This window comes from Dysidea avara, chromosome 11 (assembly GCF_963678975.1).
Source record: "Dysidea avara chromosome 11, odDysAvar1.4, whole genome shotgun sequence".
NCBI classification, from domain to species: Eukaryota; Metazoa; Porifera; class Demospongiae; order Dictyoceratida; family Dysideidae; genus Dysidea; species Dysidea avara.
The window spans coordinates 11719747-11843730 of record NC_089282.1 but is presented as its reverse complement, the minus strand read 5'-3'; the positions used below and the strand labels follow the sequence as shown (position 1 = coordinate 11843730).

General features: G+C 37.6%; 6 protein-coding genes and 2 long non-coding RNA genes across 20 annotated transcripts in view; 7 read left to right on the top strand and 1 right to left on the bottom strand.

Moving 5' to 3' along the window:
- Positions 1 to 19126, top strand: part of LOC136239116 (long-chain-fatty-acid--CoA ligase ACSBG2-like) — a 40471-nt gene extending 21345 nt beyond the window's left edge. The window contains exons 3-19 of the mRNA XM_066029854.1: positions 6218 to 6504; positions 9118 to 9206; positions 9272 to 9392; positions 9441 to 9521; positions 9607 to 9714; positions 9769 to 9816; positions 9865 to 9975; positions 10030 to 10098; positions 10445 to 10503; positions 10549 to 10671; positions 10724 to 11009; positions 18042 to 18158; positions 18215 to 18248; positions 18312 to 18451; positions 18504 to 18686; positions 18739 to 18805; positions 18858 to 19126. Coding sequence (XP_065885926.1) covers positions 6218 to 6504; positions 9118 to 9206; positions 9272 to 9392; positions 9441 to 9521; positions 9607 to 9714; positions 9769 to 9816; positions 9865 to 9975; positions 10030 to 10098; positions 10445 to 10503; positions 10549 to 10671; positions 10724 to 11009; positions 18042 to 18158; positions 18215 to 18248; positions 18312 to 18451; positions 18504 to 18686; positions 18739 to 18805; positions 18858 to 18934 — 2000 coding nt within the window. The 3' untranslated portion in view covers positions 18935 to 19126. The remainder of the gene's footprint in view (positions 1 to 6217; positions 6505 to 9117; positions 9207 to 9271; positions 9393 to 9440; positions 9522 to 9606; positions 9715 to 9768; positions 9817 to 9864; positions 9976 to 10029; positions 10099 to 10444; positions 10504 to 10548; positions 10672 to 10723; positions 11010 to 18041; positions 18159 to 18214; positions 18249 to 18311; positions 18452 to 18503; positions 18687 to 18738; positions 18806 to 18857) is intronic.
- A 2218-nt stretch (positions 19127 to 21344) lies between these two features.
- On the top strand, positions 21345 to 23435 carry LOC136239118 (uncharacterized). 5 transcript variants are annotated; one of them, XR_010693358.1, is made up of 10 exons: positions 21345 to 21925; positions 22074 to 22117; positions 22168 to 22342; positions 22397 to 22432; positions 22488 to 22672; positions 22712 to 22863; positions 22914 to 22994; positions 23050 to 23137; positions 23191 to 23259; positions 23311 to 23435. It is a non-coding gene; the product is annotated as an uncharacterized lncRNA (long non-coding RNA). The 5 variants fall into 5 exon arrangements; XR_010693359.1 differs by having other exon boundaries at positions 21346 to 21925; positions 22564 to 22672; XR_010693356.1 differs by having other exon boundaries at positions 21360 to 21925; positions 22397 to 22436; positions 22723 to 22863.
- An 18933-nt stretch (positions 23436 to 42368) lies between these two features.
- LOC136238496 (polyubiquitin-like) lies at positions 42369 to 49041 on the top strand. 2 transcript variants are annotated; one of them, XM_066029029.1, is made up of 6 exons: positions 42391 to 42412; positions 42460 to 42519; positions 42586 to 42678; positions 44971 to 45276; positions 47215 to 47493; positions 48898 to 49041. In XM_066029029.1, the coding sequence occupies exons 2-6, from the start codon at positions 42463 to 42465 to the stop codon at positions 48913 to 48915; spliced, it is 753 nt and encodes a 250-aa protein (XP_065885101.1). In that variant the 5' UTR covers positions 42391 to 42412; positions 42460 to 42462; the 3' UTR covers positions 48916 to 49041. The 2 variants fall into 2 exon arrangements, with proteins under 2 accessions (XP_065885100.1, XP_065885101.1); XM_066029028.1 differs by having other exon boundaries at positions 42369 to 42519.
- A 2647-nt stretch (positions 49042 to 51688) lies between these two features.
- On the top strand, positions 51689 to 68211 carry LOC136239583 (structural maintenance of chromosomes protein 5-like). 2 transcript variants are annotated; one of them, XM_066030340.1, is made up of 23 exons: positions 51689 to 51774; positions 52878 to 52947; positions 56158 to 56264; positions 57848 to 57991; positions 58050 to 58205; positions 58253 to 58315; positions 58376 to 58438; positions 58496 to 58567; positions 58616 to 58756; positions 59497 to 59935; positions 62061 to 62221; positions 62546 to 62659; positions 62704 to 62813; positions 65935 to 66067; positions 67085 to 67138; positions 67185 to 67246; positions 67296 to 67365; positions 67412 to 67492; positions 67555 to 67613; positions 67664 to 67736; positions 67789 to 67962; positions 68012 to 68137; positions 68188 to 68211. In XM_066030340.1, exons 1-21 carry the CDS (start codon positions 51760 to 51762, stop codon positions 67921 to 67923), a joined length of 2322 nt encoding a protein of 773 aa, XP_065886412.1. In that variant the 5' UTR covers positions 51689 to 51759; the 3' UTR covers positions 67924 to 67962; positions 68012 to 68137; positions 68188 to 68211. The 2 variants fall into 2 exon arrangements, with proteins under 2 accessions (XP_065886412.1, XP_065886413.1); XM_066030341.1 differs by lacking the exon at positions 51689 to 51774 and adding an exon at positions 55920 to 56109.
- Positions 68212 to 68511: 300 nt separating this feature from the next.
- On the top strand, positions 68512 to 72115 carry LOC136239584 (structural maintenance of chromosomes protein 5-like). Its single transcript, XM_066030342.1, has 3 exons — positions 68512 to 68951; positions 71715 to 71810; positions 71860 to 72115. The coding sequence occupies exons 1-3, from the start codon at positions 68730 to 68732 to the stop codon at positions 72016 to 72018; spliced, it is 477 nt and encodes a 158-aa protein (XP_065886414.1). The 5' UTR covers positions 68512 to 68729; the 3' UTR covers positions 72019 to 72115.
- Positions 72116 to 74876: 2761 nt separating this feature from the next.
- LOC136239581 (structural maintenance of chromosomes protein 5-like) lies at positions 74877 to 107717 on the top strand. 5 transcript variants are annotated; one of them, XR_010693523.1, is made up of 30 exons: positions 74877 to 74959; positions 82303 to 82363; positions 84231 to 84339; positions 86514 to 86655; positions 86710 to 86865; positions 86913 to 86975; positions 87027 to 87089; positions 87146 to 87217; positions 87266 to 87406; positions 88696 to 89143; positions 91443 to 91603; positions 92150 to 92263; positions 92317 to 92426; positions 92819 to 92951; positions 93706 to 93759; positions 93806 to 93867; positions 99867 to 99936; positions 99985 to 100065; positions 100131 to 100189; positions 100263 to 100335; positions 100388 to 100561; positions 100611 to 100736; positions 100791 to 100886; positions 100946 to 100999; positions 101051 to 101112; positions 101278 to 101389; positions 101464 to 101640; positions 105632 to 105714; positions 105768 to 105904; positions 107295 to 107390. XR_010693523.1 is itself a non-coding variant. In XM_066030335.1 (29 exons), exons 1-29 carry the CDS (start codon positions 74945 to 74947, stop codon positions 107596 to 107598), a joined length of 3243 nt encoding a protein of 1080 aa, XP_065886407.1. In that variant the 5' UTR covers positions 74877 to 74944; the 3' UTR covers positions 107599 to 107717. The 5 variants fall into 5 exon arrangements, 4 of the variants coding, with proteins under 4 accessions (XP_065886407.1, XP_065886408.1, XP_065886409.1 ...); XM_066030335.1 differs by lacking the exons at positions 105632 to 105714; positions 105768 to 105904 and adding an exon at positions 107440 to 107717; XM_066030336.1 differs by lacking the exons at positions 105632 to 105714; positions 105768 to 105904 and adding an exon at positions 107440 to 107602 and having other exon boundaries at positions 107335 to 107390.
- LOC136239582 (uncharacterized) lies at positions 97081 to 97989 on the bottom strand. Its single transcript, XR_010693524.1, has 5 exons — positions 97725 to 97989; positions 97552 to 97632; positions 97436 to 97502; positions 97241 to 97405; positions 97081 to 97188 (listed from the first exon to the last, which is right to left on the bottom strand). It is a non-coding gene; the product is annotated as an uncharacterized lncRNA (long non-coding RNA).
- Positions 107718 to 112325: 4608 nt separating the features above from the next.
- Positions 112326 to 123051, top strand: LOC136239580 (structural maintenance of chromosomes protein 5-like). Of its 3 annotated transcripts, XM_066030333.1 has the most exons (29): positions 112326 to 112433; positions 112957 to 113026; positions 114240 to 114348; positions 114554 to 114695; positions 114754 to 114909; positions 114957 to 115019; positions 115077 to 115139; positions 115196 to 115267; positions 115316 to 115456; positions 115775 to 116222; positions 116353 to 116519; positions 118219 to 118332; positions 118383 to 118492; positions 119769 to 119901; positions 120281 to 120334; positions 120382 to 120443; positions 120608 to 120677; positions 120730 to 120810; positions 120870 to 120928; positions 120990 to 121062; positions 121115 to 121288; positions 121342 to 121467; positions 121537 to 121632; positions 121685 to 121738; positions 121798 to 121859; positions 122029 to 122140; positions 122373 to 122549; positions 122635 to 122730; positions 122777 to 123051. In XM_066030333.1, exons 1-29 carry the CDS (start codon positions 112410 to 112412, stop codon positions 122933 to 122935), a joined length of 3267 nt encoding a protein of 1088 aa, XP_065886405.1. In that variant the 5' UTR covers positions 112326 to 112409; the 3' UTR covers positions 122936 to 123051. The 3 variants fall into 3 exon arrangements, 2 of the variants coding, with proteins under 2 accessions (XP_065886405.1, XP_065886406.1); XR_010693522.1 differs by lacking the exons at positions 122373 to 122549; positions 122635 to 122730; positions 122777 to 123051 and having other exon boundaries at positions 121783 to 121859; positions 122029 to 122084; XM_066030334.1 differs by lacking the exons at positions 122029 to 122140; positions 122635 to 122730; positions 122777 to 123051 and having other exon boundaries at positions 122373 to 122543.
- The last annotated feature ends 933 nt before the right edge of the window (positions 123052 to 123984 follow it).

The window sequence follows — 123984 nt, the reverse complement described above, 5'->3', positions numbered from 1 at the left end:
AAATTGACAATGTGAGAACAAAACTATGGTGATCCACTTGTTCAACACAAGGCAGACTAATGCTCATACTTTTTGTCTCCTTGGGGATACAGACATGAAACAAAGATTTACAAACTCCTATTGCTTTGGGGATCACAGTGCTATCAAGGTTTTTGCTGTTAGCACCTTCCTTCATTGAGAAAGAAGCGCTCAAAACATTCCAAAATATTTGACCCAATGGCATTGCATTCATAAATCAGGGGGAAACCACGGCTATTTTACACGATTACACATGAAACTACAAATTGTGACTATAAACTATAGCTACATGTATAACAACTATGATATGACTATAACAACGATAGTACAATTATGGGGAAAAGGAGGAGTCATCATCCAAACCTTGTGAGCCCGATATCATAAAAAATAATCCTGGCATTGTTTGTTCAGCATGAACACACTGAAAGTTATTGATGTAAGTTTCTCCTAGCCACTTTGGATGGAACTACGATCAGTAATGGGTCTAAGAATTGATCTCGGAATTGATGGTGCAAAAGGTGTCCTTACCTCAAAAGATTCCACAACTATAGTGGAATGAAATGATCTCCTCTTAAAGCTATTACTCTAAACACTGAGTTCAATAGCAGAGACTTGTTCACAAATGATTTGTAGTAATTGTGTTGACAAATTGTGACCGAATCTGCAAGAATCCCACATGTTAGTGTAAACCTAATTTTACAGTAGCTACCTATAGAATGCAAGAGTTATATTTGATCCTGATTATCAACATAGCTATCCTGCCTATTTTGGTGTCTCTGTCTGCAGTATACTACTCAGTCTGCATATAATCTCCTTCTCTGCTTCCTGTGCTGCCCATGGGGTGGCTGCTGCAGCTGGATAGGTGGCTAAGGATACTACTGAAGCATCTGGCTCCTATGAATAAGCAGCTAAAGAAAATTCTGATCTTTTAACTAGCAAACTGATGTAGACATGGTGTGGCTGGCTAATAGTTTTACTCAATAGGATGCCTCACTCTGCTGCTGGCATTTACACCAGATATAGGTAATCACCTATCAGTTACAAGCTTTCTTGCACCTTTTCATTTGGAAACAACTGGCCTAGTGCCTGTCTATAAGATGCTAAAAGACATACTGTAATTTATGGTTGATTTTATTCTACAAAGTTTCAGGGAAAGCCTTAGCTAAGACTACTTAGCATAGTGATAATCGGAAAGCTGTTTTTCAAAATGATAGCATTGTGCACAGTTCTCCTTCACTATACCAGCAACAAAGAAAAGCTGCACATTACATATATAGGTAATCCTGCAAGCTAACATGTTATGTATGTGTAAGTTAGACAGTTTATGCCTCTGCCTTCCATTCAATGATAAGAAGCTACTGCTAGCTCAATGCATTCTGTTTTATTTAAAGAGCTATGTAAAAGCAGTTAGTTTTGATTACATGCCTTCTGCACTGCAGCATGCTACTGATGTTAGCTCCTAATCTCACATCCTCCTGATTACTTGAACTGTGCATTAGTTGAATCATAGAAATTTTGGTTTCACAAACCTTACTTGGATCTCTGAGATCAATGCATGCTGAGATCTAGTACAGATGTTTGGTTATTCAGAGTATATGTATCTCAGCCTACCCTGGTGCCATCAGCTTTTAAACTACGTAACAAAAACTAATTACCTGCAGCTTTCTTTACAACAGCTGTGTCGTTATCATCAGTATCAGGATTAAGAAAACACTTTCAAAACTGCAGCACTCCCTTTAAAGGGTTTGATGCTACAGTATGTGCCTTCATCCTTTATATTGCTCACAGTTTGCCTCTCTCGAATCACAGGTCCTATGGTGCCATCTTTTGCCATAAAATCATTCTAGTCATTTGATATTGAAGATGTACTGACATACTCTGATCTTGAGAAATATTACACACCCTTGCTCTGCAGTTTTATTTGAAAATGACAAAAAAAGCATGATCAATATTTTGATCATTGTGTAGCTATAACAAGATCGGTGCTTATGGTTACATACGTAACTACATTTTTTATGAATGCATCTCACACAGGCTAAAGTTTAATGCAATCATTCACTTATTCATAACAGGAAGTGAATATCTGTATATTAATGTACTTATCAATATTATTCTCCTCCTCTCCCCTTACAAGAATAATAGAGGGTGATAGTAGCTAGCCATGGCTTCTGAGCCTATGTACATAATTATGGTCATAGTGATTATATTGCTATCGTGTTCTACTGTATTCAAACAATGCCCCTACAGTAGCCCAAGTATATAAGTGCATGGGGATATGATGGCAAATGATGCAGTGTGCGTAGGGAATCTGATTGTATAATAGTCAAATCCCTTACTATGGTTCCTGGGAGGTGAAGCTGATCACGCATTTACAGTAACACATTTGAAAGACGTGCACTTCGCGGCATGGGTGGGTATTTACCTTGAGACATCCAGTGTCGGAGAGGTACTCACACTACTGTTGGCAAACTTTGTATCAGCCATTTTGAATTAAAATCATTTATGTCATCTGCCATGTACAGCTATCACAATATACTTTGTTCAGTTTTCCAGTAGGAATGTGCGTGATTATACAGATGTATCAATATAAAATTTACCATAATCATGTCATGATACCAATATTAAAATATTCATAAGGACCATCAAAGAGACAACATCCAAACATTACTAAGACAAGGGACTCCATACTCACTAAATCCATTAACAGTGGAGCTCTAGTGTATACACCAATGGAAGAACATGCCCTACAAATACAGTGGATAGCTGATCAAAGCAATGAAAATCCCAGACATGCAACCATGAAGCAAACCTAAAACTACCAAATACTCATCCCTCACTTAGTGGACAAAAAAAAAGCCAAAGGCTTATAAAAGATAATAGCTTCGTGAGCTAATTGTGATGGGTGCATCTAAAAGTGGCATGTTCAATCTCACAAATGCGCTGGCCATATACATGAGATTTGATATTGTCATGTTTCTTTAAGACAAAATATAAGAGATGAAGTTGTTGGAGGAAGCAAGAGGATTGAATTTTACTGTTATTCCTTTTTAGAGGTAAAATTGTAATCATAGAGGTTCACAGGAACTTCAGAAACTGTCCTTCATAAGTAGGTTAAATGTAGAGTGTACTTTACATGGAGGGTCCTTTAAGCACTGCATGTACATGTACAAAGTTATTTTCACCAGCTATCACTTAGACTTGCCAATTCCAAACTAATGCAAATGCACAACCATAGTACTGTGCTTGTGATCCATTTTTCCTCAAATATCAACTCAACAAGTAAGCTGTAGCTGGTGATTACTATTCTATTAGACACCAGCTGTCAACCATTTGTTACAGAAATTACATGCAAACATTTAAACAACAGTAAAAAAAATTTCCCAAGATGGATTTTTTGGGATTTTGGATATGTTATTCTCCATTAAATTTCACACAGAATGATACCAAAACTTCTTTTATACCATTTTTTTCTGGGTACATGACCTTTTTTGCATTTGACTACCAGACTACTATATGATATATGCAGAGATGCCAACCTCTGAACAATTTTAGGAGTGAGACCTCAAACACTACCGGCAATGTGGAACAGATTCAAGTGCAGCTCAAGGATTTTTGGTAGTGAAGACCAAAAATAAATAAATAAATAAATAAAGGTCGTCGCATGTTCTAAGTACAAAAATAAGCACAGGTCTGCCCAATTTTAAGCACAGGGCTAATTACGAAGTAGATCAGGCGTGAGAAATGCGTGAGAACTAAGCTGAAAGAGTGAGAAACAGAGGGTTAGGCGTGAGAGCGTGAGATTACTAGCCAAAGAGTGAGACTCACGCCTAATGCGTGAGAGTTGGCATATCTGTATATGTGCTATACAGGTGAGCATATAAAGTTGCTAAAATTAACATGTTTCTGTAGAATCACTTTTTAAAAAAAAAATTCTAATTGAACAAACAGTACATTTTCATACTATAGCTGAATGACATTAAAATATATTGAATTGTTCTGATATGTGCCACGCCAGTGTGTAAGAATATTTGACTCCATATCTGGGTGAAATTCTTCGTGATAAACAAGATTATCACTATCCAGAAATGGCTGATTTGCTGTATACATAGCGAAGGGAGACCTCAAGGGAGGTGTAAGCGCTTGAGGAGACATAAATTTTTCAGTACTCTCAGCTTTTCTTGATGTTTTTGCTGTGTGTAGCTTTATCGTTGCATTTTGCCCATGTGTGTTTATCATCCATGGTTAGCTACAAGAAATGCATATGCGCTTAACAAATAATATACGCTTAATAGATGCATGCGCTTAACAACTTGACGCTACATATCACAATAATTATACTTTGAATGATCTTCCAGTCAAATTCCAAGTATTCAATGCACAGATAAACATGCTAAGCATAATTAACGCCATCATAGATTACTGTTTTCTTGTAGGTGCATTAATTAGGTAATTAATTACGTGGGTGGCCAATATTTATACAATTTTTGTTACAGCCTTGCAGCCAAACTTTTCCATGATAAAGCAAGCCAAGTACAGCTAAGCCAACTTCTCAAGCAGCCGTTTTAATGGAATTCTAGACCCTTCGCAAAGCGATTGACTAATTGCGTGGGTGGCCGATAAATTTACACAACTTGTTATAGCCTTGCAACTAAACATTTCGAGAATAAGCAAGTATAAAGGGTTACAAAACAGTTGAATAAACTTGGTAACAATGTTTCTAGTAATCTTATAGCAATATCGTGATAGTTAGCTGTAATTATGGTATCGCGAGTATTGAACTATCAATATTATCGCTCAGCTGATCATAACATCATTAGGAACTTTCTTCACTCATACGTTTTTCAAGTTGGCATGAGTAAACCACCTCAAAGCAATAGCTTACCTACCTGGACGGTTACTGGTGCCTTACAAACTTCGTTTATCACATACACTGTATGGGTTTCTTTAAAGTTATTTTGCTCATGTGGGCGTGGAAAAGCCAAATAATTATGTAATTGAGTATGTAATTAACTCACTCACTCACTCACTCACCCACCCACCCACTCACTCACTCACTGACCACAGTCGCAAGCCTAGAGCCCAAACGAAACAGCACTTGTTCACCATTTTTACGCCACAACAACAAACTCACTAGTGGGATGTGCCTTTTGGGGTTCCAACGAGTGCATGCCCTTTGCGCCTTGTCTTTTCTTTTATCTTCAAACAGGCTGCATGTCTTCTTCATCCAATGAAATCATATTGAGGCGTTAATTTTCCACATCAACACTTTCTTTAAGCAGCGTAATAGACACCACACTAAATTATTTAAGTAACTTAGACTACGCTACTGTACGGAGGTACCAGTACTCCACGATAGGTCACAACATCACGCCTATTCTATGTATTATCGATCTATCGATTGAGACCATGATGACCAAGCCCCTTTTACGCTAGCTGTATTTGTGACCACACACCTTCAAGTTGGTAGGCTGATTCGAGCTCGGATTTGAGATTTTCTCTAATACTATGTGAATCAATCAAAACCACAATGACCACACCCCTTTTGGGCAAGCACACGGCTGACTCGAGATATTCTAATACAACAGTCACCCTAATAGAACAGTAACATGTTTATAGCTAGCTGTATGCTTAATCAAAAAACTAACCAAACTAGCATATTAAAAATTATGAATTTAAAAATGAAGTAGGAATCCAAGCGATAAAAAGTAGTGAAACAAGAGATGAACAATGGTAACTAATACAGTATAGCTCAGTGGTAAATCCTACTTTGGCATTGAACACAAAATATTTGTTATACCATGCCAAAGTTGGGATTTCCTACTGAGCTATACTGTAATAGCTACCATTGTTCATCTCTTGTTTCACTACTTTTTATCGCTTGGATTCCTACTTCATTTTTAAATTCATAATTTTTAATATACTATACCATCTCAGGAATAGTGCTATTTCCATTGAGTCCTAATAGGGAACTGTCATAAAACTTTCAGATGGTATAGATTTAGAACTGCTTCGAGTTTTGCTTGCTTTTACCTCTAGCCATGGCTAAACTGTTTGTTATGCTTGTTTATGCATGATGTGTGTATGATGTCTATTCTCTGCTTAAAATCAAAAATATTACATTGGTAAACATTATCTGCTAAAAATATGTTTATTAAATTGTTGAAATGTTATTTTACCCTTTGCATATGTGTATGTCTAGCATCTTCATCAGACATACTTCAAAAGGAGCCAACTGTGGATCTAGTAGCTAAACAACCCAAGAAACATTGCTTTGATCCTACTGACATTGTGGAAATTGTAGTTGGAAAAGATGGTATTGCTGCTAAAAAACCAGCTACCATACCAGATTTCTTCAAAGAGACATGTAGTAAATCGCTGCATACAAAGGCAGTGTGCTGGAAAGATAGTAAAGAAGTTCATTGGCAGAGTTTGACTTACGCAAAATACAAAGAACTCGTGTATGCTGTGGCTAAATCTTTTCTGAAGGTAGTTTGCAAAAAAAATGCTTGTATACTGTTGTGAAGTTTGCTATTCATGTGTATGACAAAATAATAGCATAGAACTTTGGACTGGACAAATAATAATCCATAGTGTTTAATGATGCCAACTAAATGGATAAAAGAACATAGACTTTTTCAGATCATGTTCTAAGGGGTCCGGAAACTAGTGAGTTTTTTAAATAAAAAAAATTAAGACAGTAATTTAAGTCTAAAATCAAGGTATGTTACAAAGATAGTAACCTCTAGTGATTAAGTTACGTAAATTACTTCTCCCAAGCCTTGAATGTGTTAAGTGTCTCTAAAAATGATTATTGGCTATTATGACTTAGCTACTGACATTTTTTCTGTATACACTTAGAGTGGTAAGATTTAACTGTGAAAGCATTTGTTGAAGTGATCATATTTAGCTAAAATAGGCTGTAATTACATTGCCTCAGAATGGACCTGGGCTTTTCTGCCTTTGGGTTGGAAGGGTTGGAACCAGTCAACAAATTTACCCCTGCTATTTTCCACTGTTTTATAGTTGTCCATCATAAATTTTTTCCTTGCTAGAGAAGACACTGAGAATAATTTTCATTTCCAGTTATCTTTTAGCTTACCATATATAGTCTGTTCCAACTCAAAACACTTTTTCACTCATAGCACTGTAGAAGTCTGCTGTAGCATTATTTTAATTACAGATATTTGCCATTTAATAGCTCGGAATAGGCAATTTTGTGGCAAAGAGAAGAAATTTACTCAATTTTATCACTATACATTAGCATTTTTTAGTAATTAGCCTCTCATTTTAAGCTTACTGTTTCAATTTTTTAACTTTAGACAAGCTGACTGGTTTCTGGAAACTGGTTTCTGGTTTCTGGAAATCCCCTTAGAACCATCCCTACACTACTTTTAAAGCTAACCCCTAGTTTCATAACTGTTCCTTGATCCCTGATCCAATTTGAAAATTCTAATTTTTTGGCTTGTTAATTTATTGTTCACATAATTAAGGCTGATGAACCTGCATACAGCACATCTAAAGAAACAACAGCACCAGGCATGACTAGAATTAATTTTGTGTCTAAACACGTGCCCCAACAATTAATTACTGAAAAGTGAAGTAGCCATTATGTTTCAGTTTTTGCTGTGTTGCATCTGTTACACAGTGTTACAAACAAACAACAGTAAGAGAAGTGTTTCTGCACTCAATCTAGTCGCTACGGAAAATATATGTAGGTTTCTAGTGTGATAGCTAGCCAGCACAACCACAGAGAAGCCATACCACACTATGGCAAATCAATACCTTTTAATAATCACCTTGGCTCTGTCTCAGTGTTTCATCATTTATTCGGGGTTGCTTATTCAGTAATATTCACTGAAGAATTGCATGTATTAGGCCTGGGCAAAAGTGGCCTGGGTTATTATACTCATTATACATTATATGCTTTATTTCAGTTACAAAACATAGCAAACTTCAGTGGCGGATACAGTGAGCTTGCATTGGTTTCAACTAAAACCCCCTCTGAAAATAATGCATGCATCCAAAAATCAGTTTACGGAGTGGGTGCAAGTACCTAGTTTGTAGACCAGCAGCCAAGAGCATAAATTGTTAATCTTTTGATGCCATCCTGGCACCACCCCTATCAGGCAGGGGTTGGAAGGTGGCCTCTTCATATGCAATAACCACTTCTAAAAATCATTAATTTTTATGTTTAAAGATATATCGACTGATTACTGCTACTTCTAAAAGCATCACTTGCATTTTCCAAAGATTTTAATAATAATACTGGTAAGATTTAACAGTGAAACATTGCTGGAGAGTGATGATTTTGTTGTTGAATATTATTAGCTAGCTATATAGCTAGACTGCATGCCAGCTACTGACAATGACCATGTTCCAAAGTGGAACCCCCGTTTTTAAAGGTCTGCGTCTGCCCCTGGTAACTATTCTGAAAAATTCTCCATAATTTATTTTTATCAGTAGGCTTAGGAGAACCTACGCCTATAAACTCAGTCATTATGCATAGTTCAGGAGTTTGCTGATCATATACTACATTAATTTTTACGTTGTCCCAGGATCTGGCCTACGAGATTAGGTTGGGACATGCCAGCTTAATCTCTGACACTGAATTAGATTTTTAGAGCACGTGTACAACACTATATATAGTCTTCAGAGTGCTAGTCTTCCTTCACACATGCACTTATAAATGGATAAGCGCTATGACAAGATCGACGCCTGGGTCTGGAAGCGAATGCTGCTGTAAAAACAATGTTAGATATGAAAATAACTGTTTTATAAATGTAAAAGTGTATTTTAAAAATATCCGTGTCCCTGTCCGCATTCGTGTCCGTGTCCGACCGTATCCGCCTTTTCCAACTACCCTGCTTCACACACTTGTTGAATGACTTCCACTAATGCCCATGCCTAGATCTGCCCCTGTTGCTTAAACCCAAAACCCCCTCTGAAAATTTCTAGATCCACCACTAAATGTGCCTGTTTCTTGAGTTTATTTTGAGTGTTTTAATGTTTTGGTAATTACATATGTGCTGATATTGAAAGTACATGCAGGCCTTGTTTTAATTACAGTTTAGTACTGTATGCCATTTTATATGCTTACAGCTTGGACTGGAAACTTATCATGCTGTTGGTATTCTGGGATTTAACTCTGTGGAGTGGTTTGCATCTAGCATGGGAGCAGTGTTTGCTGGGTATGAAGTACTGTAGTATTTGTAAAATTAAGAGTTATAGCTACTAATGTGTTCACTATCATTAGGGGACTATCTACTGGTATATATACCACTAACAGTACAGAGGTCTGTCACTACATTCTGAACAGCAGCAGAGCTAATATAATAGTGGTCGAAAATCAGAAGCTACTGGACAAGATTCTTAAAGTACTTTCTATGTTTAAGTAACTGGTAAATAATTTTTTTTTACATTAGATTCGTGACAAGCTCCCTCACTTAAAGGCCATAGTTCAGTACAAGGGAGAACTCAGCAAGGACTATCCTGATACCTACACTGTATGGTGTTGTATTGTTGTATGTACAATGGTAGCTTATAGGTTAGTAATAGTGTGTGATTGAGTAGTTGTGTGTCTCCTTGTAGTGGGTGAAATTTCTGGAGTTGGGCAAGGACATGGATGATTCTATAATTGACAAAATCATTAACAGCCAGCAACCAAACCAGTGTGCCATGCTAGTTTATCCAGATGCAGTGAGTGAATTTATCTAACTGAATGACTTTGTTTACAAGTAATATTTGTAACAGGTTGGAAGTACTGATAACCTAAAAGGAATTATGCTAAGTCATGACAATGTAGGTGTAATGGATAGATTATCACTGGATATGTTAATATATATGTAGATCACATGGGTTACTGCTGCATATGTTGATGCAATTGGTGAAGATAAACTTAAAACTCATGGTGGAGAGAAATTCATCAGTTACTTACCACTCAGCCACATTGTACCACTGGTATCTACTTATTTGTAACTCTTGATACTACATTGGTCTACATTTTACTTGCAGATATTAGACATGTATCTACCTCTTTATGTTGGTGGCACTGTGTATTTCTCACAACCAGATGCTTTGAAGGCAAGTAGTTCTTACATTTCTTCTTTCAGCTCTTTTAACACTGAGTTATTTGCATTTATAAAAGACTTGCCCGTGAAACTTTGCTGCTGATTCTATACTTTCAGTAGCACATCCATAGTTACTCTCTGTAAAAAAGCTACCCGAGAAAGCCATTGTATGTATATCGTACTTGTCAAATGCTACTTAACAGATATTGAGCATAGTAATATTCTTTATTTGCCATTTTCCATCCATTCTCCTTAGTTTGTCATTTCCTGTTGGGATCTCTTACAGAATGTACTCTAGATTTTGTGATTACATCGTATGTGTATTAATCACTTGTTAGACTTTCCGTTCATGCATATAGGGCTCCCTTGTCATTACTCTTCAAGATGTTGAGCCCACATTTTTCTTTGGAGTACCACGGTATAGTGTATAGTAAATGTAATGCTGTTATTGCTGTATTGTTAGTGTGTGGGAAAAAGTGAATGAAACATGTCAAAACGATAACTGGATTGCCAATGCAAAATCCACCCGGGGAATACAGAAACAGCAACCTTACCTAATTGTGACTCGGCAATATCATGCAGTTGGGTAGGTTATCTATAGTTCTTGATTCACGTGTTGGGGTTTGTACATTGTGCAGTTTACCAGAGCCATATGTTTGGACGGAGAAGCAATTATTTAGCCTTAAAATGTGCAAGAACACAATAGTGGGAGTTGATCCAACACACATCATATTTCTAGACTATAATACAAGAAGTATGTATGGTGTAAGTGAGTGCACTGGCCTACAATCGCTGGAAACCAAAGTCAGTATGCCAAAGATTCATATGCCAAAGATTCATATGCCAAAGATTCCTTCTTTTGTTACTGAGTGGTCTGCTGGTAAGAGCATAAGAGGAGTTGAGGCAAAGTTAGATTGTCAAGAGGTGAGTGATTGTAGTTTTCAAATAACGGGGTTATTATTTTCTATTAACACAATATACTGTTATGTTATTGACACTCTCTTTTGAGATTACTTAAGTAGCTACATATTGCAAGATTAATAATTATTGTAAAATTTATATATGCATGCAGGTCATGACAATAAAGGTATCAAAATAAAGAGTGATAGTATAATTCAAAGCCATGAAAGTACAGATTATAAAGTCATCATGTTCGCAACTTTAAATTTTTTGATAAATTTACTGTAGTTTAGAGCATTCAAAATAGTGAAAATATTTGACTTGACTAGCTGATATGTTGCTAAATATGTACGTTTAATTGGTACTGTTCTCTTGTTACAAGTTAGAGAGGTTAACCCATATATATCCAATCACTAGTCTGGTCAAGTACTACAATTGTTTTTTGAAAATATCGATGAATTCTGTCACCCAGTAGGTTTTCAATTATTCAACCACATACGTATGCTTTAAACCTGGTGAACTTATGTGACCACATATTCAGGTACCATTGCAAGTTTGCATTGTCAAATAATAGTAGCTACACTTTTACATGAGAACATCACCAGTTTGGGAAAATTACTAAGTCAATGAAATTATACAGTATGGTAGTGCTGTTTAGTAGGGTTCCCCCCCTAAAATGATGGGTGCCGCCAAAAGTGCTACTTCTAAAAACCATCATAGAAGCATCATACATAATAAAAATCACCTTTACAGTGTAGTGTTAGTCCATCCAACATCAATTATAATGCTAAAGACAAGACAACACTTACAGGTGGCATTTTAAAATAGTTGCCAAAAATCCAAATTTTGGTCTGCTTGCCTGCCTTACTGCCTGACCACAGTTGCAAGACTAGAGGCTAAACAAAGCAGTGTACGGCCACTATTTACACCACAATAACAAACTTATGAGTGGCAAGTGCCTTTCTGGTTCCGATGAGTAACTGCCTTCTGCACTTTGCCATTCCTTTTATCTCTGATTACATGGTCATTTTCTTCTTCATGCGATGAAACCATACCAAGGCATTAACTTTCCATATCAAGATATTTAGATACCACAAAACTATCAAAGCACTTAAGAAGGAGTGAATACATGTAGTTGCACTTATAAAACAATCGCATAGGACTGCCAGAATACGCTGCCACACCTGAGTTACCCCCACCCTTATTGACCTACTATAACCGCAATCAGTAGTAAGCAAGACTCAGCATTGAACCATGTCTCTATTATGCATAGCATATGTAACTCAGCAACAAGATTGAGATATTCTAATAAAGCAGTCCCAGCCATGCATGTATGTCATAGCTATGCTATAGCAAAAAAAGTTTGTGCAATTAAAAATTGTTCATTTTAAAATGAAGTAGGATTCCAGCAAGAAAAGGTAGTGAACAAGAAAAAGAAAATCTATGTGGAAGTATCCCTACTTTAATGTTATTAGCTCACCTTGTTAACAGACTCCTATCATACTTCAACACTGATGCTTGGCCACTCAAACTTCCAATACAGTCGAGGCTGAGGCCACTCAATCCTCTGATTGTAGTGGAGTTTGGAAGGTGCACAGAGTCCCGCCACCATAGATTACCCTACAAACCTTTAGCACATTGGTACATGCACACAAAAACTTCTCTACAAGTTTGATTCTTGACTTGGGTGATATAGGGCCAAAGAAAGGTTTGTAGAACTTTTCCACCCAAGGAATGAAGAGAAAAAATAAAATTCACCTACAGGATTAACTTATCAGGTAAGTAATTGTTGATTGACAAGTAATAGTTACGAGTGTATGCACATACTATACAATGTACAAGCAGATCCCCAAGTGTATAGTATTGAAACACACATGCCTAATAACTCCTTATACAAATTAAGTAGAGGTAAGTAAATGTCACTGAGAGCCAGCTGCTAATGCTTTTGACAAATTGGCAAGATCTGTTGGAGGGGTCCTAATGTATTATTTGTGTCACTTCTCCACCTGCCGAGCATTTGAATCTGATGATCAGGGATATTGGTGACTCTTTCGGAGGATGCTGCACCAATTCAAAAACTATGGGTGTTAAAGTGTTCCTTTATGAGATGAAGTTCATCAAACAAATTGTCCAGGAAATTGACTAAGATTGATCGAGTTAAATATCGTTTATCTTCAGGAACAAACAAAGGTCCAGGGATATTGCCTCTCAAGTGAGATGAGGGCAGAAGAGCAGTAACTGGGCAAACGGAAAATCAGTCCTTCCCAAGAAAAGTTTAACTCCCTGACAGAAAGGGTCAGTTTTGCTCTGTTTAATAGTGACCTGGATCATGGTTGGTGATGACCCGCTATCTACTGCCACATCATTCACTGAAAAGTGGATGGAAGGATCGTAATTATCCTGAGATGGGACAGTTAGTTCACTACTGTGCAAAAAACCAAACAGAGCTAAGCAGGATGCTGCCCAGATCATGAGGTTGTTATGAGATGTAGGCTGATGTTGTAAGACAGTAAGCATGTCAGACAAGATGTTCAAAGTTATTGGCAACCTGATGTATGGTGATGTACGTACAAAAGTAGCTTGTGTTTTTTGAATTCCTTTAAGTACCTGCTGCAGACGTGGTGTAAATTGTTGGTAATAAAGCAAATGATGACCGACTGCAGTATGCAAGTTATGAACAGTTGAGAGGTATACTTTAATTGTGGTACATGATAGGCCTAAAGTTTCTAAATGAGTTACAAACAACAGGAGGGTAAATTCAGTAATGGGGAGTGGGTCTTGATGAATAGCACTACAGAATGTCAGGTAACACTGTTGGCCGCAGGAGTAAGTAGCGTGGGTGGCTGGGGAGACACCATGGTGATAGTATCTGTGAACCATCTTCTGAAGGAGTGGGAGGTCCAATCTGGCTTCCGTGGAGACATGATGTACAGGAGTGGAGGTGGTAATGGAGAATGGAGTCGGAAGACAATTTACCTGTGGTTGGGAAATAAAAAATGTGTTAAATCATTCCTGGATAACATATCTGCTAGAATATTTACTTCACCAGGAATATGTTGTAGTGACACATCAAAAGTGGCTGCAAAAAAAACATAAAGACCTGAGGAGCAGGGCCGGCTCTGGCAAAATTGGGTTGGGTGGGCCATCCATGCATGGTAGGTGGGAGGTAGTGTGCAAAGCACACTCAGCATGCATAGCCTGCTCCTGCTAGGGGGGTCTGGGGGCATGCTACCTCAAGAAATTTTTTTAAATCATCGCCTAGGAAATGCCATCTAGAAGCATATATAGCCTAATTCAGTTGGGCATAGCTATCCAATATTACAATCAATAACTACACTGAATTCATTTATTAACAGCTGCATGTAGCTATAAGTATTCAATTAATCTAAGCTTATTGGCCAGTTGCTAGATGAATAATGACCACAGTACTGTTGAGTGGCGTGGCCTAAATTGCACCATATAGACAATAAGGCACCCACAACATTTTGATACATACTCCTACTAAGACTTTTCCATAATACTCCGTGTTTGAGAGATTGGTAGACTTGTAGCACAGTATCTAAGTTCTCTAATCTAAGTACAGACTAGTGCTTAGTGTAGTTTACAAGAAGATTTGATAAGTTCGAGTGCAAGTTTTACTAAAAAACAGCAGACTTGGCACATGTAATTCTATGGCTTCTCGTACTGTTAGCCTACAACATACTAGTCAAGATAACTGTAATTGGAAAATGTTGGGTGGGCCATGGCCTACTCAGCCCTCCCCTCCAGAGCCGGCCTTGAGGAGATGCATAGCCATTTTGTCTCTAGAGTAACCCTTTACAACAACAGTAACCACACTGATGTTATCACACAGGAATAGAACTGTTTTATGAGCAAAGCATGGGCCCCATACTGCACAACTAATAACAATTGGTACTAGTTGTTTAGCCATAATTCTGATGGGATGCCATTCTAATGGCCATTGCCATTGAAACCAGTACTTTTCCCACTGGGCACCACAACCCCAGGATCCAGATGCACCGGTGGAAACATGAAAATTGACGTGATTAGTATGATAAGGTTAGTGCAAGATGCACAGCCCATTCCAATTAACAATAAATGTATGCCACCAATAAAGATCTGAGTGAAAGGACTGAGTTGGCCTTGTAAAGTATTTCAGTTTCTTTAGTTTAGCAGCTGACTAGTACATCTGGGCTACAAATGTTCTACTGCTCCTCACAACTTTGGTGGCATGTTGCAAAAGACCTACCAGAGATAACATTTCTTGCTTGGTAGCCAATTCTTTCTGCAGCCAGTATGCCAACTCTTTGCAAATACGTTGGAGTTTGTCATCAGGAAGGCAGATCTCCGTGTGATTGGTATCTAGGAGAATGCCTAGAAAGATTAGCTGTGTGGAGGGGGCCTCGGTTTTCTCTGCTGCTAGTGGCATGCCAAGGTCTGCACATGCTTGTGTAAAGATGTCCAAATTACATTGACAGATGGGTGAACTGGCAGGACCAATCAAGAGGAAGTCATCTAAATAATGCATTACAAACGTCACCCCATACTCCCATCATATGATTTCTTATCTGGAAGCAGTATATAGGTGCAGTTTTTGAAGCCTGTAATAGGCACTGCCAGTTAACTAGAGTACTTTATAAATCTCAGTTTTCATATCAGTATTATTTTAATGTTGTTGAATATTTTAAAAAAAATTGTTACAAAGGAGTAGCTAACTTTCAATGTTGATGACTTAGCTAGTCTATATACCTAATCTATGACAGCTATAGCACATCAATTCACAGGCCATCAATGTGGGTCCCTGGTGGGATAGTTACAAATTATTTTAATGTTCTATTAGAGTATTTTAATGCAGGTGACTGCTCTATTAGAGTGTTTAGTGAAAGGATTGAAACATTGTCGCAAATAAACATTGTGCTGTAAAATTCAACCTGTCCAACCTGTATAATTGTATGGTGACCTTTATCAGGCATTTTCTGTGAGTCATTCCCATTCCCGCTTTCCATTCCCATCCCGTTCCCGTTTTCCTCAAGTTCTACTTACCCTGACCACTGGGCTGAGTTGGTATCTGTATACCACATGCTTGTTCGCCAATAAACTAAGCTAACCAAAACTATTGTAGCACTGCACCACATAACAATGAATATCAGACACTTCAGCCACACCATCTAAATCATGTGAAGCAGCACAATGGCTGTAGTGGTTTGCATCGATATACACCTCAGGCTTGTACATGGAAAATGCGCTACCAATGAATAAACCAGCTAACAATGAATTAACTGACCATCAAGAAAGTAATTCTAACCATCAAGAAAGTTATTAGTAAGTAAAATCATTCCTTGTACAGAGTGATAAGCAGTAGCCATTGCCTTCTTGTTCCTTCCATGTTACAAATGGGTGACTTTCATCTGCCCATGCCCCATACTACAAATCAGGTATAACACACCCATTTAGTTTGTATCTGTTTTGAAACAACTTGACCCTCGGGCCTGTGGCTCTGGGGGGTCAGTTTACAAATCAGATACAAACCTCGTGGGTGTATTACAACTATAACTTTATAATAATCACTTACACTCTAGAATCTTATTTGTTTAAGAGTGCTCTGTACAGTTGCGCGTATGGCTTCCCATAAATAATGTTTTCTGCTATAACTTACGAATGGATTAAATTATTCTGCTAAACTCTTTTTATTTGCAATAAGCTATCACTACTGCACAGTTTAGTCCAAATCCCATGTCTTAACTCACTGTAGAAGGTGAGTTATAAATTTACGCTTCAAACTTCAAACTAGAACTAGTCCCACAGTTTATGCCCTAGAGACTTGATTCTTTAAAAATACATTATTGAAAACTGTAAAAACAAATGTGCGTTTCTATTTTTGTTCTCTGGCTTCTCAGTCATCAGATACTCTTCTTCCGCTTTTGTGCTGGCACTAATCAGTCTTCTTTACCTCCACGCCATTTCTCACCAGAAGGAGCTATCAAAAAACAACAAATGCTCTTTTAATGCATAAATATCATGGTTGTCCATCTGAAATTTTCATGTCTATCGGGTATAAAATGACGAACTAGTTCTAATTTTAGTATCAAGGTGTAGAAACTGAGGCACCCGCAGCTGTTCTATGGCCACAGTTATTGTTTCTTAATCGCGTAACTGGAAGATAATCGGTAAATTACGGATCGCTATATTCATTATGCACCTATCAATGTCAAGCCCCACCCCCCAAGTACGGGCTATGTGGGACGTTAGGAGGGGATTTGAACTTAAATTTTGCTCCCAAGGGTGGGGAATTTGAACAAGCGCTCTATAGTAGCATAGATCCTTTACAGTAGTTTTATAAGTGAAGCGCGAGAGAACACATGATAAAACTGCAGCACCCCGTGTACTTTGTCACTGTGGCTTCTGTTTTTACAACACGTTGGTTGTCAAATCCCCTTCCTATCCCCACCTCATAGGGTGGGACTATGTGGGGATTTGACCTGATAATTCACCCCCAGGTAGGGAAATTTGACTTTCCACTTGATCAAATCCCCACCCTTCCCATACTGGGGGGGTGGGGCTTAACATTGATAGGTGCATTAGACCACGATAAAGAAGATACAACACTTACTTCGCTTCCCTCATGTATATCGCTCTTCTTTCTTCATTTGTGGCAGGTTATTTCATCATAAAAGGCATTTTCTCGTTGGGCGCGCCAGTGTTAAACAAGCCACAGACTAATTAGATAATTACTGGTGACCATGGGAATCCATTAGTAAACCCCAGCTGTGTTAACCTCAGAAGCCATACGCGGAACTGTACTTTAAGGATTCAGTAATTTTTTTGGCAACAGGTTTTTACCAATACGTCACATTATTATGCAGCAAACACCCAAGAATAAGTAGTAGTTGGTTTGTGATAGAAAAACTGCAGAAACTGTAAATAGTTGTATTATTACCACAATACAGTTACTGAGAATTATCCATCTCTGCTTGTTTAAAAGCAGGTTTTGTAATTAATCATGTCCACACATACCATAAACTAAGAAATTTTGTTAACTTATGGTGTTGTGGGTAGGTGTTTTTCCGTGGCAGACATGTTTTCATGGGCTACCTTGGCATGGAAAAGGAGACAAAGGAGACTATTGATGAGGAAGGATGGCTGCATTCAGGAGACACTGGCAATGTATATGAAGTGAGATAATTGTGTAGAAACACTTATTTGCATTTAGATTACTTCAACTTGCACAGAATGGGTCTCTAAGTATCTATGATCATATGGCAGGTATGAAGCACTTGCAAATGTGTAGAGAATATTAATTTTGTTTTGTGTGAATGACATGTACAGATGTGATCACAATGGCTAATGAAGAAAAGATTTATCCAGCTAAAATGGAAAACTTAATTAAGAGTAAGCTGCCTTTCTTGAGCAATGTAGTGCTGATAGGAGATAACCAATGGTACCTGACATGTCTACTGACACTGAAGGTGAAGAAATGTTTGACCAGTAAGAGACTAGTAGTATTGTTCCTGTGCGTAGTGTTTTATGGATCCTGATACTGGAGAAGCCACAGATGACCTCCAACCACAAGTGATCGAGATGTTTCAAAAGTTAGGTAGTAAATGTACTACAGTGTCACAAGTGTTAAAGACTGAAGACAAAAAAGTTTTCAATGTTATCCAGCAAGGAATTGAGTTTGTAGCGTTCGTTTTTCATGAAACGGTACTTGTTACTACTGTAATACAACAGTCACAATATTGTACCTTATTCACAGAGTAAACATATAATTAAAAAGTGGAAACTACTTCCCACAGATTTTACCATGGTGGGAGAAGAGTTAGGTACGTGTGTTGTGATTTATTACATAATTGTACTGACCATGTGATCACCCAGGTCCTATGCTAAATTTGAGGAGATCACTAGTGTTGAAGAAGTATAAAAAAGAAATTGAAACAATGTATAGCAGCTAGTATTGAATTAGATATCCAAGGTTTAATTACACCTTGATTATTATGTGCACACACATGCATGCATGTATCCAAGAATATTACTGCATTTTGTATAGTGATTAGCTACCACACATGCACAATTGCACTGTTTATTTAACTACCACACATGCACAATTGCACTGTTTATTTAACTCATGTAACATGGAAAGTGCATTTGTATCAAGACACATGATAACATGTGGAAAATCCACACACACACGCACGCACGCACGCACGCACGCACGCACGCACACACACACACTAAAAAAGTTCAACATCCTTGTAGCCTTGTTAGCAATGTTTGCAACATGGGTGGACCATGGCCCATGGGAGGTGATAATCTACAGTAGCATAACTCCAAGGTACAAATGATTATGTGTTAGATCCATGAAGGGAGTATAATTTGCAATCATAGGATTCTGGGACCTTATACATGATGTCATCTCATATCAGTGCATTTACTAAGGTTAAACCTCATCTGCAAAATGACTGCCCATTAATTGGGACAGAGCATCTAAATCCTGTTGGAGTAGGATAGAATCTTGTTCTGTTTTAATAGCATGATGCAATAAACAGTCATTTGCAAAAAGTCTTAGCTGAGATGAAGTATAAATCAAGAACATCAGTGGACCCAACACTGTACCCTGAGGTACTCCAGGGACATAGTCGGATGATTCTCCATACAGTAAAACTCGTTTATGTATACCGTGAGTCATTTTTCAATCCAGTGAATAACTTGATTTTCAATAAAAATTATGGTAAAGTTCAGTTTCTTTAACAGGTGAAGATGTGGTACTGTGTTGAATGCTTTAGAAAAGTCCACAATATCATATCAATTTGAACAATATAAGGGAAAATTATTGCTCGGACAGAATGGCCAATCAAAAGTAAATTGATTGGTTATTACTGAAGCTGTGTGGCCATAAGATAAGAGGTGCACCATCCTGGTGTGTGAAGCACAAGCCTTCTAGGGGGTCTGGGGACATGCCCCCCCACTGCTTGAAGGTTCTTAGTTTACTAATTTGTTAAGCTACTTTGCTGTAGTTATACTGATAGTAAAATGTCAGTAACTTTAAGTATGTGGAACATAATTGTTTTACTAAGTTTTTAAACTCTCAGTAAAACATCAGTGAATGTGGGTTTACTGAGGAACTACTAAAATAACAAACAATTAACTGTTCCACATGCTGGGGGTATACCACTCCAGTAAACTAAGAAACTTCAAGCAGTGTCCCCCAGGAAATTTTTGGAAAAGGATCACTGAGATTGAATCTGAGACCAGTTTCAGCTACTTATCACTGAACTTTATGTACATGCATTTTACAGAGAATCAATTGTGTTTATTAGTAATACATATACAAAATTTGTATTGCTGCATACATTATTATTATTACAAAAAAAAAAAACTATGAATCAATGTATTGTACAGCCAGTTTGTAGACTTAGCTGGGCTAAATGCTTTGTTACAAGTGGCATCGAGTCAGCACAAATTGAATTATAACTATCCAACTAGCTATTGCTAAAGTTTCTCTTGTGAATAGCAATAGATCAATACTTACTCTTGAACTTGCCGTGTGCAGAACACTTTTATCACCTGACTTTCATTCCACTCTCTCCAGCCAGTGCATTTTTTATGTTGTTTGGGACCCTTACCAGCAAGTGCATACCAACTCATTGGAAAAAATACAGAGGAGAAGTGCAAGATGGATATGTAATAACTATAGCACATATAGTAGCGTAACTGCTATGATAGAATCTCTAAATTGGGTCACTCTAAGAGAACGCTGTAAGATTGCTAGATTATCTTTCTTTCATGATATTGTACGCAAAGCTATAGTGTAGTAAATACACCACCTCATTTTCTGGTCTGGAGAGCCCAAATAAGGAAGACAATAACAAATAGATCAAAGGGCAAGCAGACTCAGCAGGGTACTTAAGAGTTAAGAATTGCAACACATTTACATGCATTTGCTTGCTACGAGGAGACTGATTAGTTTACCTTGCATAGGGCAAAGCCATACTGCTCCAAGGAAATTTTGGAACAGATCCCTTCTCTGTACAGCACATAACTACCCACTGCTATCAAGGGCCTAGAGTACTTGGTAATGCTGGACCAGTATAGGGCAGATAGGGATAAAGAATGTTCTTTGACAGAAGACAGCCAGTACACAGCAAAAAATACTTTCTCATAATGAGAGATAGCATGCACTGTGAAAAAAGAGGAATATAATATGGTATATCTAATGACTTAAACTATACAAATAATCTCAGTATAGCCTTGCATTATACTAACTATCTTATACTTTAGTATAAACCCCACCTTATATTATGGGAAACAGATTATACTTTAGTTTAATACACATTCTTTGTATGGCTTTGTTTACTTAACTAAATGTGATAACTTTTTAGCTTCACCATTATTGTCTCATTTTTAGCTTCAACATCTCATTATCACCATCTCATGTGACTTAAGGTTTTTTTTACTGTACCAAACAAAGTCATGATGATTTTACAATAAGTAGCTACACTTCTGTTAATCACTATAGCTAGCTAACTAGCTTCAGTTTGTTGTGATAATTTCATACGCACACATTTTCATACAGCAAAGCATATAATACCAGTAAAATTAATTATTCAATCTAAGAGCCATACAAATCTAGAGTTTCTTGCACAGTTAGCACAGCTGCAAAAGTTCGTAGTAATGCTTGTTTTAAAATTGAAGGGGAGCGCATGCGTATTACTGATGCAATTAAGTCGCCATCTTTGTCGCTATTGTTGTATCAGAGGTTGTAAATGTGAGTGATACGACGGTGTATCTCGCGGAGAGAGTGTACGCGATCGGCGCCATCGTCCAATGAGCCACGATGATAGTTATGGACCACAACTGTACATCCCTGCTGGCTGTAGTGGTGAAGTGGCGCCGCCAAGTGGACAATTCCTTCGATGGCAGCAATCAAAAACAGCTCTAGATGAGTAAGTATTAGACTAAAATGATAGCTTGTACGATAGGTTTAGCCGTATTAAATTGTTTATTATGTATTGTATGACAATGGCCTGCAAATGATTCAACTTTGGTGTTGCTGTGTACGTATTACATGTTTTATATCCTGTTATATCTCAGCTTATGGCGGATGACGAGTGGACACAGTTCATCAGCCATCAACGGTAAGAGTATGCATGGTCTGCTCTTACAATTTTGTATATTATCTCTTCAGAGGTACAGTTTCTTGTCGAACCTCTTAGTTCTACAGGCTGTCAGTGTACAATATCTGCAGTGTTAGTTTCCTTCAATGGCAGCTGCTTCCTTTAAAGAATCTGGTAGTGACCATATGTGGACAGTTTTGTTCTTTTTTCACGGAGTTGTTCAACGTCATCTGATTACTTACAGCTGTAAGTGCATTAAGCCTGATTGTGTTTTTATTCATTTTCTTTTCAATGGGGTAGGAATTACAGACTTGGTGATTCTTATTGCTAACATCTGTAAGTAAGTACACTGAGAGTGTCCAGTATACAATTTATATTTACCTTCGTTTAGGTTTGTGGAAACTGGTCTCATTTCTTCTGGGAACCGGTCTCATTTCTTCATGTTTTTCACTACTTTTTATCAACAGCTGACGGCTGCTACCTTGTCTGGCACTGTAAATGAGTTGAGTGCTTTCAAGAACCTGTTTTGTCTTGTTTGTCCTTATTTCACTGATCATGCTCGTATTGCTAACAAAAGTAAGTTCACTGAGAGTATGCAAATTATATTGTATTTAGTCTTGTTTCAGTTGTACTTAGTGATTACAAGATTCTTGGACTTGGTTATGAGTGTATCAGATGCTTCTTGTGAGCTTACGTAACACGTTAGCCCAACAAAGTCACATACTAAGTGGCTGTTTTATGTCTTGTTAGACTCACTGATAACACCTGTAAGTACACCAAATAATCCAGAATATGAATTATGTTTGCCTCCATTTAGGGTTGTGAGACCTGGTCTTATCAGACTTGTCTTAGATGTACATGGATTGTCGGTCTCAGTTTTAAAAGATTGTTACAAACTGTAAGTATGATGGATGGTTGTTCAGTATACGCATTATATTTACCATCTTTAATAGAGTTGTGGGACCTAGCCACCATTCTACATGGTAATACTAGGTTTCCAGACAAGGTCGTGGTTTTATGAGATTCTTATTGTTACAAACTGTAAGTCCAACGATTATCCAGAATACACATTATATTTACCATCTTTGTATTAGAGCTGTGGGACAGTTCTACCAGACGACTAACAGATTGTCACAGAGTTCTACATATTGATGATAATACAGGTAATTTGTAATGGAACTTGTGAATTGTATTTACTTCCTTACCTGCTGCAGTTGGATAAAGACTGATAAATGACGAAATTGATTTGATACTGCCATGGCCAAGGAGACATTGATTTACTAGCTGTACCTATTGTGGTTTTAACATATTTACAGAATTAAATTCATTACAAATATAATTATAGAAATTATTTAATTAAGGTAGCCACAGATTATAGGAAAGTAAAAAAGTACAGTAGTATAGTAGCCAATATATGGTTGAAATAGGCTTAGTATAGTCTGATAATACACCGCAGTATACTAGTGATTTAATCTCTAATATATGACTGTCTTAAATGTATTCAATAAGCTTGTTATAGTAAAGTCCTAATCTAATAATATATGCTGTACTATTTCATTCCAATACTAACATAATAAGACTGTTATATACCTTATTATTCTGAGCTTTTTTCACAGTGATGCTTATTACCAGTGAATATGTTCTTGAGTGCAAACATAACTTCTTATTTTAAGCGGTGTCAGGCTAAAACAAGATTATGGGCTTTCTAAAATTTAGTATACTTTGTTTACCATAAGTTTAAGCACTTAATTTAAGCTTTAAAGTATATAACATAAGATGATAAGTATAAAAATAAACTCTATAATTATATTTGTTTGTGGAAAAGTTACTAGTTATTTTATGTCAACATATACATTCTAAAAATTAGAACAACTCATCTAAATGGTATAGTAGTACAATGACTTATGCCACAAAAGTATGTGAGACACTAAATCCCATATGCACCCTATTCTCCACTCTTTGAAGGAGGCCTTGCTATGTCACAGTAGTACTGAGTATATTATTAAATGGGGCATCTCTCCCAACAAGCTAGCTTTAATATCTATTGGGAGATACATTTAGACAAAAGTACATGGCTAGCTTGTCATTTTGGATGGCACACCCACACAGCAATGGGTCCACCTATGGGATACAAACCACCCACACAGGGTTCCAACTTTTAAGAATGTCAATGATTAAGTTTGTGATGTGCTCAGTATACTTTAATGCAATGTGAATGTCACTGAATGATTACTGCAAAACTTTAGTAGAAACTGAACCCACAATGAAACCTATATAATGCTGCTTGTTAAGGTTTCTTATACATTTTAGTGACAGGGTTTAGTAAGGAGAGATGCAAGCACTGTAAGTTAGGTAAGTTAGGCCATACCTACTGGATCCTATATGTTGTGCGGGCAAAATCTCAGAAAATTTGGGTAGGTAGGTTGATTTAATAATAATTAGAAAATTCAAGTGTTATTACTGAAATTTTCTGTACAAAGAGCCACAACTGCAAAAAGCATTGCATAAACCATATAGTTGCAGTACCATAATGTATTACTGTACAATGAAACAAACCTCTTGACTGCACTAAGAACTACTTCGTTTAGAGTACCTCTCCCATTATAGCTTGACCTTTTGAAGAGCTTAATCCCCAGAGGAGTTATCCATAGCTGATTATATCTCACACACATGCATGAGATTGACCATCTTGGCACATGTGATCCTATATCACGTGATCATCATTATCATTTCAGGTCATGAGAAAAGACAGTCAGTCAGGCCCATGCAACATAGCTAAAATCCAATAGGTATGGTCTTATTATCTCATACCAAATAAATGTTACATGTATTAACATTCCTGTAGTTACATGCATTCCATAGTGTGATCAAATGGACACCCAGGGGCATAATGGGGACACATAACAAGGGACCAAATCCAAGAGTGCTTCTACTAGAAATAAGTATACTGCTACTAAAAAAATAGAATTATTTATTAGGCCAGATACTCTAATTTTCAGTGCATTGCTCTTATTATTAGCATAATATCTTCTAATATTTAATGTGCCATTCCTTAATTCAAGAAAAGTGTGCTTGCCCCAGGGAAACATAAAATCATCTAGTTTTTCAAGAGTAAACTACTCTTATTTTAAGAGCACCAGTTTTTGCTGTGCTAGTGGATCGTGGTGATCATATATAGCTATGTGGAGTCTGGAGACAGGAAGCTGTTTTGATGCAAGATCAAATTGATTGATCTGTATGAAACTGAGAAGGTGTGCTGCACTACAGCTATTGTGGTTCAATTATCTAATTCCATGGGGCTTTCCCAACTCAATTACAAGAATTCCAGCACGCGCCCTGTCTCGTTGAACTGAATTTAAAGATCATAAAATGGATTTAGTGACATAAACACAGTATATATCACACTAAACTTGGCAGCGGGTTAAGTCAATTCAGTCCCTGCTGCAGATAAAGCAAGTAGAGTATTGCCAACTTTTGGTGGTCACTGATGAATTTTTGCAAAATCAGTGAAAATCCCTCCCCCCCCCTTCCTATGAAATAGTTCGGTACCGACGAGAATCTGCAGGTGAACCCAGCAGCACTAATGCACTGGACGCTTATAATCTCTAATCGATAGGAAATGGGCAGCATGTTACGAGGCTGTCTGCAACTTGCGTCACAACTAGTAGCTAAGTTGTTCCATGTAGATGTACGGATGATTTTCTTCTGTGATTCTATTAGCTAGAGTACATTATACCCGGTACACTATGGAATACGTGGAATGCGAATCGATGGAATGTGAGCTCGACTATCCATATGAGTGTCACAGAACAGGTATGTCATGTCTTTAGTGGTGCAGGGGCGAATCCAGGAGCTGGCAAGGGGAGGGGAACAAACAGGCTAAGTTGCCGGTAGGTGGTTTGGGAGAGCAAATTCTCTTGTTAGTAGCTGTACTTTTGAATCACCTCTTAGTAGTGTCTCACAGCTGATTTTTGACATTTTGGCCTTTGCAGATGGTTGCAAAGTCTTAAAAGCTGTTTAAAAGGCTCTGAATGTCTTAAAAACAGCAACACGATAATTATTTTTAGAGGCACTTAACATGTACAAAGGTGCTGGTTAACAATTTCAGTTAGTTTGATGTTGGTTCAGGTAATTTGTAATAAATACTATTAAAAATATGCATATCTTCATGAGTTCCATAAACTGATCTTGGCCTTAGTATTTACTAGAAGTATGGCTGGCTCCTCCTCAGTAGGGGTGGGGGGGAGGGGGCATTTGCCACAAATGCCCCATCCTGGATCCGCCATTGTGGTGGGTACACAATGATGGTGTCAGTGGTGATTCACAATGATGACACCACAGCATGAGGATGATATTCACTGGTGAGAAAGAATTAATAATTTTTACAGCCACATGGGCTACTTTTAATTATAATGAATTTAAATCCTCTGCTAAGGACTTTTACTTGTAGTTTATCTTATATTATCAGTATGGTTGTATAGCTTGTAGTTGTGTTTTGTATTGTGTTTGTTGCTGGTAGGGAAGAACGGCTTTTGCCGACTACCATGAGGTTAAACAAATAATCAGTCAATGGGTGGGATGTTATGCAATGTCTGTAGTGAGGAACATTTGGCATGCCATTTGATATCTAGTTTGTCATGAGTGTATTGGGGTGCAAGAAAAGGGGGTTCCTGTAGAACTGATTAGGAAATTGATGCAAGTCATAAAGTAGTACAGTTTGTCACCAGGGGCGGAGGAAGCTGTCTGTGCAAGTGCCCCCTGGCCCCTCTTCTTCTGCTGCCCTTGTTTGTCACAGGCTGGACTTGTTATAATGAGGTGGTCTTATTACATGTAAGAAGGTCATAGTATCTACCTTAGCTACATGCTTGGGTCCTACTTTACATGGTCATTATACTGTGGTGATCATTGTAGCAAGCAGACTCATGGAAATTAGGCATGACGGGTAATTGTATTTCGGAGGCTGCGGATACATTTCAACAACATAGTCAGCTTACTACATGGTATTGCTTTTATTGTCCCTAGTTCAGCAGGCTTTAAAGCGAAAATAATAGAATAACTCACGTGCTCAATCCAGCTTTTTTTTGTTCTGCTAGAATTTGAATGTGTGAAAAATTTCCCGCTCCTTCTCCAGTCACAAAGTAGACAAAGAATGGATCCAGAAGGCTAATTACAATGCTTTCACCTTGAAAAGGATCATGCAAAAGCTCCAGGATGGTCGTAGCAATGTTCATCAGTCAGAAAGGCGGCTGGGAGCAACACTGGAATCAAGTACCTTAAAATTCGGTCGGGGCTCACCGTCTCTAACGTTAAGCCCATTATTGGCCGAGGGTTGACTGCCAAGATGGAGGACCCATATACGCAAGGAGCCCTGCTAAGGCAGGGTCCTACGTGTGCTGGCGGTGCTGACTGCCTCACTGGGCGGGCCCAATGGCAACTGAGTCAGCATTCTAAGATGCCTCAGTATTTGGATAATGACGGCCAGGGTCTTGCCCAACGGGCATGTCCATTATGGCTATGGGCTGTCTGCCTCAACCAGGCAGGCCCAAGTACAGCTGAGTCAGCATTCTAAGATTCCTCAATATTTGGATAATGACAGCGCGGTCTTGCCCAATGGGCATGCCCTTTTATGGTCATGGGCTGTCTACCCCAACTGGGTGAGCCTAAGTACAGCTGAGTCAGCATTCTCAAATGCCTCAGCCACCATGGATACAATGCAGTAGATGTTACTTAACTACTTTCGCTTGCCAAGTTGTGGAATTCAAAACAGATTACAACTATCATGATCCATCTGCATGGTATGAGTAAGTGCTGACAATTATCTGTAATTATGGTGTGATGGGCCTTGGCCCATACTAATTAAGGCATGCATATACATAATTACCAAGGATGACCAGATATTACCAGCTTAGGCTGTATATTGGCTCTACGTATTGGGAAATGGCAGTTGAGGTCAATGATGTGTGATTATGAACACATTCATTAATTATTAGCATATTGTTTATGTGGTTAGCCTACCATATACTATATCATGCAATAAAAGCGGTATCCTCAGACAGAAATACATATTTCCCAAAGCTATGGTAAGCTACATAAGCTGTGTAAGTTCAAGGAACAAGCTACTTAAGTTCAGAGGTACAGGTACAGTAGGTTTAAAGATATCTCCAAAGGTTGGAGACACAGTTGGCAGCCTGCTTTAGCCTTGTAAGCCGTAGAAAGAATAATAGCTGCAATCAAGAATGCAGGCCCAGCTCACCGTCAAGATTGAGTTGGACCATTGCATATAGCCGTATACTTGAAATTATGTGGAATGCTACATCTGTACTGTCGAGTGCATTCTTGTGTTTACAACCAAGTACCATTCTTTGGTAAAAAATAAATAAAAAATAAAACAAAAAAAACAAAACAAGAAGTTTAGGCATGCGTATACTACAGATACCAGTTGGGTTTTCAAGGTTTAGTTTTTACATACTATGCAGAACAAGTGTGGTCCTTGTAGCAACATAGCTCTCATTATTTTGTTGTGAAACAGGAGTGCTTCACTAAAATGGTATTTGGATATACAGTAGATACTTATTTATCCTAACAGTGTGAATGTCTGTTTTATTGACACTTGCTGTATACGTCAATGTACCAGTCAAATCAAGACACACGGAGTGTGTCGTGCGGCCTAAGAAGTTGGCGCGCCACACCGTGAGTATATTAACAGGAAGAAAATGAACTTTTCATACCTATGTAGCTCTGTGATCCCTTATCCGATTGGAAACAAATTTGATGGAGACGTGCCGCCCAGTTAGGGGAGTCTACATACCAAATTTGAAGAAAATCGCTCTAGCCATTTCCGAGATACGATTGAACAAAATTTCGTTTTAATTTATTCGTTTTTTTCTTCTTATTCTTCTTCATCTTCTTCATTTCGCACACTTCGCAAAATTCGCCATAAAACACGAATGCGTGCTCGGATTGGGCTGACATTTGGCACACTTAAAGGGCTCATTAAGGCGGATCGCCATACCAACTTTGGTAGGAATCCGATGAACATTCACGGAGGTATAACCGATTATTTGCGTAAAATAAGGTCGAAGGTCTGTCACGCCTACAGGGTAAACCCCTTGGAGGAATCAGTTGAAAATTGATATGTAGATAGAGCAACCATCGTAGGAGTGCCTTTTTGTAGTTGAAAGGAATTGGGATAAAGACCATGGAGATATGACACAAAAGCCAACCTGTGTCAAAATTACGCGATCGATTTTTATGAATAAAAAACTATTAGTTTTCGTGTCTACCAGGCAAACCGCTTAGAGCAACGAGCTGAAAATCAGTATGTAGCTGGAATAATCATCATAGAAAGTCCTTGCAGTAGTACAGAAGAATCGGATTACAAATCACTGAGTTATGATTCGAAAGGCAACTACGTGCAGCAAATGCGAGATCGAGATACTTTAATAGAACAGTCACCTAATAAAGCAATCAGCTGCATTTATAATTTACTCAGTTATATTACATTGCAAGTTATTCTGTAGGGAATTCAGCTACAAACAAGTCACCCTGTAGTTTGATCAACTAGAAGAAGGTACCTAATAGAGAGTTCAGCTACAATGAAGTCATCATGTAGAGAGTTCAGCTCAAATAAATCACCCTGTAGAGAATTCAGCTACAAACAAATTGCCCTGTAGAGAGATCAGCTAGAAGAAGTTACCTTGTAGAGAGTTCAGTTACAAAGAAATAATCATGCAAAGAGTTTAGCTGCAAACAAATTACCCAGTAGAAAGTTCTGCTATGAACAGATCACACTGTAGAGAGTTCAGTTAGAAACAAGTCATCCTGTAGAGAGATCAGCTAGAAGAATTCACCTTGTAGAGAGTTCAGTTACAAAGAAACAATCATGCAAAGAGTTTAGCTGCAAGCAAATCACCCAGTAGAAAGTTCCGCTATGAACAGATCACACTGTAGAGAGTTCAGTTAGAAACAAGTCATCCTGTAGAGAGATCAGCTAGAAGAAGTTACCTTGTAGAGAGTTCAGTTACAAAGAAACAATCATGCAAAGAGTTTAGCTGCAAACAAACCACCCAGTAGAAAGTTCCGCTATAAACAGATCACACTGTAGAGAGTTCAGTTAGAAACAAGTCATCCTGTAGATAGATCAGCTAGAAGAAGTCACTTTGTAGAGAGTTCAGGTACAAAGAAACCACAATGTAAGAGAGTTCAGCTGCAAACAAATCACCTGTAGAGAATTCAGCTAGGAACAAGTCATCCTGTACAGAGATCAGCTGGAAACAAGTCATCCTGTAGAGAGTTCAGCTAGAAGAAGTTACATTGTAGAGAGTTCAGCTACAAAGAAACTACCATGTAGAGAGTTCAGCTGCAAACAAATCGTCCTGTAGAGAATTCAGCTACAAACAAATTACCCTGTAGAAAGATCAGCTAGAAGAAGTTACCTTGTAGAGAGTTCAGCTACAAACAAATCACCCTGTAGAGAATTCAGCTAGAAACAAGTCACCCTGTAGAGAGATCAGCTAGAAACAAGCCACCCATAAAGAGTTCAGCTAGAAGAAGTTACATTGTAGAGACTTCAGCTACAAAGAAACTACCATGTAGAAAGTTCAGCTGCAAACAAATCACCCTGTAGAGAATTCAGCTACAAACAAATTACCCTGTAGCTAAAAGAAGTTACCTTATAGAGAATTCAGCTAGAAACAAATCATCTTGTAGAGAGTTCAGCTAGAAACAAGTCACCCTGTAGAGAGATCAGCTAGAAATAAGCCACCCGTAGAGAGTTCAGCTAGAAGAAGTTACATTGTAAAGAGTTCAGCTACAAAGAAACTACCATATAGAGAGTTCAGCTGCAAACAAACTGCCCTGTAGAGAATTCAGCTACGAACAAATCACCCTGTAGAAAGATCAGCTAGAAGAAGTTACCTTGTAGAGAGTTCAGCTACAAACAAATCACCCTGTAGAGAGTTCAGCTAGAAGAAGTTACATTGTAGAGAGTTCAGCTACAAAGAAACTACCATCTAGAGAGTTCAACTTCAAACAAATTGCCCTGTAGAGAATTCAGCTACAAACAAATCACCCTGTAGAAAGATCAGCTAGAAGAAGTTACCTTATAGAGAGTTCAGCTACAAACAAATCACCCTGTAGAAAGTTCAGCTAGAAACAAGTCACCCTGTAGAGAGATCAGCTAGAAATAAGTCACCCTGTAGAGAGTTCAGCTAGAAGAAGTTACATTGTAGAGAGTTCAGCTACAAAGAAACTACCATGTAGAGAGTTCAACTTCGCCCTATAGAGAATTCAGCTCAGCAGTTTAGCTGCAAACAAATCGCCCTGTAGAGAATTCAGCTACAAACAAATCACCCTGTAGAAAGATCAGCTAGAAGAAGTTGCCTTGTAGAGAGTTCAGCTACAAACAAATCACCCTGTAGAGAGTTCAGCTACAAACAAGTCATCCGGTAGAGAAATCAGCTAGAAGGATCACCTTGCAGAGAGGTCAGCTACAAAGAAATCACCCTGCTTCATCTTTTCTTCTTCCTGTAGTAAAGAAAAAAATGATAGGTTAAAAAGCCCTAAAGCCAGCCATAAGGCCGGCTTTGGGGTATACAAATACAAAAAGAAGTGAAATCTAATCCAAAACAGCCAAGCTGTAAAAAAAGAGTGCGGCTCTGAGAAAGGCTATGGTGAAAAAAGATGTGAAATCCAAGGTGGCAGCCAAGAAATGGCTGTGATGGTAGGTTAATGGTAAAATTTTAATAACGACAATTCAGGTGAATTTTGTTCCAAGACCAAGCGGCACCAAATTCACCTGAATTGTTGTTATTAAAATTTTTACCATTAACCTACCATCACAGCCATTTCTTGGCCGCCACCTTGGATTTCACATCTTTTTTCACCATAGCGTTTCTCAGGGCCACACTCTTTTTTTACAGCTTGGCTGTTTTGGATTAGATTCACTTATCTGAACACATTTGTGGCTGAACTGGCACACTGGTTTTCAGATAATGGAGAGCCTTAGTATTCATCGTATTCTTGGAATACAGCTATAATATCCATGTTGAGTGAAGCATTTTAAGCACCAATGTTTTTTTGTTACTAATCATGCCATCTTTTCAATATTGTAAAGGCTTATTTGGCAAATAAATGCGGTTACCAAGTAACCATTTACATTGACAGATCTTCCTATTATTACAAATCCAAGTTGTAAATTCGACAGGTTGTCATTTGGTATCATCTCAGGCTCAACTGCAAGGTTTAGTTTGTATGGTGTACTGGCTGAGTGAAGAGGTGACTATCCAGATGCATAGATTTAAAGCTGTTAACTGGCATGCACCCTATAGGTAACTAATCTCTACCTCCAGATAACATAGTGAATTACTTCAGGACACACTAACGCCCTTGTATATTATGTTCTTTTAAGTGCCCGACCACATAAGATTAATATGTATGTATATGTGTACACAAATCAAGAACCTTGTATACTTTGTTTTGGTGGTGTTACAGCTAGTTTCACGTTTATGTTTCAGAGAAATTATCAGTTGTACCTGTATACCCCTTGAGGTCCCAAAGGTACTTTTGAGTCTGAGCTTCTGGTCATATCTCATATTACATATCCACTGCTTCACCAATTGTAGGCAACTGGACCTATCACTGGTATATTATAATTATGGCCACATATCTGCATGTCTTTGTGATGAGGAACACATACATGTAATTTAGAATAGAGGTGTAGTGTGTTAGGACTATGTTATGCTTTATCCTTGGGGTATATGCCATATTGTTAAGGTCATGAATACTGCTTACTGCATGCACAGGCATGAGAGGATCAAAATTACAAAGCTTTGGCAGGTCTCATGGGAAAGGAAAGCTAAGGATACTCCCATATGATGTATATCTTAACCTGACGGCTTACCAGTAGCCAGCATTTGCTTAGACACTTCTGAAAGGATTAATGAGATGATGTTACCTGTTGCTAGATGTTCAACATACATGTCCTTGTAGTTGATCACAACAAAAATTTTACACTGTATCATTGTGATATAGGTATATTGTTTCTTGAAAGTTCCAACCCATATGCATGCATGGCCATGCAACAGTGTAGCATGGCACCAAAGATCTGTATGATTATATTATTCCCAATCACCATGGAAACTCTGAGCCTAATACTCTCATGCTTTTCCTGATCTGCTCAGGAGAATTTTTAAATAATTGTGTTTTGGGAGTGATAAGTGAATTGTTAATAAATTTCTCCCTTGTTTATGATGTTAAACAAGACTAATTCCATGGCCAATCAGTACTGTTTGGAACGTATTAGGACCAGCACTAGTTAGTACCCTAGACCATTTGCAGGGAATCTTCAGTGTAAAGACACTGCTCTTATGAATGATAAGGCCCTAGAGGCTTTTACCAATCAATCTTATCCCTGGAAAGAGACCACCCCTTATAAAGATAATAAAATCTTTCAGTCCCAGAGTCTAATTTAATATTGCTTATAGGATACCCTGTATTCCACACTAATAGTACTACCAATCTTCCCGCTCTTAGTAGAGCTTATCAAAGTTGCATGCTTTCCTACAGTGTGTTTTGCTATTTTATCACTTCATGGAATTCAGGTCACTATGGAATGACTGCAGCATGCCACCTATACAATGAGGAGTCACGATTTACAATGCAGGGGTCACCAAGTCTACAATTGATTGATATCTTAGTGCCAGGGCTACTAATTAGCTATATTAGTTAATGTATCTTATATATATATATATATATTTTTTTTTTTGTGAGTCAGTGTAGGGAACTTCTACTTGCGCAGACACCTCATGGAGTGGAGGTGGCTCAGAGGACTACGGTGGAGGATAGCTTCTCACATAATCTGCCACTTTACTGGCAGTGCCTAACCTGGGGCAGTCTGATGATTTGGCCAACAAAGTACTTTATAGATAAGCCAGTCCAGTTTATTGTAAGTATTGAGGCAAATATATACATTCTTGTCAAGAGGTCCTCACCTGAGGTATTTGTTCATGTGTACTTCAGCTACATGTAGAAGTGTTATACCAATCGGTTAAGGTATGTATTTGTATTCAGTGCATTATATCACATCATAAAGTAGGGGGGGGGGGGGGGGGGGGACACTTCCCTAGCCCAAGAGGTGGATTTTGTTAGTGTGTTGCCTATATACAGGAGACCAGAGAGATCCCCAACATACAGTACGTGAGCGTTGACTAAGTTATGGGATGTCAACTGAAGATTCAAGATTAAATCCAGGATGCTTTGAACGATACCATGTAGTAAGCTGACTATGTTGTTGAAATGTATCCGGAGCCTCCGAAATACAATTACAGATTCCCCGAGGATTGAAGATCTGATATGGGGAGGATGAATTGTATGAGGAGGTGAAGAATACATGGAAACAACATAGTCGGCTCCCACCCTGCACCACCCCTTGATTGTATGGTATACTTGAGCTATGTACCGTTGTTGGACATTAACTACAAAGATGGGTTGACTAACTGGAGACTGTTAGTAGCTATCGAATAAACTTTGTATCATTTGGTTGTTTCAACCTGTGTGGTATGTTTGAGAATTTACCATATGACTTTTATGTGACAGTTCATTGTCATAAGATTTTTTTTTTATGAGGCTAATATACTTTGATCTATAGCTCTCAAAGTCGTATAATTATAACTCAACTTTGGTCTTGCTAAGCTAAGGTATGAGTCAGCGCCTGAGATTATGGTCAGACATCTGCCATTTTTCTGTATCCATTTCTGGCTAGTGTCTGAACACTTAGAATCTTTTTGTACAGTGCTATTGAGTATGTCTTACCACATAACAGGATTGTCAGATCATTTCCAATACGTAAATTCAGGCCCTGAAGTTTCAGAGCCCATATAAATCAACAGTTGGCTCAACAGTATAGCGTTTTCTGACTGATAGTTTCTCAGTCTGTTATGGTCTAGCTACTATTATGCTCTTGTAATCCATTTTACCTGTATAATATACATGGCTTTAAAGCCTAGGACAATAAAAGCAATACCATGTAGTAAGCTGACTATGTTGTTTCCATGTATCCTTCACCTCCTCATACAATTCATCCTCCCCATATCGGACCTTCGATCCTCGGGGAATCTGTAATTACTGCTCTTGATGTATGCCATAGACAGTTGAATTTTGCTTTCCCTCAAAACACATAAACCACATACACACAACACAGTGAGCATGTAGACATAATATATCATACACTATGATAGTATAGTAGGGACCACAAAAGAGTAGGCATGGCCCACAAAATAATTTCACCCAAAAAACAGCCTCAATTTCCCCTAACAACGATCAGGTAGTATGGTTAGGTGAAACTAAGCCCAAATAAGCTTTCAGATAGACCTGAAACACTTTCAACAAGTTGTTACGGAATTTTAAAATAATTTGTTTAACAGAATTTTCTACTGACTGAGTAAGTAACTGACTGATGCCTTCAGACAAGCATGACTTGAGAACGGCTAAGGCTATGGGCTTGATTTGTTCACTGTTTGACATCGCTTCGGCCTGACAGGTGCCTTTTGGCATACCGTAATACGTACAATGCATTCTTCATAGAGTTACCAGTGTCCTCCTTTGTGTCCCATTCATCTTTTCTGACAGCGAAAAGTGTTGATTTGGCGATAGCACGTGATGGCTTCCCTTCGTAACAGAAATCATCCTTATTTGTCATAGTGGCTATTTTGATATCAGTGGTGCTTTTCAAACAGTTCTTGATTCATACTGCTGTGTAACAGGTTTAACATAGCCGACAACAAAGTGTAATGGATACTTCAGTTTTCAGATGATAATTGATATAACTGGGGTGCGTGGCAGCATTTCTTTCTTTCGGTATGCATGGATTGCAGAGGTGTTTTTCGAACAGTTCTTGATTCAAAATGCTGTGTAACAGGTTGAACATAGCTGACAACAAAGCATAATGGATACTTCACTTTTCAGACAATAATCGGAGTGCGTGGCACCATTTCAGATGCGGTATGCGTGGGCTCACCAGTCATAATTATTATTTACAAAACTGAAAAGTTAACAAACAAGTATACAGAAAAATATGGAATTTTCAACTAGAATAGGGACCATAATACATTGATAAAAAGTACTGAAACAAGCTGGAGTAATGCATGATATTAATTCACAGTACAACTATAAGAAGTGCTATATCCCTACTGTGCTCAAGATACCGTAATGGAAATGCACATGTACATTAAGGATATAACACTTCTTATAGTTTTACTGCGAATTAATGTCATGCACTACTCCAGCTTGTTTCAGTACTTTTTACTGATGTATTATGGTCCCTACTCTAGCTGAAAATTCCAAATTTTTCTGTATACTTGTAATAATACACATGAGCAAGCACTAGATACATTAAAAACTGGTACGTAGTCAACGTGCTAATGGTGAACTCCAATAGTTATAAGTTTGTTCTTTCGCTTTTCACTGTTACAGTATAGCAAAAAGATATTAAAGAAGACCACAATGATACTAAAGAAGACTACAATGATATTAAAGAAGACCACTATGATATTAAAGAAGACCACAATGATATTGAAGATGTTCAGTTTCAATTTAGTATAATAGTCAAACTAGACACAAAGTCTATTACTTTAAATGTAACTGAATCCACTACCATACAAAAGGTCAAAAATATGATTGAGGAAAAGGCATTAGTAACAGTTGGCCGACTATGCTGGAATGGTAGAGAACTAACTGATGGTGATTTGGGACATATATCAAAATTTTTGTACCCTAGAAGTTTTACCAAATATGCAGGTGTGTTTGTTTGTGTGTGTTTATGTACGCACGTATGTACGCATGTATGTATGTATGTATGTATGTATGTATGTATGTATGTATGTATGTATGTATGTATGTATGTATGTATGTATGTATGTATGTATGTATGTATGTATGTACGTACGCATGCATGCATGCATGCATGTATGTATGTATGTATGTATGTATGTATGTATGTATGTATGTATGTATGTATGTATGTATGTATGTATGGATGTATGTATGTATGTATGTATGTATGTATGTATGTATGTATGTATGTATGTGTGTATGTATGTATGTATGTGTGTATGTATGTATGTATGCATGTATGTATGTACCTGTGCCAAAAACAGCCCAGCTGTAAAAAAAGGCGAGGCCAAGAATGCACAAGTACATGTTCATGGAGTAAATACAACCAAAAAACATGATATCAAAATCTGGCCAAGAAAGCATTTACAGTATAGGCACTTTTATGCATTCGTTTTCTATTTGCTTCACATCATCACAACCAGCTAGCTGTACATGTGTGCTTGCAATATAAACAATACTACTGAGACGATAAAAGATGATTACACTGCATTGTTACCAAAATTAATTTAACTAAAAATTTACAATTGGTTTCTACTTGGATGGCCAAGTAGAAACCAATTGTAAATGTTTAGTTTAATTAATTTTGTATAATGTACCAATTATTCTAGAGGCATATTGCTATAGCTAGTAAAAGGAGTGGCCAATGCTTGTGATTTGACAAGGAAGACTACAAGAACTCTGCCGTTCGAGCTGGCTGCTCTCCTGCTCATACAGGATTTTTAATTCTAGAGCAGCGGGCTCCCCGGACTAGGATCCGGGCTGTTTTATGTTTCCTAGGCTTCAGTTTAGTACGTTTTTTAGCCTTACCGATCATCTGTGCTAAAATTCGGGATTTCGCGAAAATACGTAAATTTAGCTACTCACAGTGAATCCAATGGCTATATTTATCCCACTAGGGACCTGTGAGAAGGCTAAAACCACCTGTGAATACAGGGAGTCAGAAACATATGTAACTAAAACGTTGAAGAATACAGAAAAAATTAACAGACCCAGTGGTGACTTGAACCCCCACAACATGCGAGGTATGTTTCGGAGCCACCATTGGCAACTTCAATATGCCTAAAAGTTGCCATTTGTGGCAATTTATGGAATCAAGTGATTTCCATAATTGGCAAGTTCTAGGTTATAGCCAGAATTGGTGCAACCATTAGAAGTTACACCAATTTGGTAACCTGAGGATTCCTACTGGCTACTTCAATTCTTACTAAGTTTAGCAACTCTAGCCAAATGTGGCATCCTTCAAACCTTGCCAGTTTTGGAATATTAAGTGCACACTTATATAATGTGCCATAGAACTTCCGATTATGGGTTTAAGTTTCCATTGTTGGCAATAATATATATCAAGAGTGCTTTTAGTTTTATCTGATTTCACAGGTTATTATATCTAACCCAAACCCAAACTCAAACCCTACCCCTACCCCTAACCCTAACTAACCCTGCTAGTGATTTTCCTGCGAATGTCCTAATTCTACTAGTGAATGTCCTAATTCTACTAGCGAATATCCTAATTCTACAAGTAAATGTCCTAATTCTACTAGTGAATGTTAAAATTCTACTAGCGAATGTCCTAATTCTACTAGCGAATATCCTAATTCTACTAGTGAATGTCCTAATTCTACTAGCAAATGTCCTAATTCTACCAGCGAATTTTCCTAAACCTACATTAGATTCCTGACCCATTTATATAAACTAAATCCAAAACTGGAAATCGATACCCACAATTAAATCTACCATGCTATGCTATAAAAGCAAAGTAAGTAATTTGCCGATTGTGGCAAGGCTTTGAGGATGCCACATTTGCTTTATATGTTTCCAAATCTGGCAAAAATATTTTCCAAAATTGGCAGGTTTTGTGATTACAATTTCTAAACTTGGCTAATTTAGTGCTTTCAAAATTAGCAAAATTGTTCTTTCCAAAATTGGTATCAAATAGGCATATTAAAATTTGCCAAAGGTGGCATCTCAACATACCTGAACATGCAGTCTATTTGATTATTTTATATATGGGGGAAAAGGGCAGACAGCAAATTAGCTGATTAATAGGGACCCGCCGATCATGCTAGCATAATTATGAGCATAATAGGTGTCTGAAAGCATTGAGCATAATGCTAGCATAATAGGTAGAATATTTGTGCAATAGTATGAATTCTTAGTTTCTTACTTATCAAAATAGCTATCACAGAAAGATCGATATACTCTAATAGAACAGTCAGCAACTCTAATAGAACAATCACATAGCTGACTGTTCTATTAGAGTATATCAATCTTTTCTGTGATATGCATTTTGACAAGTAAGTTTGTGCTTCAGCCACTTATTATTTATCCATAAATTGGAAATTATTAGCAGAGCATGAGAACTGAGGCATAAATAATTGGGCATAATTTGAGCATAATGGGTAAGTATTGAGCATAAATTTAAGCATAATAGGTAAATTTTTGAGCAGTGCAGCATAGCATAATAGGTAAAATTATGAGCATAATCGGCGGGTCCCTACTGATTAAGCCCAAACAATAAGTGCTGTACAATCAAGTCTGAAAATGTAGCTAAAGTGTTCAGTTCAATTAATTGTGGTGGAAGTGAATTCCATTCCTGGATGGTTCTTGGAAAGTAACTTGTCATGTAGGTGGTGGTGTTTGTTGGTGGCACTAATCAAGTGAAATGAATGATGATGTTAGTGTGTCTGGTGGTGAAATGAATGTATTCTGGTAAGGATAAGCCAATTTTTCTCCATGCATTATTTGATAGAACAAAGTGAGCCTCCTTCTCTTTGCTAGGGGTAACCAGTTGAGCTGTTCCAGCATGGCACTAACGCTACTGTGATAGCTATAGTATGTACAAGTTGAGCTGAAACCTGAAAAAACAGCTAAAATTAAAAGTGGATTTTTTCTCAACAGAGTTAACATTTCAGCCAACCAGATGATTAGTGGTAACAGCAAAGGTGTCAACAACAGACATGTATGGTTTGGCTCCATTACAAGTTCGGGAAAGGGCTGTAATGAAAACTGTACTTATATGGCTTCCCCATAGGAAATTTATTGTGAAACTTTTGATTGGTCATAAACTTTATGTCAGACATTTGAGCAAAAAGATTTTGAAATATTTTTAGCGGGTCAAGCAGTACTACAAATGAGCCAAATTTCAAGATCGTGTGTAATTACATCCATGAGTTATTAAATGTTTTTGAGGATTCAGCTCAACGCATACATACTATATATTCAGATAGAACCCATCTAGCTCCATGTCTCTGAACCTTTTCTAAAATTGATATCTGAGTCTGATAGTGCACGTCCCAGACAATGCTTGCATGCTCCATTACTGGTCGAACCATTAGCAGACAAGCAGATGCCTTGACAGGTGATGAACACTTGCTAAGATGACATTTAAGTATGTAGCCTTGTTAGCAACGTTTGCAGTAACATGGGTGGACCATGGGAGGCCGATGATCATCTAGCATAACTCCAAGGTATAAATGATTGTGTTGGAGATAAAATAGATCCATGAAGGGAGTAATTGTGCAATCATAGGATTCTGAGACCTTGTACATCTCACAACAGTGCATTTATCAAGGTTGAACCTCATCTGCCAAATGACTGCCCATTGGGACAGATCGTCTATAAATCCTGTTGGAATAGGATAGAATCTTGTTCTGTTTTAATAGCACAATACAATAAACAGTCATCTGCAAAAAGTCTTAGCTGAGATGAAATATTTTCTGTAATGTCATTGATATAAATCAAGAACATCAGCGGACCCAACACTGTACCCTGAGGTACTTCAGATGACACAGGGCCTGACAGGGGCATAGTCGGACGATTCTCCATTCAGTAAAACTTGTTGTTTACGTACCGTGAGCCATTTTTCAATCCAGTGGATAACTTGATTTTCATTATGGTAAAAGTTCAGTTTCTTTAACAGGCGATGATGTGGTACTGTGTTGAATGCTTTAGAAAAGTCCAGCAATATCATATCAATTTGAACATTGCTTCGGTTATAAACTGAACTTTTCTGTGTGCTATAGCTAATTATTATTGTAATTAAATAGTGAAAATCTGTACACCCTGTGAGTACTAGTGCATGGTACCCCTGAGTCTAGTCCCCTGTATTATGTTGTATATTAATTGTCTTAACAATATAAGATGTCTCTCATCATCAGTGAAGTACGTATATTGCCAGAATAGCTGGTCTCTTTATTAAGGGAACATACTTTGTGTTACATTTTGGATGAATACTGCAATAGTGCAACCACAAATTCCAATAGAGCACCAACATTAACTGTGGATTACTAATAAAGCAGTAATATGAACAGATCAGATAGCCAAATGCAAAGTTGTTTTTGTAAATCTCTTGATTTTTTTATCTATTGACATTCAGTTTGGTAGACTTACGCAGTGGGCCCCAGTGATCGATCTCATACTAGCACATGAATAGTGCATGGTCTGCATAAACAAGCAAAAGCACTCCTGTTTATATAGAGGAGGACTCGAAAAGTATAGGCTGCAGTCATCTCAGTTATACGGAATTGAAGTTGTTATTTGGGACTTTCTATGTAGCTAAGTATGTTACGTGGGCTTGCTGCATGCATGGATGAGGTATTCATGTATGTCTGTAATAAATGTGGTCCTGTAACTCCTGTCCAATGGATATAAGTATAGCTAGACTTATTAATAGCTAGTACAGTTGATCCCCTCATATCTATTTACGTGGTAACTTCAATTATCTAGACAGCCCAAATAAGGAAGACAATAACAAATAGATCAAAGTGCAAGCAGACTCAGCAGGGTACTTAAGAATTAAGGGTTGCAACACATTTACTTTAGCTACATGCAGTTGCCTGTTACGAGGAGACTGATTAGTTCACCTTGCATGGGGCCCGGTAAAACCATACTGCTCCAAGGAAATTTTGGAACAGATCCCTTCTCTGTACAGCACTTAACTACCCACTGCTATTGAGGGCCTAGAGTAATTGGTAATGCTGGACCAGTAGGGCAGATAAAGAATGTTCTTAGCCAGTAGTGGATAGTTGAGTTGAGGTGATCACTACATATGGAGCGAGTCTGGAGACAGGGAGCTGTTTTGATGAAAGATCAAATTGATCAATCTGTATGAAACTGAGGTGTGCTGCACTCTGGCTATTGTGGTTCAATTATCTAATTCCATGGGGTTTTCCCAACTCAATTACAAGAATTCAAACGCGCGCCGTGTCTCGTTGAATCTTAAGTAATAAAGATCATAAAATGGATTTAGTGACATAAAAACAGTATATAACACACTAAACTTGGCAGCGGGATAAGTTGCAATTCAATCCCGGCTGTAGATAACTAGCAAGTAGAGCATTGCCAACTTTTGTTGGTCACATGATGAATTTTCGCGAAATCAGCGAAAAATTTCCCCCCTCGAAATATTTCAGTACTAGAATCGGGTGACAGGTGAACCAGCACTAGTGCACTGGGCGCTTATAATCTCCAATCTATAGGAAATGGGTAGCATGTCACGAGACTACCTGCAACTTGCGCGAGAACTTTCGTCACGACTAGTAAGCTGTTCCATCACGACATTCACGTACACACGTTTATAGAATTTTCTTCTGTGATTTTATTAGCTTGAGTACATTATACCCGGTACACTATGGAATACGTGGAATGCGAATCGATGGAATGTGAGCTCGACTATCCATATGAGTGTCACAGAACAGGTATGTCATGTCTTTAAGGTAGAGATTTCCAACTAAATTAAATAATTAACATTCCATACATTCATTGGTATGTACAATATTGTGCATTTTGTCAGGGACATTTTAGTGCAAACCCCACCTCAATCAGTGGTTCCTATCAAAAGATATAAGGAAAAGAAGTGGACAGTGTGATGATTTTTGTGTACAGCATTTCAATGCTTTTTATGTATATTGCATGGCACCAAACACAATATACAAAGTGTCATAAATCTAGATAGGAAACTAATAACGACATGAAATTTTCACCACATATCTATTTTATGAAGAACAGCATATGAAGTAAGTAAAACCTCTCAAAAGTGACCACTTCTTTGTAGACTGACCACTCAGAATATTACATGAATAAAGCAAGTGATGCATAAATAAAACTGTGTGTTATGTAATACTAAATATATATACACAGGTACTTAATGCATTTTCAAGGATAACTAACTAGAAAAATCGGTAATATTTTATAAATGGCATCACAAGTCGCAATTAACACGTACTTCGGAAACATGACAATCAGATAACACAATGTAAGAGCAACATTATTTTTAAAATAGATTTGTTTGGACACTGCTCAGCTTTATTTGTCACATTGTAAGCACTAAGGATGATAATTATTATATAACACAATGACATCACTGTACTACAAAGAGAAATTATAAATAGTTCCTGATCAAAATTACAATCACTGAAGCTGCTATAAAATGGATCAAAACAGCAGTAAACACACCAGAATATAACAACAGGTACGTGTGAAGCCATGTAAGGTTGGTATCACATGCCAGTCTCCACTTTTGAAAAGATTATGCTCAACCTTGAACCTTATTTTGCAATTCCGCGCAAGACAACAAACTGCTCACCTTCAAACTATACTTGCATCGATGCAGGGGGGTGCCTTGAAGCCCAGGGTGATTGTAATGCTGAATTCTGAGCAGTGTTAGATGGCGATTTACCTTTAAAAGAGCCATATTTCCATCGTAATCCAACATCAATCGTCTTCCAATCAAAAAACACATGGAAAAATCGAAATCAGCATATACGGTTTGCCCAGAACCACTTTCTTCGTCCTCATCAGCAGCAGATTCACGCGGAAACACTCGGAAACTTTGGCTATCACAGGTGCCACATTCTTCCAATTAGAATTACGTACGCAATTATTTGTATGGGCTTCCTATGGGGATTTTTATTTCTCAAACTTTGATTTGCTGTATTTCAATAAATACCGCATGGATTTTAATCCAATAAAGTGCAATACAAAGTACGAAGCATTGGCTACCATTTACTGGAACGGCAGCTTGTGAAACGTTATTGAAGGTGTATAATTTAAGTAGCAAAAATATGTGTGAAAAATTGGTAGGTTGGAAATCGCTATTTAAGGGTGGGTACACAATGATGGTGTCAGTGGTGATTCACAATGATGACACCACTGAGGATAATATCCACTGGTGAGAAGGAATTAATAATTTTTACAACCACATGGGCTACTTTTAATTATAATGAATTTACATCGACTTTTACTTGTAGTTTATCTTGTATTATCAGTATGGTTGTCAGTATAGCTTGTAGTTGTGTTTTGTAGCTAGTTGTGTTTTGTGTTGTGTTTATTGCTGTATGTGCTCTGGTAGGGAAGAACGGCTTTTGCCGACTATATACCATGAGGTTAAACAAATAATCAATCAATGGGTGGGATGCTATGCAATGTCTGTAGTTAGGACCATTTGGTATGCCATTTGATATCTAGTTTGCAGCATGTCATGGGTGTATTGGGGTGCAAGAAAAGGGGGTTCCTGTAGAACTGATTAGGAAATTGGTGCAAGTCATAAAGTAGTACGGTTTGTCACCAGGGGAGGAGGAAGCTGTCTGTGCAGGTTCCCCCTCTTCTTCCGCTGCCCTTTTTTTCACAGGCCGGACTTGTTATAATGAGGTGGTCTTATTAAGAAATTAAGGTCATAGTGTCTACCTTAGCCTCTGTTTGGGACCTACTTTACATGGTCACTATAATGTGGTGATCATTGTAACAAGCAGACTCATGGGAATTAGGCGTGACAGGTAATTACTGCTCTTGATGCATGCCATAGACAGTTGAATTTTGCTCTCCCTCAAAACACACAAACCACATACACACAACACAGTGAGCATGTAGACATAATATATAATAATACACACAAGCAAGCACTACACACATTATAAACTGGTATGTAGTCAACTTGCTAATGGTGAACTCCAATAGTTATAAGCTTTGTTCTTTCATTTTTCACTGTATAGCAACAAGATATTAAAGAAGACCACAATGATATTAAAGAAGACCACGATGATATTAAAGAAGACCTTGATGATATTAAAGATGTTCAGTCTCAGTTTAGTATAATAGTCAAACTAGATGCAAAATCTATTACTTTAAATGTAACTGAATCCACTACCATACAGAAGGTAAAAGATATGATTGAGGAAAAAGCACTAGTAACAGTTGGCCGACTATGCTGGAATGGTAGAGAACTTACTGATGGTGATTTGTCTGACTGGGACATAGATCAAAATTTTTGTACTCTTGAAGTTTTACCAATTATGCAGGTGTTTGTGTGTGTGTGTGTGTGTGTGTGTGTGTGTGTGTGTGTGTGTGTGTGTGTGTGTGTGTGTGTGTGTGTGTGTGTGTGTGTGTGTGTGTGTGTGTGTGTGTGTGTGTGTGTGTGTGTGTGTGTGTGTGTGTGTGTGTGTGTGTGTGTGTGTGTGTGTGTGTGTGTGTGTGTGTGTGTGCAAATATATAATATCTATGTATATACGTAGGCATGTACATACGTATGTATGTATGTATGTATGTATATGAAACATCATGCACAAGTCTGTTATTTATATTACACATCCTTCAGACATTGGTTATACATGCTTTTAGAATTCATCTTAAACATTTTTGTTGCATCAACTGTGGCAGTTAAAATATTTTGTCACATGCCATAGAATGGAACAGCTGTTACAGATATGCAAATTACCAAAATACAACCTGAACTACCTATAGGAACATATCCCTCTGAAGTTAACATGGGTATTGTTTCATGACTTTTCACACATGCAATTATAGTTTTGATCATGTGCTCAAGTAATCCAAAACTTTGCAATGCGTGTGGCAATAGCTGTGTCTTGCATGGATGCCATAAGCTTTGTGTGTGTGTGAATGCGAGTGTGTGTGTGTGTGTGTGTGTGTGTGTGTGTGTGTGTGTGTGTGTGTGTGTGTGTGTGTGTGTGTGTGTGTGTGTGTGTGTATGTGTGTGTGTGCATGTGTGTGTGTGTGTGTGCGTGTGTGTGTATGTGTGTGTGTATGTGTGTGTGTGTGTGTGTGTGTGTGTAAAACTGTAGTACTATTATGCAGTAGTGGAGCTGGCTAGAAAGTGAGGGGGAGTAATTTGGACAGAGAAAGCTACACAGTGGAAATTAAAGCACGCGACAGTCATGGATGCCATTTTAAGCTATTTTCTGGTTCTAGAAATAATCTGAGCTTTTTACTGTGTTACTCGTGCTAGCTATCCATACAAGAGAATTAATATGTGACCATTCTATACTAAAGTGGTTGATTGCTCTGTTAAGGTTACGGAATAGTTTAAAATGCGTGGGCGGAACAAATTACAAAACCTGCTTTAAACCAAGCAGGGATAAATAATTTCAACAACTGTGTTGTGTTAGCAATACAACTAATTGTGCTTGTTTGTTTTTACTACAGAACAACGACTGTTCTTGGGTGTGTGGTCCACAATAGAGCGATGATGTATAAAAACGCGCCGCCAAAAACCAGACTAACAGATTACTGAATCTTTATAATTTCTACACAAGTGACTAAACAACTAAAATATCTAGGTCCTGTGGAAGCGATTTTTTAAGTTACTGGTTGTATAGACATTTTATTGAACTTTTAGTAGTTTTTTGGAGTGAAACAAGCTCTTTGAAGGCTTGTATCTGAGTCACTGGGAAGAAACACGCCAAAAACACTTCCACGGGACCTAATAAATTTAATATACAGTATCACTATGCCCCAGAAATGCCAATAGAGCCTACAGCTTTTGCTGTATTTGGCGGCGGAAAAACATGGTAGTGACAGCTGGAGCTGAGCAATGTATGGGCTGGCTTACCTGTGTTACTACAACAAATTGTAGTGTTCCACCTGCCTCAAACTACACTGTAGCTACATAAAAACATTAAATATGAAGGGCTTCACTTTCATTTAAAATGTTTCACACTGCTAGACTGGTTTTATGGGCTTCTTAAAAAGAATCGATAGGCATTCAAAATTTTGAATGATTGCCCGTGACTATACCGTAACCTTAAAGCACCTCAACCTTTTACTACAAGCATTATCCTACAAGCATTATCCTACAAGCATTATCCTACAAGCATTATCCTACAAGCATTATCCTACAAGCATTATCCTACAAAATGGGGCATGACCTTCCTACCCCTCTTCCACTGCATTTGATAGTATGCTATTAATTAGTAGTTAATGCATCTTCTTTTGCTCAACAGCAGCAACAAATTGCTGAGGAAGACCACCTACAGCTAAATGATGCCAAAGAAGATGTTCAGTCTCAGTTTAATATAATAGTCAGAATAGATAAAAGATCTATTATTTTGAATGTAACTGAATCCACTACCATACAAAAGATAAAAGAGATGATTGAGCAGAAAACAGGAATTACAGTTGGCCGACTATACTGGGGAAGTAGAGAACTAAGTGATGGTGAATTATCTGACTGGGACATAGGTGGAAATTTTTGCACCCTAGAAGTTTTACCAAATATGCAAGTATGTTTGCACATGTTTGAGTGCATTTTGTATGCTTGTGTGCATGCGTGCATTTGTGTGTGTGTGTGTGTTACATGCATGGCATGGCATCAAGGTACAGCTGTACTATATGTGTACATAAGATGTGATTACTATAGACCTATACATAGTGGTAAATGACTATGGTGGATAACTAGTGCAGCTACTATACTGTGGTGGTGTTGCGAGTATGCACGTAAATTGTCAACCATCAATTCTACCATAATTCTAAATCAGTCACTAGCAGCTATTTGATGATGGCACTTCACAACTGCTTGAAAACAAACTAAGGCACTAGCTAACCAACTAACAATTACATACGTCAAGCACTAATACCTTTACTAGGACAGCCAACTGCAAAGCCTTTACTGTTTCATTCTATTCAGTGGCAAAAAGGGGCTGGTTGTGGCTAAAAGGGTAGTTGTAAATGGTGACTGAGCTCATTGAGTCAGACTAAGATACATACAGTGTAGCAACCTGCATGCACCACAGCTAGTAAGAACACTATGAGTCAATGTCATGTATTCTAATAGTCTAAAGATAGTTACCATTTAACCTGAAAGTACCCCAGATCTGATCTTAAGATAGCTATTTTGAATATATATATTTTGCTTTTGTGGCCCATGCACAATTTTATTTGTCATACAATCTAGTCATTAATATAGACATGGCTACTTTTCATTTACATTGTTAAGATAGTAAAATTACCTTGTCCCCGTACCCTTTACTCTTAAGGACTGGTCCACTGTCCAGCTGGTCCAGCATTGGCCCGACCATACACTTTTTAGCTAGTTGAATATACAAAAAGATTGAGATACGTACTCTGATAGAGCAGTCATAGCAATATATTCTAATAGAACAGTCATCTCAAAGCATTCAATGTAGAATATAAAATGTGACTGTTCTAATTACACTGAGCCATTACATCTATGTTGATTGTCTTCAAATCAAAAGTTTCAGAGATTCATCTGCATGGCATCAAGCATGTCATGCATTAGCTTCTGTAACCAAACCCATGCACTTTCAGAATACTTTTGCATCATGAAAGTAAAATTAGCTACTAGTTAGATATAAAATTGAATTAATTGGTACCATAGCACAAAATTACTAGGATAAATTCTTGATGTTAACGAAAAGCAGAAAGAGATTTTAGATGTACAATAATAGCCTTAACACCATATGTCATTTTTAGAGCATAAAAATTTCCCTGCCCCCAGACCTCCCTATATAGCTTGTCTATGTGCTAGTACAAGCTGGGGACATGTAATGACAGCACATGTATATACTATACAATGTAATTTGACTTGGCGTGTTTGTGTGCTGCCTTTGTGTTTGCATGCGTGTCATTGATAAGTATATAGTCACAAGAACATTTTCCCTATATAGGATGATAATAAGTGCTAGTCTGCTGAAAAGATTCTGCAAAGAGCTACTGACTCTGTGCTATTGTTGATGGAGTTTGTTTGACATGTTTATAATTGCTGTTTGTTTGATTTCTCCTTTTTTTACATTTTGTGCTGTGTATTGCAATGATTGTGATTGTTTATTGCACACTGTAAAAAAATAGTAGTGAATTGCTCTGCCACAATACTCACTACTTTTAAGTAGTGACGTTCACTACATTTAGTAGTGACGTTCATCACAACTCATCTGACGTTGAGTGACCCATTTCTATGGCAGCAGATTAAAGTAGTCACATTTCTGATAAAGCAATGATTAAGAAGCCATAACCACATGCAAATGAAAGACAGAAGCCATGTACAACATCATGTGACCATGGTTTCTTTGCCTTTGGTATATTGCAAAAATAGTGAGTATTGTGGCAGCCATTAGTAGTGACGTTCACTAGTTTGTTTTTACTGTGCAGGTGAAGGTGTCTGCAGCTATATAGGTCTGCATGTGCATGAAAAATTATGCTCATTACATAACAACACTATCAACCCATTTATAATTACATGCACTCACATAACCTAACACATGTGACCAAGTCTTCTATAATTCTCTAGTTGACATGGTCCCTTGTGCTATATAGCTGTTTCTGTTGATTGCCTGCATGTTTCCATTGATATTGTCTTGACAGTGTTTACATATGGCCTCCATCCACATGCAGAAATCAAATTTACTTACAGTACATGCAAGGCAACATTTTCTTCTGCCTTTATGCAGTACAATTCTTTGAATGATTCCAACTTGCACAGTGCAGGAAGCCAGAACATCAGAAGAAAGTAGATATGATTTTCTGCTATAGTATACATTTTGGCAGTTAAGTTTAACTAATTATTAATTAAGAACTAGTCAGCTTTTGTGCATGCTTTGTTATAAAGTGCCCAAGTACAAGCACATGCATGCTTCCAAACAGCAAATGCTTGAAAGTATAAGAAGTTTAAAATAAGTGAGCACAATTGTGTACTTAATTAGTGCTTGCACTGCAGGGGCAGCTCCATGCAGGGGGGTTTCTGAGGTTTCCGGAAACTGGTCATGCACGTTTAGATACTCTAATAGAGCAGTCAGTCACTCTAATGTAGCAGTCACAGTTTTCAGAGAAGTAGTGTAGCAAACTATGAAGTTTTGTATAAAGATTTTTATGTGCTTTAGTAGCTATATAGTGATACAAATATTATTTAGTGGAGAATAACCATTCTATAGGAGGTGTCAACTTTCTTCTCTTTTTTTTGTCTTCACCTAAATCTAGTTGTGCTTTTGATCAGAAACCATGCCAGTCGCCAAAAATCCTGGAGCCGCCTATGCCTGCACTAGCTGTAGAGAGTCAGAGAGAGGACCATCATCATTACTGATGAAAGGAACAAACATTTATAATGAGTGCATGAGCCCTAGGACACACATGTATCACACAACGTCATGCAATAATTATTACTCCATGCACAAGTAGATATACGACAATGGAAACAACATCGATCAATGTTTATACTTTCTTCTGACCATTCTGGGCGGTTCTTTGCTAAGAATATTCTCCTTGACAGGGAAATGCATGCATGGACATTGATGCCTATACTATAAGTCAAAAGTATAGCTACTACATGTATAGTTGATGGATTTGTTCAAGTAATTCCTTTAATATATACATGCAGATAACTGTTTTAATGGATGTCATGCAGTGATGATGGCAAGCTGTAACTAGCTATAGTTCTGGGCTTAATATGTGACCAGATTTTGGAAAATCACCCTTATAATGTCACATTTTACAACTCGATATTTATGATCACAATAAGACATTCCAAACTCAGCTTCATGCATGCACCTTGATTAGATATTTAAACAATTGCAATGCATGTATATATACATAAGTGTTTTAATGGTGACACTGTAAGTGTACATTTCTATATTTCATGTGTGACATTAAGACTGATTTTCCATAATCAGGTCACATATAGTTATGGTGTCATAGTAACAGGACTGAACAAAACTCCCTAATTTACAGGTACTTCGGCTTTTTATAGTCTTGCTTGTATTCTGGCCCTGGCATGCAGTCTCAAGATGCTGAACTGAGTTCAAAGGGCAAGTCATGCAGCTCTTACTGAGTTGCTGGTTACTCCTGTTGTAGTTAATAACTCATGCAGGATGATTGGGGTGAAATGCAGAGTAGAGAAGGGGACTGCCGGTTGTTGTCTGGGACAATCTGATTTGACCACATAGCTAGCTACCGTGCAGGAGCGTATGCAGGAGCGTATGCAGGAATTTTGAAAAGAGGTTTCCACTATATACAGCTAAGTGACTGATATATTAGAGTAGTTTATATTACCTGACTGCTTTATATAGAGTATCTCGATCTTTTCACCAAAATCATAGCTAACACTCATGCATGAACAACTGCATGGCGTGCATGCTTAGCTATAAGTGTTCATGTTAGGAACTATTCAGTGTATTTAACTAAGATAAGAGTTAAAAATGTGTCTTGTTCCATGATAGATTCCAGATTCTGGAAACCTGAAGTTCAATTTCTATGCCGGTAGACTCATTTCGCCGCGGAAGTCAGCGCCGGGCAGTGAAGATTGAGAAACCGGCTGCAGTGAGCCGTGCAGGCAGGAAGACTCAGATGTATTAGCTGAGGCAGCTAAAACAGCTAGTGGCACATTTACAGATATTCCACTACACAGTAGTACTAGTCAAGCCTGTCTCTCAAGCTTAGGGGCGGGCGGCGCGACTTGTAAAAGGCGCCATACTCTTATATATTTGTGCAGTAATTCGGTTTCTAGGGAGTCCGAGAGGCAGTCAGGGTTTTTGTGTACAATGGCTGAAACGTCGGTATGTACTGTAATTGAATTATAGGAACTGTTTATAATTTTGTATGATACGGTTTGCATTGGGTCCCCGACCGGAGAGCGGGTCAGTGTAATGCCAGGTCAGGTGCTGTGCGTGGTGCGCCGGAGGCGCGTGGTGGTTCCGTACGTATCTGTCCTCGGTATCTGTACGGCTTCTTAATCCGAACTCGACATCGTTCAACATGGACTACATCTAGCTGTTTGCTATAGCTAGTTGTTTAAGATCCTACACAATCTAGCGGTTGAGCTACAATACAATTCCAGCAGTACCACCAGAGGTCATGAGATCTGGAGGCAGCTGGGCATGGCCCCTCTTCTTCCTACACATATTTTGCTTTACAGTAGTACTACTGTCAGACAAAATGAAGGAAATATTTAATTGCTAAAACTCATGTGCATATCCATGATTGTAGTGCAATGTCAAATTATATAGTAAACTAATAAATCAGTAAAAGAGTCTATTATCTCTGCTGTTAGATTGATCGATAGATTTTTTTTAAAAAGTAATAATAGTCAATAAAAGAAAGTCTTCATGTCAAACTGTGGGCAGAGAGGCAAACTCTGCCCAATCCTGCGTTGATTGATTATTATAAACTCTCAACGATTGCATTGGCAAAGCCGTTCTTCCTTGTTGGAGTAACAAAAACACATACGGTTACAAGGACAATTAAGTAAACAGGACAACACAATTTAGTGCACAAAGCAAAAACAAAACAACAAAAAAACAGATCAATTACATCCAGAGCTGGCAATTGATATTTATGTCAATTCTTGAAAAGGAGATGGAAAGTTTATGCTATCATCCAGATGCACAGCAATGTGGATTATTTGGTACCTTGTCAAGTGTACTTGTGTTCTCAAACTGTTCACTGTACAGTGCGTGAGCTATCATGGGACATTTTCACTTTTTCACCTGGGGCTATATATTTAAATCCACAAAAGTTTCTTAATAGCAAGCTCAACATTCAATTTTTCTCTCAACCGCCCAACAGTTCTCCCTCAAAATTTTCTAACCATATAGTAATCAGTAATGTATGTTGTGTATTGTTTACAGTGTAAATTGCATTATCTTGTGTTGTGTATCAGCTGAATGATGGTCGGTCTTTTTTCTCCTCTGCACTGTCACCTGTCATGCCATCATGTCAAGATGATAAACGTAAGTAAATTTAATACATAGCTGGGTGTGGGTGCAAACCTGGTTTGTGTGTATGAAAACATGTCACCCTGATTTGAGGGAAACGAGAACGGGATGGAAACGGAAAGTAGGAACAGGAACGACCCACGGAAAATGCCTGATAAAGGTCATTATGCAATATACAGGTTGGAGTAGGTAGGATTTTACAGCGCAATGTGTCCTTGCAGCATTGTTTGGATCCTTTCATTAAAAACATCGAAATACTCTAATAGAGCAGTCACTTACATAAAAATTAATATTCTAATAGAGCAGTCAAGAATGTTTTGTTAACTATCCCACCAGAATCTTACATTGATGGCCTATGAATTGATGGGCTATAGCTGTCATACCTTAGGTATATATAGACTAGGTAAGTCATCAACATTGAAAGTTAGCTACTCCCTTGAAACCATAAAATTTAAAACATCATAGGCTGCTACAAAGGATTCTAATTAACTGACATGCAAGGCATGCATATAGATCGGGAAGTTGTACCTACAACCTCAAAAAAGTCACATTATGGGTATGTGGTAGCTGCAGTATGTGTAGGTGCATGTCTCCAATGAGGAGACTAAGCAGTCATGAGGAGTCCTCTTGGAGACATTTCAGTTTAATTTGACAAAACATATACCAGTGCTGATGCATGATCCCATCATATGACTTCTTATCTGGAAGCAGTAGGTGTAATTTTGAAGCCTATAATAGACACTGTTGGTTAATTATAGGGTGCTTTGTGAATCTCAGTTTTCATCAGTATTACTTTAATGTCAATAGCTAGTTGAGTAGTTTAAAATGTTTATGGTTTCAAAGGAGTAGCTAACTTTCAATATATTGATTACTTAGCTAGTCTACATACCTAATCTATGACAGCTATAGTCCACCAATTCAAGTTAACAAAACATTCACGACTGCTCTATTAGAGGATTTTATTGCAAGTGACTACTCTATTAGAGTGTTTCGATTGTTTTAGCAAAAGGATCTAACAATGCTGCAAAGATACATAGCGCTGTAAAATCTTACCTAATCCTACCTGTATATTACATGACGACCTTTATCAGGCATTTTCATTGGTCGTTTCTATTCCTTTCTGTCCCGTTTCCGTTTTCCTCGAATTCTACTTACTCTCCTAGGACAAAGGGTGAAGAGTTCATAATATGAAGACTGACAACATTATAGCCTGGAAAAACATGTTATGCTTTGATCAAATTAACACCTCCACAAATGACAGAGTGCAATTAATTCATGGGTAGTGTGTCGTGTGGCCCAAGAAGCTGTTATGTCACACCATTTTGTTATTGACAGGAAGAGCAATAACTCGATTTTCATGCCTATGTATCTCCATGCTCTCTTTATGAAATGAGACAATTTTTACTGTAGAGATTGCCTCCATCTTCAGTAGTCCACACACTAAGTTTGAGCAAAATTGCTTCAAGCATTCCCAAGATATGAAACTGGCTATTTCTTTGGTTTTTGTTTTCTATTTTTCTTTGTCTTTTCACACACTTATAAAACCTGCTATGAATCGCAAACTCATTGTTTGATTGCCTTGAAATTTGGCACACATAAGATGGGTTTTAAAGGCGAATCTTGGCACAAAGTTTGGGTGGAATACAATTAAAGGTTGTGGAGTTATTAATCATTATTCACGAAAAATAATAGTGTGACTGGTAATGTAGCTGAACTTTCTACAGGATGACTTGTAACTTAGCTGAACTCTCTACAGGTGACTTGTTTGTAGTTGAACTCCATACAGGATGACTTATAAGAGAGCTGATTTCTCTACAAGGTGATTAACTGACTGCTTTATTAGGATGACTGCACTATTAGAGTATCTTGATCTTGCTGCCAGTAGTTGGTTTTTGTGTTATGACTCAGTGGCTTCACATCCACCTTAAAAGCCTTTCTTAATCCATCTGTTCACCAATTTTCAGCTCATTCTCTGAGCGGTTTGTCTGGTAGGCATGGATTGGCAAGTAATCGTTTTTTAACAGCAAACCTTGATGATGTGATTGTTACATTCTGTTGGTTTTTGCACTGTATCTTCATGGTATTTACCTTGATTTCTTCCAAACAATGAAAAGTTTGAGGTATCCACACACTGATTTTCAGCTTAATTATTCTTGCTAAAAGCGCTTTGCTCTGTATCCAAATTTTTTGATTATCTGAACTCACCCAATGAGTTTGGACAATAGTTACGAATAGAGGGACCACTGTATTATGAACTTTTGCTAATGACGATGCAGATCAGGAGGTTAGCCCATATACCGATGCTAACTCTGTATTTTACTCTGTATTACTTTGTCTTGAGACCATCTTGGGACTATTACTCAAATTCTGTTGAAATTTGCACAGTAATGAACTAGCTACTACTATAATATAGTCAGTTGGCGTTCACCTGAGTCCTTGTTTCTTGTTAATAATTCTTGTTACATGGGCTAGCTGCCCAAACATTTAGTAGCACTGTGAAGCCCTTTAAACGCTGGAACTAATAGTCAAAAAAGCACTTTGATATGGGCAAGAACAAGTAGGTTATGAGGCTTTAAAAATATCCCATACATTTAGCATGGATGATTCAGGCGTGCAAACATGTTTACAACATGAAAACATGCTTGTTCCAGTACAAACAATTGGGAGTGAGCATATGTTCACCTCTTTGATATAACTGTTTTTGGCAGGACTCAGGACTCATACTGACTATAGTAATCTAGTTTTGCCTCAAAAAATTTGTTCCAAGACAGAGTAAGACTGAATAAATACAGAGTTAGTATCAGTCAGTATGAGTATTTGAATTTTACTGTACAATGTGCAAAGATGACCACTTGATGATATCACTTAACATACGGCATTCTGTGGTGTTTTTACCTCGTACTGTATACACCAGTACATATGTATCATAGTACATGGCACTGCATACTATTGTCATGCATCTGCTTCTAAGGTTGTATATATTATAGCACAACTGCAAGAACCTACTGACAGGTAGAACAAAATTGGATTTAATGAGTGGCTGATGTTACTTCTGCATATGGCCATGTTTGGGACCAAAGAAAAAAATGGGACCTGAAATACATAAGTTTGCTCTATTTGACATAGCCACTAAGTACAGCAACCTATATTGTATACATTAGAAAATAAATCAACAAAGTATGTTATATTTTGTCGTATATATCACTTTCACCTCACTACATGTAGGTGGAGTAAAACGTCTCAAAACACAATCACCAGCAGGAGCAGCTGAAAAGAAGCCAAAGGAAGAATACCTGAAAGGCTCAATTGTCAGAATCAGACTTCACAATTTTCTGTAAGAGTCATACCATACGTGCAGCTGACCAAAGCAACCCAGCTGTGAAAAAAGGGTGCGGCCCTTCAAAAAGGCTAGGGTGAAAGAAGTTATGAAATCAAAAGTGACGTTCAAGAAATGGCTACAATGATGCTAATACCAATCATTTTTAATGAACAAGGTCACTACCTCATACCTTTTTTTCTTTATGCAGGGCTGCACACTTTATTCACAGATTGGCTGTTTTGGTATAAATAGTTATCACCTCTTTTTGTAATTGCAAGTTCCAAAGCTAGCCCATGGCTGGCCTTTTAAATTGTTTTTCCCCTTTACTAAAGGAATCACCAAAGACTGTTATTTATGTGAATCTATGTATTTATCATAAATTTGAACCTGAATAAAATGATTATCATGTAGCTATTAGGGTGACTTGTACAGGGTGATTTTACAAGGCACAGAGTGATTTGTTTGTAACTGAACTCTCTACATGGTGACTTGATTAAAATGAAAAAGAATTAGAAGAAGGTTAAGAAAAAAAAATATGGAGAAAATGAGATGAACTTATAGGCTCATATGTCAGTGATGGCTGGCTGAATTGGACTTGAATTTGGAATGGGGGGTGCCCTATCCTGAGAAAGTTTCAACAGCAAAATGGTTAATTACCATTCAGGCTCTATCAAGCTATGGATACATGAAAATGATATTTTCTTTACAAGTTGTACTATACACACTTATGTGTTGCGCGCCCACACAAACTGTGCTAATTGGCCACACAATGCTATTGTGTTCCTTGATACAGTCTATTATAATATTTCTGTAGTACTCTAATAGAGCACACATTTTTGCTGAGCACTTCTAATACAATGCATATAGAATGTTGTAGAACTATCTAGAGTTTCCACTGATAGATTTGTGAGATTTACCATTCTAGTGTACTATACTAGAACTTTAGTTACTTCTTCATGTACAGACCTATTTTCAAGTTATTCTGCCAAGCGGATTACCCTGTAGGCGTGACAACAAATAGCTTTTGTAATTTTCATTATTCCCTTGTTCTTAAGTCAATCTTGGACTGTAGATGTGCTGCAGTATGCTCTTACTGCTCTCCTAATTTGAAGCAACTTGACTAAAGCACATGCATGTTATTGAGATTTTTCTAAAGAGTGCAAAGAGAAAAAGAAGTAAGTTGATTAAGTAAAAAAATATGAAGAGAATAAGATGAACTATGAAGGAGCACATCTCAGTGATGAATAGGTGAATTCAACTCAGATTTGAAATAAGAGGTGCCCTACCTCGAGGGGGTTCCATGGCAAATCTGGTTAATTCCATCCAGGCACTATCGAGGTACAGATGCATAAAAACTGCATTTTCTTGGTTCCTGTAAAATGCATACTTGTCTGTCGTGCCTCTGCACTAGCTGTATTTGGCTTGCTTTTTGTGCTGTAGTATTACTAATCGTCATGAAATCTTTTATCCTCTGAATTGGCAGGCCTAATATTTTGTGCAGAATCCCTCTTGCAAGAATTTAACAAAACTAGGTGTCCCTAAGAAACTATAGCTGTACAGCGTTTACATGTCTTCCTCTTTATATTGTGTTTTCACTTGACATTTGATGATGTAGAGTTGATCCCTGGAGCTAAACTGAATGTGATAGCCGGTGCTAATGGATCTGGCAAGTCCAGTATTATGTGTGGAATATGTTTGGGACTGGCAGGCAACCCAAATTTGCTAGGGAGAGCAAAAGAGGTCCGTACCTTGAATTGGCATTTCTCTTAACACTGTATCTTGTCTTTTGTATCAATAGTTAAAAGATTTTGTGAAGTATGGTAAATCTGAAGCATTTATTGAAATAGAATTGTTTAATCCATCTGGGCACAACCCTGTTATTCAGAGGCAAATCCATTGTGATAATAATAGCTCTACCTGGATATTAAATGGTAAGAGCTGTCAACTGAAAGAGGTAAGAAAATTGGTACAGATTCTCCAGTAATCTCTTCTTCTTACCAGGTTAAGGAGGTTGTTAGTGACATGAATGTACAAATAGCAAACAAGTGTCAGTTCTTGCCTCAGGTAGTGTTGCATTTTCTTTGTGGATTCCAAAATTAATTATCTTGTGTCATTGTCTTACAGGATATGGTGGTTGAGTTTGCGAGGATGAACAGCTACGAAGTGTTAGAAGAAACAGAAAAAACAGTAAGCCAAACCTAACACATTTTAAGAAAAAAATATTTAATGCTCTGGGTTATATAGGTTGGCACTACTGAAATATTTGAGTTGCATCAGAAATTGAAGAACATGAAAACTGGTCACAAAGATATCTATGTATGTGACAGTGTTAGGCTCACTTGTTAATGTGTTTTGTACCTACAGAAGACACTTCAGGGGAAGGAGGAGTTATTGGAGAAGAAAACAAGGGATAACCAAATGATTGAAAATGATGTGTCTCAAGCCAGGGAATGGCAACATGCTATTACCTGTTTGAGAATTCTGATAGAAAAGAGAAGTTGGAAGGTTCGTTGAGAGTATCTGAGTTTACTTGTCATGTAGTTTTCTTTTCCATTGTTTTGTGGTTTTCCACACACAACTCTGGATATGTGAATTTGTCCAAATGCTTTGTGGTCCCAAAGGGTGGGATTTTATTATAAATCATTTTTTGCTTCATTTTACAGAGTTCTAGCAGAACAGTAAAGGGATACAGAAATTGCTTTCTTGTTATCAACAGTTTGTCAGTTTCGCCTTTTCTTGGGCATTGTTGCCTGTCTTTTTGCCAGTGATTTTTGTGTACTAAAGAAGATTTTTATTTATTAAAAGTTACATGTATAATATACTAACCTTATATGCGAACATATTTTTCCCTCACTGGACAACATTGGGCATATAAAATTTTCCACAACTATTCAGAAACAGTCATTAGAGAAGGTTTTAAGAATAATGGAAGGTTTAGGGTTTGTTACTGATTAAGTTGACAAGAAATTATACTTAATTTGCAAGAAATTGTATGTCAAATGCATAATCCATTCTACAAGTTATAGTTTTGAGGAAGATTCCTACACGGTACTTGTCAACAATGTAGCTACATCTGCCCATTTGCATGGCTTGTTTTCAAGGTGCTAATAGAACATCACTATAGTTTATATATCCCATGTAACCAAATGCTCAGCCATTTTAATGATATGAAAAGCTTGTGTGTGTATTAGTATATGGCTTCTCATAAATTTCTAAACATTATGTTCCATCTTTTTACATATTAGTTCTATGGAGTTGCTAGGAAGCACTATTTGGAGACAAAGAAGAACAAGAATAAAGCTGAGAGTGTGTGGAAGAGAATTCACGATGAACATGAGTCACTAGAAAATCAAATAAAACACTTGGACAGTGTTATACAATCTCTCAGTAAAAATGAGCAAGAGTGTAAGAAGAAAATTAATGACAAACGGAAGGAGATTCAGAAAGACAGAGATACATTAAACCAACTGGATAATGAGATAGATAAAGCAGAGGATGAATTTGTAGATAAAAAGATTCAGGAACACCAGCGACAAAGCAAGTTAGCGCACAAAAGGACAGAGGTTGAAGGGATGGAACGCCTGTTGGCTACAATGGCACCTATGGATAAATGTCATCCAGTAGAGGAAGTGGATGTCATTGACCTGACATTGGATGATGATCAGGATGAAGAAGAAAGCGATTGTAAGTGAAGTTGTGCCATCTATATGTGCACATCTGATTGTAAGGATTTTTAAAATTTTAGGGATATTGCACCACAGCTGTATGATTTGAACACATCTATTTGAGGATAGTGTTAAGTTTCAAGTGTTCAAAATAGTGTGGGTATATGGTAGTACTTTATAGTAGAGATCATGAAGGTTTACGTTTCCTGTCATTAAATATCAAGTCACACCTTTCCTTCACGATGACTTGACAGTATTAGTTACAGGTGTATTCAAGCCCAAACATGTCTTCAGAGCAACCTGAAATGCACACAACATGTTTCTGTGGAATTTAGTTCTTTGCTGACTAACTATATAACTGGTCCACATTCACCTGAACCCTTGTTATTGTTATTGTTATTTTTCATTGATAACTCTTGTTACATGACCAACTGCCAAAACATTTAGTGGTGATACTAAAACACAGCCATTTGATAGAAGCAAGTTATGAGGCATTAAGATATCCCATACATGTAGTAGTGTGGACAATACGGGCTTGCGATCAGTAGGAGCAAACAACACAATTTGCTACACACATTTCTTTCCAGCAATTGATGGTCATGTGCTTTCAGACATGTAATATCTAGGTTGTAAACTTGTATAAAATATCGTGGCATCTCTTTTTTATTGTATGGAGTATTTTTTGAAGTGAATACACTAATGGTGTAGCTATGACTATATATACACATGTGACTGTTCTATTAGAATATCATACAATTAGGGTGAATGCTTTATTAGAGTATCTTGATCTTGTTGCTTGTCTTGAGTAAGCCTCTGGTGGTCGTATCTTATGTGATCATTAAGAAGTATGGCCATTGTAAGTGCAGCCATCTACTCTCTGTCATAGTAGCATAAAGTCTGCTGTAAATCGTTATATGGTTTTGTTCTTTCTGTACAGCGTTGCTGTTGTGAATTAACACCGACTGAAAAGTTTAAAGTTGAGCTGCATTCCTGTCAAAACAACTTTGGTGTTTATGCACCCTTAACTGCAAGTTATTAAATATTAACCAACCCAGGTTCAATCCCCCTACCTATAAGCCTTTCACTTCAATTTGGTGTACTTTTTGTTTTCTGTGTGCCACAATTTTTATCGTCAAACTACCACTAACACACAACATAGGGATTCTTAAATTGCAATTGTGTTTGTCCATTTGTTTGTATAGTAGAACCTATTTAATAATCAGGTTACTTGAAAATAAGGACACCTGCATAATCTGGACACTTGGTAATAGTTCCTAAGAATACCTTAGCATGTAAAACCTGTAAAGTGAGGTAACCTGTCCCAAGGTCCCGAGGTGTCCTTAATTTTACTATAATATTATATCCTTTGTTAATTAAACACAGCACCTTCTCAGAAAATAAGAGCTTAAATGTCATTTTCAAGTGGTCGAGTTTGAGTAGTTGCTGCATCAGTATTTGAATTAAGGTAATAAGCACTGCAGCATTTAACCAAGTGAATAAGGTATACATTTTTCACTGTACTGTGTGTTGTATTAGAGTAGATGACAAGTTTTTCACGAGTTTGTTTTTACTGTGCACACACTTACACTATCTACTGTACATATGTTTTAAGCATATACCGTACAGTTAGGTGTGCACTGGCATATATACAAACTGCAAACATCTCATGAGGCTTTGTTCATGTTTATTATAGGCAGCCCCTTTTACTTTCAAAGTGACATCATGACCACACATGCTACATACATGAATTTGGTTCCCATTACAGTTTAAACTCTCTCCCTATCCAGCAAATCAAAAAGCAATTAAAAAATTATTTTGTCAACAATTTTAATGTAAACAACAATAATAATTGTATCCTCCATTACTTGTGTCCCTGTTGTAAGTGCTCCAAACTCTCCTGCCCTGTAAATTTTAATCATTTACATAGCTAAGTTTGTGTTTTTGTATGTTGTGTACATGTACTGTAGTCAAGTAATTAACAGTAATTAGTTTGGGCAGTTGACACATGTTGCCATCTGACCCTCAACACCACCACACTATTTATGTACAATCATTTTAATTCTGTAATCTTGCATCTGGTGTTGTAAAGCAATAATAAATTTAAAAAATAAATAAAGTTTTGTGATGAAACATTTTTCTAACAGTGGAAGATGATGAAGAAGTGAGACAATTGTTCAGTGGTACAGGGAACATACGTCTGCAGATCCTCTGGGGACAGAACAAGATATGTTACAACATTGTCCGATGGTTAAGAAAGAATCGACATTGTTTTCAACGTGCAATTATTGAACCAATGATTTTAGTGGTGAGTAAGCACACTGCCATATGGTATCAGACCCTATGAAAATAGCTACTATCAAAATTTAGGAGCTTCGTTTTTGCTTTTTTCTCATGTAAGATTATACAAACAGATTTGCATAGATTATACAGTGGAGCTTGTCTTAGTGACTACCTGTACAGAGTTAAGGTCATCTCTCTAAACTAACCAACTTTAAAATCATCATAGTCGGCTGAAAATCTCAATATACTTGTCAGATAGCTACTTGTTTATAATAGTCCCATAAGCAAATGGCTTTCTTATGTAATTCTAATTGAACATACACTGATGGTGTTAATGTGTACTTCACAGGCTAATTGTAGGGATCAGCAGTATATGAAACAAGTTGAAGGTTTCTTAAACAATTATCACAAATTTTCCTTTATTGCCCAGACAGAAGAAGATATGATTAAACTAAAAGAAGAAGTATGTGAGCAAATGGATATTTCTAGTCTCAATTATTTTGTTAGGTGAGAGAGAAATTGAAGCTATCTGTGGATGTAATACTGGATCCTAAAGCAATGAGCAATTCAGAGGATGTCAACAAGTACACACCATTTTATGGTATTGATGAAATGAGGTAGAGTCATCAAATATTCTGTAATGCATGATTGTTTGTATTTGTAGCCAAGTTATGTAATGTAACAATTGCCTTAATTTTCTTATTACCTTAATATTAAAATTGTACTACTTGGGGTTATTGATAATTTGTTGTTATTACCTTGACATTAAAATTGTCAGATTATGGACAAATGTATGCCATTGTGGATGTATAGAGTGGAATTGGTTACTTGATACTAGGGTTGGGAGATAATTTAGATAAAAGGATTATCTAGCTAATTCACCTATCATAAATAAGAATTTTCCCAAAACTATAGTATGTTCACGTTGAGCTGAACCCTGAAAAACAGCTAAAAATTAAAAGTGGATTTTTTCTCAACAGAGTTAACATTTATGCCAACCAGATGATTATTGGTAACAGCAAAGGTGTCAACAACAGACACGTACGGTTTGGCTCCATTACATGCTCAGGAAAGGGCTCTAATGGACACTGTAGTTATATGGCTTCTGCATAGGAAATGTATTGTGAAAAATTTGATTGGCCATAAATATTATGTCAAACATTTGAACAACAAGATTTTGAAATATTTTTAGTGGGTCAAGCAGTACTACAAATGGGCCAAATTTCAAGATTGTGTGTAATTACATCCATGAGTTATTAAATGTTTTTGAGGATTCAGCTCAACGCGAACGTACTATAGTTTGACACCTTTCCACAAAATTTTCATCTGACTGTGGTTGATATACAATAGATTACAGAGATCAAGACACACGGTAGTGTGTCGTGCGGCTCAAGAAGCCGGCGCACCACACCGTGAGTATATTAACAAGAAGAAAGAAAATGCAATTTTCACACCTATTTAGCTCTGTGATCCCTAATCTGATTGGAACCAAATTTGCTAGATAAATGCTGGCCAGTTAGGGGAGTCCACATACCAAATTTGAAGAAAATCACTCCAGCCATTTCCGAGATACAAGTGAACAAAATTTTGTTTTAATTTCTTTTTTCCCCTTCTACTTCTTCATTTTGCACACTTCGCAAAATCTGCCATAAAACATGAATGCATGCTCCAATCGGGCTGAAATTTGGCACACTTAAAGGGTTCATTAAGGCAGATCTCAGTACCACCTTTGGTAGGAATCTGATGAACATGATCGATTATTCGTGTAAATAGGGTCGAAGGTCTGTCACCCCCACAGAGTAAACCCCTTGAAGGAATGAGTTGAAAATTGCTATGTAGATAGAGTAACCATCGTAGGAGTGTCTTTTTGTGGTTTGAAAAGAATCGAGATAAAGACCATGGAGATATGACACAAAATCCAACCTGTGTCACAATTACACAATCAATTTTTATGAATAAAAAAACTATCAGTTTTTACGCCTACCAGGCAAACCGCTTAGAGCAATGAGCTGAAAATCAATGTGTACTATAGCTGGAATAATCATCATAGAAAGTCCTTGCAGTAGTACAGAAGAATCGGATTACAAACCACTGAGTTATGATTCGAAAGTCAACTACATGTAGCAAGGCAAATGTAAGATTGAGATACTCTAATAGAGCAGTCACCCTAATAGAGCATTTGACTACATTTATAACTTACTCCATTAAAGATTGCAAGTTATTCTGTAGAGAATTCAGCTACAGTTAATCTTATAGACAATTCAGCTATAAACAAGTCACCCTGTAGAGAGATTAGCTAGAAGAAGTCACCATGTAGAGGGTTCAGCTACAAAGAACCACCCTATAGAGAGTTCAGCTGCAAACAAATCACCCTGTAGAGAGTTCAGCTACGAACAGATCACCCTGTAGAGAGATCAGCTAGAAAAAAGAATTTACCTTGTAGAGAGCTCAGCTACAAAGAAACCATCATGTAGAGAGTTCAGCTGCAAACAAATCACCCTGTGGAAAGTTCAGCTACGAAAAAATCACTCTGTGGAGAGTTCAGCTAGAAGAAGTCACCTTGTAGAGAGTTCATGCAGCTACAAAGAAACCACCATGTAGAGAATTCAGCTGCAAACAAATCACCCTATAGAGAATTCAGCTACAAATAAATTGCCCTGTAGAGAGAAAGTTAGAAACAACTCACCCTGTAGTCAGATCAGCTAGAAGAAGTTACCTTGTAGAGAGCTCAGTTACAAACAAATCACCCTGTAGAGAGTTCAACTACAAACAGATAACCCTGCAGAGAGTTCAGCTAGAGTCAAGTCACCCTGTAGAGAGAATCCTGTAAAGAGTTCATCTACGTACAAGCAAATTACCCTGTAGAGAGTTCAGCTAGATTTTAAGTCACCCAATAGAGAGATCAGCTGCAAAAAAAGTTATCCTGTAGGGATTAATTGACATGTAATAAATATATGTATTATATATATATATATATATATATATATATACTACAGATATCATGGTATTCGAAATATATACCAAAAGATATACAAACTTAGAAAAGATGTTATAGTGCGAGGCGAAACCTCGCACTATGGCACCCTTTCCAGGTGAATTTTGTACCAAGACCAAGCGGCACCAAATTCACCTGAATTGTCGTTATTAAAATTTTTACCATTAACCTACCATCACAGCCATTTCTTGGCCGCCACCTTGGATTTCATATCTTTTTCACCATAGCCTTTCTGAGGGCCGCACTCTTTTTTTACAGCTTGGCTGTTTTGGATTAGATTTACTATTATCTCAGTGATAAAGTTCTGACTTGATTCGAGATAATATCAATTATCAAGACAAAGTGGCTGTCACTTATCGAGATATAGGTTTTACTATTATCGCACAGCTCTACTTGATACCTGCATAATCTGGAAACTTAATTGGTAATGGTTATATCTTATCATGCAAACTGTCCTGGAACATCAGATCACCTTGATAATAATCAGAACACGTTTAGTTGGTCCCATGTTTTGTAGGATGGTAATCATCATATTAAAGCTCTTAACTATAAGTGTATGGCTATAAAATCTGAAAAACGAGAATACAGTAAAATATTTGAATGATATGTAAGATACACATGTATTGAAACAAATCTTCTTGACCACTTTTATCACATTTAATTTTGGTACAAAACTTATGTTAATGTATTTAAGCACTGCATGATTGTGTGTCATCCAGATGTTACATACCATTGTTCTCTAGACAATATGGGTTTGATCAGTGGATGATCAACTTGATAGATGCACCTGCTCCCACACTGAGGGTTCTCTGCAAGTATCACTACCTCCATAATGTCTTGGTGGCTAAGGATATGTCACCTGAACAGATTACAAGAGTATGTAGAAATGATATAGTAAATTTCATTAGATCTTCAAGGATCTCCACAGAAGATTTGTACTGTAAATGGGAAATATTTTACACAGCAAATTACTGTAAAATAGGCAAAATAGTTTCACAATGCTGGACACTATTAGAAACATTTTAAAAAAATAATAATGTATAGTTATGTACGGCTGTGGCTGCTTTATTAGAGTATCTCAATCTTCCTGCTTGTCTCAAGTGAGCTACGTTAAGGGGGGTGTGGTTTACCATGTCTAGTTTTCTACAGCATAACTGCACCTGATTTGCAGCTACATGCATCATTATGGGATGTGGTTACAGCGTGCACTGATTGTTAAGTGTGAGGCAACATTTATTTATTTATTAAGGCTTTACAGCTATAGTGCTGAAGGTCTGTAGGACACCTGGTCCTACAGTTCTGATCAGTTAGGGATGTGGTTGGATCAGTGATTGTTTTATAAGTACAGCTACATGTATCTACTCCACTTACAGTAGCTTAAGCACTTTGAATAGTTTGTGGTCTCTAAATACACTCCTCTAAGGAAAGTGTTGATGCAAAATATTAATTCTTTGGTATTGTTTCCTTTGGTGAAGAAGACCATGTAATTGAAGAAAAAAGCACAGAAGGCAGATACTTGTCAGAACCTAGAGAAGGCAGGAAATGGTGGCTGTGTGCTGCTTTGTTTGGTCTCAAGCCTTGCAACTGTGGTCTGGTGGGCAGACAGGCAAGCAGGCAGGAAGACAGGCAAACCAAGATTAGGTTTTGGCAATTCTTTTTTTAAATTCAATATCTGGCTGTCTGTGAGTGTTTTCTTGTTTTAACGCTTGGTATGAAGTTAGATATACTAAGGCAATTCCATAAAAGTGATTTTCATTGCATACTGTGTTTCTGTGATGGTTTGCACTTTGAACGGTGCCTGTCACTTTATGGTAAACCCTACTAATCAGTACTACCATACTGTTTGATATAGTTGTAAGTACACTGTATACAGTTGATATATTCATGTGATAGGTAGTGGATGAAATCGGTCACCGGGTTCGAAAGTTTTTCACCTCATCAGAGAATGTTAGTTGTTATATTATCAATTATTATAACTATCTGACTTGTACAGGTTACTGTTATTATCAGTAAATATGGTAGTCGAGTTAAGAGTGCTATACTACAATTCCTATAGTGAGCAAGTGTGTTGTAACCTACATTGTGGATTGTTGTGTGCTATTAGTGAGCCAGAGTATTTGGGGTTTCCCCAAGATGATGTTAAAGTTGAAGTGAAGCCACTGATTACAAATGGGGTGAGCTGTTTGCTAACTACCAAAAATTCTAGTAGGTGTTGTTTAGAATGGTGAAAAGATTGTTATAGACCTTGATGAATTTGAAGAAAAGGAAAAGAAACATATCAAGGCTATTAGAAAAAGAAAGGTTTTGCTGCTCTAGACTTTCTTTATGCTAGTACCATTGTTTTGTTTTTTAATCCTAATTAGACTAACAGCTCACAAGACCGGGCCAAACTAACAAGCACAATTAATACTCTGAGAATACAGTAAGTACTATGATATTGTCACCTTGAGCTACTGTGTGTTATTGTCACAGACTGAGTGAATTAGAAAACAGTGCAATTGATTTAGTGGCTGAGCAAGATACATTCAAACAAGCTGTATTGAAGGTGAGATGTATAGCCACTTCACAGCTTTACTAATAACAGTATACACATACAGCTACGACATGATCAAGTAGAGTGCATGCAGAAGATAGCTGCTCTAGTTTGTAGTCTTACCACCGACCAAAGGGAGTACACTATTGCTCAGCTACAACAACAGGCTGTGGTTATGCAGAAGGAACAAGTGCAGTAATGTCAGATAGAAGTGAAGCATCATTTAGAGGAAGCAGAGGTGCTTAGTAATAGTAAGGGAATTCCCTGTTACTCTCTTATAATACAAGGCCAACTTAAATGATGCCAAGGAAATAGCTGATGATACAAAAGAGAGAGGAAAGGAACTTCTACTTGAGGCACAGAAGTTGACAGGATTAACTGTCCATGGTGATATCCCTCCTGAAAGGCAGCAAGTATATAGCACATGTATAGTGTAATTTTATCATGCTGACTTCATTGACAGCAATATAATAGTTTTCCAGATGACTCAGAGGAAGTGGAGAGGTTAATGCATGAGTACCAGATAAAAGCTGAAATGTGCCACAACAAGGATATTAGAGTATATGATGACTATTGCCTATCTGTTTGTGTATACTTTGTGTGTTTATTTAGTGTGTGGAGCAGTATGATAAGAGGAGAGAGGAAATTAAGCTACTTAAGCAAGAAGTGTGTTGTAGTGTATTGGTCTTGTGTATGGAATCACAAGTATATTTTTAGGTGAATGAACTTCAGAACAAATATACTGATTACACTGAACAGATGGAAGAGATGAAGGATAAGTAATCATTTCACACATACTGTATTAAAATTTCATAACTAATATCAATCTTCAGATGTGTGTCCTATGTAATAAGCCTTGTGTGGTACTAGTATCCACTGTGTACACATTATGCATTTCTTTCTAGAAATTAACTGTCTCAGTTTCAAATTTCGTACAGGTGGCTTGACCCTTTGAAGAGTCTAATTGGTCAGGTGGATGAAAAATTCTCAAAGTTCTTTAGAAGCATGGGTTGTGCTGGAGAGGTCAGCTTGTTGGAAGATAAAGACAATGATTTTAGCAAGTATGGGATAGCCATCAAAGTGAAATTCCGGTCTGAAGAAGACTTACAAGTGCTGACCACACATCGGCAGAGTGGAGGGGAGAGAAATGTCTCCACCATGTTATACCTCATGGCACTACAAGACATTGCATCATCTCCCTTCAGAGCTGTTGATGAAATTAATCAGGTATGTAGTGATCATGTTGTAATGCGCATGTACGTACATACGTATATATTATATAGTTATACAACGGCCACGAGTGCTCTGCCTGATATAAACGCACGAGCCTGAGGGCCGTCAGGCCCGAAGGCAAGTGCGTTTATACAGGCAGAGCACGAGTGCACGTTGTATAACTGTTATGTACCACTCACCTAATAGGTGGGGAGAGTCTCACATGACAGCTGTAACACTTATAAAGGCCAGGTTTCTAACATCGATTGTGGGTAACCAAGCCGAACGTTGCGATGACGTTCCCCCTGCAGTACTGCAGCCACCTGAGATGTTGTATAAGCTAGTACGCTATGGGATAATTATATCACTAACCTACATTCGCTGTTCGACTCTCATCATGTAGTGCTCAGCATGCCATACAGACTAAGCACCAGATTAATTGCCATAGTGATTCTCTCGAGCGAAAAAAGCAGCTAAATAGACGGTTTAAGTGAACAAAACCTAACTACTAAACGATACTAGTCTATAATTCTTACTATTCACACTGGCTAAACTCGAATCTGGTGGCATGACAAAACTGGTTACCACAATCGAACGTAAAGGTTAGTATTATTTAGAATATATTTGTTTTATTGAGTCATTGTCGAAGTGGACTACAGGTTAAGATGGCACCAGACTAGTAAGGTGTATAAGTACGTTTATATATATGTAGACTAGAGTTGTGGCCACCCGCGTTGGCTTTTTCGATCGCCATTGGCTGCTTGTAAACATTATACGTATTGGTGACGTTATGGCCCACAATCGACCTTTACATGTCAGGCTATAAAAGAATTCGAGTGATCTGTGAAGTGTCTTTCCACCTATTAGGTGAGGTGTCGTAGTGGTCTTCGCCACCGGCACTTGTGCTATGCTGCACAAAACCGCAGCCAGTGCAATATCTGTACATTGCACTGCGGTCGGTGCATTATAACTTATAATGCACTCATTGTGGTCTACAAAACCGCAACCAGTGCGTCATAAGTTATAATGCACTCGCTGTGGTCTGCAGCAGTGCAATATACAAATTATGGCACGGGCGGTGCCTTTGAACTACCCACGCAGAGTGGTACATATATATATTATATATATATATATATATATATATATATATATCTCTATGTATGTATGTATGTACGTACATACGTATGTATGTATGTATGTATGTATGTATGTATGTATGTACGTACACACGTATGTATGTATGTATGTACGTACGTATGTACGTACATTTGTATATATGTTTGTAGGTAGGTATGTACACATGTACGTACGTATGCACGTATGTATGTATGTATGTATGTATGTATGTATGTATGTATGTATGTATGTATGTATGTATGTATGTATGTATGTATGTATGTATATACGTACATTTGTATATATGTATGTAGGTAGGTATGTACACATGTACGTACGTATGCACGTATGTATGTATGTATGTATGTATGTATGTATGTATGTATGTATGTATGTATGTATGTATGTGTGTATGTGTGTGTGTGTGTGTGTGTGTGTGTGTGTGTGTGTGTGTGTGTGTGTGTGTGTGTGTGTGTGTGTGTGTGTGTGTGTGTGTGTACGTATGTATGTGTGTGTGTGTATGTATGTATGTATGTATGTATGTATGTATGTATGTATGTATAATGTGTGTGTGTTTATGTATGTATATGTGTGCGCGTGTGTGTGTATGTGTGTTTGTATGTATGTATATGTATACAAGTGCAAGGGAAAATTAGATTTTTTATTATAATAGGGATCAATAAAATACAGTGAAACAAAAGATGTCATAGCTATACCAGTAGACATTTAATCCTACTTCAGCCATGGCATTAATTATACACCAATATAGCTGTAGGTGTAGATGACCTCCCTTGTAGGTGTAGATGACCTCTCTTGTTTTATTGCTTTTTATGTGATATACATACTATAGTATAAAATTTCTGCACTAATTGGTCACTTTTTGTATCATAATTCATGACCGGTGAACCTCATCAAAGGAAAGCATGGTGCTGGCCAGACATATTCAATTACTGGAAAGTGATGTGGCCATTTCACTTTGTTTTCACCTTTGTTCTACCTGTTGTATAGTAATACAAATGAAGAACAACACAAGAAGCACCCCTGCAATCATTCCAGTCACTACAGAAATTCCATCTAAACATGCACCACGACTATCTAATACTACAGAGGAAATGAATTGGCCATTACACCTCATCTTCAGATTTGTTCTACCCATCAATCCAGTCACTACACAAATAACATATAATTCTCCTGACAGCCAGTTGCACTGAAGTAGACACTCATTACCGTGCATTAAACCTATACACTAGTGGAGAAAAATATGACATAAAGGAGGACAGAGGCAAGTCCATGATGCATGCACTGTAAGTTCAGCAGTTGGCAAAAGGGCATGTCTTGGGGCAAAGTGATGTTGAACAGTAAAGAAATCAAGCCCATACTGTTAAACGTAGTCAAGTTATGCTTGACTGAAGGCATTAGTTAGTAGAAAATCCAGTTAAACAGGAAATTTTTACAATTCCATAAACTCATTGGAAGGGTTGGGGTTGCTCTGATGCCCAACTAAAATGCCATCCAGCTGATATGCAGGAAAAGTAAGGCTGGTTTTTGGGTGACAAAAAAGCCCAAAACTCTATGATCTCTGCTATACAGTACTACTGTACTTTTTGATACATGCATAATTGCATATACATTCATCTTGATATACAATTCTTATATACACAGGGTATGGACCCAGTCAATGAACGCAGAATTTTCAATTTAGTTGTATCATTGGTCAGTAATCCTGGCAGTACTCAATACTTCATTCTCACACCTAAGGTACTCGAAATGTATTGCTACATTATATTGTTCATTGTCGTGTCTTCAGATACTCAAAAACTTGAACTATTATTCATCTGTCAAAGTACACATTGTTGCCAATGGTGCTGAAATGAATCCATTTCATCAATGGAGATTCAGTAGATTTTTAAACACTGCTACTTCCATGTATGAGGAAGAAGAGAGAGAAGTAATTGTTATCCTTTGAGCAAATTCTTTTTAACCTTCTTGTCTTTTACAACTGGAGTTCTTTAACATTTACTATATGTATTTTATATCATAATATCAGCAATGTTAGCATTACAGTACAGTACTAATGTATCCAGTTTTCAGTGCTCAAGTTCCACTGTGGAAGATGAAGTATGTGTTTGTACCTTACAGTGAATCCCTGATCTCCTATCACCAGACTGTATTTTTGCAAAAGTAGTCTACGCTTGATGGGAAAATCTACAAGTTTACACACCAATGTTGCTACCCATTTTGTGAGAGGCCCTAGTATAGCTAAGTGCATTTTGGCACTGCCTATAAGCTGGCTGTTGTATGTGTTACAGAGGTGATCGCTTATTGCAAACCATTTCTGTACAAGCTGATTGGGGATCAGCTGGGACCATAGTCACTATACGTGGCAGTGACTGGCCAACTCAGGTGACCTTTAAGGAAAGTTCCCCTGTAATCACAACTGTATAAGAATTGTCCAGACACTACTTTGATTTTCTTATGCATTGAGTCTGTGTCTGCCATGCATGCAGAAAGGACACAAAGAAGGACAAAGGTAAGTCCATGATGCGTACATTGTATGTACTGCGGTATGCCAATAGGCATGTCTGGGGATGAAGCAACATCAAACAGTGAAAAAGTCAAGCTGTAATTAGTCAAGCCTTAGCTGTTATCGAGTTATGCTGACCTGAAGCAGGCAGGCCAGAAAATATCATAACAATTGTTAGAATTTGCATCATTTCGGATAAAATTATGAAGATTAATCATGATCTAGAAAGTGCAAGCGGAATGATGACATGTACTAGTGATCTGGCGGCAGCTATAACATTAATAACTATTATTATGCTGAAAACGTTGTACAAACAGGTGGAGTACCAATAAGAACTACATATATCAACACCCAGAATTACATAAGTCATACAGAGCAACTAAAATGGATAAAATTAATTTCAACAGGGATGGAACCGCACTTGACAGTTGAAAAAGGTTGCATTACGTTTTAGCAAGGTAATTTGCAACAATCATTATTATATTTCCTTCTGTTCATGTAAAATGAGGGTTGCTAGTTTAAATACCTCTATAATAGGTCTACATAGGAATTGCTTTAGATTTTTTTCAAATTCATACTCAGTGTGGTGATTAATCCCTGCGTTGACACATAGCTTGCATGCTTGGCTTGACTAGTGTTCAAGAAGACTGCACCTCATTGCTACTGCCAGAGCACTAGCTAGTACAGTGTAGCTAGCTAAGTTATTTGTCATGAGTGCTGACAAGCAACCAACTTCCCAACTCTTAATTATACTGCAAAGAAACACTACATGGAAACTAAAGAAGTTGGATGGAACTACACTTGTGAAGGACATACAACGTGATAAGTACAATATCATCAAACTGTGAAGTAAAATTGAAGATGGACCAATGGACCATAAGGTGCTGATTAGTAAGCTGTTTCTATAGTGTTTCAAATCAAGATCATTGGTGGTCCCAGGTACAGTACTGTGGTAGACAATTGGTGAGAACTGCATTTTGTGCAGTGGTGAGCTCTTGCAAAACTGTTGCTGTTAATCCATTGGTGATATTGAAGTGTGAACAAGTCACTGATTTAGTTCAGTAGCTAGCTAGCTAATTTGGTGACCGGAAATACCAGCATTTATATACTGCGTGCACCCGTAACAGTTAACTAGCTATTCACCCAAGTCATCATCCCCAGGGGCGTAGCCAGGATTTTTTGAAGGGGGGTTCCAGCACCAGAATTGAGTTACCAGAAGCAGGGGTTTGGGGGCGCAGTCCCCAGCCGCTGTGAGACTTTCAATATTTTAATGAATTAAAACTCAGCAAATTGCTATATTTTATGCAAAAAGTACATTAATTATGATGCATATAAGTGCCCCGCAATGAAGGTAGTACTAGATAAAGCCACCTAGTGGAAACAGACAGCATAACACATATATAGAGACACATAGTAATCTGTAAGTGATAGTTATCTCAATGTGGTATAAGAGCCATGAATCCACTGATACAAATGGAATGACTTACAATCAAAACAATATAACTATACAAAAATGCATAGCATGAATTCATTTTGTATAACACAAGTGATAAATTACTGGAGCTCTATATCTTTAAACACTGCACACCAAAGCTATAGCAGTATAAGGTCATGCTAAGTTTTGCATTTAATGTTAGAATGTCTGAAAAACTTCATATGGACATGGATATATTTACATGCATGTTCTATTAGAGTATACTTGACTGCTCTATTAGAGTATATACCTGACTGCTCTATTAGAGTATATCGATCTTTTTAACAAGTTTTGAAGAGGCCCTGGGCTCATGTTACCTCTGTAAATCCTTCCCTGAGAGATGAATGCAAGCTTTATCAATTGTTGCACTGTGCTATATTACTCACTCATTTTGTCCTTCCACACTAAATGGTGTGTTAGGATCCTGCTTGCAGAAGTCTAGATTTTACAGGGGGGTTCCTGAACCCCCCGGAACCCCCCCCTCCCTACGCCCCTGATCCCACCATAGATATTCGAGAGAACTCTAATATCCATGATCCCACTCTGCTGTTGTCTCACGAGTCGGAGGATGGACGAATTTTTCGAGGTTGAGCAGTGTTGCTAAAATTAAAACTTTCGCGGATCTGCTAAATATTTCGATCGAGGGGCAAATTTTTCGAGATTGCTAAAAATAATTTTTTTGCGGATTTGTAAACACTCAAAATGTATTAGACTATAATTATGGAGGTCGAGCATTGGTAAACCGCTAAACCGCAAATCAGCGAAAATTTTCTCCCTCGAAATATTAACTTTAGGCTTATAGTCTACGCAGGCGGCGCGATTTATAAAAGGCGCCAAACTCTTATATATTTGCGCAGTAATTCGGTTTCTGGAATCCGAGGGTTTTTGTGTATTATGGCTGAAACGTCCGTAAGTAACTGTAGTTGAACTGTGTAAATTTGTATGTGATGAAGTTTGCATTGCAATTGGATCACCGAGATCTGTGCGAGGTGTGCACGTGGTAGGATGCGTGGTAGCTACGAATCTGTCCTCGGTATCTGTACGGCCAGCGCTCCTTAACTTAATCTGAATTCGCCCTTGTTTAACATGGTTGAATACATAGACTATATCTAACTGTTTGCTATAGACGGGTTGCCTATTTAGGGCGTGTCCCTTGTGTAACGCGAGAAAACGCGACTTTCCGTTTTACGCATGATTACAATGTTGGTCAAAAAGTCAACAAAAAAAACCATTTAAAAAAAATAGTTTGACAAACGTTTTTGATTCTTCAAAGGTACAAGGTGAGTTAAAATCATCCAGTCTATCATTCTAAGTAGTAACAAAGTCTTACAAAGAATGTTTTCAGCGAGTTTTAACGCTTTCCAAAAACCCGAGATTGAGAGAAAATCATCTTCTCGTTCAGCCTTCACCTTACACGCTGGATATGTTATAGCTCGAACCTTTCTCTATAACATACTTTCTGTTCTGAAGGCTGGCTAACTCTTGCTTGCTAAAGTTAACCGAAACGTTCATTTTCTCCATTAGCCGTAATACATTTTTGACTTAGCGAACTCGGAAAGTATGTGGAAAATTTACGGTAAAATAAACCACGCCTTAAAAAGGCAACCCGTCTATATCTACTTTATAGAAATTGTATCAGTTGTTAATTTTTTTACTTTCCATGTGTTGTATTTCCATGTTAATGTTGTGTTTTGTATATGTTTTTGTTGCTTTGTTGTGTTTTTCTTATTGTATGCTATTTGTAGGGCACTGCTGAAAACGGTTTTTCTAACTGATGTAGTCTCCCATTAAATCATAGCTAGTTATTTTCTTGATTTCGTCTGATGAGACCATGCAAAGTAGATTCCTTGTTTCTCATTAGCCTCCCGCTTCTACCAAAACACTGCTGCCTCAACTTTCATTATTACATTCTAGTATGACATGCCCCCTATTTCACACATGATCTTAACACACGTGATGCACCTTGTGTTAACAATAACATTTGTTTGTCTCACCGCTACCGTGGATGGGAATCAGCTGTGTATGTTGTGTAAAAATATTTATATGATTTATTGGTTTGCATATGTGACCCTATTTTGGAAAACCATACATTTTGGCACATTGGTCAAATTGTTTTTATAGCTATAATGAAGCACTGAGTAGTTATCTACCTTGTGTTAAAATTTTGTGATGATACATTGAAGCATTCCAAAGATATGGCTGATTTACTCTCTAATACATAACAAACTAACTTTTCAATATCAGTTTATAGTACTGTATACAGTCGTGATCAGGTGTGACAGATTGATGACAAACCACTTCGTTGACAAAGATTTTCGTTCTTACAATCTAAAATGGATAAAAAGAGATACTTGAGAGTTTAATCATGTGTTCTTAGTGCTTTTCCTCAATTAAATCAAATGTACCGTACATAGTGGGTTTTCCTTGCGGACAAATTTACTTACAAAAATAAAATCATGCGACACTTAATCTTGCGAGGTGACAAATTTGCAGCATTAAATTCCTCGCGCGAATTTATTACTTGTGAAAAAGTGTTCGCGTATGAGATGGAAAGCAATGAAACTTTGTCATATTAGCTGTGTTTCTTTATATCTATGCTTGTATCCAGGATGAGTTGATGCAGACGCCTGAAGTTCACCAGGAAACGGTAGGTAGCCTGTGTAGCGATGTTTGGTAAAGGAACACGTGTTGTGTGTAACATGTGCTCAATATTACTAATTGACTCTATCGCGCATGCGTGCAGTGTGCGATATAATTAGAATACAAGTACAGAATGTGTCAGCATGATATAACTACTAGTGGTGCATGCACAGGTGTGAGTCAACCAGTTCAGTCCATACATCATCTCCCTTTCTTAAGAATAACGTTTCGGGGGTCTCATTGTAGTGCCAGTTTGTAAACGAGTCCGGATCGGAGATCTTGGCACTGTCTGATGTTCTGTAGCATTAGCTGCTCCCTCACTTATGGGTTCCTCTGGAAGAGGTGTGTCAATCTCAAGGTCTACATCTCTGTAATATTGTGAAGGACCTCCTATCCTGGGTGCCAGGTGATGACGGTTTCTGCGAACTAATCCTGAGGAAGTCCGAACTGTATAGGATCTAGGCATGTGAGACTTTGAAACTATTGTCCCTGGTACTTGCTGTCTCCCGGTTCGCACCCAAACTGGAGTATTGGTGCTAAGCATTGGAAGGGATCTAGTTCTGTGTCTGCGGTTGAATTGTATTTGTTGTTTGGACTTGTAGGCTTCGTCTGTTTTCTTAAAATGTTTTAAGTGAGACCAGTGGGGAGTCAGCAGAGGGGAAAGTTGAGGTAAGTCTGTGGCAATTTTCCGTCCAAACAATAACTCTGCAGGGCTGAGAGAACACCATGGGAGTGGGGTGGCTCGATAGCTGAGTAATGCCATGTGCGGATCTGAAGACCCTTTCAGTAACCCTTTAACCGTCCTCACTGCTCTCTCCACCAACCCGTTGCTTTGTGGGTATCTTGGGCTACTTGTAACATGATGGAAGCCATATAGCGAGGAAAACTGTTTAAAGGTACTGCAGTTAAACTGTGGTCCATTGTCAGTTACTAGTGTTGACGGGATACCATGTCATCCAAAAATTGATCTGAGGGCATTCACTATAGTGGTTGAAGTAGTGCTATGTAGCTGAATGACTTCTGGGTATCTTGAGTAGTAGTCAATTACCAGGAGGTGTTGGGTGCCATCCAGTTCAAATAGATCTGCAGCTACTCTCTCCCAAGGCCTTTGTGGTAGTGGCAAAATGATCAGTGGCTCTCGGGGAGGAATGTATGTCTTCTGACAGTGGGGGCAGCTCTTTACATATGCTTCAACAGCTTTAGACACCCCAGGCCACCATACCGATGACACTGATCGAAGGAGGCACCGGTTTATCCCTTGATGGCCGTGGTGGATTTTTTCTAGAGTCTCAGTACGAAGTTTGACAGGTACAACAATACGACTCCCATACAGCAACAACCCATTGTATAGGCTCAACTCACCACGAAATGGCCAAAAGGGTTTGAGGTCCTTTTGAAGTGAAGAGTGCTTAGGCCACCCTGATTGACAATAGGATATGACTGTTTTAGTGACTGGATCCTCAGATTGCTCTTGACGGTAGACTTGTAAACGTTTCTCACTAGCTGGTAAATAGGAGGTAACACTTTGTATGAAATATTCAATATCCTCCTGCTGGGATAAACTCTGGGCATCCGGAGAGGTATGTTGTGGTATCCTGGAAAGTAGATCAGCAGTATGAAGGTATTTACCAGCAACATGAACAATATTGTAATCAAACCTCATTAGACGGAGTCGAAATTGAAGTACTCTTGGAGGAAGATTCTCTAGGTGCTTGTAAGTCAGCAGTGGTACAAGGGGTTTATGGTCGGTTTCTAAGAGGATCTGATTGCCAATAATGTAGCTACTAAACTTCTCACAAGCCCAGGTGATAGCCAACGCCTCTTTTTCTATTTGGGCGTATCTACGTTCAGTGCTGGTCATAGAACGGGAAGCATATGCAACTGGATGCCAGGATGTGCCCTTAGCCTGAAGGAGTACTGCACCAAGACCAAAAGATGAAGCATCTGCGGATATTTTAGTTTGTGCTTTAGGGTCATACATGGTCAATATGTGAGGTGTTGTGAGTTCTGTTTTCAATTGATTAAAGGCTCTATCTTGGTCTGGACCCCAAAACCAAGCTTGATTGGTGCTGAGCAGTGTACGTAATGGAGCAGTGAGTTCGGCTGTGTTTGGAGAAAACTTTCCAAGCTGGTTGATTACCCCCATGAACCTACGTAGTTCGGTAATATTTGTAGGGGGAGGCATCTCTTTAATGGCAGAAAGCTTCTCAGGATCAGCAGAGATACCAGATTGGTTGATAATGTGGCCAAGGAAGGTAATTTCATGTTTCCCAAATTCACACTTGGCTCTGTTCAGAGTTATTCCAGCAGCACGAATTCTAAGCAGCACAGCTCGTAGTCGAGTGTCATGTTCGGTTCTGTCACTGCCAAACACTAATATGTCGTCTAAATGACAAAGGACACCTGGCAGACCTTCTAAAATGTGGCTCATTTGTTTCTGAAAAAACTCCGGGGCGCTAGATATCCCAAACGGGAGTTTATTGAAGCAATAACGCCCGAAAGGTGTAATAAAGGTGGTAAGGTGTCTGCAGTTCTTAGCTAAAGGCACTTGCCAAAAGCCACTGTTGGCGTCTAATTTAGAAAACACTTTCCCTCCTTGAAGTTGAGCCAAGGTGTCTTCCACATGTGGCATGGGATGTACCTCTCTAAGCACGTTCTGGTTTAATGGTTTTAGATCAACACAGATACGAACCCCTCCAGATTTTTTCTGCACTACTACCATGCCTGCACACCAATTTGTTGGTTGGTCAACTTTACTTATAACTCCTGTGACCTCCATCTGTTTAAGCTCTTGTTCTACCTTATGTCTAAGGGGAATCGGTATCCGGCGGGCTGAGAACAGTGCATATGGCATAGCATCTGGTTTGATTTTTATTTCATATTCAGCTTTCATTGTTCCAAGCCCTTGAAACAGTTCTGGGAACTGGGAAGGAATGCAGCTGGTAGTGTCACCAACAGCATCAACCTTTGTAAGGATATTTAAAGCCAAAATAGCTGGGAGACCTAACAAATTCTGGTTCAGTGTTTTTACAACATACATGTGATGTTTTATTGTGTTGTTTTTGTACCTTAGCTGTACCATAATTCTGCCCAACACATCCAGAGGCTGTCGACTTGGTCCACAAAGTACCTTTGTTGGCTTGTGAAGTCTGGGCTGACCAATGGCATCATAGACTTCCTTTGAAATTGCAGTGACCTCTGCTCCTGTATCAACCTTGAACACCACTTCATTATTGTTCACCATTGCTCGGATGTACCAGGCTGTAACTGATTGTTCAGAATCGTCATTTATGGCATCAAGGTAGCAAAGGGATGTCTCTGTATGGCCATCGTCATCAGGATCAGGAATATCTTCGGATACCATAGCCACTGTTTTAGAAAAGCACATTTTGCCAAAATGTCCACGTCGGTTGCATTTAAAGCATGTTATATCTTTAGCAGGGCAGTGGTCCCTAGGGTGACTTTTACCACATCTGGAGCACAGTGACGTTTTCGTCTTGGTGCGGGCCGGGTTACCCATAGGTTTCTGTTTAACATACTCTAGAGTGCATTCTTCCTTCTTTAGAAAGGACTGTTGTTCTTTAACTGCCTCTCTTTGGCGAACGAGTTTCTTGGCCTTCTCTAGGGTTAATGATTCATCCATCTGGAGTCGTTCAGACAAACTACTATCACGGATGCCGACTACTAACCGGTCTCTGATCATCTCTTCTTTTAGGGTGCCGTACTCGCAGTGTTCTATCAAATTATAGAGACTAGTGATGTATTGTTCAATGGATTCCCCCTCAGCTTGCACTCTGGCGTTGAAACGAGCACGCTCAAATATCACGTTTTTCCGCACCTTAAAATGGCCGTCAAATTTCTCCAGCACCTCGGCGTATTTCTTGCGATTGTCACCAGAAATATTTGTGGAAGTTAGGACATCATCTGCATCATCTCCCAAACAATACAGAAGCGTACTAACTTGTCTTTCTTCGTCTTCTTTACACAATCCAGACGCTACTCTAAACTGTTCAAAGCGTCGACGCCACTTGGGCCATTCATCCGGAGAACTGAAGTTAAATGGTGGCGGAGGCTGGAGAGATACGTTGTACGTAGAGCTCGAGGCAGTCATTTCACTGATTTCAGAAAGGCACTTCTGACACCATGTAACATGTGCTCAATATTACTAATTGACTCTATCGCGCATGCGTGCAGTGTGCGATATAATTAGAATACAAGTACAGAATGTGTCAGCATGATATAACTACTAGTGGTGCATGCACAGGTGTGAGTCAACCAGTTCAGTCCATACATCATTGTGTAGGTGTACGAGCAACTGATTGAGCTGTAATAAATAATCCGAAACACAACAATTTTACAGACACTAAAAACCTCATGATAAACAAAATTCCACGTGATAAAATGTCGCGAATTTTAATATTGTAAAGTGCCCAAAACGCAATATTAAAGTCCTTGAAATAAAAACCTGCTATACGGTATTATTGTCTAAAGACAAGAAAATGTTTTAGGAATGAACGAATCACCCAATTTGTAAGTTAATTGTCCCACCACTGTGAAACTACTACATGCTCTGATTTCAATTGTGTATTCCCACAAATTTTGCTTGTGCCCAATTGTATGGTTTCCTAAATATGGTCACTAGTGGTGTGCGATATAGGACATTTTCCTATCATGATTATTGCACACAACATATCACGATACGATATATATATATATATCACAATATACAACTCATCACTCAACTAGTGCATTTACACTGATGACACATGTAACAGTGATGTACTAGAAGTACAATACAACATGGTACATGACTAGCATACAACATTGCAAGCTCTTTTATCAAAACAAGTACAGTGTACATTGACATCTTGGGTACATTTTTCTCTAATTATAGCTAAAATCTATACCTAGGTTTATATCACAATATAAAGATTCTATATCATATCACGATATAAAAAAAAATTATCACGATATTTCAATATATATCACATATTGCACATCACTAAATAGTCACATATCATGACATGATTCTTGTGACATATGGTATAACAGCAAATTTAAAAAAAAAATTTACGTGATGTCATAGTGAGGAAGTGGCTGATGAGAAACAAGAAATCTACTTTACCTGGCCTTATATTACCCGTAATGCGAGCCATAATAATTACCAGCCAGCCTGTATTTTTTTTCCGCCATCATTTGTTCGGGGAAAAAAGACAGTCTGGTAACATATGTATAATATATATATAGCTAGTCATGTAGCAGTCCGAGCTTTTTGACAGACCGAAACTGAGTTGGTTAACCTCAAACCTTGCAAGCTCAACCTCGAACCTTACAACCTCTACTAACTGCTATGGAGAAGCAATCATAAGAATATACTCTTTACTATAACTGAGGGTACAATGGTATTCACAACCTGTGATTTAAATTAACATAGGTTAAAGCTGCTGCAGTAGCTATTGAATATGTTACCAGACATAGGAAGGGGAACTCAAAATTCAGTCATTTCTCAACCGCCCAACAGTTGTCCCTCAAAATATTCTAACTCATATGGCAATGATGTATGTGGTGTATTGTTTGCAATGTCAATTGAAGCATTACCTTTTGTATTTCAGCTGAATGGCGGTCAGTCCTCTGCACTGTCACCTGTCAAACCATTATGTCAAGATGATAAACGTTAGTAAATTTACATGTAATATATGTACTAAGTACATTATCACTCAATAAAGCAAATTTAAGTAAATGGCTGGTAGTATGATAACTCACGTAAGTAATATTGAGCTGGTCATAGGCTGGGTGTAGGTGCAAACCTGGTTTGTGGTTAAAGAGTGTATGAAAACATGTGTAAATGTGTGGAGGAGGGATGGGTTGGTGTTTTTAATACCAGCACCTTCATGCAGTCACCCTGGGACAAATGGTATAATAGTAGTGAAGAGTTCATAATGTGAATACTGACAACATAAAAACATGTTCTTTAATGCCTCCACAAGTGACAGAGTACAATTGATTCGTGTTGACCAGATTGTGTTTATGTCGTCAAGACGGCATGGGTAGTGTGTTGTGTGGCTCAAGAAGCCGTTATATCACACTATTTTGTTATTGACAGGAGGAACAATAACACGATTTTCATGCCTATGTATCTCCATGCTGCCTTTATGAAACAAGGAAATTTTTGCTGTAGAAATGCCCTCCATGTTCAGTAGTCCACATACTAAGTTTAAGCTAAATCGCTTCAAGCATTCACCTGAGATATGAGACTTACATATTGATAATTTCTTTTGTTTTAAATTTCTTTTTCTTTTTGCACACTTACAAAACCTGCTATGAATCACAATCGATTGCTGTGAAATTTGGCACACGTAAGTTGGGTTTTAAGGTGAATCTTGGCACCAAGTTTGGTTGGAATACGATTAAAGGTCGTTGAGTTATTGATGATTATTTGTGAAAAATAATGCCAATATGTTGTCACGCAAACTTAGTCACTCTGTAAAAAATTCAGCTTTGTTACAAGTTACCTTGTAGAGAGTTCAGCTATGTTGCAAGTAATTCTGTAGAAATTCAGCAAGTCACTCTGTAGGGAGCTCAGCTATACTACAAGTCACCCTGTAGAGAGTTCAGCTACATTACAAGTTCCCATGTAGAGAACTCAGCAAAGTTGCAAGTAACCCTGTAGTAGTGCTGAAATGATTATTTGGATATTCAACTATTTGGTCAGCATGACATTGTTCAATTCGTTAACATGCTTTCGAATATTTGTTAGCACATAGTAGCTGTGATCAGATGGATGAAGCCAACCTAGAAGCTTTAAATTGTGAATGAAGTGGTACATTTATTCTATTGTAGAAGAGATAGAAATAGCTCTCAGGCTTTACCTTTATACTGCCCAACAAAGATTTCAATACTTATTCATGCTTAAAGAATAATCGGTTGTTTTGCTCACAATTATTCAAATAGTAAAATTTGCTGTTTGTTTCAGCACTACCCTGTAGACAGTTCAGCTATATTACAAGTCACCCTCAACTACATTACTAGGAGTAGGAGGGGGGGAGATTTTTTTGTGGATTGGCAGCTACCCACAAAAAATTTCCCCCTTGAAATTTGCAACTCAATAAAAATGGAATTCTTTGAGTAATATAAACAAATAAAAGAAGTGAACCCCCCCCCCCCCTAGAATTTGGATGGTGACGATCCGTGAAAAATTTACTCCTTGACAATATAGTACCTCCATTGGCGATAGAGAACTATTCATTCATGTTGATTGGTATTGATAAGGTACAACTGTGAGTTTGCTTTTTTAAAGAACTACTGACAGGTAGAGCAGAATTGGATTTAGTGAGTGGCTGATGATTGCATATGGCCATGTTTGGGACAAAGAAATTTCTTTTCATAAATGGGATCGTGAAATACTTTAGTTTGCTATATTTGACATAGCTACTAAGTACAGCAGTTTTTGCCTGTAGAGTACATTGCATGCATTAGAGAATAGATCAACAAAGTGTGTTATAATTTGTCGTATATATCACTTTCTCCTCACTACATGTAGGTGGAATAAAACGTCCTAAAACAGAATTACCAGTCGGAGCAGCTGAAAAGAAGCCAAAGAGAGAATACCTGAAAGGTTCAATTGTCAGAATTAAACTTCAAAATTTTTTGTAAGAATTATACCATGCAGCATGTGCTTTGCAATATCTATACCAAAATGGCCAAGCTGTGAAAAAAGGTGCTGGCTCCAAATAGGTCAGGGTGAAAACATTATAAAATCAAAAGTGGTGGCCAAGAAATGGCTACAATGATGCTAACACCATTCATTTTTAATGATCATGGCCAACCTTTTATTTCATAACTTTTTTCTCCTTTTTTTTTGGCGCCACACCTTTTTCACCACAGCTAGGCTGTTTAGTATAGAATAGATATCACCTCTTTGTGTAATTGCAAGCCCCAAAGCCAGCCTATGGCTGACTGGTTTCTACAGGAATCGTCAAAGACTGTTATTTGTGTGAATCTATGCAAATTTGAACCTAAATAAGATGATTATCATGTAGCTATTAGGGAGACTTGTTACACAACTGAACCCTGTACAGGTATAGCTGAACTATCTACAGCGAGATCTACAGGGTGATTTTACAAGGCCAAATACTCTAGAAAATTACGAAGAAAATAAAAAGGCACTGAAGGCACGTATCTCAGTGATGGCTGGCTGAATTTGACTTAAATTTGGAATGAGAGGTTCCCTACCCCAAGGAATTTTTTACAACAAAAATGGATAATTATCATTCAGGCACTAACGTGCAAATGGTGTTTTCTTGATTCCTGTGTAATGAGCTGTATAGTACACACTTCTCTGTCATGCCCCTGCATCCGCTGTACTTATTGGCTGCACGACAAACTACTGTGTGCTGTGATATAGTCTATTATAATATTTTTGTAGTACTCTAATAGAGCACACATTTTTCTGGGCATTTCCAATGGAATGCACATAGAATGTTCTTGGAATTTCCATTGGTAGATTTATGAGATTTTTATCATTCTGGTGTACCAAACTAGAACTTTTCAGTTACAAGGTAGAAATTAACAGCAGTGGCAGAGTGGTAAAGGGTTTGGGCCTATATAAGGTGTGGAGGTCCCTAGTTTGAATCCTGGACAAAAAAATGATCCCAACATTTTTTTCTCACTTTTTTGCACGTTTTTACTTCTCAATGACTGTTCTATTAGAGTATTTCAATCGCACTTGTTTCACATGTTTGGCTATTGCTTTATACTTATCTCCTTAACTAACACTCAATAGTTAAAGGTTTGCACTACAATAGTTACTTCAATACAGACCGATTTTAAAGTTATTCTGTCATGCGGATTACCCTGTAGGTATGACAACAGATCGCTTTTGCAATTTTCAAAATCGCTCATAACTCCCTTGTACAAAAATTGGACTGTAGATGTGCTGCATTATGTTCTTACTGCCCTCCTAATTTGAAGCAAATTGACTAAAGCACACGTGAGTTATTGCAATTTTTCTAAAGTGTGCGGGAAAAAAAGAGGTAAGAAGATTAAAAGAGAAATACAAAGAAAATAAGATGAACTTTGAAGGCACATATCTCAGTGATGGCTGGGCAGATTCAAATCAAATTTGAAATAGGAGGTGCCCTACCCGGGAGTTTCCATGGCAAAACTGCATTCAGCCATTATCGAGCTACGGATGTATGAAAATGGTGTTTTCTTGCCTGTAAAATACACACTTGTCTGTTGTGTGCAGTGCTGTACACCTACAGAATTTTTGTCACCAGTTAATTGCCTACCAATAATTGGTAATAATTGGCAATAATTGGCAATAACCAGTTAATTGGTTTGTGTGTATATTGGCAGACATAATTTACTCAACAAGCCTGCTGGAAGGTTTAGGGTGGTACCAAAGTGACCATCAACATCCTGTCTTGCAATAAGTTATTACAATCACATATTTACACATGCTTTGAGGTTATGTTATGATGTTAACACTTGTCAGCAGGGGTAATTTATGGTTTGCCAAGTGGGTGGGCAATAACTGGTTTAAGATTTCTTCACTGGTTATTGGCTGACCTAGACAACACTGGTTAATAACCTGGTAATTAATTGCTGGTTAATTGCACACCAGTGTACAGCACTAGTTGTGTCCTGATTTTTTTTCTTTTGTGCTGTAGTTTTACTATACATAAAAATTTCATGAAATCTATTTATCTTCTAAAATGGTATGCGTAATGTTTTATGTGCAGAATCCTTGTTGCAGTCAAAGTTTGTCCCTAGGAAACTGTAGCTTTACATGTCTTCCTCTTTATATTGTGTTTTCACTTAGGACGTTTGATGATGTAGAGTTGATCCCTGGAGCTAAACTGAATGTGATAGCCGGTGCTAATGGATCTGGCAAGTCCAGTATTATGTGTGGAATATGTTTGGGACTGGCCGGCCACCCCAAATTACTAGGGAGAGCAAAAGAGGTCAGTACAGTACCTTAAATTTTTTAACACTGTATCTTGTTTTTATATCATTAGTTAAAAGATTTTGTGAAGTATGGCAGATCTGAAGCATTTATTGAAATAGAATTGTTTAATCCATGTGAGCACAACCCTGTTATTCGGAGGCAAATCCATTGTGATAATAATAGCTCTACCTGGATACTAAATGGTAAGAGCAGTCATCTGAAAGAGGTAAGAAAATTGTTGCAGATTCTCCTGTAATCTTTTATTCTTACCAGATTAAGGAGGTTGTTAGTGACATGAATGTACAAATAGCAAACAGGTGCCAGTTCTTGCCTCAGGTAGTCTTGCATTTTCTTTGTGGATGCCAAAATTGTGTCATTGTTTCACAGGATATGGTGGTTGAGTTTGCAAGGATGAACAGCTACGAACTGTTAGAAGAAACAGAAAAAACAGTAAGCCAAACCTTATACATTTTAAGAGAAAGATCTTAATGCTGTGAGTTGTGTAGGTTGGCACTACTGAAATGTTTGAGTTGCATCAGAAATTGAAGAGCATGAAAACTGGTCACAAAGATATCTATGTAAGTGACAGTGCTAGGCTCACTTGTTAATGTGTTTTGTACTTACAGAAGAGACTTAAGGAGAAGGAGGAGTTGTTGGAGAAGAAAACAAGAGATAACCAGATGATTGAAAATGATGTGTCTCAAGCTAGGGAAGGACATCATGCTGTTACTTGTTTAAGAATTCTGAGGGAAAAGAAAAGTTGGATGGTATGTTCATCATTGGTTTTAATGCATTTGAGGAAGCACTGTAACATCACACTGTAGTTTTGTTGTGAACACCACTTCTTTATCACCAAATGTCAAATGACTGCTGTATTAGAGTAGTTCACTGTTCTATTAGAATATCTAAAGTTATTTGTCCGGTGTAGTTTTCTTTTTTAACTGTTTCATGTACACTTGCAGATACATGAATTTGTCCAAGCACTTTGTGGTCCTAAAGTTTGTGATTTTACTGTAAATCATTTGCTTCCATTGTACAGAGTTCTAGCAAAACAGTAAGGGGATACATATATATATATATATATATATATATATATATATATATATATATATATACGTATTCGCTATCAACATGTTTGTCAGTTACACCTTCTTCTTGGATGTTGTTGCCCTTTTTATTTTTATTTTCTTCTTTTCTATAACCTCATACCGTAGAGTCAGGTTGTTAAGTGCATGCACTTATAATTTTTGGAGAAAAACTTTTGTAAGAATAATATTATCTGTGTTTAACAAGGGAATCACTACATTGTACTAGAGTAGTCCGTGGTCTCACACCAGTGTATATAAAGGATATTTGACTCCATTTCTGTGCGAAATCCTTCGTGATGAACACAGTTGAAGAATATTGCAATCCAGAAGGCTGATTTGCTGTATACATAGTGAAGGGAGACCTCAAGAGAGACGTAAGTACTCTAGGAAACATTAATTTCTGGTACTTCCAGCTTTTCTTCCTGTGTGTACCTTTGGCATGTGTTGAGTCTCGCGTTGAGCCATGTACGCTTATCAGCGATGGTTAATCACAAGAAATGTCTATGTGCTTAACAAATGATATACACTTAATAGACGCATGTGCTTAACAAATGACATACACTTAATAGACACATGTGCTTAACAGCCCGACTCTACGGTATGCAAAGTAATAATATTTTCACCTACTGGCAAGACTGGGCATATAACATTTTCCATGAACTGTTTAGAAACAGTCATTAGAGGAAGCTTTAAGAATAACTGAAGGTTGGGAGTTTGTTACTGACTAGTTGATAGGACAGTATGTTTAATTTGCAAGAAAATTTTGATCAAATGTGTGATTTGTCCTATCAGTGGTAGTTTTAAAGATTCGCTACACAGTACTTGTTTACAATGTACATCGCCCATTTGCAGTAGAACATCCTATAGTTTATACGTATATCCCATGTGACTAAATGCTCAACTACTTTGGCAATATGGAGAGTATTCATGTTAGTATATGGCTTCTCATAAATTCCTGTACATTTTAGTTCTATGGAGTTGCTAGGAAGCACTATTTGGAGACAAAGAAGAACAAGAATAAAGCTGAGAGTGTGTGGAATAGAATTCACGATGAACATGAGTCACTAGAAAATCAAATAAAACACTTGGACACTGTTATACAATCTCTCAGTAAAAATGAGCAAGAGTGTAAGAAGAAAATTAATGACAAACGGAAGGAGATTCAGAAAGACAGAGATACATTAAACCAACTGGATAATGAAATTGATAAAACAGAGGATGAATTTGTAGATAAAAGGATTCAGGAACACCAGCGGCGAAACAAATTAGTTCACAAAAGGACAGAGGTTGAAGGGATGGAATGCCTGTTGGCTACAATGGCACCTATGGATAAATGTCAACAAGGAGAGGAGGTAGATGTCACAGATGTGGTTGATCTGACATTGCATGATGATCAGGATGAAGAAGAAAGTGATTGTAAGTAAAGTTGTACCATCTATATGCACACGTGGGATGTAAAAATATCGTGAAGGAATGAAGTTGTATTTGCACCAGAGTCATATGATTTGGACACATTTATTTGAGGATAGTGTTAAATTTCAAGTGTTCAAAATAGCACGAGTATTTATCATACAGTGTGATAGTACTTTATAATGAAGGTTTGCATTTTCTTTCCAAAAACAGTCTCACCTTTCCCTCATGATGACTTGGCAGTATTGGTTATAGGTATATTCAAGCATGTCTTAAGAGTGACCTGAAATGCATACAACAAGTTTCTGTGGAATTTTAGTTTTCTGCTGGGTAACTATATATATCATTCATTTGAGTACTTGTTTTTTGTTAATAACATGGATGAATTGCCCAAATATTTAGTAGTGATGTAAATACTAAAACAGCCCTTTGATAAGAGCAAGTTATGAGGCCTTCATACATTTATAGTATAGACTTGTAAACAGCTTGTTCCTGTACAGAACCATTGAGAGTGATCAACACGATTAGCTACCACATTGCTTTCCAGTAATTGATGGTCAGGTGCATTCAGACATGCAATTAGTTTTTCTGGTATATCTAGTGCCGTTGTTTCCTTTCATTGTGTATGCACTGTAAAGACTTTTAATTCTACGATCCCTACTTGAATTAATTTTTTATACATTTGACAGTACTAATGTATTTGAGAAATAGAGATTCGTGTGGTAAAAGCAAAAGACATTAGAGATAAGAGAGACATAGTGATAGTATTACAACTTAGCTATGTGGAAATATACAATGGCATATTACTGTAATTTACTCAATGCTAAAGTAGGGATTTTCCCACATAGCTACAGGATATGTTGTAAACTAGTACATAATATTGTGGTATCTATTTTTTTATCGCATGAATCCCTATTTCATTGTTTGAACTGATAGTTCTTAATTAATATGCTAAGGTGTCCTTAATTTTACCGTATTTCCTGGGTTAAACACTGGACCTTCAATAGTAGCTGTACTTGAGTGGTGCCTCAATTGATTTTGAAAATAAGAGCTTAAATGTCATTTTCAAGCATTGAGTGGTAGTTGAGTTTGAGTAGTTGCCGCATCAGGTTTTGAATTAATGTAATAAACACCACAGACGGCATTTAACGAAATAAACATGGTTTACAGTTTTCACTGTATTGTGTATTGTATTAGAGTAGATGAAAATTTTTCACATGTTTGTCTGTATATAGACTGTGTGTTATACGTCTTTGTCACACGTTTACATTAAACAGAGCTAGGTGTGCACTGGCATGCAAACTGCAAACATTTCTTATACCTGTACAACTAATTACAGGCAGTCCTGTGTGTTTCAAAATGACATTATGACCATGCATGCTACATACATAAAATTATGGTGCTGATGTGTAATTAGTTAGTGTTGCACCGATATCCAAATTAGCCGATTATTCCGATAACCAATATTAAGCAACAGAATTAGCCGATACCGATAACCGATCCGATATACACTAATAACACTAACACTCATCCTCATCATTATTAAATGGCTCATATTAGTGACATAACCATTGATATACAGCTCATTCTAGGCTAAAATGTAAAGTTAGATGTATACCACAAGTAAAAGTTACTCATGGTAAACAAGTTTTAAGTACATTTTACTACTGCTATACAGTTGAGACAAGTGGCTGGTACTACATAGAAACCTAAAACCTCAGTTTATTGTTGGGCATGGCCTAAACCCTGACAGTTTATTATGGGCATGGCTTGTAGTCACCGCTAAACCATTAACACATAACTTGATTAAAATGCCAAATAACTTATGTCTAGCTTCCCCCACATCATTATACTACACAGATTAACATCCGCCTTGATTTAATCAAAACCAATTAATCAGCTAGTAGCCAATATCGGCTGATACGATTATTGAACCGATTATCAGTGCAACACTATGTGTAATGAATATGAGATAGTCCTATACACATAGGACAGTTACTAATGATGATAAAATGGAGGTTGTGCACTGTATAGTTTATCCTCTAGCCTTCTGATTGGACAGCGGCAGACAAAAAAACAAATTAGCACATTTTTTAAAATCTATAATAATGCTGCTTCTCTTGTTAAGATTATTGTTAGATTCACTAAGATTTTTCATACAGGTATTTTAAATAATATTTCTGTGAATATATTTAATGACAGCATTAGGGAATTGCCGTTTTATTTTGGGAGTTTGCTACTAAACAGTACTACTAATGTATTGTTCTAATGAAAGAATTTTTTGTGATGAAACATTTTCTAACAGTGGAAGATGATGAAGAAGTGAGACGATTGTTTGGTGGTACAGGGAACATACGTCTGCAGACCCTCTGGGGTAAGAACAAGATATGTTACAACATTGTCCGATGGTTAAGAAAGAATCAAAGTTGTTTTCAACATGCAATTATTGAACCAATGATTTTAGTGGTAAGTAAACACACTACCATATGGTATCATAGATTCTATTCCTATGAAGAATAATTTCAGAGCTTTTTGTACTCTTGAGTAATTTTTTTCTCATGTGAGATACTGTAGTTAAATGTGTAACTAAGGATGTACATGTATATATGATGTATCGCTACGAACAGATTTGTAGTGAATGTACAGTAGAGCTTGTCTTAGTGACTACCTGCACAGAGATTTCGATCATCTCTCTAACCTCTATAGTCAACTTTGAATTCCTCTGCTGGAAAACTTATACGGTACCGCTCAAATGCAACGTCGTCTCATGAGAATGCGAGCAATTAATAAACTCACTAATTAATAAATCGGGATGAATACTCATTAGCAAAATGGATGCCACGCCCTTTAATTAGTGAGATTTTTAATTGCTTGCACTCTCCCAAGACAGCAACATTGAGCAGTACTGTACATGCCAGACCACACCTGTTTATAGTAGTCCCATGGCTTTCTTATGTAATTTTAAATGTTTTAATTGAACATACACTGATGGTGTTAATGTGTACTTCACAGGCTAATTGTAGGGATCAGCAGTATCTGAAACAAGTTGAAGGTTTCTTAAACAATCAACACAAATTCTCTTTTATTGCCCAGACAGAAGAAGATATGATTAAACTAAAAAAAGAAGTACGTGAACACTACTAGCAAATGGATATTTCTAGTCTCAATTATTTTGTTAGGTGAGAGAGAAATTGAAGCTATCTGTGAATGTAATACTGGATCCCAAGGCTATTAGTAATTCAGAGGACGTCAGCAAGTACACACCATTTTATGATATTAATGAAATGAGGTAGAGTCATCAAATACGTATATTTGGAATGTACAATTATTTGTATTTGTAGCCAAGTTATACAATGTAACAATGCCAGACATTGCTATTACCTTGATGTTAAAATTGTCAGGTTATGGACAAATGTATGCATGCCTATAGTCCACTTACAAAAATAGGCATTGTGGGCATGAAGAGTGGAATCTATTATGTGAACACTTGAAAATGAGAACATCCTTTGTAATGGTTCCCTTATCATGCATACTATCTTAGAACACCTTGATGGTAATCAGAATAAAACAATGAAACAAATCTTCTTGACTACTTAGATCATATTTAATTTTAGTATGATGAATTATTTAAGGACTGGTGAATCGTGTGTCATCCAGATGTTACATATTATTCTTCTCTAGACAATATGGGTTTGATCAGTGGATGATCAACTTGATAGATGCACCTGCTCCCACACTGAGGGTTCTCTGCAAGTATCACTACCTCCATAATGTTTTTGTGGCTAAGGATATGTCAGCTCAACAGATTGCAAGGGTACGTAGAAATGATATAATAAATTTCATTATATCTTCAAGGAGTTATATAGTTTGTGTACCAAAATGTTTTACACAGTAAAACTTGTTGCAAACTGGGTGGAATAGTTCACAATGCTGGACACTGTTAAGAACATTTTTAGTAATCAAGTGTAGTTTGTTAGTTAACCACCAATGTAAGGGTTGTGTGATTGCCTGCATGTGTAAACAAGTTGATGTTGCGCTACTTCAATAATCTAAAGACCAGGTGCCAGGTAGTAGTGATGCCACGATATATTGTATATCATGGTAATCGTGATAGAAACATTTCATGATAATCGTGATAGAGATAAGGCTGTATCGTGATAACACAAATTATTATAGTTAAAAGTGACTTGATATTTGCAAAATATGAGGATATTTCTCTGGCTACATGTGGTGATGCATAAAAAATAAGTTTCAACTTTGTCAAATCATTGCTATAAGTAGAAAAGATTGACTGAATAAAGCTTGTCCTGTGAAAATACTAACATATTCATAATTCAATTCATATAATATTTTGTGACTATCGTGATATAAGTCCCATGGTATTGTGATTATCGTGATATTAAAATTTTCATACCGTGGCATCACTATAGGTAGATAGATACACATGAAACAATTGAATCAGTAAACTAGGTACCAGCCACTAGTTTAAAAGCAACGTACAGAACTGTATGAATATAGTACAAAGTCATGTAAGTACACTGTATACAGTTGATATATTCATGTGATAGGTAGTGGATGAAATTGGTGACCGGGTTCGAAAGTTTTTCACCTCATCAGAGAATGTTAGTTGTTATATTATCAATTAATGCAACTATCTGGCTTGACCAGGTTACTGTTATTATCAGCAAATATGGTAGTCAAGTTAAGAGTGCTATACTAAAGTTCCTATGGTGAGTATGTGTGTTCATAGATAACACATATAGTATAAAATAGGGATTGGCAATGGTGACGTCACTATGAAAAGTCCCTGTTACGGGTAATAGTTACTAGTGTATAATTGTGGGTTACATTATACCAGCTAATGGATATTTAGTGGAGCAAAATAATAATAACAATAATATATTTGTTGGTTGTTTTATGGCACTGTCAGTCGTTCCGACAACATGCCAGCTAGGTAGCTATATACAAAACTAACCACTAGTTGCCGGGTGTACGTGGTTACAACGTAGTAACTACAGAGCAAAATGAATGTAACATCCCACTACTATTGTCTAAACCAAAGCAAGAAACTCCATAGTTATAGTATCAGTGACACACCCACATGCATTATTGCAGTTATAATGTTTTCATATAGCTTAGCTACATGGTTTTATCTATCGACCATGCTTTATTCTTTATGGCTCTGACCATATACGTATACCATACATGTACATACGTAGCTAAAAGCTATAGGCTCACTTTAAAATTAGCAATGAACATGTAGCTGTGTAACACATGCAACTTCTTTATAGATGATGTAACAATTGGCAATGCATGTAAAGCACTGTTATCATATGAAGCATTTGAACTTCCATCAGCTGTGTATCAGCCTTTGCTGTAGATACAACAAAGAAACTGTTAGTGTGGATGCAGCACAATGAAGAGGCTGCATCAATATTTGAAAGGAAACTGTTGTTACATTTGCAAAGATGTGATGCTGCAAATACCACAAGTACACAGCTGCAGAATATGGTCAGAATACCATTTCGTTTGAAGTTCTGATACATATGTTTATGACTGGAAATGTCAAATGCACATGGCTGGTTTTCAAAGTTCATCTGCTACCAATATATTGAGATTACATGTTAGAACATTTAATCAAATTAAGCTATCCACTAAGTAAGGCTAAATCTAGCAACATTGACACTAATTTAACATATGATGACTACAATGCTGTTAGATATGCAGCTGGACATGTAGTTAGCGTGAAAGATGAAGAAATGCAATAAACCAAACAAAGCTGGTACTTGTATGCTTAGAACAGATGGAAAACAGTGTTGATGTGATGATGAGGACATAACTTTAAGCGTAGAAAGTTTTGAAGATTGGATTAACATATTAGATCGTGGGGGGCTATGTCATGTTAACAATGATACTTAAAAACCGTTTGTAGCGCACTGCATGGAAAAAGAATTACGTATCCATGGATTTTCACTCACAGAAGCATGGATGGGAAGAATCAAAGTTGCCAACAAAATGACCACACACAAAAATCCAAGGGACTAAGAAAAAAATAATAAATTTTCATAATATCTTATGCACTGTATACCATTGTTTGTCTATATACCAACCAGTATCTATACTATGTAATAAAATGGTTTGTAATCAAACATTTCACAGTTATAATTTCTGTTTATTAATTTTGCAGAGTGCATGTGTAGTTATGTAAGCTCAGGTGTCTTTAATACCTTGTGTGGGTGCTTTGACAAGCATTGACAGTTTTCCTTATCTTCTACATCTTGCCTTCCACCCCTACAATTGCCTTTCAACGGAGCTCAAGCAACACTATCAACAATTCTTAATGCTTTCTTTGATAACTCTTCAACATTAGGATTGTCATGTACTGAACCTTTCTGCCTCTGATGGCCAAAATATCTTACTATTGAATCGTGGTTGACTTAGAAAGGAATCCACATCATCCAAGATAAACAAGTAGTGAACTAATTCAATGAAAGATTTACCTGCAATACATCATGTAAACTTCAGTCATATGCTACTTCAGATATGACTCGCATGTAATTTTGAACCTAATCATGTATAGTATGTTTCCCTTCTAATTCTTTGTCTTAGTAAAGCCCTCACATTTCTCTACACTCTCTTTCCAGTCTGTTAGGTATTTCAAAAACTCTCTAACCACTATGCGGACAAAATCATGTATGCATGGGAGCAATGTGCTATGCTTATCTCATACAGTTAGGTGTAAGGCATTTGGAACTTCTTTTTTTGCATATATCCCATGGTCATAATTGTGGACATTAAAGAATTTATCCATTATTAGTATAAACCTGGCTGTTTCTGAAGCTTCTGCTCACTGTCTTGCTTAAATCCTACATGCAAATGTTAGACGTTAAGGTACAGATGTATGCAAAATTTATGCCTCTGAAATGGGAGGCTGTTAAATTATAGTACAGAAATTCACTAACCTGAACAGAAAGATCAGCTCTCATCTTTGAAAAGGATGTCAATGAAATATGCTCCAGTTTGACTAGGAATCAACCTTACTCCAGAGCTAGATGCAGTGTCTCTGTTATACACTGCTACAAGATGCTTCTATAGAATGTGCTTTCCATCGTACTATGTACACACAAATAGAATGTATATCATACTTTGTATTGGTCTGCATTCTTACACTGTTTTGTGAAGCTCCAGCAGTTTCTCACTGTCTTCATTAAATGTGGAGGATCTGCAAAGAACTATAGATCTCTGCATAGTTTTTGGCTTTATACCAATTCTTGTTTTAGGCTTTGCAGTTTAATCAAACATCAAATTGACACTGCAGCCATCCATTGTAGCACCTAACACCTATCATAACATTTGAGAACACCTGAGCAATAAGCATTGTGTGGCAAACCTTCAATCCACAATTGTCAATTCTTCTAACTGTTTCCCAAAATGGACCAGATCATAGAGCATCTCTCCAGAAGTGTTAGCACAAGGCAAGTGTGGAGAGGGTCAATAACAATGACACATCAAGCCCTAAATTTGCTAAGACCATGATGGTGTTCATGGTTCGGGGACTGTTCAATAGCTTGCATTTCCCTCAAATTCAGTTAGATGGTTTACAATTTCACTATTGTTGACATAGCCACTGATGGACCCAGAGTGTTTATCAAAAACAAGCTGTTGCCTGATGTGCATCTCATCTAACAATAGGAGAACACAGTTTTGTTGCTCTGGACAAGAATTTGCTCTTAATGCTTTGATTAGCATTTCATCAACATCTACAGAAAAGCCAGACTGGGTATCTGTGTAGTCCTTGTTGATGGCAGATATACGTACATAGGTACTTTCTAAGAGTATCATAGCAACCACTAGACCTAAAGTAACTTGACATAAGCTATAGTAAAATAATATGAAAGACAAATAAACTTGTATTGCAAATAAATACACTATCTAATTATGAAAGGATGCCAATGCATTGTCTGGGAATCTTTCAGCTAAAGTTGTTGATCCCAGAAAATATGCTGAAATGAGTTTTCTAGAAGCATATTGATTGCTTGAGAGATCATTATCTGAAAAAGATGCTATACCATTTGCCTGTGTATGGGCAGTATATATACACACCTGCTTACAGTAAAGTCTTCATGAAGTTCACTATCAACTATTATGCCTTCAGACTGCACTATCTTATCCACCTTGGTCTTCAGTCGGTCTGCTTTTATAGCTAAAATACGGATGTGGTGTAGTGCATCCTCCAGTGGCTTTATCACAGTAGGGAGAGGTTGATACCTAGCATATATCTGGGAATACACTGCATACTTGTCATTGATATGAATGGAATGATGAAGTGTCTTCAGCTACTTCTGCAGAACGACTACTTTGCACCCTAAGAGTGGATCGGTATTTCATGCATATGCTACACCTCTTGCATTGACTTGAAATAAAATGTTGACAATGAATATGGCGAATTGTTGGGACATAAAGAGTAGATTCATCAAGTCTTTTAACTCCAGGGTCTACACAAACCACAATCAATTGTCGATAAATTATTTTAAAATAAAATACAATTATAAACTCTAAAAATTAAACTGAATACAGAATGACATACCTTAAATTGCACTGAGTGTAGTTGCCCACTGTTTAATTTAGAATCTGGGTTGCCTTGACAATTATAATGTTCAGCATCATCAAGTCTCTTCACTATGAGTATCTAAGTATTTTAAACAAGGTGGTAATCCAGCGAGCAAAGGACAAGTACTTGGTTTTAGCTCTATATCTTTTAAAAATAACCATGGTATCATCATTCAGATGGTGAAGTCGACTTCCACATGCTTTCCTTCATTAACTTTGTGCCTTCACACTATTATTATCTGATACTATTGCCCAGGGATGTTGAAGGTGTGCATTAAGAAAATACAGGTCAGGGATTTCCTGGAAGAAGGTTTGAATTTGAAGTGTATGGAATGTCTTTGGGGGGAAAGTCTGGGTGCTTCCCCTGAACCACGTTTGAATGAAATGATGCTTACACAAAATGTGCCCTTGGGCGGTAACATTAAAAGTTGCTGTTTGTGTATCTAACTACACACTGCTGTTTATGCAGACTATAAACCTATTGTGACTAACTAATCTTCACTTCCAGACAACTCCAACTTCTTAAAACACGGGAGCCCTCAATCCACATTTGTTGGCAATACTTTCTTCCAGGTATACATTAGTCTCGGTCGGTCCTCCTGTTGATGGTCAGGAACTTCAGACTTGGCTTGTACTCCAGTATATTTGAGACATCACGTGCCCACAACATGTTATAAATAAGCAAAACATTCACAATGTAAATATGCATCAACTATTCACGGTTTATGCTAACCTGACACACATATAACACGACCACTCAAATTTATCGCAGCTCCTGCCTTGTAATCACGTGATGCAATACTTGAATTCTGCATTAAAGCGATGTGACCCTCAAAAGTAGTACAGAGCCGCGCCAGTGTGCAAGCAGCTACCAGAGAGCTCCAGGGCTATAAGATTTGGTTAATTTTAAAAACTTTTGCCTCTGAAAGGAGGGTTGGTCCGAACCATCTGAACCCCCCTGGCTACGCCCTTGCTGGTGACTGTTCATGATCTTGTATTATTCATTCAAGATCAACCAATGACTGGTCAAGATCAACTATAGTGGTAGTTTCCCTATAGGTTGCTTATCACTGCCAGATGTTGATGTTGAACTCTCAAGGTCATCTGGTGACTGTGCCTAATCAGTCAGGTGATGACATTGGTTGATTGAGCAACAGGTGACGATTACTGGAGGGACATGACTCATCACTAAACTCTGTGAAACAAACACATATACATGCAACATTAAAAAGAATTAAGAATATTTTTCTTCACCATTGGTAATATCTTCCTTCACCTGTGAGTTCACTTACTTTCTTCTTTTCTGTCATGCAGTAGTCCTATAGCTAAACTTTCATTAAGGTCAAGTCAGTTTAGAATCATCATTCCTTCAAACTCCAAGAATTAGCTATGGCAGGTTTCCCTACATGGAGTGAGTAGTACTGTGTACAAGGATAAGGTTATACTTATCTAGCTAGTTTTGCATGGTACGTAGGACAAATGTTGAATGTTCTATTAGAGCTTACTGCATCAGTGTATGTTCTATTAGAGTAATTGTATGTTCTGTTCGAGTATATATTAATCTTTTAGCTTGCTCCGAGCCCGGTGCTCCCGACTTTATTCCACAGCAGAGCTCATTGTAGTATGATAACCATCTAAATAGCTTCAACTGTCAACTGTGTTCCATCCAGGGTCTTCAGTATGACCTTAACAGGACCTAGCTGTACCATTAAACTTGAGGCTGGAGTATACATAAAAATACTTATCTTACCAATTATGACCAAAACAGCTCATACTTATTGGGGTGTGTGTGTGTGTGTGTGTGTGTGTGTGTGTGTTGTCATTCTGTAAGATATGGGTACCTCACCATTTTGCAAACAACCCCACCCATTGCCATAAACTTATTTATATCAATGCTTCATTTATTAAAACCTTTATACACTGATAAACACTTCAGTATATAAAATTAAAATTAAACGGAAAAAGAAACATACGTCTTGATATTCTACCTCCTATCCATAGCGAGGTTTGTCCGTGCAGGAATGTATTAGTTCCTATGTAAATGACTTAATATTACATCACCATTGCAAATCCCTATTTTATAGTGTATTATCTATGGTGGATTGCTGTGTGCTATTAGTGAGCCAGAGTATTTGGGGTTTCCCCAAGATGATGTTAAACTTGAAGTGAAGCCACTGATTACAAATGGGGTGAGCTGTTTGCTGAGACTGCCTATAAGTCTAGTAGGTGTTGTTTAGAATGGTGAAAAGATTGTTATAGACCTTGATGAATTTGAAGAAAAGGCAAAGAAACATATCAAGGCTATTAGAAAAAGAAAGGTTTGCTCTGACCTTTCTTTACGTAATATAACAGTACCACTGTTTTGTTTTTTAATTATAATTAGACTAACAGCACACGAGGAAGGGCCAAACTAACTAGCACAATTAATACTATGCGAATACAGTAAGTTTAAATATATATGTGTACCATAAATATTATTAATATTGTTGCCTTGAGCTACATGTTATTGTCACAGACTGAGTGAATTAGAAAACAGTGCAATTGATTTAGTGGCTGAGGAAAATGCATGCAAACAAGCTGTGTTGAAGGTGAGATGTATAGCCACTTCACAGCTTTACTAATAACAGTATACACATACAGCTACGACATGATCAAGTAGAGTGCATGCAGAAGATAGCTGCTCTAGTTTATACTCTTACCACCGACCAAAGGGAGTACACTATTGCTCAGCTACAACAACAGGCTGTGGTTATGCAGAAGGAACAAGTGCAGAAATGTCAGATAGAAGTGAAGCATCGTTTAGAAGAAGCAGAGGTGCTCAATAATACTAAGGGGGCTCCCCATTACTTTGTTATAATACAAGGCCCAGTTAAATGATGCCAAGAAAATAGCTGATGATACAAAAGAGAGAGGAAAGCAACTCCTGCTACAGGCACAGAAGTTGTCAGGATTAACCAACCACAGTGACATCCCTCCTGAAAAGCAGCAAGTATACTATAACACACAAGTTTACTGTCTTCTTATGCTAGCTTCATCAACACAGCAATATGATAGTTTTCCAAATGATTTGGAGGAAGTGGAGGGGCTAATGCATGAATACAAGATAAAGGCTGAAATGTGCCGCAACATGGATACTAGGGTATGTAAGATGACCATTACTTACTTGTATGTGTATACTTTGGGATTTTATTTATATAGTGTGTAGAACAGTATGATAAGAGAAGAAAAGAAATTAAGTTACTTAAGCAAGAAGTGTGTTGTAGTGTATTGGTCTTGTGTATGGAATCACAAGTATATTTTTAGGTGAATGAACTTCAGAACAAATATGCTGATTACACTGAGCGAATGGAAGAGATGAAGGATAAGTAATCATCTCACACATACTGTATTAGAATTCCTTAACTAATATCGATCTTCAGATGTGCAGTATAGTAATCAACCTTGTGTGATGCTATGTATCCACTGTGTGCACATTGTGCATTTCTTTCTACATTAGAAATTAATCATCTTAATGTTAAATCTCGCCACAGGTGGCTTGACCCTTTGAAGAGTCTAATTGGTCGAGTGGATGAAAAATTTTCAACATTCTTTAGAGACATGGGCTGTGCTGGAGAGATCAGCTTGTTGGAAGATAAAGACAATGTAAGATACTATACAGTATATGTATCTCTGTGTGTTGCATGTTTCAATACTTAGGTATGGTTTTTCGTGTATAGGATTTCAGTAAGTATGGGATAGTTGTCAAGGTGAAATTCCGGTCTGAAGAAGACCTACAAGTGTTGACCACATGTCGGCAGAGTGGAGGGGAGAGAAATGTTGCCACCATGTTATACCTCATGGCACTGCAAGACATTGCATCATCTCCCTTCAGAGCTGTTGATGAAATCAATCAGGTGTGTAGTTATCATGGTGTAGTGTGCATGTATGTATGTATGTATGTATGTATGTATGTATGTATGTATGTATGTATGTATGTATGTATATACAAGTGTAAGGGGAAAATTGGAAATTTTTATTATAAAAGGGATCATAGAAATAAAATGCAGTGAAAAAAGGGAGGTCACAGCTATACTAGTGGATATTTAATTCCTACTTCAGTCATGGGATTAAATATCCACTAGTAAATATCTGCATACGATGTAGATGACCTCCCTTGTTCCCTACTTTTTTATATGATCCCTAATCAAACTTAAAATTCCTAATTTTCCTTATACTAGTTTGTTTACTTTTTTGTAACATTATTGTGACTGGTGAACTTGCATCAAAAGAAAAAATAGTGCCAGAGTTCATATTTTCATCTGAACGTGCACCATAACTAGTGTTCTGCGATACAGTGCATTTTGTGTATCGCGTATCACCATCAATAAACTGTTCAATACAATACTGTATCACGATACTATAATAATAAAGTGGTCATGGCTAGTTATGACTGGAGTATTAGCTAATAGTTGTAACAATATCCAATTTATCTCTGTACCTTAAAGAACCAACACTGATTCTACATTCACTGTGTATACAATTTCTTTATTCAGTGAATGCTACTAAACTACAGTAATAATTATGCTGATCATGATGTGACAAATAGCTAGTGTGTTCCTGGTATGATTTTTAGTATGGAAAACAGAGTTGCTGTTAAAAATACATCTCTACCTGGATACCTGCCTCTATTACACCACCCAGACAATTAGCTACCACAAACATTTTATTTTATTACATGCTCCCACAAAGGCTTGTCCGGATTTCTCCGCATTTTGGTGAGTTGTCAAGATGGCTAGTATATACAGCAGATGTTTACTGCTAGTTCTTTATACTTAAAGTGTAACAGCTACTGTTTTTAGAAGACCTGGGTAAGAATATTTTAGCCATAACACAGTAACAGCAGCACTTATAAACGTGTATTTGTATGGCTTCTCGTAACGTTGCATTTTATAGGCTTTCTGTTCGAATATTTAGATCACTGTTGCAGTAATAGAGCAAACGCTACCTGTTCTACTAGAAAACTTCGATATATCGATATTTCCTAAGTACAGTATCGTATCGGATACTTATTTGCTGTATCAATATATTGCCGTATCGGTATGTATTGCAGATCCCTAACCATAACTATCAATTACTGACTCAAAAATGAAGTGGCCATTACTCTTTGCTTTCAGCTATGTTCAGTCCATTACACAGCACTGTACAAACGAATAACAGTATAGGAGAAACGCCTTGCAATCAATCCAGTCACCATGAAAAATACAGACAATTTCCGTTTACAAACCTAGAGAAGTCATCATGCTAACATGAATCAGCACCTTGAGCTGAAAAAGAAATGGACACAAAAGAGGACAAAGGTAAGTCCATGATGTGTACATTGTACGTACTGTGGTATGCCAAAAGGTACCTGTCGGGTCAAAGCAATGTCGAACAGTGAAAAAAATCAAGCCCATAGCCTTAGCCGTTATTGAGTTACGTTTGCCTCAGGCAGGCAGGCAGTTAGTCAATAGAAAATTCCATTGGATATAGAATTTCGTAGTGGTCTATTGGAAAAGTTTAGGGCTGTACTGAAGGCCTTTTTGGGCCTGGTTATACCTACCCAAAACTGCCAAAGCATCAGGAAGGCATTGTAAAGTTGGGTTTTGGGTGATATTTTTGGCCAGAAAAATCCAAACCTCCATGATCTCTAATTTACAGTATTACCATACTGAAATTTCTAATTTTCCTTGCACTAATTGTTGTAACATAGTTTAGGACCAGTGAACCAATACTTAACTCATCAAAGGAAAGTATGGTGCTGGCTAGACATATTATAAAAATCAATTGAGCTTCCCTGAATATCAGTTACTGGAAAGTGATGTGGTCATTCAGCTTTATTTTCAGCTTTGTTCTACTTGTTGTATAGTATTACAAGTGAAGAACAGTATGAGAAGCACCTCTACAATCAATTCAGTCACTACAGAAATTGCATGTAAAAGTGTCACGACTATGAAATACTGTGGGGGAAGTGAATTGGCCATTCCGCTTCATGTTCTACTTGTTACACAGCACTACAAACAAAAAAACAGCACAACTGCAATCAACCCAGTCACTACAAGAAATTACAGAAAATTCTCCTGACAGCTAGTTGTACTGAAGCCACCACACATTACTGTGAATCAATGCAGTGTAGTGGGGCAAAATGGGGCACAATGTAAGTCCATGATACATGCACTGTAACTGCAGCAGTTGGCAAAAGGCAAATCTCAGGCCAAAGCGATGTTGAACAGTGAAGAAATCAAGCCCACAGTGTTAACCATAGTCAAGTTAGGCTTGGCTGAAGGCATCATTTGGGGGGGTTACTATTCAGTGGACTGGACTACTGGACTGGAACACTGGACTGGACTACTGGACTGACATATTTTTTGGTTTTTACACATTCTGAGGTTATTGAGTCTTGCTAGTAAGAACCCTTTGGGTACCTGCAGCCCACTTCTAAATACTGAAGACAAACAGTGGAATATGCGAAAACTGTCTCTTAATATTTTCACTACTGTTCATTATGCCACTATACAACACTTATTCCTTACCTGGTGTGTAGTAATGCTGCAGGCAGTGCAGGGAACTGAATATGACAGCAATAGTTAACCAGCAATCGACTAGCCAGTAGACAACCTTTCGAGATATCCTTGAGGAGCAAGCTAGTCTCGCCAGCATGGCCAGACCTCTCTAGTCAGTGTAGGGGCTTACCAATTAGAGATTTTTCAGCATGGGCGCTTATAATCTTTATTTGATAAGCCCCTACACTGAAACAGCGAGACTAGTGAGAGCAAGACTAATGAGACTAGCTTGCTCCTCAAGCTTGCTCCTCAAGCTTGCTCCTCAAGCTTGCTCCTCAAGCTTGCTCCTCAAGCTTGCTCCTCAAGCTTGCTCCTCAAGCTTGCTCCTCAAGCTTGCTCCTCAAGCTTGCTCCTCAAGCTTGCTCCTCAAGCTTGCTCCTCAAGCTTGCTCCTCAAGCTTGCTCCTCAAGCTTGCTCCTCAAGCTTGTTCTAAGGATATATCTTGAAGGATATTGTCTACTGGCTAGTTGATTGCTAGTTGATTGCTGGTTAACTATTGCTGTCACATTCACTGCCGGAATTCCTTGCACTGCCTGCAGCATTACTACACACCAGGTAAGGAATAAGTGTTGTATAGTGGCATAATGAACAGTAGCGAAATTATTAAGAGACAGTTTTCGCATATTCCACTGTTTGTCTTCAGTGTTTAGAAGCGTTTAGAAGTGGGCTGCAGGTGCCCAAAGAGTTCTTACTAGCAAGACTCCATAAATCCAACCATAGAATGTGCAAAAACCAAAAATATGTCAGTCCAGTAGTCCAGTCCAGTAGTCCAGTCCACTGAATAGTCACACCCCATCATTTGTTAGTTGGTTAGTCAGTTAGTAGAAAATCCAGTTAAATATTAACTTCCATAGAAACCCGTTGGAAAGGTTTGGGATTGCTCTGAAGGCATTTTTGGTCTTTTATGTCCAACCAATACCATTTAGTTCAGGGCTTTCCCCCTGCAAAATAAAGTAGAATAGTAAAATTGTGAATTTTCTACCAACATCAAAGTTATTTTCTTAATTACATACATTCATTAACCACATCAAAGAGTAGAGCGGTGCTGTATCGCTCTACCACTCTTTAAGGAAGATAATATGAAGGAAAAGTAAGGCTGGTTTTTTGGGTGGTATTTTGGGTAAGAAAGCCCAAACCTCCATAATCCCTACTATACAGTACTATGTGCACTATGTATATGTTAAAGCATTGCTGTGAGTGCTATATGAAAAATAAAGCATGAAGCCAAGTGTCGAGTGCTTTATTTTTCATATAGTACGGGCAAGGCAATGCTTTAAATGATTTATGGAACTTTCTGGTTGTGTAGCTTCACCATACACTAGGGCTTGTAATTAACATGAGTTGCACGAATTATCAGCAGCCTGAATGCACACAAACTAGTTTAACAAGGTAGTAGTTCACCATAGTTTGGCATAGTAAACGTTCATCACGTATTTTTGCAGATTTTGGTCACAACCCACAATCGATTCTATTGTGACACATGGTGAAGTATTTCCATGATATCCCCAGGACTTGTCCGTTTACATTAACAAACGTAACAGCAATGTTACCTTCTTCCACCCATCATCGAAGCATTTAGGTATGCCTATAAAAGCAATCTAGTGGTAGATCTCGTATTGGCTGGAGTGATTGACCACTCAGTGCGACGAGGGCTATCAGCCTTCACCGGCTTGGGTGATTAGTCGTACTGGCGTGAGTGCCGTGGGCTATTAGCCTACACCAAAGCGTATGGGAAACTGTGCTTTATTCCTCACAAAGAGTGCTTTATTATATAGTTATACAACGGCCACGAGTGCTCTGCCTGATATAAACGCACGAGCCTGAGGGCTGTCAGGCCTGAAGGCAAGTGTGTTTGTACAGGCAGAACACGAGTGCACGTTGTATAACTGTTATGTACCACTCACCTAATAGGTGGAGAGAGTCTCACAATACAGCTGTAACACTTATAAAGGCCAGGTTTCTAACATCGATTGTGGGTAACCAAGCCAGACGTTGCGATGACGTTCCCCCTGCAGTACTGCAGCCACCTGAGATATTGAAAGCTAGTACGCTATGAGTTATATCACTAACCTGCATTCGCTGTTCGACTCTCATCATGTAGTGCTCAGTATACCAGCGTGCCATATAGACTAATCACCATAGTGATTCTCTTGAGCGAAAAAAGCAGCTAAATAGACGGTTTAAGTAAACAAAACCTAACTACTAAACGATACTAGTCTAATTCTTACTATTCACACTGGCTAAACTTGAATCTGGTGGCATGACAAAACTGGTTACCACAATCGAACGTAAAGGTTAGTATTATTTAGAATATATTTGTTTTACTGAGTCATTGTCGAAGTGGACTACAGTTTAATCTGGGATAAGATGGCACCAGACTAGTAAGGTGTATACGTACGTTTATATATATGTAGACTAGAGTTGTGGCCACCCGCGTTGGCTTTTTTGATCGCCATTGGCTGCTTGTAAACATTATACGTATTGGTGGCGTTATGGCCCACAATCGATCTTTACATGTCAGGCTATAAAAGAATTCGAGTGATCTATGAAGTGTCTTTCCACCTATTAGGTGAGGTGTCGTAGTGGTCTTCGCCACCGGCACTTGTGCTATGTTGCACAAAACCGCAGCCAGTGCAATATCTGTATATTGCACTGCGGTCGGTGCATTATAACTTATAATGCACTCGTTGTGGTCTACAAAACCGCAACCAGTGCGTTATAAGTTAAAATGCACTCGCTGCGGTCTGCAGCAGTGCAATATACAAATTATGGCACTGGCGGTGCCTTTGAACTGCCCACGCAGAGTGGTACATTGTACAATTAAAGCACTCTTTGTGGGCAATGAAGCACTGTTTGTCCTAAAGTGTACTTTATGAAATTTTTAAAAGTACACTTTTCCCTTTGATCTCACCCACGTAAAGTTCTATAAGATACATGTGTATACATTCATTTTGATATAATATATGCAGGGTATGGACCCAGTCAATGAACGCAGAATTTTCAATTTAGTTGTATCATTGGTCAGTAAACCCGGCAGTTCTCAGTATTTCATTCTCACACCTAAGGTACTTAAAATGTATTACTGCATTATATAGTTCATTGTTGTCTCTTCAGTTACTCAAAAATTTGAACTATTCTTCATCAGTCAAAGTACACATTGTTACCAATGGTACTGAAATAAATCCATTTCATCAGTGGAGATTCAGTAGATTCTTAAACACTGCTACTTCCATGTATGAGGAAGAAGAGAAAGAAGTAATTGTTATTCTTTGAGAAAATTCCTTTTTACCTCCTTGATCACTGTAACATGATTATCTTTTACAACTGGAGTTCTTATAGTTGTAACCTTGTACTATATGTGTTTTATATCATTACAGTACAGTACTAATGTATCAAGTTTTTAGTGCTTGGGCTCCACTGTGGAATAAGACATGCTTATGATGAGAAATCTTCCAATGTCACATGTTTAAGCTTTAATGTGACCAGACACAGAGTATAATCAAAATAATTACAGGAGAACTTTCCTAAAAGGTCACTTGAGTCACTGCCACATAGTAGTGACTATGGTCCCAGTTGATTCCCAATCAGTTTGTACAGAATTAGTAAATGTAGTTTGCAATAAACAGTCATCTTTGTAATACATATAACGGTAGTCCCAAAAGCACTTATAGGGCCTTCACACAAAATGGTAGCAGCAGATTTTTCCATTGAGCAGACAACTATATCTACGGTCTGGTGGTATGAGATCAGGGTGGAACAAAACACATACTTCATCTTCCAGGAGCAAATACACAATGAAACTAATGCTCGACTAACCGTGCATTTTTAATTATAATACCGAAATCTTTGTATTTGAGAAGAATAACAATGTTTAAATGCTAAATTTTACATGTTAAACATGAATAAAATAATGTTGTTGAGATTTGTTTTCAGTAATATGGCCTATTTGTTATGATGGGTGATCTTCCTAAGTTTAGTGCCAGATGTTGTATGTCACAATATCAGTTTGACCAGTGGATGAAGATCAATTTGATAGAGATGCACCTGCTCCCACACTGACTAGCTACCTCCGTGATGTCTTGGTGACTAAGGATATGTCATGTCACCAGTGAGCAGATTACAACTAAGAGTATAGCTACTGAAATTAAGAGATGAAGCTAAATCTAGGATTATGTTGATACAAAAATAACTATTTTGATTTTTCTTTCTTTCAAATTTTTAGTCAGGGAAAACAGCATCAGCCAAGGAAGGCTGTTTTTCAGCTGTGCACTGAGAACACAAGATACAGTACACACATATATACACAAAAGAAAAACTAGCTACATCACACAATACAATTAAATTCATTGACAGTTTTAGTACCGTACAGTACTTTAGGTAAACTGTTCCAAATGGTTGTGCCCCTAAGCGCCAGTGCCTTAATTAGTCTTCACAATAGGAACAAACAATCTGTGTACATTTCTACCAGAGCTATATACCAGTGACACCCACAGCATAAGAGAAAATTCCATGTAAATAAGGAAGAGAGATCTTATTAACAATTCTAAAAACCTGTAATGCTGTATGAAAAGTATGCCTTTCAGTCAGAGTTGGTCGCAAGTTAAAAGTATTGGAAGAAGGCAATGATGAAGTAATAAGAATGAAGTCTCTCCAGACAACAAGTACTAGTAGAGCTTGATGGTGACCACACAGCAGTGTTTATTCTAGGATTCCACCTTTGGGGGTGACCAGGTAAAAGCTAGTTAAGTACATGTCCAAGTTCACAAGTATGTAAAACAGTTGCCAAACTATTTAGTCATTTAAGGCTTGTCATGAGTGTGATTGGGTTAAGCCAGATCAGTAGAGCTTTATTTTAATCAGGGTGATACATGAGTGACATTGATGTATATTTAGGACAACTTAATCATGTGTAGCTACCTTATGTACAATTAGTAGTGCATTGTGCATGTTGCATCTGTTGAATCAGTTCTGTGTGACATTGCATTGGCCGTAATTGTATCATACCACAAGGTACTAGCAAATTAAAGTTCTGGGTGGATGTTTTACAAGAAATGATTTAAAACTTAGGCTTTTTGAAATTGAATATTCAGGCTTTCTGAGTTAAATCTGGGGGTATTGGTGACTGCATGCCACTTTGTAGCTTTAAAAAATTACTTTTTCTGAATTCAGTTTTGAAGGCTAAGCCATTTAGACAACAACTCTGGGTACACTTAGGCTCTCAGATAATTATTGAATAGCCATCACATAGGAACTTTTGTCAGTCGTACATGTAGCTACCCTAGGAGATTTTTAAAAATTAAACAATCTGATACTGAGTCTGAGAACATTTTAAGGTTCATGTGTCTGCGATTTTTAACCTGGTACATCTTGAACATTCTGAGATTGAATCTGAAGGTACTTTTGATAGTTGTGTGCCCTATTTATAAAACAAGTTTAACCTAAGTACAGTGTAGTGGTCACTCACAATTTTAGGGGGTGAGTCTGAGATTTTAGGGGGGGGAAGTTCCCCACCTAACAGCCCTACTGCCACACAGTATCACAGTAATCCCAAAACTGGTAGTATAAGCTGGATACAACAACTGAATAACTCTAGAGGAAGTAGGTGTAACACAATTTACAGCATAATTTAAGTTTCTAACTCTACTCAGAACATAACAAGTTGAAAGTGCATGGGGTTAAATATATATTATATACAGTTACAAATCTGCTAATCCAAAACACCGAAGTCAGGTGGTGGAGTAGTTATAGGTCAAAGAGTGGAGGGTTTATAATAATTAATTGAAGTTACATAGGCTAGCTAGAGGAGTTTAAACTGTTCAATGGTGCAGATATGGATGCAATTAATAATTACTTATACTTAGGAGAGAGAGACGTCTTATTTGTTAAGACAATATACAACATAATACAGGGGTCTAGACTCAGGGTACCATGCATTGGATGGACAGTACAGGAGCTCTGGTAAGACTTACACTGTTAAATTACAATGTAAAAATAGTTTGTGACATACAGAAAAGTTCAGTTTAGGCAAACCGATAGATCCCAGTCTGGAGAGGCTCTAAAATTAAAAATCCTGTATGAGCAGGAAATAGCAATGCAGGCAGCCTGCTCAAACAGGGATCTTACAGTCTTCTTTGTCATTTCACAAGCATTGGCCACTTAGGCAATTGTGTCTGGCATAAAGTGACCTAAACAACCAATCTCAATGGAAATGAGATTAACAGATAAGCCAGAAAGCTGAAGGTCACATTGTGAACAACCATACCGATCTTCCTTCCGAGTTTTAGCAGCCAAAAGATGTTGCTGGGTATTGATGGGGATAGTTAGTTTGAACAAACAGATGGAATTATTGGAAACCAACACTAAGTCAGGTCTGCTAAGGGAGGAGAAAAGATTGGTTGGAATATGAGGGCAGATACTAGCAAGATATCTTAGAAGGTCAGCATAGAGTTTATAATTGTTAGGTAAGGGGTCAACTGACTGTTCAATAGCCAGAAAGTATGACAGCTTAGCTGACTGGGGAGATTCAACACATCCGGGTGAAAAACAGTTCCAGGAGTGCAATTTTGGGGGAGGTTCAACCAACTCTTCACAAACTTCAATATTGATGACTGTCCTGAAGAAACACAGTAAGCCTCTCAACAGCGAAATGAAAATGTAAAACAGAAGATACAAAGTTTTTCAAAATCCATACCTTATATTCACTCCAAATAGAACACTTATCAACATGTTGTGAGAACTGTAAGATTTGTTGTTTCATGTTGGCAGAAGCAGTCTTTTGAGCAATATTTGGAGAAACACTGATAGTGTGACCTAGAAACTTACCATCTGCCATTGAGAACACTGTGGAGGAAACCATATGGTGACCATTGAAGTTCAGAGATATACGCTTCTGAGGCTGGAACTCAAAACATATGATTGTCCATTTCCTTTGAGACTAGTGATGATAAAACTTGCTGATGAGATTTGACATCTTTAGAGATGACAGTCAAGTCATCAGTAAATCCCTTTGCTCTATGCATTGATGAATAGCAAATTTTAGGCAGAACAGCAGCAGCATTATTAGTGGTTGATGGCTGGGTAAAAGGTATATCAGAACAATATAGCTACTTTGCGATATATATCTGCCTGCATCATGTAGCACCAAGCAGTCTACATTGTAAAAATTCACAGACTGTTCAGTGTCACCAGTATTATAAACTAGGTCACAGGAGCCATCACAGTGATAGGAGATCACATTTGCTCTATACCATCTAGTCGGTGAGTCATCGGAGGAGTCAGACCATAATGGGCGTAACACATAGATTGGAGCCTCCATAGGAGGCAGCCCAATGGAGTTAACAGCCTGTAGTTGAGCAGAGTAGCCACAATACTCTGATGTGGAGAGATAAGCTAACAATGGATTAATTACTAAGTTGAACAATAGGTATAACCCTGGAAGACTCCTTGGTGTATAGAAAATATTGTAGTGTTCCCACAGCTGGACACATATGCTGACAGTTTTGAAAAGCAGCTGGTAGCTAATGTATGAGATAACAGAAGGTAACTTGATGTACTGCAAAATATCAAAGAGGTATTGATGACATACTGACTCAAAAACATTCTTCAGGTCAAGAAATGACATAACAATGGGATTCTTAGTAGCTCTGGTAATATCCTCAGTACTGAATAGCTATATGCTCCATTGTACCATTCACTCCGTAGAGAAAAACCCTTCTGAACTGAGGGGTCTAACAATTTGTTGTTCAAACCAAACTTATTGGCTGAACGAATAGATAGCATTCGATGAAAGAGTTTCCCAAAGACAGAACTGAGTCATGATGGGACGGAAGTGCCGGTTTGGGAGAGGTTGGGTTCCCTTTCTTATAAAGTAATATACTTTTCCATTGGCACCAACACTGGGGAGCAGAGTATATCAATAATAGTACTAGTATTATTGCTTGTATACTCTTAGACTCCCGCAATTTATAAAAATTATTATGGTGGCGGGCGGCGCTACTTCAGGTTCCATACTCTTACATATTCACGCAGTATATTCGGAGAGCCGAGTGTATTTATTTTCTGTTTCTCGACAGTCCACCAGGGTTATGTGTACTATGGCTGAAACTTCGGTAAGTGTGCTGTAGTTAGTTAAGGGTTGAATTATAGGAACAGCGTTAATTAAAACTTGTATGATGAAGTCTGCATTGGGTCCGGTACTGTGCGTGGTGATGCGTATCTGTACGGCTCTATTCCGAACTCAAACTCGTTGAGGAGATATTCGAATACATACTAGCTGTTTGTTATAGCTAATTACTTCCTTGTCATTGTAAACAAAATACATGTAAGAAGGGGAGGGGCAATGCCCAGCTGCCTCCAGACCTTCCATGTAGCCTATTTGGTATCTTGTGTAGTTGTGTTGTCAAACTTTTCACCCCACAGTGAACTGTGGTGAACTTATACAAGTTCTGTGTGGTTAGAAGGGACATTTTCACTTTCTCAAATGTTGAGCTTGGAAGACTGTGCACTTAGTAAATTAATATACAAGTGAAAATGTCCCAGAATGTCTAAAAAATAAAATACAAGTCAAACTATGTATGTGTGCGTGGTATATTGTTTGCAACGTCAGTTGAAACATTATCTTTTGTGTTTCAGCTGAATGGCAGTCAGTCTCTTTTCTCCTCTGCACTATCACCTGTCATGCCACCATGTCAAGATGATAAACGTAAGTAAACTTACTAGGTACATTGTTACTCAATAAAGTTTAAGTAAATAGTTAGCAGTTATGATTCATATAATGATTGCTCAGGTGTGATTATATCAAGCTGGGTGTGGGTGCAAACCTGGTTTGTGGTTTCCTGAAATAGTGTCTGAAAACATTAGGTGTATCTGTGTGTGGAGGAAGGATAGTTTGGTATTTATAATACCAAGAGTTAATAATATTAACTCTTGATAATACCATGTAAGCCAGTACCTTTTAAGGTGCAGTCACCCTGGGACAAAGGGTATAATAATAACAAGAGTTCATAATAAAGTTAAGGCTTGATAGTGAAGAGTTCATAATGTGAAGACTGACAATGTATATAGCCTGTAAAAACATGTTCAGCTTTGATCAAATTAATGCCTCCAAGTACAACTGATTCGTGTTGATTGGATGGTGTTTGTGTTGCCTAATATTTACTCTTGGTAATAATTGTAGTAGTGATAATAAACAACCTTCTTTATCTGCTAGAAGGTATTCGGGAGCTCATAAGTACTGCAGGGCAAGTACTCAGGATCCAGCTGGGCTGTACCTGGTTAAGTTAACAGGTGCTAGCAGTTAATAAAGCAGCCATAAAGTGTTAATACTGGTGTGGAATATAAAAGAATAAATTAAATTCTGTTTCTTGTCCCCTACAGCGGAGACAGTTTTACAAACATGGTTATTGTGTTCATTGTTACAATATTGTAAAGGCTGGTTTCCATACAGCCACAAACTGCCTGTGTTATTGCTTGAATCAGAGTGTCTACGGTAGCCAGTGACTTGCTGCAGTTGGCCTGCGACCGTAGCTGACAGGTCACTACACATTTGTATTTTTCCATATTTTATAAGTTAAGCAAACCTTGGAAATGACCCTGGCAGCAAAGTTATGCCTTAATTTGTTACAACATGGCACGTTACAAGTGTTTTAGAGACACCCTAAGTGAAATGTTTTAAAAGAACTACTGACAGGTAGAGCAGAATTAGATTTAGTGAGTGGTTGATGATACCCTGCATATGGCCATGTTTGGGACCAAAGAATATTTTTAAAAACAATGGGATCATGAAATACATGTTTACTATATTTGAGCACTCCTGACATAGCCTCTAAGTACATCAATTTTTTGCCTATAGAATTGCATGCATTAGAGAATAAACCAATGAAGTATGTTATATTCTTTCACCTCGCTACATGTAGGTGGAATAAAACGTCCCAAAACAGAATCACCAGCAGGAGCAGCTGAAAAAAAGCCAAAGGGAGAATACCCGAAAGGCTCAATTTTCAGAATCAGACTTCACAATTTTCTGTAAGAGTTGTACTGTGCAGATAGAATTTTCAAAGATACAATTTTTTGTGTTGTAGTTTGTGTTGTTTACTAAACGTATAAATTCTTTTATCTTCTAAACCGGTAGACCTAATGTTTTATGCACAGAATCCTTCTTGCAAAAATTTAACAAGACTAAATGTTTCTAGGAAACTATAGCTTTACATGTCTTCCTCTTGTATTGTAGGACATTTGATGATGTAGAGTTGATCCCTGGAGCTAAACTGAATGTGATAGCTGGTGCTAATGGATCTGGCAAGTCCAGTATTATGTGTGGAATATGTTTGGGACTGGCAGGCCACCCCAATTTGCTAGGGAGAGCAAAAGAGGTCAGTACCTTGAATTGACATTTCTCTTAACACTGTATCTTGTCTTTTGTATCATTAGTTAAAAGATTTTGTGAAGTATGGCAAATCTGAAGCATTTATTGAAATAGAATTGTTTAATCCATCTGGGCACAACCCTATTATTCGGAGGAAAATCCATTGTGATAATAATAGCTCTACCTGGATACTAAATGGTAAGAGCAGTCAACTGAAAGAGGTAAGAAAATTGTAACAGATTCTCCACTAATATCTTCTTCTTACCAGGTTAAGGAGGTTGTTAGTGACATGAATGTACAAATAGCAAATAAGTGTCAGTTCTTGCCTCAGGTAGTGTTGCATTTTTCTTTGTGGATTCCAAAATTATCTTGTGTCATTGTTTCACAGGATATGGTGGTTGAGTTTGCGAGGATGAACTGCTACGAAGTGTTAGAAGAAACAGAAAAAACAGTAAGCCAAACCTTATACATTTTAAGAGAAAGATCTTAATGCTGTGGGTTATATAGGTTGGCACTACTGAAATGTTTGAGTTGCATCAGAAATTGAAGAGCATGAAAACTGGTCACAAAGATATCTATGTAAGTGACAGTGTTAGGCTCACTTGTTAATATGTTTTGTATTTACAGAAGGTACTCAAGGAGAAGGAGGAATTAATGGAGAAGAAAACAAGAGATAACCAAATGATTGAAAATGATGTGTCTCAGTCTAGAGAAGGACAGCATGCCGCTACTTGTTTAAAAATTTTGAGAGAAAAGAAAAGTTGGATGGTATGTTGGTTTTGAGGAGGAAGCACTGTGTAACTACTCAGATTTTGATACGTACACCACTTCTGCCCAGTGCCGTATTGTAGTCTTTTCATTGTTTTGTGATTGTTCCACATCCAACTTCAGATACGTACGTATATGAATTGTGCTAGTTGTTCCCAATGATAGTGTATAGTCCTAACGGAACAGTAAAGGATACAGAGATACAAAAGTTTAGTTTAGTCCTGTTAATTTGTCTGTTGTACCTGCTTCTACGTGTCTGTCTTTTTGTAGTAATTTTTGTGCACTGTGTGGCTAAATCTTTCATTTCTTACATGCTAGTTTTATGGAGTTGCTAGGAAGCAACATTTGGAGAAAAAGAAGAACAAGAATAAAATTGAGAGTGTGTGGAAGAGAATTCATGATGAACATGAGTTGCTGGAGAATCAAATGAAACATCTGGACACTGTTATAATGTTTTTCAGTAAGAATGAACAAGAGTGCAAGAAGAAAGTTAATGACACTTTGAAAGAGATTCAGAAAGGAAGAGATATGTTAAACCAGTTGGAGAATGAGATCGATCAAGCAGAGGATGGATTTGTGGATAAAAGGATTCAGGAACACCAGCGGCAAAGTAAATTAGTGCGCAAAAGGACAGAGGTTGAAGAGATGGAGCACTTGTTGGCTACAATGGCACCTATGGAGGAATGTCAGCCTGCAGAAGAGGCGGATATGACAGATGTGATTGATTTCACATTGCATAAAGATGAGGATGAAGAGGAAAGTGATTGTAAGTCTTTCTTACCTTTTACGTATGTGGGAATAGGGTGCCTGGTTTTTATAACTAGCATAACATCAACTAGTTTACAGGGTATATCAAACATCTTTGGTGTATAACACTTATCTTCTCTTTTTTTCAGTGGATAATGAAAATAGTGAAGAGCTGAAACAATTGTTCAGTGGTAAAGGAAACATACGTTTGCAGACCCTCTGGGGAGAGAACAAGGAATGTTACAATGTTGTTCAGTGGTTAAGAATGAATCAAAGTTGTTTTCAACATACAATAATTGAACCAATGATTTTAGTGGTAAGTAAAACACCAGTGTTGCACGTAATGCGATATGTAATGCATCGCATAATATTTGCATTGCATAATATTTTTACTTCATGAAAAATAATGTTACACACTACATTTCTTGTATGTATTATGTAACATGTAGTTACTTTATACAAGTAATGCATTACTGAAGTAAGGAGTTGTTACATGTGTTACAGTAATATTGTTACCTAACGAAGTCTAATGTATTACTTAACTAGCGAGTTACTATAATAATGTTGTGTAACAAAGTATTTGCATTATGACGAAATATGCTAAACTGTCTTCTGAACACATGTGTTCATAAGTTTGGAATTCAGCAATGTAGCTTTGTTTAGTAGTCAGTTATTAAGAGTGATGAGCTATACTTTAATAGTAGCAGTTTTTGCACTAGCAGATGGATGAGTGAACAGCTTGAACAAAACAAGACAGTTTAAGATCTTGAGAAGTAGTACTAGTTAGCCAAGTTATATATAGTGTGGCAGTAATGAGTGATAAGTAATATATTGCTCAACACAGTAAAACACTATTATATCGTTCTGAATAATATGCTTTCGAGATGCACCGTTATAGACATCAGTACAAAGTTATAAAACAAGTGTAAAATTGTGTGATAGAGATACTCTAATAGAGCATTCACCGCTGGGTAAAAAGGGTACACAAAAAATGCTGGAAAAAGACTTACCAAAGTTCGAACCAGGGACCTCCATAACTAACACCCTCATCCTTAACCAATGAACCACCGCTATCTTGGCTGATCAGCTCACTTAATTTCTGCTTTACAAATGAAAATTCTAGCTTATAAATAAGTGTTTGTAATTTCATAGATCTACCAATAGAAGTACTAGATTTTTCTAGAACATTCTATGTATGTTCTATTGGAAGTCCTTAAAAAATGTGCATTCTATTAGAGTATTGCAATAATATTACTAAATATTGAATGCAATACAATACATTTACAAGTCTGTCTTCAATAATCATCATTGTGTCTGCATAGAAAAAAAGAAATGTGAGCAAAAAACCAGCCATAGGCTGGTTTGGGGGAAGTGAAATCCACACAAAAGCAGCCAAGCTGTGAAAAATGGTGTGGCCTTCAAAAGCCTGGGTGAAAAAAACTGTAAAATCAAAGGTAGTGGCCAATAGATGTTACTAAATTTTAATACTAGCTAATAAATTTTAATACCCATTGTAAAAATTAGCATCATTGCACCATTCTTGGTCGCTACCTTTTACTTTTGAAGGCGGCATCATTTTTCACAGCTTGGCTGTTTTGTGTGGATTGTCTTAACAGCACTGTTAAGACAGAAAGCAAACCTTGAAATGTCAACCCAACAATGTCAAAAGGTTCAAATTTTGATTTGGAAAATATTTCGTTTCTTTGCCCAGATCTTTTTTGTCACTGCCTTTTCACAGATCTTTTGGGTTTTGGTAATCACGATTTTTTAAATATCATATTTACAGTCTTTTGTGTTCAGATGCAAACCATGCAGTACTATAATGTATCAGAATTGGTAACCCTGTAGCCAGTATATTAGTTAGCAGTAAATTTCTACATCGGTGCATCTCTAGTATGCTTTTGGGTATTCTGTTAGGACTGTGATCTATATCGTATGTATTAAATGGTGGCTGACTCAATAGCTGAATCCCTGAAGAACACAAAGTATGTACAACTTGTTTCTGTATTACACAGGCTAATTGTAGGGATCAGCAGTATCTGAAACAAGTTGAAGGTTTCTTAAACAATCAGCACAAATTCTCCTTTGTTGCCCAGACAGAAGAAGATATGATTAAACTAAAAAGAGAAGTATGTTCCTCTGCTGTACAATGCATACTTTATTCCAGCTGTGTGGTTAGGTGAGCGAGAAATTGCAGCAATCAGTTGATGTAATACTAGATCCTAAGGCGATTAGTAGTTCAGGAGACATCAGTAGTTACACACCATTGTACAGTATTGATGAAATGAGGTAAGGTAAATGAGGTAACTTATACCAATGTAACCTGTCTAAAAGCGGTCACCTTCAAGCCAAGAATATTTGGCCCTTTTAGAGAGGTAAGTGACATTTATCAAGACTCCAGGAACTTTCCAAATTGTGGTATGGAAGTAGCTTCAAGGTTACGCATGCATTACACTTTTAAGTACACCACTTAACATAGCAGAAGAATTAGCAAGAGCTCTGGAGGCAGCTAATGCAGCTTGTTTTATGAAGACGCTGAACTGGTTACACAATCTTATGAATATGCTTGTGAATAGGGTTGATTAAATTCTGTGGTGTACAAGGTGGTTGCAAGCTTGTTCTGCTAGTTTACTCACTAATTGTGGCTGGCCGTTTTGTGAGAGGCCCTATAGTTAGTTCACGTTCACCTGAGCCCAAATTTTATTTTGTTTTTGTTACTGGACAGACAGGGCTACTGATATGTCCAGGGGACCATCTCATAAAATCACTAGCAATAGTTACAAATACATAATTTAGCTAAAAACTGATCAACAGTGGGAGATTCGATTGTTTTAATAGGTAGGTTTTCCAGTCATCTATTATTCTACGAAATAGTTGTTTGATGGACGAGCTCCCCAATGTGCTGTAAAGCCTGAACTGTTTAGTTTGTCAAACAATCGCTTTGATATGAGCAAGGACAAGTTGAGTTATGAGTCGGCATGCAAACATGTTTACAGCTTGAAAACATGATTGTTCCAGTACAAAACCATTGAGAGAGAGCACGTGTTCACCTCTGTGATATTACTGTATTTGACAGAGGCTGGGATGAATGTGAACTGACTATAATATAGCGAAGTGCTCTTTGTGGGACTACCTAAGCTGGCTGTTAATATACTTATTACAAAGGTGACCGCTTATTGCAAACCATTATTGTACAAACTAATTGGGAATCAGATGGGACCATAGTCACATGGCTGCTATATGCAGAGGTGATTGGCCAATTAAGGTGATCTTTAAGGGAAGTTCGAATTGTCTAGACACTGTTTTGATTTTTTGTACATTGACTTTGTGTCTCGTCAGTTTTTGATGATCAAGAATAATTTACATCACATCCAACGGTGGCTTGTATGGAGTAAATGCCCTATGAAACATTTTATAATTTTATAACCAAAATGTTTGTATTTGAGAACTTTAATGCTAACTTTCATGCGTTAAACTGAATAAGTGATTTTGTTCTATTGTGATGATGGTAATCTTCCTGACCAAGTTTCATATGTGTCAGATGTTGTATGTTATTCTTCTCTAGACCATATGGGTTTGATCAGTGCATGATCAACTTGATAGATGCACCTGCTCCCACACTGAGAGTTCTCTGCAAGTATCACTACCTCCATAATGTCTTGGTGGCTAAAGATATGTCACCTGAACAGATTACAAGAGTATGTGAAAATTAAGATGTGTACTAGCCAATTAACAAAGCTGATCTGACATACGCAGATTATGTTGTTACAAACATACTAGCAGTATCATTTAGTCTTGTTAAAGACAAAACAAGCCCAAAAGCTGGCTGTAAGTCAGCTTTGGGGCTGCAGTATACAGCTACAAATCTAATCCAAAACAGCTATGCTGTGAAAAAAAGAGTACAGCGGGTTAGCTTGAAACAGATGTGATATCAAAGGGTGGAAGCCAAGAAATAGCTGTGCAGTAGTAGTACATACATATTTATGTCAATAAATTTGTGTAGTCTTTGTTCGCAGCTCAGCTGTTTTGGATTAGCTATCAATTCCATAGCTATGACTCATTGATGTATTTGTTTAGGTGGTGGATGAGATTAGTGATAGAGTCAGAATATTTTTTACTTCATCAGATCATGTTAGTATCAGTTAGCGTGTTGCCATTTACACGCCTGACTTGTACAGGTTACTATTGTTATTAGCCAATATGATAGTCAAGTTAAGAGTACTGTACTACAATTCCTATGGTGAGTGTGTGTGTGTGTGTGTGTGTGTGTGTGTGTGTGTGTGTGTGTGTGTGTGTGTGTGTGTGTGTGTGTGTGTGTGTGTGTGTGTGTGTGTGTGTGTGTGTGTGTGTGTGTGTGTGTGTGTGTGTGTGTCCCCTCCATTGTAATATGGTGTGTGCTACTAGTGATTCAGAATATTTGGGGTTTCCCCAAGATGGCATTAAAGTTGAAACAAAGCCAAAGACTAAAGATGGGGTGAGTTGTTTGCTGAGGAAATGACAAACCATTTTAGGTGTTGATTATATAGAATGATGAAAAGGTTGTTATAGACCTTTGTGAAATTGAAGGAAAGGCAAAGAAACGTATTAAGGCACTTAGAAAAAGAAAGGTTTACTCTGATCTACCTTCCTTTATATGCAGTCGTACTTCTGTTCACTTTATCATTAGACTAACAGCACACGAGAAAAGGCAAAACTAACTAGCACAGTTAATACTATGCGAATACGGTAAGTTTAAGATTATTAATTGCATGATGGTATAGCCTTGAGCTACTTTTTGTTGTCACAGACTGAGTGAATTAGAAAACAGTGCAATTGATTTAGTGGCTGAAGAAGATACATGCAAGCAAACTGTCTTGAAGGTGAGGTATACAGTCACTTCACAACTTTGCTAATAACAGTATAAACATACAGCTGCGACATGATCAAGTGGAATGCATGCAGAGGATAGCTGCTCTAGTTTATAGCCTTACCACTGATCAAAGGGAGTATACCTTTGCCCATGTACAACAACAGGCTGTGGTTATGCAGAAGGAACAAGTGCAGAGATCTCATGTGGAAGCAAAGCATCATTTAGAGGAAGCAGAGGTAGCTATAGCAATTTCAAAGGAATCCTTTCCATTATCTTCTTGTAATACAAGGCTCAGTTAAATGAAGCCAAGAGAATAGCTGATGATACAAAAGAGAGAGGAAAGCAACTCCTGCTTCAGGCACAGAAGTTGTCAGGATTAACCAACCACAGTGATATCCCTCCTGAAAAGCAGCAAGTATATATATATATATATATATATATATATGTATTTAGTGTAATCTTATCATGCCAACTTCGTCAACAGCAATATAATAGTTTTCCAAATGACTTGGAGGAAGTAGAGAAACTAATGCATGAGTATCAGATAAAAGCCGAAATGTGCCGTAGTGTGGATACTGGAGTATGTAACTGTGTGTACCTACATGTTTGTTGTATAGTTTGTATTCCTTTAGTGTATGGAACAGTATAATCAGAGGAGAGAGGAAATAAAGCTACTTAAACAAGAAGTACGTTGTAGTATAGCAGTCCTTGTGTATGGAATCATAAGTAGTTGGTGAACTGTTAGGTGAATGAACTTCAGAACAAGTACACTGATTATACGGAGCAGATGGAAGAGATGAAGGACAAGTAATAATTATACAGTACTAAAATTTCTATAAACTATAGTGTCGATCCTCAGATAAGTGCATGTCCTATGCAGTAATAATTATCAGTCTTGCGGGGTACTATATTTCCACTTTGTATACATTATGCATTTTTAGCTAGGAGTTAACTCACAATTTCAAGTCTTTTCCAGGTGGCTTGACTCTTTGAAGAGTCTAATTTGTCAAGTGGATGAGAAATTTTCAAAGTTCTTTAGAAGCATGGGTTGTGCTGGAGAGGTCAGCTTGTTGGAAGACAAAGACAATGTAAGTGGTACAGTGGAACCTCTCTATTACAGACATTTTGGGACCCAGAATTTTTGGCCACTTTTTGCTGTAATATAGAGGTTTTCCTCTTTCAGAGGTAAAAAATGTATTTACGAGACCTGTTGGGACCAAAATTTTTGTCCTTATAGAGGTTTTTTCTATTGTATCCTTAATTTGGGGAGTTTGTTAAGAGAGGTTCTACTGTATGTGATTGAAAGTATGGATTTTATAGGATTTTAGCAAGTATGGGATAGCCATCAAGGTGAAATTCCGCCCTGAAGAGGACCTACAAGTATTGACCACACGTCGACAGAGTGGGGGGGAGAGAAATGTTTCCACCATGTTATACCTAATGGCACTACAAGGCATCACATCATCTCCTTTCAGAGCTGTTGATGAAATTAACCAGGTGTGTGCAGTGAACATGGTGTATGTATACATGTACATGTTCATATGTATGCATTCATTTTGACTGTTACATCTCATATATGCAGGGTATGGACCCAGTCAATGAACGCAGGATTTTCAATTTAGTTGTATCGTTGGTCAACCAGCCTAACAGTTCTCAGTATTTCATTCTCACACCTAAGGTACTTGGAATACTTTATTAAATAATGTTCACTGTTGTCTCTTCAGTTACTCAAAAACTTGGACTATTCTTCATCAGTCAAAGTACACATCATTGCCAATGGTGCTGAAATGAATCCATTTCATCAGTGGAAATTTAGTAAATTCATAGACACTGCTAGTTCTATGTATGAGGAAGAAGAGAGAGAAGTAATTGTTATCCTTTGAGCAAATTCCTTTTAACCCACTGTAACTCAATTGTTTATATTCTTGCGACCATAGATAGTTATAACCTTGTACTTTAATATCAGCAATGGTAAAGAGAAAACTATCATTCAAATGAATGCGGACATTAAAATTAATGAGGAGGCATGTAATATATACAATACAATTATTGTTAAGATGAGAACTCGGTCTCATGCTGCGACCACCCCATAAGGAGATCTGTGTTAAGAAAGAAAGAAAAACTATGTAAACTACAAAAATTTGTACATGTAAAAAAGGTGCTAAGCTATCCACTTACTGCATTGCCAGGCTAAGAAAATTCTTTGTGAGCAAGATATGCATGTACTAGCTAGAATCTGTCTGATGGAAGAGTTGGTGGTAACAGACGGTTGAATGAAATCATCAAAACTTCTGAAATTCTGAATACAGCTAGGTTGATAGTTGCCTATATGCACACTAATTTCCAGTGCAGTAGTATTGTATCAAGTTTTCAGCACTCAAATTTCAAGTTTATAACATAAAGTATGTGTTTGCTCCATGCATAATTATGTGGTGGTCTCTTTTATTTATAATTTATTGTTACTGGGCACTGCCATGTAGGCAGCTCAGCTGATATGCCCAGGAAAGAAAATAAAAGTAATTTACAGATATTAGGTAGCTTACTAGTATTAATTAATTAATGAGTCTATAAAAGTGTTTGCAAGCTAGAATCAAAATGATCAATTTCAATTATCATTTTGGTTAAGTGATTCCCTTCATTTATTGCTCTTGAATAAATTTGACTCTGGTGATATGCAGAAGTAGATGACCAAGGTAAAAAATGTAAAATACAGGGTTTTCTTGTTATGGGGAGATGATAATGCGGGGTGTTAAGTGTGTAGTCATGATTCAAGATTTTGAATAGTGTTTGTATCTTTGTTGGTGTATATGTCTTGAAGAGTATAGTACCCAAATCTAAATGCTCTAACAGATGTAACAAAATTATAAATAATCATGCACTAGTGGCTCTGGACCACTATAGAATAAATGAGCTGTAGATTAGTATAGACGAT

Excerpts from the sequence above, each read along its gene's own strand:
- LOC136239583 (XM_066030340.1), top strand. Across the intron at positions 59,936-62,060 it reads GGATGAAGAAGAAAGCGATT|TGGAAGATGATGAAGAAGTG; the intron begins GTAAGTGAAGTT and ends TTTTTCTAACAG. Across the intron at positions 67,247-67,295 it reads GCTATACTACAATTCCTATA|TGAGCCAGAGTATTTGGGGT; the intron begins GTGAGCAAGTGT and ends GTGTGCTATTAG.
- LOC136239584 (XM_066030342.1), top strand. The coding sequence starts at position 68,730 with ATGGGTTGTGCTGGAGAGGTCAGCTTGTTGGAAGATAAAGACAATGAT. Across the intron at positions 68,952-71,714 it reads CTGTTGATGAAATTAATCAG|GGTATGGACCCAGTCAATGA; the intron begins GTATGTAGTGAT and ends TTATATACACAG. Across the intron at positions 71,811-71,859 it reads ACTTCATTCTCACACCTAAG|ATACTCAAAAACTTGAACTA; the intron begins GTACTCGAAATG and ends TCGTGTCTTCAG.
- LOC136239581 (XM_066030335.1), top strand. Across the intron at positions 86,866-86,912 it reads AGAGCAGTCATCTGAAAGAG|ATTAAGGAGGTTGTTAGTGA; the intron begins GTAAGAAAATTG and ends TATTCTTACCAG. Across the intron at positions 100,737-100,790 it reads TCCCTCCTGAAAAGCAGCAA|CAATATGATAGTTTTCCAAA; the intron begins GTATACTATAAC and ends TCATCAACACAG.
- LOC136239580 (XM_066030333.1), top strand. The coding sequence starts at position 112,410 with ATGTGTACTATGGCTGAAACTTCG. Across the intron at positions 115,457-115,774 it reads GAGAAAAGAAAAGTTGGATG|TTTTATGGAGTTGCTAGGAA; the intron begins GTATGTTGGTTT and ends CTTACATGCTAG. Across the intron at positions 118,333-118,382 it reads TGATTAAACTAAAAAGAGAA|GTGAGCGAGAAATTGCAGCA; the intron begins GTATGTTCCTCT and ends CTGTGTGGTTAG.
- LOC136238496 (XM_066029028.1), top strand. The coding sequence starts at position 42,463 with ATGGGTAGCATGTCACGAGACTACCTGCAACTTGCGCGAGAACTTTCG. Across the intron at positions 42,520-42,585 it reads GAGAACTTTCGTCACGACTA|CTTGAGTACATTATACCCGG; the intron begins GTAAGCTGTTCC and ends TGATTTTATTAG. Across the intron at positions 42,679-44,970 it reads ATATGAGTGTCACAGAACAG|CAACAAGATATTAAAGAAGA; the intron begins GTATGTCATGTC and ends TTCACTGTATAG.